This window comes from Callorhinchus milii, unplaced genomic scaffold (genome assembly GCF_018977255.1).
Source record: "Callorhinchus milii isolate IMCB2004 unplaced genomic scaffold, IMCB_Cmil_1.0 Scaffold6, whole genome shotgun sequence".
In the NCBI taxonomy this organism is placed as follows: Eukaryota; Metazoa; Chordata; class Chondrichthyes; order Chimaeriformes; family Callorhinchidae; genus Callorhinchus; species Callorhinchus milii.
In genome coordinates this window covers 37206-179991 of record NW_024704747.1, presented here as the reverse complement: position 1 = coordinate 179991, position 142786 = coordinate 37206, and the positions used below count along the sequence as shown (strand labels likewise).

Below are 142786 nucleotides of genomic sequence, written 5' to 3'. Positions count from 1 at the left end.
ACATTCAACAACGATGAGCAATTTACATAGTGCCCTTCATGCAGGGCAGCATCTCGGAGAGCTTCCGAAACACAGAAACACACCAGCATGTTTAAGAGCTTCCAAACCATATTACCGAGAGTTCCACATAAGCACGGACATTTCCATTTGCCTGGAATGGAGTGCTCATTCTCGAGGGACTCACTCTGCTCACTTAATCCCTGAAAGTGTTTGGCAAGAGCCAATACTTGGAGACTCCATTCTATTCTCTTGGTTATTTCTTCAAAGAACTCAAATAGATTTGTCAACCAATACTTGTCTTTAACTCCAACCTGCTCCACATCCCCACCCAGCCCGCCCCACCTCAGCGGTTGAGCCTTCAGCCTTTCTGCCCCCACCCTTTGGAACTCCACCCCACAATCCCTTCACCTTACTCCCTCCCTTATCTCCTTCAAGGCACCTCTCAAGACTCTTCTCTTTGACCGGCCACTCTCCTACCCCTATCCTCCCACCCCTCCTGATCCCAACCCCCAGCTCGGGTCCAAATCCCTAACTGTCCAACGCCTTGGGACGTCCTCATGACATGAAAGGCGCTGTGTAAATGTAATTTGGTTGCTGTTGCTTATAAATCCATGCTGGCTCTCTTTAATCAACCCATGTCATTCTAAGTATTAATATTATCCCGTATTAATGCGTCTAAACATCTGCTCACTATGGACATTAGACTGACTGGTCTATAACTGCTTGGCTGATTGGGTTCTCGCTATTTAAACAGAGGTGTTGCATTAGCTATCCTCCAGTCTAACTCCATTCTTGAACGCTGCCATCAGGATCCAGTGACTTGTCCTCTTTGAGTTCCATGAATTTCTTACTACCACTTCCTTTCCTATAGTTCTCCCTTCTAATTGCTGCACATCCTCCTATTATAGACTCAATATTTCACTAACACTATCTTCTTTAAAAACTGAGGCAAAATACTCATTAAGCATCTCTGGCAGACCTTCATTTTATTTTAATAACAAAAAAAACTTTTGAATCCTTGCATTTGATATAGCACCTTATCATGTCTTCTAGACATCTCAAATAGCTTCACAGAATGTACTGTAAAGTGAATTGACTGTATATTTTGTGGGCGAAACGCAGCAGCCAATTACGCACAGCAGCGTCCCACAAACAACCGTGGATTGAGTGACCAAATTTTTTTATTTTAAAGGGATTATTACGCCAAGAAAAGTGATCTGCCAATCAACTAACAACTGGGTTCCTACTTACTGCTAGTAAAAACCATGTTGAGTAAGGCCTAAGGTTTCGCTCTGCCCAGGAATCAAACTTGGGTTCGCTCGTGTGCAAGGCCAGTGCTCTGATTCCTAAGATATAGGACTCCACATATACCTTATCATAGCTCATAACTGCTTTCAACCAATGGCTGAGGGTTTAAGAGTACTTCCTATTCCTCCTGTTACTGGTGATACACCTTCATGGCAGAGGGGTGAGAGAGATCGCAAGAGACCATTAAATAGAAAGAGGAAGAACATGTTAAACACCTGTTGTTTAAAACTTAATATTCCAGCAAAATCGCCAGTGATTGTGACATTGTGGTTCAGATACTGACTTCCCACCCGTAGTGTGTAATATTGTACCAACAGATCTCTGAGCGTCTTTGTCCACAGGACTTGAGTCACTTCTGGTAGGGTCTCTCCATGTTTCCATTACAAGTAACTTGCTGAGTTACGAAATTAAGTTGACGTGGCAGAATACCATCAAGGCTATTTGAGGACAAACTCTGTGTTTTCCTCTCACTGTAGTGCTTGCTCCACTGCTGAGCTAACTCTCCTCCTGTCACTCACACCATCTAGTCAAGACAACCCTTTTGTCAACATACAGATTGGCAGAGACACATTTCTTACAGAAAGGTATGTAAATTATTTTCTTTTAGCACTTTATCAGATTCCTTAAGAACCATTTTACCATTTGCTTTTTCATAACATATAAAAGAGGGTTAACTGTAAATATCGAGCTGTTGTGACCAATTGTAATTTAATCCTTTTTTTTAAATGAATGGGCGTTTGTTCCTAGTAGTTGTACCTTCAGTCACTTGTGCTCTCACATCTGGGTCAGAAGATTGCAGCTTCAAGCCTCACATCAGGGACTCTGAGCTATTTCAGCTGATGCTCCAGTGAAATACTAGACTAATAGGAAAGCGCCACTTTGTTTGAGATGCTTTCTTTGGGTGAGATGTTAAATTCCATCCTTTTGACTGTACCTTTCTCACTCCAATATTCCCACCCCAATTGAATCCAAGCCCCAACTTAGGCGCAAACCCTCGACTGTCCAACATCCTCCTGATGTGAGAGGCGCTATATAAATATAATTTCTGTTGTTGAACTGAAAAGTCTGGTCTGTGTGTTTGATGGGTGTTTAAAGATATTGCAAAATATTTGCAAAAAAAGGGATTTTTTTCCTGGTGTTTCAACCTAGAATCTTCTAGATAAATTGCTTATTCTCTTCATGGCTGTTTATGGGACCTTGAAGCATGCAAACTGCCTATAAATACATAGTCACTACATATGACAGCAAATACAGGTTTCTCTATCAAATGCAAGGATAATTTGACCATGGCTTTGGTATCTTTCCTTTTCTCCCTGCTCAGTCCTCCCTATGAATTGGGTGAAGCATTTCAAGGCATTTGTGCCACATTAAATTTTTATTGGTTTACATATATAAAAAAATTTCGCCCACAAAATATACAGTCAATTCACTTTACAGTATATTCTGTGAAGCACTTTGAGACCCCTCGAAGATGTGATAAGGCACTGTATCAAGTGCAAGGATTATTATTATTATTAAAAGTGCTGTGTAAGTGTAAGTCTTTATTGTGGCTGTAATAAGAGAGAGTGTAAGATGAATAGACTGACCATCATAAGTTTGGTAAAACGTGTGAAATATGCCATCCTTGTTAAACCGCTGGACGTTATTTGAAATGAGAATGGAGTTTCTCCCAGTGCCCTGGTCCCCTGAATAAAATTGGTCACTCACTCCATGGCAGTTTCTGGGACACTGCTGTGCATAATTGGCTGCTGCATTTTGTCCACAAAATACAGTTAATTCACTTTACAATATATTCCGTGAAACACTTTAGGTGTTTAGGCTCTATATCAAATGTAAAGATTATTAGTATGTGGACTTGAAGAGAGAGAGACACACATGCACTACACCCGTGATATCTGCACTGATTTTGTATCTACAATGTCCTGTGCTGTAATAATAATAATAATAATCCTTGCATTTGATATAGCGCTTTTCACGTCGGGAGGACGTCCCAAAGCGCTTCACAGAACACACTGTAAAGTGAATTGACTGTATATTTGTGGGCGAACGCGGCAGCCAATTGCGCACAGCAATGTCCCACAAACAGTCGTAGATTGAAAATGACCAATTTATTATTGTTTTTTGTTTTGGAGGGATTATTATTAGGCTCTGTGTGGAGTAAGGAAACTTGCCCAAGGTTTGGCCCTCTGCCTGGAATTGAACTCAGGTCTCTCGCTTGCAAACCACTAACCACTGAGCTACAGGACTACAGGACTTCCTGTACGTAAGGAAGGGCGTTTGCTAGAGTCGTCTGAAAACTTTTGTTTGGAAGTTAATTTCAGCTCAGGAGGGTCGAGAACATAGCTGCTAGGGGATACCATCCTCAGAAACAGAACCTGTACTAGATTAGGGCAGATCCTGCTTCCCTATAAAGGATTGCAATTCTTTCAAACGGGGCGCTTGGAATTTATGGACATGTTCGAAGTCACGGCTAATAACTGAATGTTGTGTGTTATATATTGTTTATATAAGTCTATTTCTGGTTCAGTTGGCCTTTGCCTGGTTTATTTTCTAAAAGCAGAAAAGTGCTTTGATGACTAACATTGTGCTTTAAATTAATAACAGTTGTATTACTGGACTGGGGAAATAAACCCAAATCTGGGGAGTCACCCAAACCAGACTTAACTCAGCAGTTGGTGGCAATCACATTATGTCATCTTTACTGAGCTAAGATCTGTTAACTTCCCTAGTAACATTTTGTAATACAGATATTAAAACCTACTTACTCTCTGACGCTGAGAGGTCAGAGAGTGACATGCTTTCGGAGGCGGAGAAATACAGTGTGAATAAAGGGAAAGAATGACAATGTGCAAGGGCAAAAACTTTAAAAAAGCGGGGGACGTAAAAATCATTTACTGAAGTGGATGGTATATGTAGAGAGGTGGACTTCCAATAAACAGGGTTGGAGATTATGAGGGATTTTAATACAAAAGGAAGGCTAAATAGATGATTTTCCTGTTGGAAGAAGGTACTTAGTGAAGTGACACAGGGAAATGTATTTTTTGTATATATTAGCGACCTTGACTTAGATGCAGGGAGTTTGATGTCAAAGTTAGCAGATGATACCAAGCTAGGACGTACAGTGAATAGGGAAGAGGATGGCAAGAGAACGCAGGAGGATTTAAATAGATTAACGCAATGCACAAATCAGTGGAAAATGAAGTTTAATGAAGCGAAATGTGAGATTATTCATTCTGGCAGAAAGAAAATGAGGTGATTATATAATCAATGGTAGTGTATAGCAAGGAGCAGAGAGCAAAGGGACTTGGGAATGCAGCTATGTACACAAGTCCTTGAAAGTGTCAGTGTAAGTGGAAAGGGCTGTCAAAAAAGTTGAAAATGTCTATGATTCTATGTCTCATCAAGAGAGACAAATTATAACAAGAACAACAACAACAAAATGACACGTGTAAACATCGGGAGGATGTCCCAAGGCACTGGACAGTCAGAGATTTGGACCCGAGCTGGAGGTCGGGATCAGGGAGGGTGGTGGGCAGGGGGGGAAGTAGGGAGATTGAAAGCACAGTCGAAGAGGAGGGTCTTGAGATGGGTCTTGAAGGAGGGAAGGGAGGGGACACGGTGGAGGGACTGCAGGATGGAGTTCCAGAGGGTGAGGGCAGAGTGGCAGAAGGCCCGCCCGCCAAGAGTGGGGCGAGCGAGGCAGGGGACGTAAAGCAGGCAGGATCCCACTGAGCGGAGGGAGTGAGCAGGATGGTTGGGGGTTAGGAGGTCACAGAGGGGGGAGAGCGAGGCTATGGAGGGCTTTGAAGGTGAGCACCAGGATCTTCAACTGTATCCTCTGTGTGATGGGAAGCCAGTGGAGTCGGGCGAGGACGGGGGTGATAGGGTCGCGGAGTCTGGTGCAGGAGACGACACGGGCTGCAGAGTTAGTTCTGGATGATCTGCGGCCGATGGAGGGAGGAGTTGGGGAGGCCAACAAGCAGGGAGTTTGCACAGTTAATCCTTGATATAATGAAGGCGTATATGAGGGTCTTGGGGGCTGCGGAGTGAGACAGTGTTGGAGTTGGGCGATGTTGCGGAGGTGGGGAAGGCAGAGCGGGTCATGGCACAGATGTGGGGTAGAAAGGACAGTTGAGGATCAAACAAGACGCCAAGGTTCCAGACTGGCTCAGTGAGGGGAGTGTGCAACCATGGATGGTGATGCTGTCAGCGCCTGAGGTGTGAAGGAAGAAAGTTAGAAAGTGACTGAAGAAAGTTCGCTCTCATCCAGGACTTGATGTCTGACAGACATTCTGTCAGGACAGCAGTGGTCCTGGAGTCAAGGGTGGAGGCAGAGAGGTAGAGTTGGGTGTCATCCGCATACATGTGGGAGTTGACCCCATGTCTGCAGATGATGTCACCAAGAGGGAGCATATAGCTATTGAAGAGGAGGGGAACAAGGACAGAGCCCTGAGGAACACCATGCGGGGTCTAGAGGAGAAACCGTTTGTGGAGATGAAGAGGAGGCGGTCGGTGTGAGAGGTACGATCTGAATCAGTCAAGGACAGCGCCGTGAAGGTTGAGATGAGAGGAGAGATGGTGTAATTGTGCAGCACTGTAGCTGCCTAGTTAGGGCCACACTAACTATTAGAGAGGGGGCAGCAACACTGAAGTCACCAATACTTCTAAGTATTATTGAAGATGCAGATTACACAGGTCAACAAGCACCACAATGCCTCTAATTAGTGCTCAACTGCCAGGCAACAACACCTGGAAAGGAAACTCAAACGTGTGAAAGGCTTGGGAGAAACACAGAGATTGGAAGCTACAACCTTGAGACGGATGAATTAAGAGCTCCTCTGCTGTGTGGAGCTATACTTTATATTTGGCACAACAGGGAGCTTTAAAAACCACCATGATCATATTGGCCCTGAACACATCACTTGATGCTTTGCAGAACTCTTCTTCAACATAAACCTGTTATAAAATCACCAGCTCATTCTCATTTCCAAATTTCTTTCAGACAATGGAGAGTCAACTCATAATGAGCAGCAATGAAACTTGGTATGCTTTTGAGAATTATTCTGATGATTACTTTTATAATCCTGACGCGGAGCCCTGTGCACGTTCAGTTAACACAGAATCGGTCAATACTGCGATGGCTGTTATCTACAGCCTGGTCTGCTTGCTCGCTATGGCAGGTAACGTGCTTGTGATGATTGTCATACTTCACAACAGGCGCACAATGTCCTCCACAGACATCTATCTGCTTCACCTGGCAATAGCAGACGTCCTCTTCGCCATCACCTTGCCCTTTTCAGCAGCAGACGTCATAAATGGGTGGCTATTTGGTGACGCCATGTGCAAGATTGTCAGTGTGTTGAAGGAAGTTAACTTTTACAGTGGTATTCTGTTGCTGGCTTGTATTAGCATCGACCGCTTCCTGGCCATTGTCTACTCTGCACGAGCAAATAAGCAGAGGAGTCAATTTCTGACCAATGTTGTCTGTGGTGGTGTTTGGCTGTTTGCTATTCTTCTGTCTTTCCCGATTCTCGTTAAGGGTGTATTCCGCCCCCCCGATTCCGAAAGAATTCTCTGTTATGAAGTGCTTGATGGTAAATCATCAGCGACGTGGCGAGTAGCCACCAGGTTTCTTCGGCACATAGCCGGGTTCCTCATCCCACTGTCCATCATGCTCTTCTGCTACAGTGTGACCATCAACAGAGTGTTGAAAACAAAAGGATTTCAGAAACAGAAGGCCATGAAGGTTATCATTGCGGTGGTTCTGGCCTTTCTCATCTGTTGGCTGCCGTATAACATCACCGTTTTCATCGATACATTAATAAGAAGCAAAATAATCAATGAGACATGTGAGATGCGCAATCCTCTTGACAAAGCTTTATTTGCGACTGAAAGTCTGGGATTCCTGCACAGCTGTATTAATCCCATTTTATATGCTTTCATTGGGGTGAAATTCAGGAGAAACCTGATCAAAATCTTGGTCACTAAAGGAATTATTAAGCAAGGTCCAATAGTAAAATATGGGAGATCTGCTTCAACCACCTCTGAAAGTGGACTCACTTCAACTACAATCTAGACAGCTTGTGATGGAGCCCATCTCAGCTGCAAGATGTTGAAGAATGGATGGAAAAAACATTCTACGAATAGAACGAAGAAATGGGAATGTGGGTTTGCTGGTGTTCCTCCACACATTGCATTCTTTAATTAAGGAACATTAGGTGTGGTCTTTCAGTTGTCATTTTACTGGATATCATTTTAATTAAATCACCCTGTAAAGTGGGATCGAGAGACCACAATCTGGGATCCAAAGCTTCAGTGGCAAGTGCTAATAGATTTACAGTCCACACCTATCTGAGTAAGGGCTTCATTTTAGGCTTTGTTCCTTCATTAAGAAATACTGTATTATAATTAAACAGCATTTGGATGAGCAACACATGTGGTATAATCTGTAGATACTCAGTTACATATTGGATGATTCCTGACCCTCTCGCATAAATTTTGCATTTGCTTTGAAATGTTCCCAATGTTTTTCCTCTTCCGAGCCTCATGACTCTGCATTTAACACATTAAATAATAGTTATCACTCGTTAGCCAACCATCCCAATCTATCCAAATCTCTGTATTCATCTGCTTGTTCTGTTATCAGAGGTTTGTTAGATTTTATGGGCATTACCTCATTACCATTACATTACCTTAAATGCCATTTCTCTCAGAATCTCTCCTTCAGAAAGACTTCTAATGCTTTACCTGCTGTAGATATCATGCATCTTATCCTCTAATTCCTAGAGTAATTTTGTGCTCCTTTTATGAATTGTTATATTCACCGCTTTTCCAATCCACTTGCTTCCAATAATTTCTTAACAATACCTGCCAGGATACAGTGCAAAGTGTTATTGTTGGTAAGTTTAGTAACTGTATTTCGAGGCAAATATGATTTACCTAAATTTTGAAACTGGAAAAAGATACCAATTTTATAAAATATAGAAAAGAACCACTGATGAGAAATGCCATTTGGAAGAGGAAGATTAGTCTCAAACAAACACAAGTCATTGAATTAATGGTTAGGTTTATGAACTGTATCATTACCTGAGCAATACTTAATAACTGTATCTAATGCGGCATCTTTATCAATAAATCATTGCAGTGATTGATGTCTTGACTGCAGATTCTGATGTTTGTTCATCCTGCCCCCTCCCCCCATCACAGCCGGCCTGCCCCCTCCCCCCATCACAGCCGGCCTGCCCCCTCCCCCCATCACAGCCGGCCTGCCCCCTCCCCCCATAACCCACAAATGTTACGTTATATTTTTGAAAGGAAAACACAAAAATATTGCTTATGTGGGGCCTGCGGACATTCCTCAAAGGGCATCCTGCCCTCAGCAACCAGAAGGTTGAACACCCCCTGATCTAAACAATGCTGGTCCTCCAATGAGGCATTAGACTAAAAGCCACTTTGATAGTGGATTTTAATACCCCTTTATTTAGTGCCAACAATGTTGCAGCCCATGTCCTCTCCCGCACCGGGCTCCGTGACCCTATCACCCCCATCCTCGCCCAACTCCATTGGCTTCCCATCACACAGAGGATACGGTTCAAGATCCTGGTCCTCACCTTCAAAGCCCTCCATGGTCTTGCTTCCCCCGACCTCTGCGACCTCCCAAACCCCTACCATCCTCCCCACTCTCTCCAATCAGCGGGCTCCTGCCTGCCTCATGTCCTCTGCCTCGCTTGCCCCACTATTGCCAGGTGGGCCTTCAGTCACTCTGCCCCCATCCTCTGGAACTCCATTCTGGAGTCCCTCCACCTCAACCCCTCCCTTGCCTCCTTCAAGACCCATCTCAAGACCCTCCTCTTTGACCGTGCTTTCTTTCACCCTGCTTCACCCCCTGCCCCACCCCCAGCTCGGGTCCGAAACTCTGTCCAGACCCTTGGGATGTCCTCCTGATGTGAAAGGTGCTTTACACACGTAATTTTGTTGTTATTGTTGTAATACCTCAAAGCCTTCCCATGCATTAGCTGTCAAGTGTACTTTTAATAAACGTGCCATTCATTTTGCACGCAGCAAGCAACCGTTAAACCACAATTAAGGCATTTTATGTGGTGGATTGTTCTCAAGGACACTGGGAAAAACTCCCTTCTTCTTTGAAAACTGCTCTGGGTTTTTTAACATCCACCTGCACTTTAACATCTCTCCATGGCAAATTTGACCGCCGCTCAGATCAATCAATAATTTAAGATATTATTTAATAAAATCAGAAGTCGCAGGGAACACACTGCAGGTCAGGCAGCATCTATGGAGAGAGGAAAGTGAGTTCACTTTTCAGTTCGATGACCTTTCGTCAGAACCCGTAAAATATTCTTTAGTCATCTTGAGGCTTTTGGAGGAAAGAAAAGTGGCTCCTAGAGCTTGTGAACTTCATGAAACAACATAACGATGGGGCTGAATGAAGACTTTGTAAATCATGAGTGCCATTCGGTGCATAGCTTGCAAAGTTAAGAACATGTCTACACCTCCAAGTCTCACTGATGATGCAAACAGTTTGGTCAAGATTCAACCATGCCTTGAATTATTGTGGAGCTACCTAGCTTTGCTGGTTCTCCCGGGAACTAGTAAAGCTCAGCCTCCCTTCATTAATTTACTTTTATACCCGGTGGGACTTTATCAATTTTGAAACAATGAGGCATTGAGAAGATCCAGTACCATTTAAAAGCCAGAAATGACTCATTCTCTGGCGGTGCTCAACTGATCTAGCCACTAGGGATGTACATGTACAGGGCGTGAAGTGCGCTATATAAATGCAAGTTATTGTTGTTACTACAAATAAAGCACTGATTTTTGTGTGAACTTTAGCAACAATAAAAACTTGCATCTATATAGTGCCCTTCACATGGGGCAGGGGAGGGGAGCACCATAATAATAATCCTTGCGTTTGATATAGCACCTTTTTATCACCTCTTCTAAACGCCTCAAAGCTCTTCACAAAATATACTGTGTATTTTGTGAGCGAAACGTGGCAGCCAATTGCACACAGCAGCGTCCCACAAACAGTCAGGGATTGAGTGACCAAATTATTATTAATTTTTTTTTAAAAAGGGCTTTATTACCCCAAAAGCAATCTGACAATCGACTAACAACCGGGTTCCTACTTACTGCTGGGTAAACAGAGGCGTGTGGAGAAAGGAAACATGCCCAAGGTTTCGCCTGCCCGGGAATGGAACCCTAGTCCTCCTGCTTGCGAGGCGAGTGCTCTAACCACTGAGCTACAGGACTCCACAACACAACATATCTAATATAACGTCATCCCTTTATTCTTATTTCTCAGTTTCCTTCTTTGTTTCTTTCAGACAATGGAGAGTCAAAGCTTCACGCTCGATAATGAAGATTGGGGTGATGTATTTGCGAATTATTCTGAAACATACAGTTTTGATCAGGGTGCGGTGCCCTGTGCACATTCAGTTAACACAGAATCGGTCAATACTGCGATGGCTGTTATCTACAGCCTGGTCTGCTTGCTCGCTATGGCAGGTAACGTGCTTGTGATGATTGTCATACTTCACAACAGGCGCACAATGTCCTCCACGGACATCTATCTGCTTCACCTGGCAATAGCAGACGTCCTCTTCGCCATCACCTTGCCCTTTTCAGCAGCAGATGTCATAAATGGGTGGCTATTTGGTGACGCCATGTGCAAGATTGTCAGTGTGTTGAAGGAAGTTAACTTTTACAGTGGTATTCTGTTGCTGGCTTGTATTAGCATCGACCGCTTCCTGGCCATTGTCTACTCTGCACGAACAAACAAGCTGAAGAATCAATTTCTGACCAATGTTGTCTGTGGTGGTGTTTGGCTGTTTGCTATTCTTCTGTCTTTACCGATTCTCGTTAAGGGTGTATTCCGCCCCCCCGATTCCGAAAGAATTCTCTGTTATGAAGTGCTTGATGGTAAATCATCAGCGAAGTGGCGAGTAGCCACCAGGTTTCTTCGGCACATAGCCGGGTTCCTCATCCCACTGTCCATCATGCTCTTCTGCTACAGTGTGACCATCAACAGAGTGTTGAAAACAAAAGGATTTCAGAAACAGAAGGCCATGAAGGTTATCATTGCGGTGGTTCTGGCCTTTCTCATCTGTTGGCTGCCGTATAACATCACCGTTTTCATCGATACATTAATAAGAAGCAAAATAATCAATGAGACATGTGAGATGCGCAATCCTCTTGACAAAGCTTTATTTGCGACTGAAAGTCTGGGATTCCTGCACAGCTGTATTAATCCCATTTTATATGCTTTCATTGGGGTGAAATTCAGGAGAAACCTGATCAAAATCTTGGTCACTAAAGGAATTATTAAGCAAGGTCCAATAGTAAAATATGGGAGATCTGTCTCAACCACCTCTGAAAGTGGACTCACTTCAACTACAATCTAGACAGCTTGTGATGGAGCCATCGGACCCTTGGTAATTACTGATGTAAGATATTGGAAAATGGATTGAATATACATTTCCAAATGTGAAGTGAAGAAACAGGTATTGTGTGCAGGGTTGGACTTTTAGGGTAAATAGGCAGTCTGTCGGTCGTGGCTTGATACTCAACGAATGCTAAGCTCGAGCTGCTGCAGATGTAGCTTGTGGACTCAATTATCTATTGGACTGACTCCTAACACTGTTAACAAAACATTTTGCTTTGCTGCTTCAGAACAACGACCATAAATGATGTATGGGATCCATTCATAGCATTCTCAGAATCAAGCTGTTTGCAATGTAAAGTTAAGGATTTTGTACAGAGCTGCATTCGCTCTCCATCACATTCCTTCCTGCTCTGTCCTGAACCTGCACTAAGAGTGCTTGCGGTGAATATCATTGGATAAGTTAGTTCGGCGATTGATACAAGAGATGAAAAATGGTTGGACTTTCTTGGAATGAAATAAACAGCAGCGATGTGCAGGTTTACATGAAGGTTTATACTATTGAACATTTCTTTCATTCACATTATTGTTACTAATCTCCAAGTATTAACCAAAGCTGTAACTTAACCCTCTTTGAAAATTGCCCTCATCAACTCTCCTAATGATTCTTTGGGAATTACAAGGCAAATAAAAATGCAAGTTATTGTTTTAATGTTTACTTTTTGCTGTTGATCAAAATAAAACCCTCATAACTTGTGTTCTTACAATGAGAGACTGTTTATTTTTCTCTTAATGTGAATTGAACTCTATTGGTACCACACTGACTCTCTCCTATGCGGGTAAACTATTCCTAATTTTGCAATTGTTAGTGGAACCAAAACTATACAGTATTTTTCTAAAAAAAAACTGTCCATGTCTTTGCTATCAGCCTTCTCTCTACAATAAGACAGTTTTGTACTCTGTTATATCTCTGCATAACTGCAGAGCTGTGGGTTTGTTTCAATTGAGTAAGGCCCAAGAGCTAGAGTACAGGAACCCATCACAACTGGAAAAGGTAGGTGAGAACTTAAGTGATGCAGAAGTTAGGCAACATCACACTTTGTTTGCTAAAGCCAGTGGATTACAGAAGTGAAAGAAGATTGAGGTAGGAAAGACATCCTGTAGTGTTGAGGTTTCTGGAAAGGAATGCATTAAAAGGTGACACTCTAGTGATTTCAACACAGTGCCAATGCAGGGAGGACAAAGGAGAGTGTGTAGGACAGGGAATTTTGAGTTTAGGAGAAAGAAAAGAGAATGTGCTAAGGACCAATGACCACATTTCTATCTTCAATAGTGAAAGACAAACAGGATTGTGAAAGAATGAAATGTGTGAGGCCCATGGGAAGGTGGAATGTCACAACACAGCAAAAGTGATTTCATAAGACAGGAACCCTGTTGGATATTACCAGTGCTTTATCTTGCATCATTGCTTCATGTATCTTATGTCTCTAACTCGGTTACCATGCCACAGACATGCGTCCGCATATAGCTGACTGATTCTTATTTAGGAACAGCGGAATAGACAGGAGCAGATAAGGCTTTCCAGTCCACCTGGCAAGTCCAAAATAATGACAATTTAATTCACAATTATTAAATAAACCTACTCTATCAACTAGTCTCAGTCAGTATGTAGGCGCTTGTAGGACCTGGTGTATGAGAATGCTAACACATTTGCTCAAAAAGACACACTTGACAGAATTCCCTATGAAACACTTTGAAATGTTTTAATGCTGTACGAGATGTTAAATCAAGATCCCATCTACCTGCCCAAGTGCTTTGAGACATTACCTGTGTGAAGCATGCTATACAAATGCAAGTTTTTGTTAAAGATCCCATTGCACAACTCAAAAAGAGAAGGAAGTTTCTCCTAATGACTTTGCGAACAATAACTGAAGTAAAATTGGTCATTCACTTCATGGATGTTTGTGTGACATTGCTGTGTGCAATTGGCTGCCGTACCTACCTACAAAATACACAGTCACTACACTTTACAGTAAATCCTGTGAAGCCCTTTGGGATGTCCTCCTGACGTTTAAGGCATTATATCAAATCCAAGATTGTTGGAGGATTAATATCAAATGGAAGCTTGATTTTCTTTAACCTCAGATGACCCTCAATTGAATGCCACCAAGTTCAGGGGAGTTTTGTTATAATGCAGTTTTCCGTGTCCTGGAATTTACAGATTATAAATAGAGATAATTCAGTCATATAAATGATTAAATAATGAATTTGTACTTCTTTCAGCAACTTCCTTATTTTAGTAAACATTGCATTCATTCAGCAGTTTGGACAGGAAAATGCTCTTTCACTATTTTGAAAATTTTAAATAACCCAATGTGCTCAGTTCAGCAAATTAAAGTTTATCTGTATTGGGATTTGAAACACAGATCAATAGCAATTTTCCCTTATGTAGCACAGTTCAAAGTTTCCTCATGAGCTATTTGACATACATCTGCCTTTATCATGGTGGAAGGACCTACCGCAGGACAGTTTGTGACCTGCCAGCCACCCTGATGTCCTAGAGGAGGGTGACCAACCCATGGCCTGTGGGCTGGAAGTGGCCTAATGAACATTTACACTAGTCCAGGTGAGTCTGTTTCAAATCAATATTTTGTTTCCAGTCTTTTCTTGATTGAATATTTCTTAATTTACAACAACAAAATTATATTTATAGAGTGCCTTTCATGTCAGGAGGACATCCAAAGGCGCTGGACAGTCAGGGGTCAGGACCCGAGTCACCCGAGCATGGGGGTGGGGTGGGCTAGGGCTGAGGGAAGGCAGAGAGGTGGGAGGGAGACTGAAGACACGATCAAAGAGGAAGGTCTTGAGACCGGCCTTGAAGGAGGCAAGAGAGGAAGCGAGGCGAAGGGACTGTGGGATGGAGTTCCAGAGTGTGGGGGTAGAGAGGCTTGTTTATGGCAATTTATGGCACAAATCTAGAAATATTCAATCAAGAAAATTTATTTCGCTGAGCGACCAAATAGGTTGGCCACCACTGTCCTAGAGGTCTGAGTCCAATGCCGTATACCAGGCTTCCTCAACACCAATTCCTAATCTAGGTCGTCATGTGAGCAGCTTTGGCAAAAAGATGAGCTTGCTGAGATAACCTCCAAGATAATAATAATAAGATGCTCAACAACAGATCAGTGTAGGCTGGAACCCTCCTTTCTGCAGCCACTTTCTCTTTTTCCCTCAAATCCACCTCACTTCTTGGCTCTGGACATCAAAAATGGGCCAAAGGAAACCCCTCATCTGTGTATGCTCTGGAGCTCAGAACCTTGAAGGAGAACTGTTCAGACACTCATCTTATATCCCATACACTGTACTGGAAACTGTTGTCATTGAACAACAACAAAATTACATTTGTATATTGCCTTTCACATTGGGAGAACGTCCCAAGGCGTTAAAAAAACTGAAAACAGACAAGAACAACCAAATTGCCCGTCGGCCCTTCTCAATAGAAAATCATTTTCTCAACCAAGAGAAAAATAAATAAAAAAGAAATAATATTGCCAAAATGAAATAAATTTGTGGAGGTTTTATTCTGACAAACAGCAATAAGCAAACAGTAAAAAGAGCAACACATAACAAAAAAGTCAAAATGGAATCAAAACGTCACAGACAGCAGAAAAAAATTGGAATCCTACTCTAATAGCAATCAAGCAAAAAGTCTCAGAATAAATGAATTGTGTTCATCAGCTGGGTATCTGACATGTATACAGCGTGACCAAAAGCTTGTGATACCATTATAATGTTTAATAAGTCTTAAAGAAATTATGATATTTTTCTTTTTTTTAAGATAATAGGGTAGATATCATGACCTTTTGGGCGCCCTGTAGAATTCAATTACCGTGCTTAGTCTGCAAAGGCAGTGCGGACACTAAGGGTATTTCCCATTTTTATTGAGCTTTTTCAAAGGTGCTACATATAATGCTGAATCGAATCTCTATCCCATGGAAGGGGAAACAGTTTGTGGTATGTGCTGTGACAATTATCATTGATGATATTTATCACACGGACAGAATATATAATTATTTTTTCTTGTACTTAATGAAACGTCTGGGGATGAACTCCCTGCCACCCCCAACTTCTGGAAAATGTTTTTTCCCCCTGAGTTCCAATCAGAATTTAATCCCTTTTTATTTAACTGCAATGGATTTGGGCTTTTGAATCCAAGTGGCAAAATATTTTTTAACTTCAATTTCTTTAGGTTTAAAATACCACAAAATATTAAATTAACTAACTGCTGAAATAATATATAGGGCTCTTCAGTCTTGAAGAGACATCTTGGAGGGTACCAGATAGGAGGAATATAAGATTCAGAGAGTAAACTTAGAACAATGCATTCAGAGGCACTAAGACAACATTGGCAAACTTTACGGTTGTAAAAGGATAGGCACCAGAAAGCATTTCTTTACCAAGAGGATAAGTAACAACTAGAATAGGTTGCCAGGAAGGGTGGTTCAGGCCAGGACACTGGACTCATTTACGGCTTAATGCTGTAATAGTATTATAAGTATTCTGGAAGGATGGCATCAAAATGGGTTAAAAGGCCTTCTTCATTCAAACATCTCTTATAACTTGCATTAATGCAATCATGTAGGGGAACATCTTTAAAGTCTCGGATCTGCATTTTATTGATCTATCTGATGGTATCCTTCACAAGATGTCTAGTTTATGGTTGAAGTAAATCCAGATTTAGAGGAGCTAAGCACAAATCTGCTGGATTTTTTCAACGTGCTCTACTTATTGATTCCTTTTGTAACCCAAATTCTGATTAAGTTTCTCCGGAATTTCACCCCAATGACAGTGTATAAAATAGGATTAATACAGCTGTGCAGGAATACCAGACTTTCAGTCACAAATAAAGCTTTGTCCAGATGTGTGCGCATCTCACATGTCTCATTGATTATTTTGCTTCTTATTAATGTATCGATGAAAACGGTGATGTTGTACGGCAGCCAACAGATGAGAAAGGCCAGAACCACCGCAATGATAACCTTCATGGCCTTCTGTTTCTGAAATCCTTTTGTTTTCAACACTCTGTTGATGGTCACACTGTAGCAGAAGAGCATGATGGACAGTAGGATGAGGAACCCGGCTATGTGCCGAAGAAACCTGGTGGCTACTCGCCACGTCGCTGATGATTTACCATCAAGCACTTCATAACAGAGAATTCTTTCGGAATCGGGGGAGCGGAATACACCCTTAACGAGAATCGGTAAAGACAGAAGAATAGCAAACAGCCAAACACCACCACAGACAACATTGGTCAGAAATTGACTCCTCTGCTTATTTGTTCGTGCAGAGTAGACAATGGCCAGGAAGCGGTCGATGCTAATACAAGCCAGCAACAGAATACCACTGTAAAAGTTAACTTCCTTCAACACACTAACAATCTTGCACATGGCGTCACCAAATAGCCACCCATTTATGACGTCTGCTGCTGAAAAGGGCAAGGTGATGGCGAAGAGGACGTCTGCTATTGCCAGGTGAAGCAGATAGATGTCTGTGGAGGACATTGTGCGCCTGTTGTGAAGTATGACAATCATCACAAGCACGTTACCTGCCATAGCGAGCAAGCAGACCAGGCTGTAGATAACAGCCATCGCAGTATTGACCGATTCTGTGTTAACTGAATGTGCACAGGGCACCGCACCCTGATCAAAACTGTATGTTTCAGAATAATTCGCAAATACATCACCCCAATCTTCATTATCGAGCGTGAAGCTTTGACTCTCCATTGTCTGAAAGAAACAAAGAAGGAAACTGAGAAATAAGATTAAAGGGATGACGTTATATTACATATGTTGTGTTGTGGAGTCCTGTAGCTCAGTGGTTAGAGCACTCGCCTCGCAAGCAGGAGGACCAGGGTTCCATTCCCGGGCAGGCGAAACCTTGGGCATGTTTCCTTTCTCCACACGCCTCTGTTTACCCAGCAGTAAGTAGGAACCCGGTTGTTAGTCGATTGTCAGATTGCTTTTGGGGTAATAAAGCCCTTTTTTAAAAAAAATTAATAATAATTTGGTCACTCAATCCCTGACTGTTTGTGGGACGCTGCTGTGTGCAATTGGCTGCCACGTTTCGCTCACAAAATACACAGTCAATTCACTTCAGTATATTTTGTGAAGAGCTTTGAGGCGTTTAGAAAAGGTGATAAAAAAGGTAAGGAATATTATATTATATTATTATTGAGGACATTTAAATATGAAGGTTATCAAAATAAAAACGCAGGTACATACTGTTTGGTGCCTAAAGCTGCTCAGACACGATCATTCAACACATGAAATAGAACTTTATGTGCATTGGTAACTGCTTGATTCACAAACATGACCATCCCACTCTTATCTACTATTACCAGATCCAGTTGCAAAGTGTTCAAAACTAAAATGTACACTAAACAGAATTCACTTAAGGAAGTATGAAAGCAGAAGAAGCTTTTAGTTTTGAACAACTGTATGAAGAAATTCCACCCCATTATAGATTTATTTATTTATTGAGCATTTCAGAATCCAGAATTTGGCAAAATGACAAATTCAATTTTAAATTTGAAGTCGATTTTCTTAGTTCTTAAAATAATGTTGTAAACGTTGTTTGCCTTGATTGAGAAAGGAAACACAAAACAACATTTTCAGATGGATTAAGATAGCAGAACATAGCAGAGGGCCCTAAAGTTAAATTTCAGTACAAACATCAGGATGATTACTAGAGGGCAGTTAATGTTAGGAAGGGTGGTTGATGCCTGGACACTGACAGCTCAGTGCGGTGATGGTAGGGTGGGTTTCTGGAAGGATGCAATCCTATGTGTCAAAGGATCTTTTTCATCCAAACCAAACTTAAGAGTGCACAGTGGTGTAATAAAGTTCCACTGATGCGCTGTTAGTTTTCAACTGTGGTTTTATGCTCATAGAAAGTACAAGATACAGTTAATTGGAAGAGTGCACATCTACAACTTGAACTATTAATTAGTGAAAAAAAATTGCAAATGCTCCTACAACAACAATTACATTTGTGTATCGTCTTTCACGTTGGGAGGATGTCCCAAGACACTGGACAATCAGGGATTTGAACTCAAGAAGGGAGTTGGGATTAGGAGGGATGGAGGGCAGGAGTAGGAGGGTGGCCGCAGGCATGGTCGAAGAGGAAGGTCGAGACATGCCTTGAAGGAGGCAAGGGAGGGAGCAAGGTGAAGGGTCTGTGGGATGGAATTCCAAAGTTTGTGGGGGGGGGGGGGGGGAAGAGACTGGAGGTCCTACCACTGATGGTGGTCTATATTGAATTATTAAGTCCGTCGGCTCTTCTGCTCCTTTTGAAATTTTACCATTATTGCATTTTTCTCTTCTTGTTCTTTCTCCCAAAATATATTTCTACACACCCTTCTGCATTTGGGGAGGAACGTTTGCAGGGCTAAGGGAAGTGGAATTGATTTGAATAGCACTTTTGAAAGAGCCGGCACAAACACAATGGGCTGAATGGCCTCCTTCTGTGCTGTATAATTCTATAATTCAATTTAATCTCCCACCTATCCACACAATGCACTCGTCTGTGCATTGCTTACATTTCTTTTCAGTGAACCATTCTCCCTACTTTTGTGTCACCTGAAAATTTATATTGCGTCCCCCTCTACCCAAATGCAAATAATTTATAATGCAAGTAATTTACATCTCCACATGACTGTTCAGCAGACAGTCATGTAAAAGAAGTAACATTTAAGTAGAACCTTTCATGTAAAATAATGACCTGGGAGCACTTTACAGGGATGGTGTGGATTACTGAAAAAAAGTGTGAACCAGGGTTAGATGATTGAAGGTATGGTAGGAGAGATCGACTTTGAAGAGGAAAGGCTTTGAAAGCTGTAGGGATACAAGGTGGGGGGATATTGGCAGGAAATGGAGGTACTGTGGCTGAAAGCTCAGTCGCTGATGAAGGAGTGGGTGAGGAAGGGGTATGTAGCATGCTCGAGTTTACAAAATCGAGAGAGTGGGCGGAAGGAGTTTGCAAAGGATAAACGATAAAAGTTAGGTCAGTTTAAAGTCAAGAATGTAGCAAGGTACAGAAATTTGGTTCTTCAAAGAATATATTAGTTTTTCAATATGCATATGCTTAGCTCTGGAAATAAAACAAATATAAGAATTAAAGTGCTGGCCCTCATGGGACCCCATTCAACATTTCCCAGTTACTACCTCGATTTTAAACAGTTTCTTATCCATGATATTTTTTCTCTACACTCATGTGAATTGTTATTCAGGTTTTCACCAGAACACATGACACTTGTCATTTGACACCATGTACTTTATCTGTAGCACACAGAAAGAAATGAAGAAACCATTTAAGGAGGTGGGATAGTCTTTTACTCATGAAACTTCCAGCCACTGCTATGCTTTTCAGATAAGCAGCAGAGTTGCTTGTAATGATGTATTCTGGATCAAGTGTTTTGTCCTCGGTAGCTGCCACAATAATAATAATCCTTGCATTTGATATAGCGCTTTTCACGTCGGGAGGACGTCCCAAAGCGCTTCACAGAACACACTGTAAAGTGAATTGACTGTATATTTGTGGGCGAACGCGGCAGCCAATTGCGCACACAAGTACAGAACTCCTTTCAAATTTAACAGCGCAAGTGGTGGGATGGGATCCAGTGAGACCTCCAGTATCACCACATGGCATTTTCTTGGGAGCCTAGATAAACACTTAAACACTTAAGCACAATGATCTCAAGATTTTCCAGTGGTTCTGACAAGATAAGGTCCTGGGTATAATGGGTTCCTGGAATTTTGGCACATGTGCCATCCGGACTGATGCACTCGATTTCTAGGGTTCACTCTTTCTGGCAATTGACTCCAGTAGACGAGCTTCATTTCTGTAGTCAACCTTTCTAGATACAAACCAGGAAAGCCAGGCCACCATATTCTCGTCCATGACCACCAAAGAATCATAGAAATTTATGGTAGGTAGGTATTTTCATTGCAATCACCGTGAAGCCACTCAAACATCGCTTAGATCCAGATTTTGCCTACAAATGCAGCAGTCAAAACACTACAGTAAAATCCAGAGAAGTGCTTTGAGACATCTCAACGATGTAATAAGGTGCTGTATCAAATGCAAGGATTATTATTATATTTTCTTTATAAGATAGAAAAAGAGTCAAAATCTTTTCAGACAACACTGAATGCTGACAACAGCCCAATGGGGGTACAAAAGCGGGAGAAATAGAGGGAAATAAAACACCAGGCCAGGAATCTCTGGCTGGCTGGTTAGGTGGGACACAGGTCAACAATCAATCACACTGTTAGTGTCAAAAACTAAACTCTGGAAAAGGCACGTGTTTTTTTTTTCCGCCCAAGAATGAGCAAAACTTCAGCAGCCACTGGAATGGCACACCAAATAGCGCTTACCACAGTCTTTCGCCCATGCTCGCTCTCTCCAGGGCCAGTGGCGTGGGAATCCAGAGCAAGTTCCCAATGGGCTCCAGCCACCATCTTGCTGGCAGCCTGAATGGAGGAGAAGCTGGTAACTGACAGGGGGTGAAGGCACCCGTAAGAGCGTGTGGTGCTGGTTGTGCCAACGACAGCCACTTGTGTGTTCACGGCATGCTGTGCCACTGGCACCAAGTTCAGGTGACCCTTTGCCAGCAGAGAGTAAAACCCAGTGGCGGCAGCAGCCGCCCAGGCCTGCGCATGGACCCGCGGTGTTTGGCGCCCTTTTCCCCCCCGCTGCACACGCGCACTAACCCCCAGGGTGTGTTAATCCGCCCTCACTGTGATCGTAGACAACTAGAAATGGGAGCAGGCCATTCAGCCCCTGGAGCCTGTTCCTCCATTCTGTAAGATCATGGCTGATTTGTTTCCTCAAGTCCAATTACCCGCCCTTGCCCCGTAACCCTTAATATCCTGACCTAACAAATATTGTGTAATTTTTCTGCGGTTTCTTGCTGTCCTGGAGCTGGAAGTATGATTTGTAAAGTCAGTAAATCTTAACAAAGTGTGTGTTGCTATTGTTTGCCCAATGGTGGCTGGTCAATGGTGGCCCGGTATTTGATTAAAGTACCTGTGTCTGGTGCTGGAGCCATTTGTGCTAAGTGCTTTTAATCAATTATCCCACTGTGCCTGTGACCTTCTCACCCAGTGCTTCCAGGAGTGGGTTCTCAGTAGCACAAACAGCTACAAGCAGAGCAACCCTTTGAGTGCTGATGTTCTCTCACCATCCCCCTAATTGCTGTCTGATTGCCTCGTGGGTTGATTGGAGTGAATCTGAGCCACATAGCGTGGGAGGTTCCTGGGCTCTGTCCTTACTGTGTGCGGTATTGTTTAGGGCACGTGCTTTGCAAGTGAAAGGATCCGGGTTCGATTCCTGGCGCAGTGCAAAACCTTAGGCAAGTTTCCTTACTCTCCACGCCTCTGTTTACCAGCAGTCAGCAGGAACCCGGTTGTCAGTCGATTGGCGGATCGCTTTTCCCGGGGTACTAATCCCTAAAAAAATTTGGTACTAGGACCCAGCAGGAAAGCTGTGGTTGAGGTGCAGTTTCAGTTGCTGGTCAACAGAGAGCGGCAGTTCGCCGGTCAGCCCAGGGCCACGGTTTCGTAAAGCAGATGATTCCTGTGCCAAGAGGCACAAGGATGGAACTTATGTTAAATTGTCAGAAACTTCCCCTTAATCCCAGCACAGTGAGATGCAATGAACGAAAAACTAAATTGGTACTTGTTTTGGAGTATAAAACTCTTAAAGAGACACTTTTCAGGTGAATGTTAAAGATCCGGGACGACAACAACAACAACTTGAGTTTATATATCGCCCCTCACACAGGGTAGGGTCCCAGGGACACCATTGCAAAAGAGAAAAGATCTTCCCCTGAGTGCTGAACGCCAGTCCCCCAGATCAATTGCTGTGTGTGAGACCTTTCCGTGTCCAAAATTGGTTTCAATGTTTGCCTACAAATACAGTCACTTACAGCGGCCCAGAGCCAACCTTTTGAGGGCTGGGTAGACTATGGTTTTCTTCTCCAAAGCTGAGGAGTTAAGTGGTGATCTGTTTGAGGTTTGTAAAATAATGGGGGGAATTTACAGGCTCTGTCATGGTTACCGCCCCCCCCTCAGGTGGAGCATCCAAGAGATCCGAGAGAAACAAGGTTAACTCCAATAGCAAATTCAATGCTATTGATGGATAATGGCTTGGAAATCTTAGGCACTGAGTGACTATAAAGATTACCTCCACTAAATGCTGGTGGGAGATACATTGGGGGGGAGAGAGGAGAGAGACGTGAGTAGGGAGAGAGAAATGTGGGAGGGAGACACACACAGAAGGACCAAGAGGCAAGGGAGGAGAGATGTGAGGATCGAGAGACTGCGAGAGTGCGGGGGCAACAGAGAGAGACATAGTGGGGTGGGAGGGGAGAGACACTCACAAGCGCGCGCGTGGAGAGAGGTAAGAGGAGAGGCAGAGAAACACAGGAGGGGAGAGATAGATGTGGGGAGAAGAGGAAAAGACATAGGGGAGAGAGAGATGAACATGCGCAGAGGAGGGAGTCAAAGATCTGTGGGGGAGAGCGAGAGAAATGGGGAGAGACAGAGAGACATAGGAGGGGAGAGAGAGAGAGAGAGTTGTGGGGAAGAGAGAGGCAGAGAGAGAGGTAACAGAGAGAGGGAGAGAGAAAGAAGACATGCAGGGAGTGGGAATGGTGGGAGTGAGAAACTTGGGGAGAATGAGACACAGGCGTGCGGGAGAGATAGAGAGATATTGTGATGCGAAGCGAGAGATGGAGTGATGCAGGAGAAGTGACAAACATAGAGGAGGAGAGAGAGAGACACAGGAGAGATATAGGCATAATAATAAATCATAATCCTTGCATTTGATATAGCACCTTAACATGTTAGCGAGACGTCACACTGTTGACTGTACACTTGGTGGGTGAAACGTGGCAGGAGGGAGAAGAAGAAATGGGAGAAAGAAATGTGGAGGGGGAGACAGACATACAGCTCAGTAAGTGTCTAGAACAGGGCTCCGTGTCTCTCTTTCAACACACACTGGCTATGAATTGGCTGATTTACTCTTTCCCATCCTCTCTCTGTCTCTCTCAATGTGAATCAGCATTCTCAACCAGTTGCTTCTTTCCGTGGCTCTGGTTATGAATGCTGGTGTTGCCCATCAAGCCTTTAACTCCACATTACACTGTCTGGTTGTGTCCTTTCCCTCTGAACAAATACTGTTTTGCCAAAAATCAGATCCATTCATCATCCGTCTTGTTTGTTTTTACAAATTGAGCAGCACAATAAAATGTGGTATTTAATTACTCTCCAGTTGATGTGCAGCCACAATCATTCAGTGTTTGTAATTCTCTCAGGATCTGTTATTCTATATTATAATCCTCCAAAGATCTGGAATAGATTCCAGCCTGTAATAATAATAATAAAAATAGTTCTTGCATTTGATATCCCATTTATCATGTCATAGAGGCATCACAAAGCGCTTCACAGAATTTATTCAAAGTGTAATAACTGTGTATTTGTAGGTGGATGTGGCGGCTAATTTGAATACAGTGGCATTCCACAAACGGCCATAAAATGAATGATCAATTTTATCTGACGATTGATGGCCAGGACATCAGGAAAAATCTCTTTTCCCTTTTGGGGATCTTTAACATCCACTGATCTTCTGACGCAGAGGAGAGAGTGCTGCCAACTGAGCCAGACTGACACATCACCTGACTGTGACTCATTCCGGGGTAGGGAGAGGTTATCTATAGATATATATAAACCCCTAATATATAAACCCCTAATAGATAAACCTCATGATTAGATTCCAGTCTGTAACTCACAGACCAGTTATTCTATGTATTACCCACCCACCCAATACCTTGAATTAGATTTTAACCTACAACTATATATACTCCCTGAAACCCTGGATTAGGTTCTAGCCTGTAACTCACCCTGGAGGTGTGTGTTTTATATATATATATAACCTCCCTGGAATAGATTCCATCTTGCACTTTATTCTCTCCCTGTCTTTCTCTCTCTCCATTGCTCGCCGTGTCTCTCTTTCTCTCACTCTCTATCTCTGCCTGTGCAGGGCAAGCCTTGGCCAGCCTCAGTTGCTGCCTTGCTCTGCTCCCCGTATATCAAAGCTCCCTCTGCCATCAGCACCAATTAACTTAGAGTTCACCTGACATGAAGGATGGTGGTTACTTTCCTCGGCGTGGCGGCTGCCAGCATCTGATCTACTGCACAGTAACTTGGCTAATGCTTATTACATACAATGAAAGCATCACAGAGAGAAAGTATTCAACCCAGTCCCTTGTTTTATGATTACCTTCCATCCATTGTGTGTGTGTGTGTAGTTTGAGGGTGTGTGTGTGTGAGTGTGTAGTTTGAGGGTGTGTGTGTGTAGTTTGAGGGTGTGTGTGAGTGTGTAGTTTGAGGGTGTGTGTGAGTGTGTAGTTTGAGTGTGTGTGTGTGTAGTTTGAGGGGGGCTGTGTGTGTGTGTGTAGTTTGAGGGTGTGTGTGTAGTTTGGGAGGGGGGGGGGTGTTAAGTGCTCTGGGATGCTCCCATGCCTGAGGAGCACTATATAAATGCAAGTTGTTGTTGGTTAGGGGGTTTGATGTGATTATGTTCATTTGGTGTGTTTGGAGGTCGGTGTGAGTGTGTGTTGGAGGGGTGAATGCATTGTGGGGGGTGGGGGTGTTGTGTGGAGGCATTGTGGGGGGTGTTGTGGGGGTGGGGGCATTGTGCGGAGTGGGTGTTTGGGGCTGTGTGTATATTTGGGGCAGGATGTGTGGCTGAGTAGAGCTGTTCATTTTCCTGAGTGACTGGAAGGAGTGATGGTGGGGAGGTCATTGATTCCCTTGTGTGCAGTCCATATTGCTGTGACCAGACTTCAGTGGGGAGTTCTGGAGACCTAAAAGGGAATGATTATTTCCTGTCTGGTGCTCTATGGTTTGTGCCTCAGCACCAGCTCGTGTGTGTGCAGTACCTCTGGATTAAAACTTGTTCCCATCTGGTGCTTTACAGCTAGTGTGTGTTTGTGGAGTGGGGTGGGCGAGCACACATGTGGGTGGATGTAGTGGGGTGTTTGTGAGGGAATTACTGCTAAGTGTAGTGACTTACTGTAGTATTCTTGTAGGCAATATTCCCACAGCAAGATCCAACAAACAAACAGCTTTGAAGCGAGTGACTGATTGATCAGGAGGATAGCTGGCCAGGGCACCAGGGAACCTCAAATCTGTTTTCCAATAGTAACTCTGGGAACCTTAACATTCCTCTGAATAGGCTCACACAAGCTCGTTTTTTTTGTTTTGGAAGCGAGTAAAAGTGCTTCCAACTTGAAAATGTTTGCATAAAATTCTCTCTTTGCCCTTTAAGAACCATCATGCGTTTGGGATCAGTGCAACTGTGTGTGGTGGGGGGGGGGGGGGGAGGGGGGCAATGAAAGGGGGGGAGAGAAGAGGCAAATGGGAACACAGTGCCAACCAACTGACTTACTGACCGTCTGCCCAGTGGAATTCTTGAATTTCTGCAACTGGTTAGGAAAAGCTCTGGGAGGTACTTGGGATGTACAGAAGGGAAATGGGTTGCAGTCTGGCCTCCTGCCAGCACGCACTGTGTCACTCCAGATGCTCGGTGTTGCTGGGATTAGCATGTGGTTTCCATTTAGCTCAGTACACGGGCAGGACGTGACAGCCAATCCCTGCACACAGACCCAGGAATATATGGGAAACATGTGTGGGGGGTTTTTGCAATCCATAAAATCTCCCTAAATTTGAGAATTGCTTCCTGTCAGAGCAGAGTTTTTAGTCAAACCTTGAGGGCTGACGGGAGAGGGAAAAAGGAGCAAAAGCCTGACGAACGTTGGCTGTAGTTTTGTTGACCATGATTCAGCCTCTCCCAGGAATGAAAACTCAGAACTCTTTTTTTTGTGGTACTTCCCCTGAAATTTTAAACAAAAGTATGTGAAAGGCTTCGAGCTTTGATTTCCATCCTGGGGCAAAACCAACCAAACTGTGTGGAGCAGAACGGTCCCAGCTCTGACCCCGCTCTGTGCTGTCACTGATCTCAGGCTCTCCCCCCCCACCGCTCGGTGCTGACACTGATCTCAGGCTCTCCCCCCAACCCCCCACCGCTCGGTGCTGACACTGATCTCAGGCTCTCCCCCCCACCCCCCCACCGCTCGGTGCCATCACTGATCTCAGGCTCTCCCCCCCACCCCCCCACCGCTCGGTGCTGACACTGATCTCAGGCTCTCCCCCCATCCAGCCCATTGTGTTTGCCCACTGCTGCCTGTAATAGCAATTTTATTACTACTGTAGTCCCACATCCCAGTTCTCTTTCTACATCCCTTAATATCTTTACTGCTCAGGGGCCTATCCAGTTCCCTTTTAAACAATTCTATTAATGCGGCCATTTGCCCCATTAATCCGCTTGTGGAAATGATTTCCAAACCCTGACAAGTCTTAGGGAAAAACTTCTCTCTAATCTCTTCCCTGATTCTGTTGCTAACAGTCCTCAAACTGTGCCCCCTCATTACTTATTCCCTACTCAAGGAGGTTTGTTTTCCCTATTTTCATGTTCTTGTATCTTTAGAACCTTAAAGAACTTGATCTTGTTCCCTCTCAATCTCCAGATTGAGAAAAGCAATTTATCTCAGCTTCTCTTCATATAGATTGTGTCTGGTATTGGGATCACTGGTCAGCTGGTCTCTCACAAGACCTGTCCTCGAGTCAGATGATGTGGAGGATCTCAGAGCAGGAATTTGCACGATGGCCTATTTCCGCTTGATTGACCTCCCTTGAAGCTTCAATGTGATGGTCAAAGGCACCATTTTGTTTGGGACAGGCTTGAGTTGTTGGGTGGGGGTGGGGGAATCTGTGGCAGGAACAATGGGAATGTGTCTTACAGAATAATAACTGCTTTGTCTTGTTTGTGACCTGGATCTACTCAGCCTTTTGTAATGAGGGGCACAGAGGTAGGAAGCCAACAGAACTGAGCTTTAGAAGATAGTTCTGATAAAAGGCTGGCTTTCTTTTGGGCAAACGGTTGTCTGACACATATTGAAACCAATCTCCAAACCAGACTGAGAATTCCACGTGTCTGAGAGATGTATTAGTGTTCCAGTGCAGTTGTTGTAATGAAAGGACTTGACAACCTGGACAGTGGGCAACTTTTGTTTCTGTAGGAGGATCCGAAACCAGAGGCACTGGCTTCCCATTCCATCAGGATAGCTAGAGGTGAGATCAGAAAGCATGACTGCCCACACAGGACAGTCACAGCCCAGGAGGCTGTAGAGGCACAAAGCGATGGAGTCAAGCTGATGGAGCAGAGCTGAGTGTGCAGGGGATGAAATCGCAGTCTTGACAGGGGATTGAACACACTCACTCCCCCAGCGCTCTCGCCTGAAGCAAGGCTAATTCTCAGCACATTACCAGACATGCTAAATTGAACCATTGAGGAATTTATGTCTCTGAATCCTTAATTAAAACCGGCACATGTCTCACAGAGAGTCTCGGGAAGGTTATTAGTGTGTGAGTCTCACTTCTCCAGCTATTCGTCTGTTTTGCATGTTGGCAGCTTTATGAGTTCAGCCACAGTCCTGCCTCTGACACCCTGGCATACCCCCCACCCCCCTCACTGTAACACTGCCCCCCACCCCCCTCACTGTAACACTGCCCCCCACCCCCCACACCCCTCACTGTAACACAGACATACAATATGCCCCTTAACACTCCCCCCCACACCCCTCACTGTAACACTGCCCCCCACCCCCACTGTAACACAGACATACAATATACCCCTTAACACTGCCCCCCACACCCCTCACTGTAACACTGCCCCCCACCCCCCACACCCCTCACTGTAACACTGCCCCCACCCCCACACCCCTCACTGTAACACTGCCCCCTACCCCCCACACCCCTCACTGTAACACTGCCCCCCACCCCCCACACCCCTCACTGTAACACAGACATACAATATACCCCTTAACATTGCCCCCCACACCCCTCACTGTAACATAAACACAGAATACACCCCTCACTGTAGCACTGCCCCCCCCCACCCCTCACTGTAGCACTGCCCCCCCCCCACACCCCTCACTGTAACACTGCCCCCCACCCCACAACTCTCACTGTGACACTGCCCCCCCACCCCCCACACCCCTCACTGTAACATAGACAGAATACACCCCTCACTGTAACACTGCCCCACCCCCCCCCCCCCACACCTCTCACTGTGGCACTGCCCCCCCACACACCCTCATTGTGACACTGACCCCCCACCCTCACAAACTGCCTGACTGGCTCATTCTCAACCACTCTTCAGGCTTAGGCCACACTCCCTCTCATTTCAGGGGTCAGGAAGGTGTGGGTGTGAGTCACTATGTCAGTACTGGGGGAATGCTGCAATGTCAGCGGTGTCGTCATTTGGATGAGATGTTAAAGATCCCACAGCACTTTTGGAAAAGAGGGGTCCTCAGCGCTCCAGAACACTGCACAGCCAGGCTGCTCATCAGCAGGACTCGGGGGGTTAAACTGCTGGGGGTAGGAATTCTTCCCACTCAGCTCCTGGTTAACCTGCAAGCCAAGGCCCTAGGTTGGGTGGTCCTAGCTGGACAAGTACTGTAAAGCTTGCCAGATAGTGCTCTCAATGCTATGCAGATTTAACTGGTTAGACCCCAGCAGTCACCCCAACGTACACTCTGGGTTTGGGTGAGCAGTGTGTGTCCCTCGGAATACAGTGTCTGTTCCATTCCAGACCCAAAGAAATCTCCAAATGTAGATGGTGCACATGGAACTCTGGTTTGAATACTCTTAAACACAGTGATGGGTTTCCACATGTGTCAGGTGGCCGATTACCAACCAAATGAGTGTGAATGTGTGAGGGGAAGTGAGTGCGGGAGTGCGGGAGTGCGAGAATGTGAGAGTGTAAGAGTGCGAGTGTGTTGAGCAGTACCTTTGGGGCTGACTGTCAGCTTCTCTTGGGCTGCCTCTGCTCACAAGGTATAAAGACCTCTTTGTGACTGTGGTTGGGGAATGGCGTCCCTGCTTCTCCACCATTTCCTTGGGGGAGGTGGAGGGGGTAATTTGTGGCTCTGGTTTTGATTCCCCTGTAGGTGTGTAGGTGTGGTGCTCCCCAATGCTTGGAGCTGAGCTGGAAACTGCAGCATGAAATGGCATCATTGAGAACTGTAAAGGATTTTTTATTTTCTTCCCTCTTACGGCTCACGGCTCCGGCTCGTCAGTCTGGGGCTGTCTGTTGTTAAAGCAAAACGTGGGTCTCGAAGGAAATCCCGGTGGACTTACTGGGTTCAGTGGGTAAAGCGGTTTAGAGGCTGAGGAGGGGGAGTGGCTTCCCAACCAGGGGGAGTCTCACAAGCATTTAGCAGTTTGTAGTGAATGTCCCGCTCCGGAGGGACAGATCTGACCAGCGAAGAGGGAGAGCGAGAGAGAGAGAGAGAGAGAGAGGCAGGGGAAATAAAAGAGGGAAAATGTCTGTGTCTCTCTGCTGTGCTTAGCTCGGAGTCGTGCCTTCACCCTCACTTTCCCATCTCCCAGCATTGCTCTCCGGGCACTAAGATGCCGTCTATCACATTGGGTCTCCCAAAGGGCTGTGCTGGCCGAGGAGCTCGATGGATCTGTGTTAGCTGCGTCCTGTGGGTAAGAGTTGTTCACCTTCCCACTTCCATCACTCACAATTTCTCTGTCTGTCTCTCTCCCTCTGTCTGTCTGTCTCTTTCTCTCTCCCTCTATCTGTCTTCGCATATTCTCTTTCTCTGGCTCTGTCACTCTGACTATCTATCTGTCTCTCTTGCTATGCATTTTCTCTGTATCTACCTCTCACTTTCTCTCTGTCTGTCTCTCTTGCTATCTCTAATGTCTGTCTGTCAGTCTGTTTGTCTTTCTCTCTTGTTCTTGTCTGCATTTGCCTCTCACTTTCTCTATGTCTGTTACTCTATTTGTGTATATCTCTGTCCGTGTCTCTCTCTCGGCCACGCTGTCCTCTCTGTACCTGATTCTCTGTCTAGAGTGGCCTGTCAGCCATGTGAGAGAGTCGCGGGTGTGTAGTGTGTGTGTGCGTGCGGGTGTATTGTGTGTGAGTGTGTGAGTGCGCGGGCGTGTGCGCGTGTGGGCGGGCGTGGACAAGCGCGGGCCGGGGTACAGTGTGCATGGGTGTATAGTGTGTGTGTGTGCGTGGGTGTAAACTGTGTGTGTGGGTGTATAGTGTGTGTGTGTGCGCGTGGGCGTATAGTGTGTGTGCGCGAGTGTATAGTGTGTGTGAGTATTGTCTGTACATGTGATTGTATGGACACAAAGGTATATTGTGTGCGTGCGGGTGAATTATATGTGTAGTGTATGTATGCGTGTCCATGTAGTATGTGTATATTGTGTGTTTGTGTGTGTGCATATAGTGTGCGTACATTCTGTGTGTGTGTATGTACTGTGTGTATATTGTGTTTGTGTGTGCATATAGTGTGCATGTATTGTGTGTGTGTATGTAGTGTGTGTGTATTCGGTCTGTGTGCGTGTGTACTGTGTGTATATTATGTGTTTGTGTGTGCACGCTGTAGTATGTGTATTATGTGTTTGTGTGTCACACTGTAGTGTGTGTGTATTATGTGTTTGTGGGTCACGCTGTAGTGTGTGTATTATGTGTTTGTGTGTGCAAAGCGCTTCACAGGAAATACTGTAAAACGCATTGACTGTGTATTTGTGGGACACAAAGCAAGGCAGCCGACTGCACACTGCACTGCTCCACAAACAGCCGTGGCGTGAGTGACCAATTTTTATTCGGGGGATTGTTGGCCACCGCGGGAAGAGGATCTCTTACGTCTACCTGAATAGACAGGTGGGAACTCGTCTCAGCCGAAGGACGGCACTTCCGACAATGCATCTCCCCACCCAACACTGCATTGGAGTGTCAGCTTGGACTGTGTGATTCCAAGTTCCAACATAGGGCTCGAACCCACAACCGTCTGACTCAGGCGGGGGAGAGAGTGAGCCAGGCTGACACCCACGGGTGTGTATGTATATTGTCCACTGCTCAACTCTGGCATCAAGTTCAATCCCCAACTTTCCTTTCTGCTTCGTATCCAACTCAGACCAAGACTGCTTTCCTTCACCTCCACAACATCACCTGGCTCCACCCTGTCTCAACTAAATACTTATTCACACCTATTTTTCCTCCCACTTAGACTTTTCTAATGTACTCCTTGCTGGTCTGCTTCGCTCTACCATTCCTAAGCTCCAACTCAACCACCCACATCGTCACCCACACCAAACACCAAATGCCCATTAACTAGGTCTTGCCTAACTCTGTTGACTCACTATCTTTCAGCTAATCGATTTCAGGGTCTTCACCCTCACCCAAATCCTTCCACGCCCTGGCACCTCCTATCTCTCTGATTTTCTAATCTAGTCCTCCATTTGTCCCCCCACCACCCCCCCTGCTCATCTATCACAGTTTTCCTGCCCTCTCTGAGCCACCACCGGTCTATATGTCTTCAAATCCATCCTCAAAACCGACCTATTCGGCCAACTCTCCCTTCTCCCTTACCTTCTCCCTTACTCAGTGCCCAACCCCATCCTTGTAAAGTGCTCTGATACGCTATCCTGCTATATAAATGCAAGTAGTTAACGATGCGTGTATTTTCCTGTGTGTGTGTATTGTGTGCATATTTTCCTGTGTGTGTGTATTTTCCTGTGTGTGTGTATTGTGTGCATATTTTCCTGTGTGTGTGTGTATTTTCCTGTGTGTGTGTGTATTTTCCTCTGCGCGTGTGCATTGAGTGTGGGCATTGTATTGTGCATATTTTGTATGGTGTGTATGTATTTTGTTTTATGTTGTGTGTTCATGTATTGTGAGTGTGTGGGAGTAAGTATGTGACGCATGCCTTATTTTATAGCATTTCTCTTGCTAATGCTCACAAATTAGAGTGGCATCAATCTTGCGATGAGAGGCTTAAACACCGAGGCTGTTTTCATTAGAACAGAGAAGGCAAGACAATTCTGAAAGGTTTTGAGAGGATAAATAGTGAAAGATTATTCTGTTGGTTAGTGAATTAGTAACAAAGGGCATCACTGGGTGGGCTTAGAAGAAATGTTATCGCAAAGAGAGTTATTAGATCGTGAAATGTTTTGCCACAATAGGCTGTGAAGGCAGAGACCAGAACAACAATTGGAATTAAAAGGAAATTGGATAAATACTTGAAAAGAAACAATATAAAAGGGCGCGTGGCAAAAGCAGGGGCGTGGGATTAGAGGAGAGAGCTCCAGTAAATGGGAAATCCAGTACAGAACAAACGTAATGTGATTCTCAGTAAGATTGGGGCCACCCTAGTGCTCCAGGACGTGTGTGTGTGTGGGGGGGGGGAGGGGAGGGGCGAGGAGGAAGGGTCAGATTTCTCTTCAGATCCAAACTTGAAGTACTAACTGGGACCAGGTAATGGTAATCTAACCACTATGGTTCTTTCTCTTTCCTGTCCCATTGCCGAGTGTGTAAATGGTTAACTCATGTGCAGTGTAGTTTCTGCCCCCCACAAACTGAGTGAGATTTGAGTTGGCAACACATTCAGTGACTCAATTATAACCTCTCATCTGGGAACGAACCTTCCAGGAGGTCAACTCAGCAATTCAACAAAATAACAGAAAAACCGCTTCCGCCCTCGCTATTGTGTCTAACAATAATCTGTGCATTACATGTGGACTCTTCCACGTTGGCAAGATGGCTTAACTCGCTTCGTCGGAGTCACTGTAAAGTGGAGGGACTGTGCATTTTGTAGGTGAAGCCAATTTGCACACAGCGATGTCCCACAAAGCAGCCACAAAGTGAATGAGTAATTTTGTCCGTGGCTTTGTCAGACAGGAGGTGGGAAGATTAAATACAGTGAAGGAGTCAGATTGACACCCTGTGTACATGAAACCCCGGCCGACCAACGGGAGCCTGAGCCAGCCCAACAGGGCTGCGTGCGGGAGAAGGGGCAGCTTTGGGGAACGTGTGCTCGTAGGCGGATTAAGACTTCATCGTGTTTGTGCAGTGATGGTGGGCGCTGGGGCTGGGGAGCAACTCTCTGCTGATACTCTTGATTTATTTGTTTTCTGAGCCAGAGTCGACAGGGCAGCGAGTGTGTGAGAGAGAGAGAGAGAGAGAGAGGGGCCCGAGCAAGGCTGGGCTGAGCAGGACTCGCAATATCTGTACGAGGCTTCAAGTCACGTAGCACATGTGGGGGGGGGGGCTGCCGGCTGGTCCCAATCAGAGGGGCATTCACACCAACCCTGCGGCGGACTGAGGCCACATGTTGCCCTGGCTGACAGCCGTGACTCAGCACAGAGTGTGGGGCCGGAGCCTGGGAACTAACCCAGACCGACACCCAGGACCACATCTCAGGCACTGACCCTACAGATTATATGTGGCCGATGTGCAGTCAACATTCTGGTGCCGTGCTAACCATGTGCTAACCATGTGCTAACCGTGTGCTGACGGTGTGCTGGCTGTGTGATGATCGTGTACTAACCGTGTGCTCACCACACGTGGCTCACGTGCTAACCATGTGCTGATGATGTGCTAACTCTTGTGTTTTCTCTGCAGCCAGAAGATGCTGAAGCCACGAACAGCCACACATTCAAAGCCAAGGCTGCGAGGCAAGCAGAGCCTTGCCCTGTTTGTCATGAGAACGAGAGCACAAATGGGACAGCCTGTGATGGTGAGAGCGCGTGACTGTGTGTGTGACAGAGTGTGACTGTGTGTGTGATGGAGTGTGACTGTATGTGTGTCTGTGTGGGGTGGAGTGTGACTGTGTGTGTGTCCTCGCCCCGACTCCTACACCAGGGAGGGGGGGTCTTCAGACGGTGTTCAGGAGTAGGGGAGCCTGGGCTGGTTTCCCCCCACCTCCCCAGCCCTCCCCTCCCCCTCCCCAGCCCTCCCCCTCCCCAGCCCCTGGGCTGTGAGGCTCCTCTGGTATTGCCTGATATCAGTTGGTTACAGACTCCTCACTCCGCAGAGGTCCTCACCAGAGGGTGCAGTGCGCTACTGCTCTCTGGTGGACATCGTCTGTCATGTCCGGAGGAAACATAATGGTGAGAGTGAGTGAGTGAGTGAGTGAGTGGGTGGGAGTGAGTGAGTGAGTGCCCAGTGAGTGGCTCTCATGGCCTCCCCCACAACACCACTCAGCTTCAAAAGTCATCGCTGTTTTGCACTTTTCCAAAAAGACCGGAGGAGCGCAGATTTTCTGTCCAAATCGGTTGAGTTTAGACGCTCAAATGTCATATCCTGAGTCTGAGTGTGAGTGTGTGTATATGTGTGTGTGTGTATATATGCGTGGGTGTATGTGTGTGTGTATATGTGTGTGTATGTGTATGTGTGTGTGTGTGGGAGGGGTGGTATGACATTGGAAATGTGAAATTGGATATATTTATACATCACCTTTCACGTGAATAAAACTAGTCTCCCTGACTGTGACTGCGCGGAGGAGCTGTGTGTACACAGTGAGGGTCTCTCGCTGTGTGACTGCGTGGGGTCACTGTGTGTACACAGAGTGAGGGTCACTCGCTGTGTAGCTTTGCAACATTCCCAGTGTGTGTGAGGAGTGAATGTTCCTGTGACCTCACTCACCGTGTGATTGCTGTGGGTACGCAGGTTCCTGAGCTCCTTCACACCTCAAAATCCAATTCACACTGAAGATCCACGGAGAGCATCAGACTGGCTCAGCCGTGTGCACCGTGTCCCCCCGGGGGGAACTCTGAGCTCACAGTCTCGGCTGAGAATCCAACACCACATTGCAGAAGCGACAGAGGAGATGGTGTCAGGGACCTCTCTGTTCAGGTGGACGTTGAAGATTTCACGAGGCTATTGTAAAAGAGAAAAGGGAGTTTCTCTCTCCCGGTGTCCTGGCCAACTATCCCCCAGATCAATCACGCACTCACCTAATGGCAGTTTGTGTGTCCAAAATATTTTTTGCATTGGCCCACAAAACACACAGTCACTACACTTAAGCGTTTTGAGATGTTTTATAAACCAAATAGATCAAATACCAGGATTATTATTATTATTGTTCATTTTCTGCCCTGGGTGAAACTAAGTGGTTGTGTTTTGGCACACGTATGGGATATTTGTGTGTATATGAATGTGTGTGTATGTGTGACTGTTCATGTGCTCCTTCACTATTGAGCACTTTTGCTTTGATTAACTTATTCCTGTGGAATTGTGGTTGGTTTCTAATGCTCAGTCTCTCTCTCTCTCGCTCTCTGTCTCGTTGACAGTGTGCAGGTTAACGTGCCACAGGGAGTATGAGCGAAAGGTAAGAAGATGCTTATATTTTATAATCCTGTTTTCCTGTGAATAATCCAGTGGTCCTGCAATCAAAGAGGGGTGGGTGTGAGCTGAGTGAGGGTGAGAGACCTGGAATGGGAGAGTGGGGGGGGTGGGGGGGAGAGATTAGTTAGATGGGGAGCTGGGTGGGGGCGCCAGTTAGATGGGGAGCTGGGGGGTGGGGGCGACAGTTAGAGGGAGAGCTGGTTGGGGGGACAGTTAGATGGGGAGCTGGGGGATGGGGGCGACAGTTAGATGGGGAGCTGGGGGGGGGAACAGTTAGAAGGAGAGCTGGGGTGGGGAACAGTTGGATGGGGAGCTGGGTGGTGGTGACAGTTAGAGGGAGAGCTGGGTGGGGGGACAGTTAGATGAGGAGCTGGGGGGGGTGACAGTCAGATGGAAAGCTGGGGGGTGGGGGGCGACAGTTAGATGGGGAGCTGGGGGGTGGGGGGCGACAGATGGGGAGCTGGGGTGGGGGAACAGTTGGATGGGGAGCTGGGGGTGGGGGGGCGACAGTTAGATGGGGAGCTGGGGGTGGGGGGAACAGTTAGAAGGAGAGCTGGGGGTGGGGGAACAGTTGGATGGGGAGCTGGGGGTGGGGGTGACAGTTAGAAGGAGAGCTGGGGGGTGGTGGGGGTGACAATCAGATGGGGAGCTGGGGGTGGGGGGAACAGTTAGAAGGAGAGCTGGGGGGGGGGGGGCGACAGTTAGATGGGGAGCTGGGGGTAGGGGGAACAGTTGGATGGGGAGCTGGGGGTGGGGGTGACAGTTAGAAGGAGAGCTGGGGGGTGGGGGACAGTTAGATGGGCGGCTGGGGGGGGACAGTTAGGTGGGGAGCTGGAACAGGAATGATCTAGGAGTTGTTTTGCCAGCAGTCTGACTGTTGGAGAGGTGAGGGGTGGAGGGACCTCTTGCCTGGCTGAGGTTCCCTGTAACACGCAGTTACGTCTCGGTGGAGCTTTAAAAACCGCACAAGAATGTTGATGTTGAAGATTGTGACTGAGATGGGATTCCAGAAGAAAGAATGTTGTATTTTTTTCAGTGTTTTTGTTGCCGTGTCTTAGCTGTTGCAGAAATATTTGTAGATGTTTGTGATGTCTCAGCCTGGCTAGTCTGCTCACGCTCTGGCCTTGGACTCAGGAGGTTGTGTGTTGATTCTCCACGTCAGGGACTTTGAGCTCACAGTCCAGGCTGACACTGCAGCCCAGCACTGGAGACTCTGCTCCATTGTAGGAGGTGCCATCCTTCGAATGAGACGTTAAACCGAGTTGTCTGTGTCTGTTCAGGCAAACATTAAAGACCCCAAGAGGTATTTGAAAATGGAAGGGAGTTTCTCTCTCCCAGTGTCCTGTCGGGCAATCTCCGGATTAATGACTTGTTCACCTCACGGCTATTTGTAGGACATCGCTATGTGCAAATTGACTGCTGCGTTCACCAACAAATAGGCAGACACTACACTTGATAATAATTCCCTGTGAAACACTGAGAGAAATTCGACGGTATAATCACATGGATCAAACATAGGGTTGGTTATTATGATGATTGGGGGGGTGTGGGGTGGAGGTGATGGCAGTGGATTGGGATGGTGGGGGTGATTGGATTGGGGGGTGGGGGGGGTGACAGTGATTGGGGTGGGGGTGATGGCAGTGGATTGGAGGGGGTGATGGTTTGTGATTGAATAGTGGACAGAAAGCACTGTAGCTGTAATAATATTTATCCTTTGATTCAGCAGCTACCATATGAAACCATCTCAAAGCACTTCACAAGGAATTGCTGTCAGATGTAGTGACTGCAGATCTGTAGATAAACATGGCAAGCTCATGTGGAGAGTCTACCTGGCTTGAACTCCAAACCTCGACATGGAGCTTGCCCATGTTGACTTGTTTGACTCGCTGAGAGAGCGTGAAGTGTTCTGGCGGTCGGTAACAGGAAGGGTTAACCTGGGGAATCCAGCCAGACATCCTGAAGGAGGTGGAGTTCTTTTCTTAATCTGTCATCCAATTAATACTGCTCTGATTCGCTCTGCGCTGGGACGTGGAGCTCAGTGTTGATGGGCTGCAGACACCAGGAATGTACAGCTGCAGTCTGTTAGCACAGGCAGCGGGAGATCACTAAATATGGCAACTCCTGAGGTGACGGGTAGGTTACAAAGGTGCTGTGTGGCGTGTTCACAGTGTAGGTGCTGTAGCCACTCACTGCTCCCTGGTCACCCCTTCCCGCAGTTTATTTCCTGATTTTCCTGCTCGCTGCAAGGCTCTTTTCCCTGGTTTCAGACATCTCTCTCTCTCTCACTCGCTCTCTCTCACTCTTCAGTTTCTTTTATCTCTTACTCTCTCCTGGTCACTGTTTCTCAGTTTGTCCTCGTCTGCCTCTTTCTCTCTCTCTCTCTCTCTCTCTCTCTCCCCGAATCTGTGGGTCTGTGTGTCTCTCACTCTGGTTTACAGTCTTTTTCTCCTCCTCTCACTCTCTGTCTCCTAATCTCTCGCTCTTGTCTCTTTCCTCTATCTATTTCCTCTCCTCTCTCATTCTGTCTCTCTCACTCTCATTCTGATTTACATTTTCTCGTTCTCTCTTTGTTTAACTTCCTCTCCTCTTTCTCTCACTCTCTGTTTCATGTCACTCATTTTTTCACTCTTTTTCTCCACTCATTCTTCATTAACAAACTGTTCCTGCTCTGTGAGGAGCCTGAAGTATGAGAGAGAGGAGAGTGAGGAAGACAGAGAGAGGAGAGTGAAGAAGAGAGGAGAGTGAGGAAGAGAGGAGAGTGAGGAAGAGAGGAGAGTGAGGAAGAGAGGAGAGTGAAGAGAGAGAGAGGAGTGAAGAGAGAGAGGAGAGTGAAGAGAGAGCCGAATGAAGAAGAGAGAGAGTGAAGAAGAGAGAGGGGGTGAGAGTGAGGAAGGGAGAGAGGGGGGAGAGGAGAGTGAGGAAGGGAGAAGAGAGTGAGGGGGAGAGAGGGGGGGGAGAGGAGAGTGAGGAAGGGAGAAGAGAGTGAGGAGGAGAGAGAGTGAAGAGGAGGAGAGAGGGGAGTGAGGAAGAGAGAGACAACACTCACCACATCCCCGGAAAACCTTCCCGCCTTGGAAACCACCACACGTTCAGCAACCAACCCCCCAAGCAACCTGTCCCCCCACCCATACCACATCACACCCTCGTTCGGCAGCAACCCCCCCCCCCGGCCATAACTATTCTCCGACAACCCCCCCACCCCACTCCCCAACCCCACCTCAGCAACCACCATCACCTCTCTGGCAACCAGCAACCAACACCACCAACTCCCATGGCAACCACTACCTCTCAGCAACCATCATCCCCACTGCAATCTTCATTCACTCCCCCCCACAACCTGCATCCCCCAGAACGACCATCACCTTCCTCTTCAGCCGCTGTCACTCAATCATTGGGCCGTTAGTCAATTGTGAGTTGTTTTTCCAAACTCCCACCTGTGCCCTGGGTCCGAAGAGGTATTGGAAGGGAGTTTCTCTCTCTCTCACGGTGTCCTTACTGGTCAACAAGTCCCCATGACCTGTAACATGTTTCAAGACATTTTGATATTATAGGCACTAACTGCAGAAGAAGCTGGTGTTGTGCAGGACACGAAGCTAAAGTGGCCTTTGCGACAGCACTTCCTGTGTACATGTTCCGGCGCCTGTGCTAAAAAATGGCCGACTTCCAGGTCATCTGGTCACCAATGAGATCACTTCCTGCATTACTGTACATCCATACTTTGCGCAGGTGCTCCCTGCAAATCTGGTTTCTGCTCAACCCGCAGGAAATCACATCGGTGGCAAAGCCGTGGGGTGGGGCAATGAGAGAGCGCGAGAGTAACGGGGAGATGGTCGAGAGGAGATCACTTTGTTGTGGAAACTTCTGGCACTTTATGACTATGTGGTGTATAATTATTGAGCTGGTGGAGGGAGCTCAGGGAAAGAATATTTTGCAGATGTTGCTCAAGTCCAGGGGTCAGATGACGTGGGGAGGTTCGGAGGCAGCTGAGAGAGAGGCAGGAATATTTCTCAAGCGACACTGATTTTAGGCATCAGTTTGCAGAGAGAACAATCACGAGGAAATTGAGGCTGAAGTGAGTGATTGTGTCCTGATTACCACATCGGGTTCAACAACACTGCAGCTTCCGTGTGCTGAATGGTCTCCTTAGAACTGAGCTGCAAACCCATCAAGTATCTCAGTGCAATGAGTGGGGACTGGCTGCAGACCGTCTCTCATTCTTTCTCTTACCGTCTCCCTCTCCGTTGCCCCATCTCTCTCTCCGACCCCCCCTTTTTAGTTTTCCTCACTCCTTCTTTCTCTTTTCCTCCCTCTTTCCCTCCTTCTCTCCTCTCTCTCTTGCTCTCTCCCTCCCTTATCTCTGTCTCTCTCTCTCTTTCTCCTTCCTTTCTTCTCTTCCTTCCTCTCTCCCAAGTAGTCTCTCTTTCTCTTGCTCTCTCTCTCTCTCTCCTTCCTTTCCTCTCTCCCTCCCTCTCTCTCTCCCAAGCTCTCTCTCTCTCTCTTGCTCTCTTCCTCCCTTGCTCACTTTGCTCTGAATTGTAAATCCAGCCGCAAAACAAAGCTGTTTCTCCCCGAGTGTGTTTGTTCTGGTGCTTTGGGAATGTTATTTCTGTGTGTCAGACTGGCCTTGAACCTCCCCTCTGATGACACAGGTTGGGAGCTGATCTGCTGATTACCTCTTTACATAACTCAGGTTCGGAGCTGGAGGCTCCAGATAAGCTCAGCAGCAGCTCCCTCCCACCCCAGGCCCTACCCATCCCTCTCACCACACTTTCGAACCTGTCTCCCCCTCCTCTTTCACCGCCACCATAATCCGCATGAAACCCACCACCTGCTCCCACGACCCCATCCCTACCCCTCTCCTTACCTCCAGCTCCATCTCCCTGCCCCTCTACTCACAGACAGCATAACCTCTCCCTGTCCACTGGTACTGTTCCCACCGCAGTAAAATCAGTCGTCATCACTCCTATCCTTAAAAATCCCTCCCTGGACCCATCTCTACTCCCAAAATACTGTCCCATCTCCAACCTCCCTTTCCTCTCCAAGGTCCTGGAACGTGTTGTTGCTTCCCAGGTTCACTCCTTCCTCTCCCGACACTCCCTTCACGAACCCCTCCAATCGGGTTTCCGTGCCGCCCACAGCACAGAAACAGCCCTGGTCAAAGTGACAAATGACATTCTGTCCATCTGTGACCAGGGCTCCCTCTGCCTCCTCCTCCTCCTTGACCTCCTTACTGCCTTCGACATTGTTGACCTCACCCCCCTCCTCTCATCTCAACCTTCACGGTGCTGTCCTTGACTGGTTCAAGTCGTACCTCTCACACCTACTGCCTTCATCTGCACAAACGGCTTCTCCTCCAGCCCCCGCACCGTCTCGTGCGGAGTTCCTCAGGGCTCTGTCCTTGTTCCCCTCTTCAATAGCTATATGCTCCCTCTTGGTGACATCATCTGCAGACATGGGGTCAACTCCCACATGTATGCGGATGACACCCAACTCTACCTCTCTGCCTCCACCCTTGACTCCAGGACCACTGCTGTCTTGACAGATTGTCTGTCAGACATCAAGTCCTGGATGAGAGCGAACTTTCTTCAGTCACTTTCTAACTTTCTTCCTTCACACCTCAGGCGCTGACAGCATCACCATCCATGGTTGCACACTCCCCCTCACTGAGCCAGTCTGGAACCTTGGCGTCTTGTTTGATCCTCAACTGTCCTTTCTACCCCACATCTGTGCCATGACCCGCTCTGCCTTCCCCACCTCCGCAACATCGCCCAACTCCAACACTGTCTCACTCCGCAGCCCCTGAGACCCTAATACACGCCTTCATTATATTGAGGATTGACTGTGCAAACTCCCTGCTTGTTGGCCTCCCCAACTCCTCCCTCCATCGGCTGCAGATCATCCAGAACTAACTCTGCAGCCCGTGTCCTCTCCTGCACCAGACTCCGCGACCCTATCACCCCCGTCCTCGCCCGACCCACTGGCTTCCCATCACACAGAGGATACAGTTCAAGATCCTGGTCCTCACCTTCAAAGCCCTCCATGGCCTCGCTCCCCGCTCTGGCACCTCCTAACCCCCTACCATCCTCCCCGCTCCCTCCGCTCAGCGGGCTTCTGCCTGCTTTACGTCCCCCGCCTCGCCCATCACACCATTGGTGGGCGGGCCTTCAGCCACTCTACCCCCACCCTCTGGATCTCTATCCAGCGGTCCCTCCACCTCGCCCCCTCCTTCCCTCCTTCAAGACCTATCTCAAGACCCTCCTCTTCGACCGTGCTTTCGAACAACCTGCTCCCCCCCCTGCCCTCCACCCTCCCTGATCCTGAACCCCAGCTCGGGTCCGAAACACTGACTGTCCAGCGTCTTGGGACATCCTCTCGACGTGAAAGGCGCTTTACAAATATAATTTTGTTGTTGTTGTTGCCTGGCACTGACTGCCAGTGCGATGCTGAGCGGGAGGGTGAGTGGGGGTTAGGGGGAGAGCGCCTTTTATGTTGCAAGGAAGTGCCAAATCACTTAACAGTACTGTCTGTGTACCTGAGGGAAGGTGAGGAGGTGAAAGAAACTGAAGGCTTGGTCACAGAGGTAGGTTTGAAAAGGACTTTGAAGGCGGTGAGGGAGATGAGCAGGGTTGGGATAGAGCATGGCCGAGGAAGGGTTAATGTTATAGAAAAGGAGCTTCGCGGTGCGGGGGCCGGTGGGCAGGTCGAGCAAGATTAGCGTTTAAGAGAAGAGAGGTATTCGGGGAAAGTAAGAAATTGACAGAGGGAAAACACAGCAGATCACCACAGGTCACGTCAACAACCACTCGCATCACATGCCAGCCTCACGCCAGCTTCCTGCTTGCACCGCTCTGGGCAACTTCATGGGGGGGTGGAGGGTGGAGTGGGGGGGGGGGGTGGGGGGGAGAGTGAGGTTGATGTTTGGGAATTTATTTGTAGCCTGGAGGTGAGAACAACCCCCCAACCCTCTCCGTCACAGTAACCCATAGCTCCTGTATGTGTTACAGAGAATAGCAGACTGTGTGTGTTATAATAATACTCCTGGCATTTGACACAGCGCCTCATCACGTTGTTGAGACGTCTTAAAGCGCCTCACAGGATACACTGTAAAGTGTAGTGACTGTATATTTTGTGGGTGAAAGCGGCAGCCAATTGCGCACTGCAGCGTCCCCACAAACAGCCGTGGATTGAGTGACGAAATTATATATTTTTTAAAGTTTTTTTTAAGGGATTAAACCCCCAGAAAAGTGATCCGCTAATCGATGAACAACCGTGTGTGAAGTAAGGAAACTTGCCCAACGATTCGCCCGGCCCGGGAATCAATCCCAGGTCCTCTCGCTTGTGAGGCGTGCACGCAAACCACCAGGCTACAGGACTCCACTGACAGAGACGAGCAGCCCCTGTGTGTGTTATAGAGACTAGCAGCCCCTGTGTGTGTTATAGAGACTAGCAGCCCCTGTGTGTGTTATAGAGACTAGCAGCCCCTGTGTGTGTTATAGAGACTAGCAGCCCCTGTGTGTGTTATAGAGACTAGCAGCCCCTGTGTGTGTTATAGAGACTACCAGCCCCTGTGCGGTACTGTGTTTTGTCTATACTTTTAAGTTTGTTTAATATTGTGTTCAATTTTCCATGGGCTTTGAGGCTATGAAGGGTTAAGTCCGGGGGCAGTTCTGGACACTGCGGCACTGGACCGGGAGAGAGAGCATTTGTTTTGAAACTGGATATCTGGTAATTATTAGCCTCCAATATAGAGCCGTGTGGGACATGTGCTGTTGCTGTTGTTGTTGTTGTTGTGTGGTGTACACAGCACTTCTGTCCAGTGAGAGTGTGCATCACAGTCACTGTCAGTGTCACAGTGAGTGGGAGGTGGGGGGGCAGTGTCACAGTGAGTGGGGGGTGGGGGGGGTGGTGGTGTCAGTGAGGGGGGGTCTTAGTGTGTGGCTGAGGGAGGGGGTGTTTTGGTTGGGAGTTTGGGTTCAGTGTGTATTTGGGAGGTGCTGTGGGTGTTTGTGGCAAAGTGATTGCCAAACCCGGTGTGTTGAGTGGTGGGATTCTCTCCCTCTCCCTCTCCCTGTGTTCCCCCCTCCCTTTCTCTCTCACTCTCACTGTCTCTCTGTCTTCACCACCCCCACCCCCCACCCCCACACTCGCCCCCCTTCTTTCTCTCCCTCCCTCGCTGGCTGTTAACTGCTGTGCACAGCTCCAGGGTTCTTGGCCGTGAGCACTGGAATGAATATATTTGATCCAAAAAAAATACAAATATGAGCAAAGTGGGCTGGCAGTCCGGTCCGTCAGCCAAACTGTTTGTTTCTTTTGTTTTATAGCGTGAGATGGTGAGTGGATTTTCCTTGAAAGGAAGTTTAATCTCAAGAGTAAGCTGGCACGGATGCCCAGCAACACTGAATCAGGAGCCAACTGGTGTTGGAGAGTGAGTGTGAGGGTGAGTGTGAAAGTGCGTCTGTGTGTGTGTGTGTGTGTGTGTGTGCGTGTGTGTCTGTGTGATTTACAGTTAAATTCAGTGGAATCTTTAATTTCCCCGTAATAGGGAGACAAGACCTCGGTTTAACATCTCATCCGAAGGATGGCACTTCCATTGTGTGTCGTCAGTCTGCGCAGTGGTTGTCCCTTGCGCTCCTGAGTCAGAAGGTTGTAGGTTCGATCTACACGTCAGGAGTTGGAATCACATAATCTAAGCAGATGCTCCAATGCAGTGCTGGGGGTGTGTGTGTGGCGTTGTCAGAGACGTTAAACCAAGGTCCCGTCCCCCTGCTCGGGTCCAGACCCAACTGTCCAGCGCCTTGGGACGTCCTCCCAATGTGAAAGGCGCTCTATAAATGCAATCTTGTTGTTGTTGTTGCCTGTTCAGGTGGATGTGAAAGATCCCATGGCACTATTCAAAAAGGAAAAAGGAGTTTCTCCCAGTGTTCTGGTCAACATTCCCCTAAATAATATTGGTTTCTCCCTCCATAAGTCATAATAATAATTTGGTAACTCAATCCATGACTGTTTATGGGACACTGCTGTGCGCAACTGGCAATCGCATTTCGCCCACAAAATCCACAATCAATCCACTTTACAGTATATCCTGTGAAGCCCTTTGAGATGTATCAACAATGGGATAAGGGGCTATATCAAATGGAAGTGTTGTTGTTATTACTATTGGACTGTCAGCCTAGACTGTGAGTTCAAAGTTCCAATGTGGGGCTTGAACCCACAACTTTCTGACCCAGAGGCGAGAGCGCTACCACTGACCCTGGCTGACATCTAATTGCTTACGTTTGTCCATGTCTGTCTATGCTGGTACTCGCTCCCCCATTGGAGCTCTCTGTTCTAACCACATTCCCAGTTCTATCACCTTTCCATTTTATATTGTTCCTCAAGTCTTTATCCAATGCTGATAAGGACTTATCTTTAACAGCCATTTATGGTGAGATGTTCCACATTTACACATGTATGTAAAAACATATCTCTAATCTCCCCTATTGCCTTTGCTGAGAATCCTCAGTTAATATCCACTTGTCACTGGTTCCCTGATCAATGGAGATAGCCTCTGATTACCCTCATCAAACTCATTCACACTTCTGAACGTATCTGTTACTTTCCCCCCCAACTTTCTCTCCTCCAGTGAGATTGTGGCAATCTTTGAGGCTGAGACGAGGCAGTTCCTGCTGCCTGGCCCACACCAGCACTCGGCTGGAGTTCATGGGAAATGAGAGCAGGGCTGCGTTCTGGGAATAGCTGGAGCAGTTTGGGAGTTGGCAGCTGTTAATATTTAGGGCGAACACTGTTTGATTGGGGATTTGCTCCTGGACTGTCTCAGTGCCTTGTAAATGTCAAATTCTGTCTTGCTCTTTTGACTGGTGTGTGTGCCAGCATCCTCTCATCTCTTTCCCAAGTCTATCTCTGTCTGTGTCTCTCTTTCCTCTCCTGATTTTTTTCATCCCCCTTTCTCTTGCCCCTCTCTCTTCTCCTCCCCTCCTCTGCCACTTTCTCCTTCTCTCTCTCCATTGTTTTCCCCCTTTTGCTCTCCCACTCTCTCCACTTATTTCTTTCCTCCTTCTCTCCCTCCTTTCTCCAACTCTCCCTCCTTTTCCACTTTCTGTCTCACCCTTCCTCTCTCTTCTTTCTCTCTCTAAGTTGGGTCTCCTCAAAGCAGAACTAGCTTCACGGTGAAATGTTTAGCAGCAGAATATCAGAATTGAGGTAGTCCTTGTGACGGTCTCTGGTCCGGTTCCTGAGCCAGGCCAGTCCACAGTATTCCAGGGCACTGTCGATGACAGCGCATGTTGCCTGGCTCATCGGTAGGGCTTGGAGGCACAGACCAGTCACTGGGGGCAGGGAGTCATCCCATTCAGGTCCTGTTAGCCCTGCAAGCCAAAGCCCTAAAGGGTAGGGTTGTCCTAGCTGGGAAGCTTGTCATATAGTGTTCTCAGTGGCAAGTTATGCGGTTTGGCTGATTAAATAGTTTCCCCACTGTACGCTCTGGGATCCCCAAGCATAGTTCCCAATCCCGTTTCACACACTCTTCTTGTCTCTGTATATTCATTGTGTTGAAATGAAAAATTATTATTGCACATTCTCCAACTCGTGTAAGTGCCGTGCACCTGTGGAACGCTCAATCTGGTTTCGATAGTTTTAAGCACAGCACAGTTTTCACACATATCAGAGACCGAGCTGATCAAAAACATTTTCTCCCCAAACTCATTTTCTTCTAGGATCTATGATACTCTTCCTCAATCTTTCCTTCTTCCTACGCTCTACAGGACACCCTCCCTCTATCCTTCCTCCCTCGTTATCCCCCCATTCCTCCCTCCCACCCTTCCTCCCTCTATCCTCCCTCCCTCTTCCCCCTTTTCTCTCCCCCCCCATTTCTCCCTCCCTTCCTCCCTCTCCCCCTCTTGTCTCCCTCTCTCCCACCCTCCCTGCCACTATCCTCCCTCCCTTCTTTCTTCAGTCCTAGAGCTTTTAACCTCCACACTTGGCCTTGTGACCACAGTCCTGATTTATGTCCTCTCTCACTCCCCCCTCGCTGGGATGCTGTGTGCAGGGTCTTTGTGCTCTTTGCTCTCTATATTCTCAGTCACTGCTTGTTTGGAGTGCTCAGCAGTGACAATACTAATAATAATCCTTGCGTTTGCTATAGCGCCTTATGAGACCTCTTATTAGATGTCCTTGAGATGACTCAAACGCTTTGCAGGATTTTACTGTAAAATGCAGTGACTGTAAAGTGCTGATGTGCTGAGTGACTGACTCTATGATACATTCCTACCACATGTTACTCCTGCTCACAACACATTACATTTACACGACGTCTTTCACGTTGGGAGGACAGTCAGGGATTTGGACCCGAGCAGTTGGTTGGGATCAGGAGGGGTGGAGGACAGGGAGGGTGGAGGTAGGAGGGTGGCCAAAGGTGCAGTCGAAGTGGAGGGTCTTTGAGCTGTGCCTTGAAGGAGGCGAGGGAGGGAGCGAGGTAAAAGGACTGTGGGATGGAGTTCCAAAAGAAGAAGCAAGGCTGTGGAGGGTTCCCAGGTCTGAGTGGCCGGGTTAGGGGCTGCTGCCTGCTTACACACACACAGCCTTGCCCAGGCCAGACAGCAATTCTAATACCTGATAATTCCTGCATTTGATGCAACACCTTTTCAAGTCATCCAAACTTCTCAAAGTGCTTCACGGGGAATTGTAGGCAAATGAGGCAATCAATTTGCACACAGCAATGTCCCACTAACAGCCATATAGTGAATAAACAATTTATCTGAGGATTGTTGGCCAGGACTCTGGGAGAAACTCCCAGTGACTGAGCTTGTATATTCACACGGCACTGCCCTTCCTGTTCTGCTCATATTGTTCTCAAATTATTCAGTATGTGAGGGTGTGTATATGTAAGTGTGAGGGTTTGTGCGAGGGTGCGTGTATGTATACGACGGTGTGTGTGTGAGGGTGAGTGAGGATGTGTGTTTGTGGAGGGGTGTGTGTGTGTGAGTATGTATATATATATGCGTATATGGGTCTTACTTCCTCCCTTGCCTCCTTCAAGGCCGGTCTCAAGACCTTCCTCTTCGATCGTGCCTTCGGTCGCCCTCCCACCTCTCTGCCTTCCCTCTCCTCTCCCCCACCCCTCCCAATGCTCAGGTCCTGACCCCTGACTGTTCATCTTCCTGACGTGAAAGGCGCTCTATAAATGTAATTTTGTTGTTGTTGAGTGTATGTGTGTGAGGATGTGTTTGTGTGTGTGTATGAGTATGTATGTGTGTGAGGATGTGTGTGCGTGGAAGGGTGTTTGTGTATATGAGTGTTTGTGTGTGTGAGGATGTGTGCGTGTGTGTGTGTATGTGTGGAGGGGTGTTTGTGTATATGAGTATATGTGTGTGTGAGGATGTGTGTGTGGGTGGAAGGGTGTGAGGATGTGTGTGGGGGTGTGTATGTGTGTGTGCGTGAGTGTGTGTGTGTGTGGGGGGGGGTGTAATGCCAGTGTTTTTATTCAGAGGCTCTTTATGTTCTGAGCGGAATGTGTGAACGCTTAACCTGCGTCCTGGGATTGCAGCCGGAATCTGAGGATGTGAGTCACACAGGCGGTACCCAGCGAGGGTCACTGGGGGAGGGGAGGGGAGAGAGAGCAATGGGAACTGCACAGAGGAGCTGCACAAAATTCTAGTCATCATGGCATTGGAGCCAATGTCTATAATGTCTCAAAGTGCTTTATAGGATATCCTATAAATATATATGGAGTGACTGTGTTTGTAGACAAACGCGGCTGCCAATTTGAGCAAAGCGATGACACACAAACAGCCATGAAATTAATAAACAGTTCCTCTGGGAGAAGGTCGATTTGGCAAAATCTCCCATCTCTTTTCCAATAGTGTCCTGAGACACAGACTGGAACTCGATTAACATCTCACCTGAAGGATGACACCTCTAACAATGCAGTGCTCCCCCCACCACTGTGCTGGAGTGTTAGCATCGACTGCCCGTTTGACCTTAAGAAAAGCAGAGCATTGCCTATCTGCTCCCTCTCTGTTTACTCCAGTCTGCTACCCCGGGCGCACACAGATTAATGATCAACAGAGGACCAGCAAATCAAGGTTGTGTCAGCACAGATGAGGCAGTCGGGCGGTACCAGCTACAAAGATACCTCAATCACTTTCTATACATTCCTAAACCTTTACAGCCTAGACAGAGGCCATTCAGCTCATTGTGTCTGTGCTGGGGCTCACTCCCCACTGGAGCTCTCTACTCTAACCTCATTCCCTGCTCTCTCTCTCCCCATCGTGTCTGTGCTGGGGCTCGCTCCCCCACTGGAGCTCTCTACTCTAACCCCATTCACTGCTCTCTCTCTCCCCATCGTGTCTGTGCTGGAGCTCGCTCCCCCACTGGAGCTCTCTACTCTAACCCCATTCCCTGCTCTCTCCCTCTCCCCATTGTGTCTGTGCTGGGGCTCGCTCCCCCACTGGAGCTCTCTATTCTAACCCCATTCACTGCTCTCTCTCTCTCTCTCTCTCTCTCTCTCCCCATCGTGTCTGTGCTGGGGATCGCTCCCCAACTGGAGCTCTCTACTCTAACCCCATTCCATCTCTCTCCCCTTCGTGTCTGTGCTGGGGCTCGCTCCCCCACTGGAGCTCTCTACTCTAATCTTGTTTCTTTGCTCTTCATCATATCCTTTTATGTCGCTTCTCTTCAAATATCTGCCCAATTCCCTTTTCAACGATTTTATGGTTTGTGTGAGGCAAAGTAGGGGATTGTCTTATGAATCCTCAGCGAAAGCTGTGGGATCTCGCCTTAAAGAAAGGAACTCGAGTGTGTGTGGCGTGTAGGTGAGCGTGAAGATGTATTGGTGTTTGTGTGTGTGTGAGAGCGAGTGGGCCGGGTCAATGACTTTATTAGTAAAGTGCTCTCTCAATTGCTTCTTTTGCGTGCGGAGAGAGATGGGATTAGATTGGCAACATCTAATCAGCTAATTCTTGTTTTATCCCTTCACTTGGCTCTGCTCGGGAGAATTGTTGTCCTTCATAGTTAAACCAAAGCCCAGTCTATTGTTCAGGTGGATGTTAAGGATTCTGTGACTATTTGAAAACTGAAGGGAGTTTCTGTTGGTATCCAGGTGAACAATCCCCCAGATAAAATTGGTCATTTCATTTCATTTGTAGGACATTGCTTTGTGCTGCCGCATTCACACACAAAACACAAGCTATTTTACAGTATGTCCTATGAAGCACTTTGAGACTTCTTCCGACCTGAAAAGCCCTGTATCAAATGTAAGGATTATTATTATTATGTACTGCACTGAGAACCACAACCTTTCCTTCGCTGTTTCAATTGATAACAATAATAATCCTTGCCTTGTCACATCTTCAAGGCGTCTCAAAGTACTTCACAGGATATACTGTAAAGTGAATTGACTGTATATTTTGTGGGTGAAAGGCGGCAGCCAATTTCTCACAGCAATTGTATACTATAATGCCTTTCATGTCAGGATTTACTGTGAAGTGTAGTAGTCACTGTGTATTTGTGGGTGAATGCGGCAGCTGTTTTGTGCACACGGAAACACCACCATGATTAAGTCTCCAAACCAAACCCTGAGAGTTCAACAACAACAGCTTGCATTTATATAGCATGCTTCAGCATCTCAGAGCGTTTAAGTTACACATGTGTTTGGTTCCATTTGGCTTGTATGGAGCGTGCACTCTCTGGTCACTTAATCCCAGAGAGTTTAGATGCAGGTTGATAAGAGCCAAACTTGGGGACCCCAGAGTGTGTCATGGAGTAATAATGGAGCTTAAACAGTTAAAATAAAATCCTGGCATGCTTCCTGCTATTTATACAGTGAGGACTACCTTACCTGTTATGGCTTTGTCTGGGCTTACTATGTACCAGGTGTGTATAATAATATAATAATAATAATCCTTGCATTTGACACAGTGCCTTATCATGTCATTGAGACGTCTCAAAGCGCTTCCCAGAACATACTGTAAAGTGAATTGACTGTATAATTTGTGGGCGAAAAGCAGGAAAGGCCCATTGCTCCATCCACTTCACAGAGATGCCTTCCTCTTCCCCTTATCTATCTCATCATCTAAATGTCCAAATCCTTTTTATTTCCAAGAATTTAGCTAGGAATTTGTCTTGTATGCCAATTGGCTCTATTGACGTCCTCTCGACATGAAAGGCGCTCTATAAATGTAATTTTGTTGTTGTTGGTGGTGGTTGCACTTTCACCTCAAAGTCAGAGTGCTGTGGCTTCAGGGCTTTTGAACTCCATAGTCTCTGGTGAGACTAATGAAGCATTAGGGAGGGGGGTGGCAATGTGGGGAGGTACCGTCCTTCAGATGAGATGTTATACTGAGGTCCCGTCTGCCTGTTCAGGTGGACGTTAAAGATCTTGTGGCGCTATTCAAAAAGAGAAGGAACTTTTTCTCTCCCGATGTCCTGGTCAACAATCCCTCAAATAAAATCGGTCTTTCACTCCATTGCTGTTTGTAGGACATTGATGTGTGCAAAGTATTTCGCCTACAAAATGCACAGTTACTACACTCTACAGTAAAACCCATGAAGCACTTTCAGACATCTTGCTGGCATAGAAAGGTCTATATCAAATTCAATAATTATTATTTTGATTCTCTTTAGTATGTGTCACACTCCTATCACCTCTTACTAAGTCCTGGGTGCTTTCCTCCTTATTTCCAAGCAGCTAAAGCTCTGTTCCTTAAATTATGTACAGCAGAAAAACATACTTTTCATATTTTTGTACCTTCTGTCAAATTTGATTCACATCTTCTTTGTTTAAAGAAGAAACGTGCCAGTGTAGCTGACCTCTCCTGTGTCCCCTAGGTTATGGAACAAATCCAGTCATCTCCTCTTCTCTGCCTCCAACTCCATAACTCCATAACCATCGATTTATTTCATTTCATTCTGCCCACACTCCCTCTGAGGTCATGTCTCTATGCCTTGTGTGTGTGTGTGTGTATATACCTGTCTGAGTGTATGTATGAGTGTCCGGGTACCTTTGTGTGTGGTGTGTGTGAGAGAGAGAGAAAGAGAGAGAGTGTCCGGGTATCTTTTTATTTGTGTGTATACATATCTGAGTGTGTGTGTACCTGTGCGTGTGTAACTATGTGCACACGTATCTATCAGCGTATACCTCTTTCTATTCTATCTTAAGCAGCCATTGAGACAGCAAATCAGAGGATTTCACCAATTGATAGAATTTATTATGAAAGTCATAATCAGGCTGAGTGTCTCGGGCACTAACCTCTCCGCATTAGCACTGGTGGTCGCTTTTGTGTGTGGTGTGTATGTCTGTGTACTTGTGGTTTGTGTGTGCTAGTGTATGCGTGTCTCTGTGTGTGCAAGTGTGTCTGTGTGCACACAGGTGGGGGCATGGTAGGCACTCCTTAAGCACTGCTTAATTCCACTTAGCCTCACATGTACAGGCGGGGAGGGTGGGGGGGGGTGGGAATGACAGTGACTGCCAGAGAGAATAGAGGGTGTGAGATGCGCAGGGAGTTGGGAGTGAAAGGGTGCGTGGTGCATTAGTGTTGCAGTGCGTATTACAGAGCTGTTGTGTCAGAGACTTCGGAAGGAAATGCATGTTAAGATTGAGCACTGCAGAGTCCGCTCGGGAGGGTCCGAGAGCAGCTTCCTCTTAGCCCATTAAGTGCCTGAGCAGTGAGCCGGGAGTGCAAGACTTGCCCAGATCCCACCCTGAGGTGTGAGAGGCACAGACTGGTGGCCATCCCCACCAGCACCAGGTACCCGTGCTCTCTGCTTTCCCTCCTTCTCTGTCCAACTTTACTTTCTTTCCTTTCTCTTCTCCTGTAGTCTCAGATTCTGGTCCCGTGTGGGTGGGGTCTGTTTCTCTTTTCCCCCCTCTCAGCTTCTCTCTACTTTGACCGATTCTGCAGTCAGAGGAGGAGGGTGGGGATGGGAAAGGCGACAATGTTATAAGGAATCTTTCTGGACAAGATGAGATTTTTCTGAATATCTAATGCTTGTAAGAGCAGAGTTACAGGAGTGGGAGGAGGGGGTGTGTGGAATTTGTTCAGTCAGTCTCCTTCATTGCGCCCATTCCCCCTCGTTGTGCAATCCTTGTACTGATCAGTTCTCTGATAATTGTCTCGTGGACACCTCATCGCTATATACAGGATTAGTTCCTACACACGTCTCCGGAACATTCACTTGATTACTACTTGGTCCTCATTCTGTGAAATACTTTTGAGATGCCTCTTTGGTATGAAAGTCGCTGTGTGAAATGTGAGTCATCGTGAAGTGCTTCAAGACATCCCTTCGGAGCCAAAGGTGCCGTGTTGATGTGAGTTGCCTTATCGCGTCGTTGAGACGTCTCAAAGCGCTTCAGAGGATTTACTGTAAAGTGTTTTTATGGGCAAAATGTGGTAACCAGTTTGGGCACTCAATGTCCCACAAACAGTGAGTGACCCAATTTTATTGAGGGGATTGTTGGCCAGGACACTGGGAGGGAGAGAAACGCCCTTCCCTTTTCAAATAGTGCCACGGGATCTTTAACGTTCATCTGACTAGGCAGAAGGGACCTCGTTTAACATCTCATCTGAAGGACAGCATCTCCAATACAGCACCCACCCAGCACTGCATTGGAGCGTCAGCTTAGACAATGTGATTCCAAGTCCTGATGTGGTGCTTAAATCCACAACCTTCTGACTCAGAGGCGAGAGTGCTACCACTGAGCCAGGCTGGCACAGAATAGTGCCATGGGATCTTTAACAGCCACCTGAACAGGCACAGACTGGAGCTCAGTTTAATGTCTCATCCGAAGGTGGGCGCCTTTTACAATGCAGTGCTCCTCCCAGGACTGAGCTGGAGCATCAGCCTGGACTGTCAACTCAAACACCCTGGAATGGGGCTCGAGTCCCAACCATCTGAGGTGAGAGCACAAGTGGCTGATAAGAGAGTCCCTCTATCCGGGTCTACATAATGCTGAGGTTTGGAAATGGGATGTGCTGTGGCGTGGGGTCTTCCCCAGCAACAACCCAGCACTGGTGCCCACACACCTCCATATCTTGTCTGGAGTGGACAGACTCGCTGAGCCAAACTGTTGAGCTCTGGAAGTGAGTGTTCTGGTAAATCAACTATCAATCTTGTCTCCCCAACCCCAGCACAGCCCCGTCCTGGATAAACACTTAAATCCTGCACACTCACAGGCTCAGTGTGCGACGCTTAATGGTTTAGGCATTTCCCAAATGTTGTTGGAAGAGCAGAGTCTGCCCTTATATGTCGGCAAATCTGCCAGTACCAGCAGCCTCAGGAGTCTGGCCATGTAGGGAACATGTCGGCCATATTTATGTGCAGAGGTTAGGGAGTGCGAGAGACATCAGACTAACAGTGAATGTGACCAGTTATTGGTGTATACACAGCAATACTGTACAGTTACACTGAGAACAACCCTCACAGTGTGAATACACACACAGTGACTCTCACAATGTCAATACGCAGTGACGCTATACAGTCAGAAAGCGATAGTTCCTCATCCTATGAATATACAGAGACTCCTCAGTTCCACAGTGAGCCACCCTCACCAGTCACATACTCACAGTCCACAACGAGTAGCAATGAAGTCAGAAGAGGATGCTCAACTTGTTGACATCTTGGACAAAAACATCAAAGTCCTTGACGTATCTATTAGATTGTTCAGCGCCTTGAGACATCCCCTGACATGAAAGATGCTATACAAAAAACATAATTTGTTGCTGTTGTTGATGATTCACCAGGACATCTATTAGACGTGTTGAGGACTGTAATGTTTTTGTTGTGCACGAAATGCTCTGTATCAATTATTGTTAAAACAATAAAAAAAGGCCACTTCAACCCACGACTGTTTGTGGGACGCTGCTGTGCGCAATTGGCTGCTGCTTTTCGCCCACAAATATACAGTCAATTCACTTTACAGTGTATCCTGTGAAGCGCTTTGAGATGTCTCGAAGACGTGATAAGGCGCTGTATCAAACGCAAGGATTATTATTATTTTATATTGTTAAGACCTGGAGAGAGACTGATAGAAAGAGCATGAGACCCAGACAGGGAGAGAGATTGTGAAAGATAGAGATAGAATGAGAGTGTGAGACAAGGTGACAGATACAGCGAGCAAGAGAGTCAGATGGGCCGGGTGGGTAGGAGAGAGAGAGAGAGAGAATGATGTCCGAGAGTTGCTGTGTGTGCGTGTGTTGAAAACAGAAAATGACGATTGTTTTTTTCCTAACGGGTTATCAGTCGCAAAGTCTCGCCGCATTTCACAATCAAATACCTTTACATGTCACGGCACAGATTGGTCCTTGGTTTAACCTCTCATCTAAAGCACGGCACCACTGGCAATGCAGCACTGCCCCCAGTGTTGAGTTGGAGCGTCAGTCTGAACCTCGAGTTCAAAGTCCCTGACATGGACTTTGAATCTGTAAACCACAAACTCCTGACCCCAAGGTAAGAGTGCGAGTGTCTGAGCCAGACTGTCGCCCACAACTCCGCTGAAATCACAGCCTCAGTGACCGAGAACCATTGTGGTTGATTCAAAGAAAATAGTTTTGTGTGTCTGTCTCCTTCCCCCGTCCTGACTGCCTCAGCCATACCCATATATAGTATAGTACAGCTCCTGCTCTGAATGCCAGCCAGCCCTTCTCTCTCTCTCTCTCTCGTATTGATCTGAGGGTGAGCGCTGGAGGTGAAATATCTCGTCTCAGAGCCAGTGGCTGCTCAGCTTCTGCAGCTTCTGTCTGTCCTCTGCTGATCGAGAGCATGCTCCCCCCAGGCTGAGGTAGGAGAGCACGTCTGTGTCTCTGTAACTGATGTATGTTTCTGTCTGTGGCCACATGTGGCTGGATTTGTTTGTGATGTAATGTTGTTGTGGAGCTCATACACTTACTGTTCAGAAAAGAATCTGGGGAGGGACTGTTTGCAGAATGATTTCGTCTTCTTTCCAACTTTCTCTCCTCTCCTGGAAGGTGACTATCGTTGGGGTGGGGAGATGGGAGGGTTCCACGGGTGCTTTCCAGTATCTCTCCACCAGCCCAATCACCAAGCCTCTGCCTTGATGGAGAGTACGGACAGGGGATTCACAGGCAGGACCAGCCCCCATTATGTCCGCACAGCTCACAGCTTCCAGCAGTCCGAGGGTCTGTTTTCAGAGTAGTGATGTTCATGTGCTGGTGTGAGGTGGATGATTTGAGTTTCTCTCACTAAGAGGACGGGCAGGACACTGTACTGCAGTCATCACCTCCTTCAAACGTCCCCCTTCACTGCCTGACCTGTACTGTTACCGGGCGATTGGCGGGCTCAGCCCGGCTTGCTCGCTGTACCCCTGCTGATTTGGTCACAGGTAACACCGGCTTTTGACCTCACTGTCTCGGCTGCCATGAATTCATAGGTTTAACAGATCCTGTGGTGCTGAAAAGGAGGCCATTTGGTCCATTGCAATTGGGGTCAATGGGAGTGAGCAGGATGGGGTTTGCTCCATTGGGATTCCAAGTTGTAACTGATGTAGATATCTCTGGGGCTGACGGGTGCTTTAGTTATAATGATATATTAAACTAAGCACCAATTTAGAAATTACAGATATGGACAGAAATATCTCTGGCACGTTTCAGCAAACACTAGAGAGGAATGTGAGGTATGTTCAGGCGAGCCCGTAGAGGCACGCATTAGAGATGGCAAGTGAGCGAGAGAGCAGGTGACACAACTGCCCTGGACTGTTTACCTTTCAGTGCTGTCAAAGCCACAGCCAGCACCCAGGAGCCAGAGGTGAGCTGCCAATGGAACTGTGTCCCAGAGTTATCTCAGGATCCTCTCAGCCAGCCTGCACAGTGTGGTGGGCAACCTGGTGAGCAGAACATGCACTGAGCTTGTGTGAATGGTTACTGTCCTCTCAACTGAATGCTTCATGTGTACATAACTCTCAGCCTCTCGCTTTCCTCACTCCTCAAGATCCACACTAATTACTGGAGAGAATGCAGACAGATGCCCTCAGCACAGGCCAATGTCAATACTCACCCTTCAGTAAATATCTCTCCCCCCCCCACCCCATACTGTACCTCAGTGATCTGTTGTGTTGTCTTATTGTCTCCTGTCTAACCTGTGCTGTTGCCTGGACAGACAGCAGAGAGAGAGCTTTGCTCTGTGTCTAACCCATTCTGTAGCTGACCTGGGAGTGGTGGATGTGTGACTGAGAAGATTTGTTGTGATGCCTGTGTGTGAGGGTGCCCTGCCGGGCAGGCTGTGTGTAAGCAGCATTCTGACAGGCTACAGCGACACGAGTTGAGGAGGTTGTTCCCGCTGTTGGCTGGCCTGTACCGAGCGGCTGAGTGCCCAAGTCTTTGACTAGCTCAGGGGATTAGGCTGCAGAGAAAGCTTTTTGCTTTGCTTGGCTGTGAGCCAGAGGAGCACTGATTCATTGCGCTAAGTGTTCCATTCCTCAGATTTCTCCCAACCAAAAAGGCCTGTTTTTTTAAAAAAAAACTGCTCACTTTGTACTTTTCCTTGTGTAAATGATGTTGTGTCTTGGGCCTTTGGCACTGCTTGTCTCTATAATGGGAAGACAGCGGGGTGTGTATTCTGGGAGGAGGAGATCAAATGGGCTGAAGGCATTACGCCTAAATGTCATTAAATTTACACCTGATGTGGCTGAGGCTGGGTCTTGGTGCTTGTTACAAAGAGGACATCAGAGCCACATAGAGGGTAGAGTATAAGTTCACACTGTTACACACAGCCACACACACAGAGCTACAGTGTAGGTTCATACTGTTAGAGTGAGTTGGTGAATCACTGACAAAAACATCAGCTGAAGATGGTCAAGGGAAGAGTTTTCGGGAAGGATATATCAAACATTATCACAAGGAGAGATATCAGATCATGGAATGACTTACAACAACTTGCATTTATACGGCCCCAGTCACTGAGGAAGCCCCTCAGGGAGTTTAACATTTACCACAATCACTGTGTAGGCGGAGACCAGAACAACATTTGAATGGAATTGGATAAATATTTGAAGAGGAAAAATAGATACAATGGGGAGAGAGCAGGGAATGGGGTTAGAGTAGAGAGCTCCAGTGGGGGAGTGAGCCCCAGCACAGACACGATGGGGAGAGAGAGAGAGAGCAGGGGTTGGGGTTAGAGTAGAGAGCTCCAGTGGGGGAGCGAGCCCCAGCCCAGACACGATGGGGAGAGAGAGAGAGAGAGCAGGGGTTGGGGTTAGAGTAGAGAGCTCCAGTGGGGGAGCGAGCCCCAGCCCAGACACGATGGGGAGAGAGAGAGAGAGCAGGGAATGGGGTTAGAGTAGAGAGCTCAATGTAATATTTAATATAGTGAATGCTTCCTGGATTGATATAAATGTTTTCCAGGTTGTTTATTTCCTTTCCGTATGAATACCGTCATAAGTGAGGGAACAACCAGATTTCCTGTTGTTGAGTACTGGTGAGGAAGTTGTCAGTGCCTACACCTCAACTCCATGCTCTTGTAATTACATCTGTCAGTAAATGTAATTTTGTTGTTGTTGTTGTCTTTACATCACATGTCTGTGCTCCCTACAGCTTTCAGGGGGTCAGTCCTAGTTTCTTTTCATTCTCCTCTGGCTCTGACCCTACTTTCTCCACCCTATTATGAAAAAACTTACATTTTATAGGTCATTATCATATTGAAAAGACTCAAAGAGCGTCACAGTAATTACTGTCAAGTGTAGTGACTTTATTCTCTAATGAAGTCTCTAACCGGTGCTGTCGCTGGAGAGTGTTGGGTGGACAGTGTAGAGAGAGGTTTACTGTGTATCTAAGTCATTCTCTGGCTGACCGGGGAATGTTGAGAGCAGGGCAGTGTTGGACAGTCAGTAATTTTGCCTGCATTGGTAAGGTATGAATCATATGCACAGACATGGGATGTGTTTGTCCACCTCCTACACTCCACTCTGCTGATAGGTTTGTTTCCTTGTGGTTCGGCTGCGCTGTTTGTGTTCATTAATGTGAGAGATGAGAGAGACTCTCTAATAGGTTGTTTCAGCAGAGAAGCAGATTGTTGGGCCTGTCCAGTCTGTGCTCGGACTGGGGACCATTGAGCAGGATAGCTCAGGCTTGCTCCTGCCCCCTCCTCCAATGCTGTGCTTCCAACATAACTCAGCACTGGAAAACCGATGCTGGTTCCTGCCAGCTGACTTTATCGGACACCGTTCCTTACCTTCAGCCCCAGCTAACGCTCACTGCACATGGAAAACTCACCAAAGCTCATTGCTGGGCTGCTCCCACGCAACGCTCATTTCCTTCCATCTGTTTCTCTTTACCTGAAGTCACGAGGGGTGAGGAGGGCAATAAAAATCCGCTTCTTGTGTTCTGAGCAGTTTGAAGCCCAGACTTGACGTACACAGGTGAAGAGATCGGAATGTTTCCATGTCTCAGCAGCCACAATGCCAGGAAAAGTTAGAAAGTTGATTCCTTCCCTTTGAGAAAGTGAGAAACAACAATGGCAATAGGCTCCATTGTGAAGGTGTTCAAGCCCCATGTCAGGGACTTTGGGCTGACAGTTCAGGTTGACACCGCAGCACAGTGCTGGGGTGAGCACTGGATTGCCAGAAGCGCTGTCCTTCAGTTGGGACATGAGAGTGACAGTCAGATATATTGGCCTCAGCGGTGAAGGATGGAATGCAAGGGAAGACATGAGACCAGCCACTGAGAGGGAGGCTGACACCTGATGCCTCTTCAGAGATTCACAGTAACCACTGAATAACAACAACAAGATTACATTTGTATAGCGCTTTTCACGTCGAGAGGACGTCCCAAGGCACTGGACAGTGACAGCATTTCAGACCCGAGCTGGGGTCAGGGGGGGAGAGGGAGGGGAGGGGAAGGGGGGTGACCAATGGCATGGTCGAAGAGGAGGGTTTTGAGGCGGGACTTGAAGGAAGCTAAGGAGTGGGTGAGGCGGAGTGATTGGGGGATGGAGTTCCAGAGGTTGGAGGCAGAGTGGCTGAAGGCTCTCCTGCCAATGGTGGGGCGGGTGGGTTGGGGGACTGGAGCAGCCAGAGCCGGCTGAGCAGAGGGAACGGGCGGGTTGATAGGAGGTTAGGAGGTCACAGAGGTAGGGTGGGGCGAGGCCATGGAGGGCTTTGTAGTTGAGGACCAGGATCTTGAACTGGATCCTCTATGTGATGGGAAGCCAGTGGAGTCGGGAGAGGATGGGGGTGATAGGGTCGCGGAGTCTGGTGCGGGAGAGGACGCGGGCTGCAGAGTTCTGGATTATCTGCACCTGTGGAGGGAGGAGTTGGGGAGGCCGACAAGCCGGGAGTTTGAGTAGTTGAGCCTGGATGTTACAAATGCCTGTATGAGGGTCTCGGCGGCCTGCGGTGTGAGACAGTGGCGGAGCCGGGCGACGTTGCGGAGATGGGGGAAGGCAGAGTGGAGCATGGCATGGATGTGGGGTAGGAAGGATAGTTGAGGGTCAAACAAGACCCCAAGGTTCCGGACTGGCTTAGTAACTTGCCTAATGTTTCGCCCTGCCGGGAATCAAACCAGGTCCTCTTACTTGCGAGGCGAGTGCTCTAACCACGGAGCTACAGGACGTCTTTTGCAATGATGATATTTATCCAATATTTGGACAGGAACTACACCCGGGTGTAAATCTACTCTATTTCTGTCACATTTCACAGTGTCCAGAACTTGGCATGTTGTTGAATTCCTCCCGAAAATGAAGGCATTTTTCTGCAGTTCTTGATATAATTTCAGAATTAAAGCTGTTTAAGAAGTTGCCAAATTCTGAAACTGGTATATAATTCACTATCAAGCATTGCAAACTTTATCCCAGCTAAAGACTCATCATTTTATAGCGCTTTGCTAGTTTCAAGATCCTCACACTCGTTTTCAAATCCCTTCATGCCCTGATCCCTCCCTCTAGACCTGCTTTCTCCCCAACCCACCTGCTGCCTCCCCCTGACTGACTCAGGCCTCCTGCATATCCCTCATGCCCTCCGTTCTACCATTGGTGGCCATGCTTTCAGCTTCCTCTATCCCTTCGCCTTGTCCCTTCCTTCTCCATCTTCAGATTGCGCCTGAAGACCTTCCTCTTCGACCGTGTCTTCGGTCACCTTCCCCCGGCTCGGCGTCATGCTCTGCCACTGTCAAGTCCTGGGATGTTACCCCTCATGAGGGGCACGGTGTAAATGCAAGTTGTTGTTGACAGCGGCAGAGCACTTTGCTGAGAGGTGACCATAGACACGGTCAAAGAGGAAGGTCTTCAGGTGCGATCTGAAGCTGGGGAAGGAAGGGGCAAAGCGGAGAGATAGAGGGAGAGTCTTGAGCGTCAGCTTGCCCCAACGTGGGGATTGAACCCATAACCCTCTGACTCAGGGAAAGGCATAGACTGGGTGCTCTATCTGCTCAGAATCATTACGATGTGCCAAGCTATGGAGAAAGGATTGAGAAAGTGAAGCCTGACAGGGAATGGATTGTGCAGGAACACGGCAGTCTACCAAGACAGGCCTTTAGTAAATCACAGAAACCGCCTCGGAAATCTGTTCCAAACATTTACGAAACACATGGGCTGTTCTCGCATTCCCTTCAGCAGATGGCTGGCCTCAAGTCAGTCGCCATTTATGGTAGTTTTTCACCACTAAACATTGGCAGTTTGCTCCTCTCTCTGGGAGGGGGGGGATGTTTTTCTTTAGTAATAAGAAGCTAAATATTTGAAGCGTTGGGTTGGGAACATGTGTGACGCTTGTACTTAGAGTGTTTTGGGAAGTAGAATATTTGTAGAGTCAAAGAAATTACAACATAAAGGCCATGGTGTCTGTGCTGGGGCTCACTCCCCCACTGGAGCTCTCTACTCTAACCCCATTCCCTCTCTCTCTCTCTCTCTCTCTCTCCCCATCGTGTCTGTGCTGGGGCTCACTCCCCCACTGGAGCTCTCTACTCTAACCCCATTCCCTCTCTCTCTCTCTCTCTCTCTCTCCCCATCGTGTCTGTGCTGGGGCTCGCTCCCCCACTGGAGCTCTCTACTCTAACCCCATTCCCTGCTCTCTCTCCCCATCGTGTCTGTGCTGGGGCTCGCTCCCCCACTGGAGCTCTCTACTCTAACCCCATTCCCTCTCTCTCTCTCTCTCTCTCCCCATCGTGTCTGTGCTGGGGCTCGCTCCCCCACTGGAGCTCTCTACTCTAACCCCATTCCCTGCTCTCTCTCCCCATCGTGTCTGTGCTGGGGCTCGCTCCCCCACTGGAGCTCTCTACTCTAACCCCATTCCCTGCTCTCTCCCCATCATATCGTACTGAGACAAACACCAGCACAAACTGGCCTATCTCTGTGCTGGAATATTGTATTAAACTGTTCTTACTGTGCAGTATTTCAGGGTCTACTGTACTTTTGTACAATTATCATTTGGTGCCCAATAATCCTACATATTAATCACATATTAATTCACCTCATGTCTGCGTGTGTATGAGACCAAAATGGCCACTGTGTTTGCCTACAGGATACTCATGCCAGCAATTCCCTGTGAAACAAGGCTCCAGATCAAGTGCAAGTTCTTTTAACTTTGATTCCTCTGGCTGTCCAGCGCCCACATCCATACATAGTGTCTTTCTCTTGAGTCTGACCTCTCGTCTCCTTGTTCTGCAGGTAGCGGCTTCCTGTGTGTCTCCAATCAACTATGAGCTGGTGAGTAACACGTCAGCCCGAGAGAGGGGGCTTGGGTGCTCAGGGGAAGGGGGAAGGTGTTATCCAGGGGGGAATAACTCCTTGGGTTATGGTTTAGCAGTAATCCAGCACAGCTTCGGTTAGTTTTGTTAAGTTGAGGATTGAGCTAACTATTACATTAGGCTGGTTACTGTGCACTGAGACCCACCTCCTGATCCATCATCTCCCAGCCTGAGACCAGTGTCTGTGCCCAGTGTCTGTGGCCAGGCTGAGGAGACACATCTTTCCATCCTCATCCTTTTGAATATCCCAGACAGTTGTATAGTGAAGGCTGTCTGTCTGTCTGGCGAGTGAGTGAGTGTATGTTGTTGCTGATCAGCCTGGCTGTGTCGAGAGCTTCGAGGTGTTTCCTGCCAGAGAAATGTAAATTCTTGCCTGTCTAGATTTATGTCAGTCTGGATTGCTTGACCGGCCTTTAACTAGCGCTCATATCCAGACTGTGCTGCCTCTTCATTCCTCCACACCCCCTAATACCCTCTCTTCAGATCAGATAAGATTGTGGGTCAGCCAGATAAGATCAGCCTCCCAGGTACAGACAGGCTGAGCTCACAGCCTTCCTCATGCTCTCTTGCCTGCTTCATACGGCTGAACAGGACCTTTTCCACTCAGTCAGGCCGTGAGTTCCCTCCAGCCCGCAGATCAATCCCTAATCCACCTGATCTTTCTCTGCCCGTTATTGTTGTGCTGAGGTTTAGCTGTGGGTGAGTGGCCCACATTCCTGACTGCCCTCTCCGCCCCTCCCCACCCCTCCCGCCTTCCCGCGGAGTTCCCTGATTGCTGCTAATCACTTCCTGTCAAAAAATGCAACCGCGGAAAAGCTGGAAATCATTTCAATCTCATTTTCCCCAAAGAGTGGTCAGGAACATTCCAGATGCGGGATGATAAACAGCAACTCTAAACAGTTATACAGTGAGTGTCTGTCACCCTGTTATACACACAGTGACTGCACAGTAATACAGTGAGTGTCTGTCACCCTGTTATACACACAGTGATTGCACAGTAACACAGTGAGTGTCTGTCACCCTGTTATACACACAGTGACTGCACAGTAATACAGTGAGTGTCTGTCACCCTGTTATACACACAGTGACTGCACAGTTATACAGTGAGTGTCTGTCACCCTGTTATACACACAGTGACTGCACAGTAACACAGTGAGTGTCTGTCACCCTGTTATACACACAGTGATTGCACAGTAATACAGTGAGTGTCTGTCACCCTGTTATACACACAGTGACTGCACAGTAACACAGTGAGTGTCTGTCACCCTGTTATACACACAGTGATTGCACAGTTACACACAGAGTGACCACACCCTGTGAATACCCAGTGGCATTACAGTGGGATTACTGGGGACTGCCAGCTCAGGATTAGTCAGCATGCCAGGTCCATGTTGATGTAAATCTCTTGATTGCAGAAGTTCCGTCCGGTCTTTATATCTGATGAATTTTGGCTCCAATGCAGTTCTAGGAAGCCTGGGAGGAAGTCAGTGGCAAGCACTGGGCTGCACAAGACTGAATATCAAACATGCCCAGCCCTCTCGCCTCCTCTCCACCGCCAGGGCCTGCGCTCATCCTGGTTAGCTGCTGGTGATATCCGCTCTGCTCCTGGCGGGAGTGTAGCCAATTAACTGGGTGTGGTCATTTGGTCAGAACTGCTCAAAATGTTTCACAGAAAGACACAACTGTAGTGACTGGGTATTTGCAGCAGCCGTTTACACACAGCGAGGTCCCGCAGACAGCAGTGAGGTGAATGATTAATCTGGAGGCTTGTTGGCCAACAAGAACAGCAAGCTACATTTGTATAGTTCACACCGGGAGGACATCCCAAGGCGCTGGGATACTGCGAGGGGGAAACTCCCTTCTCTTTTGCAATCGTGGGGACATTTAACATCCACCTGAACAGGCACAGACAGGACCTCAGCTTAATGTCTCATCTGAAGGACGACACCTCCGACATGCAGCAGCCCCCCCCCAACACTGCACTGATGCACCAGCCCGGACTGTGTGCCTCAACTTCCTGTCCCAGAGACCAGCGCAGGAGGCTCGGAGCCCTCTTCTGTAGTGTTTACAGCCTCGTGAAGACCTTTACTTGCCAAAGCCACGAGTTCTGTGGTTTGACAACACATGCTCTGCTTCCGGCAACAGCTGTGGCTGAGTACTCTCTATTCCACACTGACTGGCCTGGCTGTCAGACCACACCCAGGAGAGGAAATAAAAGTGTCTTCTTCTCTGTGAATAAAGGGGTCTTTGTGCTCAGCCCCACATCAATAGGAGCGTTTGAGAGGAGAGATAGTCAAAGCCTCACTCTGTGCCTCACTCTGCCCCGGGTCTCTCTGTGCTGTGTCTCTCCCTGTGACTCTCTGTGCCTCTCCTGTGTCTCTCTGTGCCTCTCTCGCTGACTCACTCTGTGCCTCTCCCTGTGTCTCTCTGTGCCTCTCTCGCTGACTCACTCTGCGCCTCCCTCTTCCCGGCCCTTCCTCTGTGCCCAGTAACTAATCTTGGTTACTTCAGAAAGATTCTTACACCAACTTTCCTCAGAGTTTTGGCTGCTAATTGCTAACAGCCTCGGTATACTGAGACGGCACGATGTGGGCATCAGACCGCCCTGACAATAATCCCGGACGGGGCCCGTGTGACTCACACAGTTTCCAGAGTTTGGGAAATTTAAGTGTTTGCGCTGGTCCCTAATGGAACATTAGCCTTGTTTAATCTGGATTGTTTTCTTATTGTTTTGATTTTCCAATCCCTCAATGTCTCACCTCTCCCTATCTTTGCCATCTCCTCTCGCCCTGATCCCCTGCTCATGCCTTCAGCTCTGCTCTCTTGCTAGTTCCTCACTTCCTCCATCTACCATCGATGGTGGAGCCTTCGTCAATCTCTGCAAATTTCTCCCCAAACCCCTCTATCTTCTTTCCTCTGGACTTCCAAACCTTCTTAAACATGCCTGTCCATGTATTTGGTTATCATCCTTCCGATCTTCCTCTCCTCCTCGATGTGACTGAAGTGCTTATTAGTAATGGACCACAAAGTGAGTACAAGATGGGGCAAGGCCAATGTAGATTAGGCACCCCCCACAGCACCCCACCCTCATTACCACCGGATTATGCTTGCACATTGCTCCTCCCCAATCTCCCCATCCAGTCTGCACTCAGATCTGCTCCCCCCCCCACACCCCACTCCCTCAGCTACATTCAGACTCTTTCTTCCAGTGGCTTAGAGTGGGTGATTGTTACTGGTATATTACAGGCTGTGGGATTATTTGGTGCTGTCAGGTAACGCTTGTGTTTTCTCTCTCCTGTCCAGCCATCCAGTCCTGAGGTTACTCCGAGCCATGTAGAGAGCATGGTGAGTGAACGTCAGGCTGTTAACATGTTGCAGTTAATGGTTCACCTCAACCAGCACCAGGAACCCGAGAATCTCCACCAACAGGACACCACTCAGGACACCAGTGTCCAATCCAGCACCTACCCTAACTCTCATCCTTATCCTCTAATCTCCATCCTGTACACATGCCTACTTCAATCTCTTTTAAACCCCCCCACCCATTGATAGCCTCCCCACCCCCGGCCTGGTCACTCATTCCTCACTCTTGGGAACTATCTGGGAGAAAATCAATCCTTTTATAATCAATCACACTCATTCCTTTCCCCAAACTCAATCTCCTCCCCTCAGTCCTCTCCTCACCCTCAGTCCTCTCCCCACACTCAGTTCTTCTCACATCAAAGGTGAACCTTACGATGCAAGAAAGCATGGACCTCAATGTCTGGTTTCCCCTCTGATCTTACACCAGACAGGAGCCTGGCACCAGACTGGGCAGCTTGCATGGTAAACATACCATTTCAGCCCTAAATGAGCTGAATGATCTATCAATACTTCTCTTAAGAGGAGGAAGAGTGTGATGGAGTTTGAGAGGACCCACAGAGAAGAGAAAAACTGTTTATATGCTGATCACCTGTACAATCCAATCATATATTCTATGACAAAAACAGGTCTTGTCTTCTCTCTGCATCCGCCCAAACTCCATCACACCCTTCCTCCTCTTAAGAGAGGTTTTGACGGTGAGAGGCCAGGAGGGCTTGTGTTGCATTGCTCCAATCCTGAGGAAGTTAAGTAGCAATCTCATTCAGGCATGTGATATAATAGCGAAGGGACTTGACAACCTGGACAGTGGAGGATCCCAAACCAGGAGCACAGGCTTTCCATTACATGAGAGCAGTTAGAGGTGAGATCAGAAAGCATAACTACCTACACAGGGTGGTTGAGAGCGGCACTCACAGTACTGGGGGCTGTGGAGATGCAATTGATTTAGAGGGTGATTGATAGATTAATGGGATTGTGGGGTTATGGGGGAATAGGTGGGGAAATGAGATCAAAAGATCTGCGATGGTCTAATAAACTGGTGAAGCAGGCTGGATGGACTGAATAGCCTCCCCCGTCACGTTTCCACTCCTGGAGTAGAGTGCAGAAATCTCCCTAGAAACATGAGTAGGATTCAAGCTTTGGAAAAACATTGACGAGAGAGAGAGAATTAGGTTGAGGGAGACTTATGTTTGACCTAACAGCTCCATGCTTGCCGACAGGGTAGTCAAAGGGTTAAACCCGAGTTATGTGGTTCAGATGTTGTGAATTAAGGACGCTAATGGCATTACCCGTTCATTGCCTATCAGCTGATGTGGTACACGGGAGCGAGGGAGGGAAGGAATGAGCAAGCAAGTGAGCGAGAGAGGGCGGGAGGGATGTCATGTGGAGAGGAGCAGACTACAAACAGCCAGATACTGTTGTGGTCATGCAACTGAACCACAAGAGAGGAGGAGAAATGGGAGCAGAGAGTATGCCAGAGAAGCCACCCAGCAGCCTGCCTGTTAAATCCCACCAACGCTGAGTGACTCCAGAGAGAATAACACAAAATAAAAGGAAAACCCCTGATCCCCACAACACAGCGTATTGTGAGATCTTGGCGAAGAGAGAGAGAGAGCACCATGTTCTGGAGATGGAGCATGAGGAGTTTCACAGAGGTGAGCAGGTGGGGGTGAAGAGAGGGAGGGAGTGTGAAAGAGGGAGGGTGAGAGGCTGAGTGAGAAACAGTGAGAGAGGAAGAGGCGGTGAAAGAGAAAGTGAGAGAATGTGTGAAAGAGATGAGAATGGCAAGAGAGGGAGAGAATGTGAGGTAGAGGGAGAATGGAAGAGAATGGGAGGTGAACGAGAGAGGGAGAACGAGAACGAAGGGTAAGAGAGTGAAGGGGTGGGAGAACGGGGAGAAGGAGGGAGATGGGAGCAGAAACAAAGGGGAGTAAATGGAGAGAAAGGGGAAGAGTTAGGGAGGGAGAGAGGGAGAGAGAGAAGAGCATACCTGAACACTGTATCTGCTGGTTTGCTAGTGAGGTTAGACGGGAGGTTGTGTGAGAGTCTGGCCACTGTCAGTGAGCAAGAGCCCCAATCGGGGGGGGCTCACGCCCACCGAGCTCGTTGTGAGTGACACAAACCAGGTCATAAGACATGGCCCCACTCACAACCGAAAGAGATTTAGTTTATTCTGTGTGTGTGTGATGTCAGCTTGAGGCCAGAGCGGATTCCTGACTGAGTTAATTGTAAGAGGCTGGAGTCTCGAGGCTGCTCAGTGTGTGTGGGGGTGGGGGGGTGACATGGGAGTCTAGGGGCAGCTCAGTGTGTGGGGGGTGGGGGGGGTACTGTGACATGGGAGTGGCTGAGGAGGGAAGGAGGCAGATTGATCTGATTGTATAGTTACTGAATCTATTTGTGGGTTTGTGAGCAGGATGCTGTTGGCAAAGAAAGAGGTGCAGCCAGTGTGAAGATTATGCTTAACAGAGGCGAGGAGGGGTGGGTATAAAACGGGACATGGGGGAGAGTGTTCTATAATAATAATCCTTGCATTTGATATAGCGCCTAATCACGTCGTGTTTTGTGAAATTGAAGACAGAGACACAGAACGATACAGATAGACAGTCAGACAGAGCTACCTTGTGTAGCTGTCAGAAGGATACACAAGATCAGAGATCACTGATCAATCTCTTACCCAGGACTATCTCAGACACTCAACTCACCACAAAGAGACATCATGGAGCTGTGAGGAAAGACCAGATAAACCAGGGCCTTTCAACCTTGAAAAGAGACATCCGAGAGGTGACCATACAGAGGATTAGTCCTGTGTACAGTATAGCCTGAGACCTGAACTGATCATTGCTAACTACAATCTACACTCCTCCCTCCACTCCACTCACTCCCCACCTGTCTCTGTGTAAAGTCAGTCATTCTCCCTGATCTCCCTGATCTCCCCGTGAGCCTTTTTCTCCCTGTGAACATTTACAGAAGCTCTTGTTCGAGCTCCTACCTGATTCCAGCCTCCAGTCTCACTGTCCTTCGCTGCCTACTCTGGTGACTACAACTGCCCTAGTGATCAGATCTCTGTACATACTTCTCATTACTGTGCCTCATGCTCTATCACCTGGTTCCACATCCTAGTTCCCCTCAACACCCCCATCACTCTCTTTACTGCCACCACAATTGCCTGTCGCAATATCCTTCACCTATCCTCTACCCTGACCCCGTGCCCTGTACATTTCCATTTGAACAGGCACAGACGGGACCTCAAGTTTAATGTCTCATCTGAAAGACGGCACCGTCGACAATGCAGCAGCCCCCAGTACTGTGCTGGAGCATCAATCAGCCTGAGCTTTGAATTCAAAGTCTTGAATGTGGGACTTTAACCCACAGCCTTCTGACCTGGATGAGAGAGGGTGAAAGGCTGGCTGAACTGGGTTGAGAGTGTGCTGGACATTTGGTTCTAATCTCTGCCTCAGGGTCCATATTTCTGGTATGTTTCTGTCACACTGTACTAATCAGGACCACTGAGCTCTTACTCTCACTCTCTCGTTTCCAGGGTTCTACCAAATCCTCCAAAAGTCTTCAGTCAAGACCCAGACTGTCCAGGTGAGTGGGTTGTGTGAATGTATGTGTGAGAGAGTAAGTACGTGTGTGTGTGAGTGAGTATATATGTGTGTTTGAGTCTGTGTGTGTAAGTGTGTGTGTGTGTGTATAGGGAAATTGTTGTCTTTTACCCGTCATCTACTGAACGTGAACATGCACTTGTCAGCCTGGCTCAGCCGGTTACACTCTGGCCTCTGAGTTAGACGTTTGTAGGTCTGAGCCGTGTGTTGGGACTTGGAACTCACATTCTAGGCTGTGTTGGGGGAGCACTATTTTGTCAGATGCACATCCTTCAGATGAGATGTTAAACCGAGGTCCGTCTGCCTGTTCAGGTGGATGTTATAATTCCCACGGCACTCGTCGAAAAGAGAAGGGAGTTTCTGTCTACCAGTGTCCTGGCCAACACTCCCCAAATGGAATTGGTCACTCACGTCATGTCTGTGTCTGGGAAATTGCTGTGTGCAACTTGGTTATGCGATTGTTCCTGTGACGTGGCCTGTGCTGTACACACAGCAGCTGGCACTGCGGCAGAGAGCGTGTCGGAGACAGAGCAGGTGTTAATGATTGACTGTCACACAGGAGCACAAGTCTGGTACAAACCATGGAGGAGCCATCGGACGTCGACCTGACCTACATCACCGAACGGATCATCTCCGTCTCCTTCCCCAGCAGCGTGGAGGAGCACAGTTACCGTGGGAACCTGAGGGAAGTGGCACAGATGCTGTTGTCCAAACATGGTGACAATTACCTGGTCAGAGACTCTTACTAACTCACAGCTTTTTTTTGCTCAGTCGGGTGTCTGACACATGGAAACCCAACATCATGATCAGCCGTGTGTCTGACACATGGAAACCCAACATCATGATCAGCCGTGTGTCTGACACATGGAAACCCAACATCATGATCAGCCGTGTGTCTGACACATGGAAACCCAACACTATGATCTGCCGGGTGTCTGACACATGGAAACCCAACACTATGATCAGCCGTGTGTCTGACACATGGAAACCCAACACTATGATCAGCCGTGTGACTGACACGCGGAAACCCAACACCATGGTCAGCCGTGTGTCTAACACACGGAAACCGATCAAGTGATCAGCTATGAACATGTTGTAAATTGAGCTGTGTGTGAAGCAGAGCCTCAGCCTCTGATGGTCACACCGTTCCGTTTGAACTTCAGGACAATGCAGAACTGCGGTCAGTTCTTATCTCCAGGCTTCATTTGGACAAACAGACACCGGCCTCCAATTGACAATTTGCCTTCTTAAACTTTATAACAAAACTGTTTGCGCTGAGAGAGGGGGTCTCAGCCCTCAGAGTGTTAGAGATAAACTGCTTGTGGAATGGGGCTAATAGATAATCAAACACAGGTTTGAGCAAGACGAGCATTCAGTGACATTCCTTTTGGACTTTTTCAGATCTTTAACCTGTCCGAGAGACGTCATGATATCAGCAAATTCAATCCCAAGGTGAGACCAAACAATTCGGGACTGTCACATTTTCTACAAACCCCATCCCTCCGGCCCTATCCATTCTGTCCTCACCCAGTCCCCACTCCCTGTCACTGTCCCAGGACACTCTGTACCCAGTCCCCACTCCCTGTCACTGTCCCAGGACAGTCTGTACCCAGTCCCCGCTCCCTGTCACTGTCCCAGGACAGTCTGTACCCAGTCCCCACTCCCTGTCACTGTCCCAGGACAGTCTGTACCCAGTCCCCGCTCCCTGTCACTGTCCCAGGACAGTCTGTACCCAGTCCCCACTCCCTGTCACTGTCCCAGGACAGTCTGTACCCAGTCCCCGCTCCCTGTCACTGTCCCAGGACAGTCTGCACCCAGTCCCCACTCCCTGTCACTGTCCCAGGACAGTCTGTACCCAGTCCCCGCTCCCTGTCACTGTCCCAGGACAGTCTGTACCCAGTCCCCACTCCCTGTCACTGTCCCAGGACAGTCTGTACCCAGTCCCCGCTCCCTGTCACTGTCCCAGGACAGTCTGTACCCAGTCCCCACTCCCTGTCACTGTCCCAGGACAGTCTGTACCCAGTCCCCACTCCCTGTCACTGTCCCAGGACAATCTATAGCCAATCCCCACTCCCTGTACTAACGCATACTGACCCGGACCAAACTCCGTCCCCACATCTCAGCAGTTCTGGCCCGGGCTCCACCGGGTCCACATCACCAAACAGATCGACTTCAAGATCCTCTCACTCTCGTGTTCAAATCCCTTCACTCCCTGGGCACCTCCTCCCTCCCTCTCCGGCCTCCTCACTCCCCAATCCAGCACCCGGCGCCTCAGCTCAACTGGCACCGGCTCCTGCTCATCCCTCATGTCTTCCGCCACAATTGGAGGTCACACATTCAGCCACTATGCCCCGAAACTCTGGAACACTCTCCTCAATCCCTCCGCCTCGTGCCCTCTCTCCCCTTTTTCAAGTCCAGCTAGAAATCTCTCTTTTTGTCGCGCCCCCCCACCCCCCTGGGGCTCGGAGTCAGGCTCCACCACTGTTAAGCATTCTGAGACTCTGTCCTGCATGGAGGACGCTATATAAGTGCAAGTTGTTGTTGGCCTCTGGCTAACGCTCTCACACTATGTGCTGGTGGTTTAGGTGCTGGACTTCGGATGGCCTGATCTCCACGCTCCGGCTCTGGACAAGATCTGCAGTATATGTAAAGCCATGGACACCTGGCTGAACTCCGACTGCCAGCATGTGGTCGTTATCCACAACAAGGTCCGCGTGCGTGTGTGTGTGTGTGTGTGTGAGATGCTGTGTGTGTAGGTGGTGTGTGTGTGAGATGCTGTGGTTGTGTGTGCGTGAGACACTGTGTGTGCGTGAGACGCTGTGTGTGTGTGTGTGAGACGCTGTGTGTGGGTGTGTGTGACGCTGTGTGTGTGTGTGTGTGAGACGCTGTGTGTGTGTGTGAGACGCTGTGTGGTGTGTGTGAGACGCTGTGTGTGTGTGTGTGAGACGCTGTGTGTGTGTGTGTGTGAGACGCTGTGTGTGAGTGTGTGTGAGACGCTGTGTGTGTGTGTGGGTGTGTGTGAGAGACGCTGTGGATGACGCACTCACTGTGGGACTCACTAAGGACGTTGATGCGATTTTGGTTTCCAGGGTAACCGAGGAAGGATGGGTGTGGTGATCGCTGCTTACATGCACTACAGCAACATCTCAGCCAGGTACCAGGCACCACGCTCCCGCCACGGCCACCGCCACCGCCACGGCCACCGCCACGGCCACCGCCACGGCCACCGCCACAGCTCCCGCCACGGCCACCGCCACGGCCACCGCCACAGCTCCCGCCACGGCCACCGCCACAGCCACCGCCACGGCCACCGCCACAGCTCCCGCCACGGCCACCGCCACGGCCACCGCCACGGCCACCGCCACGGCCATGGCCACGGCCACCGCCACCGCCACAGCCCACCGCCACCGCCACCGCCACGCCACCCCACGCCACCGCCACAGCCCACCGCCACGGCCCACCGCCACAGCCACCGCCACAGCCACAGCCACCGCCACAGCCCACAGCCCACCGCCACAGCCCACCGCCCACGGCCACAGCCCACAGCCACCGCCACAGCCCACAGCCACCGCCACAGCCCACCGCCACAGCCCACAGCCCACAGCCCACCGCCACAGCCACAGCCACAGCCACCGCCACAGCCACCGCACAGACACCGCCACAGACACCGCCACAGCCTCAACCACAGCCACAGCCCACAGCCCACCGCCACAGTCCACCGCCACAGCCACAGCCCACAGCCACCGCCACAGCCTCAGTCATAGCTACAGCCTCAACCACAGCCTCAACCACAGCCTCAGCCACAACCACAGCCTCAGCCTCAGCCACAGCCATAGCTACCACCACAACCACAGCCATAGCTACCGCCACAACCACAGACTGAGCCTCAGCCACGCCCATAGCCCACAGCCATAGCCACAGCCTCAGCCTCAACCAGAACCACAACCTCAGCCTCAGTCACAGCCATAGCTTCAGCCACAGCCACAACCACAGCCACAACCTCAGCCACAGCCAACACTCGCCCCGTCATAGAACACACACCCTGTGGGGCTACCCATTGAATCACTGACATTTAGAACAGAGGCCATTCAGCTCATGGATCCCGCACTGACTCTCAGAGCAAGGTGTCCATGTAATCCCACCGCCCAGCCCTATCCCCACTTCCCTTCAAGCCTCTAATGTCCATAAACCCGTCTATTTGAAACCCACGAGGGACTCTCTCTCTCTCTCCCCACTTTATCTGGTGTTCCACATCCTAACAGCTCTCTGAGTGAAAACATTCTCCCAAGTTCTCCTTTTGCTCCTGTGATTATCTTGTGACTGACGCCCTGTAGCGCAGTGGTTAGTGCGCTCGTCTGGCAAGCGAGCGGACCCAGGTTCGATTCCCGGGTAGGTTGCCTCCACGTGCCTCTGTTTACCTAACAGTAAGTAGGAACCAGTTGTTACTTTTCCAGGGGTAATAATCCCTCCATAAATAATAATAATTTGGTCACTCAATCCATGACTGTTCGTGGAACACTGTTGTGCATAATTGGCTGCTGCATTTCGCCCACAAAATACACAGTCACTACACCTCATAGTGTATTCTGCGAAGCGCTTTGAAACATCTCAACAACATGATAAGGCACTATATCAAATGCAAGAGTTATTATTGTTATTATCAGCTCCAATGAGAACAGAACAATTCCTCATAGCTGAAGCCCCTCCTCATCGCTGGGATCATTCTCCTAAATCTCCTCTACCCACCCCACCCCTAACAACGTTCCTGAAGTGAGCTGCCCACAACTGAACGTAATACTCCAGCCGTGGCCTATAGAGTTTGGTACTAATCCAGCATTACTGCTTTACTTTTGTCCTCGCTGCCTTGTGTATCAAGCCCAGAATACTATTAGCTTTCCCACAGCCTTTTCCACTTGTGCTGCCACTTTCAAGGATCTGCGCTCCTAAGTCCTATTACTCCTCTGCTCCGAGCTATACACCGCCATTCAATTAATACTCCTCACTCTAGTGCTACTGCAGTGTGTGTAATGCATTACTGCAGTGTGTGTAGTGTTACTACAGAGTGTGTAGTGTTACTGCGGAGCGGGTAGTGTTACTGCGGAGCGGGTAGTGTTACTACTGTGGTAGTGAGTGTAAGTGCTCCGGGATGCTATCCGGTTGCTCCCGGCCGTTGCCGTCCTCATCCCGAGCCCCCGAAGGCAGCAGCGTTCGATCGCAGCTCGATACCGCCCCCCAGTGACCAGACAGAGGCTCTGCACATGGTGTCCGGCACCGCGTCTGGAAATGCAAAATATAATCATGGAAACTACACCATCCAACTCCTCGTCTGTGCTGGTGCTCGGGGGGGTGGGGGGGTAACTGGTGGGGGGGTGTTACAGTATATTCCATGAAGCGCTTTGAGACGTGATAAGGCGCTGTATCAAATGCGAGGATTATTATTATTATTATTGGATGTTCCTCATTGTCTCCCAAGTGCGGACCAGGCTCTGGACAGATTCGCCATGAAGAAGTTCTATGAAGATAAAGTGCTGCCGGTCGGGCAGCCCTCCCAGAGGAGGTGAGGCTGGGACTTCCCCTCAGAAGGCTCCAGGGTAGTCATGGCAGTGGCGGAGGGTGCGGGGGGCAGTGGGCAGGTGGTGCGGGGGGACTGGGGGTCAGTCGAGGTATGGTAGTAACAGGGTCTAGTGGTCAGTGAGAGAACACAGTAGCGTGGGGGTGGGCCAGCGCTGGCTGGACACTGACCGCTGTTGTTGCTATAGGTACGTCCATTACTTCAGTGGCCTCCTGACCGGCTCCATTAAGATGAACAACAAACCTCTCTTCCTGCATCATGTCATCATGCACGGCGTACCCAGCTTCGAGTCTCAACACGGTGAGTAATGCCTCTTCCAGCTCTCTCTCCCCCCTTTCTATCCCCCTCCTCCTGTCTCTCTCCCCCTTCTCTATCCCCCTCCTCCTGTCTCTCTCCCCCCTCTCTCTATCCCCCCTCTCTATAATCCCCCTCCTCTCTCTCTCTCTCCCCCCTCTCTCTCCTCTCTCTATCTCTCCCCTTCCCCTCTCTCTGTCCCCTCCTCTCTCTCTCTGTTTGAAGTGTGACTGACTGGATACTGACTGTCCTGTTGCCCCAGGTTGCCGTCCCTTCCTGCGGATTTACCAGGGGATGCAGCCGGTCTACACCTCGGGCATCTAGTGAGTATAACTGCACTCCGCGCTGGTACCAGGGCCTCCCTCAGCCGTTTGCTGGTAACACTAATTCTCTGTCTTTTCCTCTCTGAACCTGGCCAGCACCGTCCCGAGTGACGGTCAGAACAGTGTGTGCATCACCATCGAGCCCGGCCTCATGCTCAAGGGAGATATCCTGGTAAGTGACAGGGAGAGCCCCCCGGGAGGAGGGGGAGAGCAGGCAGGTCAGAGAGCAGGCGGGGAATGTAGAGAGGATGAGGCGGGGAGGTGGAGGCAGATTGTGTGGGTAAATTCAAGAGGGGATGGGGTTCTGGGGACGAGAGTGTGTTAATCTTTTTACTCCTGAATTGTTGCTTCCTGCACAGCGACGGGCCATTGAGCCTGGCCAGACCGTGCTGGTGTTTGTCTCCACGTGAGCCCCCATTCTATTCCTCGCCCCCCTCACCCTCCCCGCTCGCTGTGTAAAGACAGAGGTTCTAACCTCCCCTTTGCATCCTTTTGGGGAATAGTTTAAACGTGAGCCTCTGGTGACCGACTGGTCGACACATTGACATCAGCAGCACTAGTTACCCCCTCGTGACCCTCTGTGATCGTGACTTGATAAGCCCATCTCCCTGGTCACAGCAATGATCACGTTTCCTGTTAACACTCGGCAAATGGGAGAGATTAAGGGATTAGTGTGAGCTGAGTGTAGTTTGCTGGTGATTGAGCAGTTCAGGTGCGAGTACAGTGAGGGAGCTCAGCTCAGCACAGCTGTGTTTATACTATCCCAGGAACCTGCTCCATCAGAGGGCAGGAACTCTACACTTAATCTATTCCCACTGACACCCGCAATCACACGTTCAAAATCCCACATCAGGAACTTTGAGCTCACAATTGAGGCTGATATCTGAACACAGTGCTGGGGCAGCACTGCATAGTCACTGGTGACAGGACATTAAACCACTGCCTGTTCAGGCGGCCGTTAAAGACGCTGTTGGGAAAATGGACGTGGGTTTCTCTCCGCCAGTGTCCTGGCTGACGACAAATCACTCATTCGTCTCTGAGCTGTTTCCTGACATCTTTTGCACACAGCAATGTAACACCGTCAGCCAGTAAATACACAGTGACCAGAGCGGACAGCAAGGCCCTGGGAAACACTGGAGAACGTGTCAATACTACAGGCTTGGCTCACGTTGAAGGATTATTATTTTTATTATTATGGTTACCGGGGAAGGTGGGGGGAGATAACGCTGGGGGAGCGATGGGGAGGAGTGACAGCACCTCTGTGTCCGGCTCTCACAGCTGAAATGCTACCACAAGAAGTTCCGCAGCCCGAGCAGAGATGTGGTGTTCCGGCTGCAGTTCCACACCTGCGCTGTCCACGACCTCGGTCTGGTCTTCGCTAAGGAGGACCTGGACGATGCCTTCAAAGGTAAACATCCCGAGTCAGATTTTCACGCCTCACCTCATCCGCGTGTTGAGGGGCCCTCCACTGACCCTCGATACCTGCTCTTCCCGTTCAACAAACTTGGAGATGCACACCGCAGAATCTGCCCCCCCCTCCTCCCTCGCCCGACCTCCTCCCTCGCCCGACCGCCTCCCTCGCCCGACCCCCTCCCTCGCCCGACCCCCTCCCTCGCCCGACCACCCCTCGCCCGACCTCCCACCCCTCACCCGTCCCCCTCCACCCCTCAAACCCAAGGTGATCTGCCTATCTGTAATGATCTGATCACAGAGTATTTTGGGCTCGGGGGCGGGAGGTTGGGGGGGGTTTCTGGCTTACAGCCTGTCGGGTGATCCATCACTGGGCTCCATGTGTCTAACCTCCCGTCTCCCCTCAGATGACAGATTCCCTGAATACGCCAAAGTGGAGTTTGTCTTCTCGTTTGGCCCAGAGAAGATCCGAGGTGGGTCTGGTGTCCAGGCTGAGGTATTTCTATCAGGGGCACAGTGACCCTTCCACAGCTGTCAGCTGTCACCACGGCTTCCGTTTCCTTCACTTAGCCTTGTGTTTCGTATGCCTTTCCTCTCTAATGCTCTGTCTCTCTCCAGCTCATTCTTCCTCTCCTTTTTTCCTCTCTCTTTCTGCTTACCTCTCTCGATCCCTTTCGCCCTGTCTCTTGTTCCTTCTCTCTCTCTCTTTCTCGTTCCTCTTCTCTTGCTCCCTCTGTCCCCTGTAGAATCGTTCAAAAGGGAACTGGGTAAGCAGCTGAGCAGGACAGATATTAAGGGAAGTGAAGCGAGAGCTGGGAAGTGGGGTTAGTAATAAACAGTAAGATAGGAGCAGCAATGGTCAGGCTCAATATAGGCCGAATGGCCTCGTTCTCCTCTTTACTTCCTTTCCATCTGAACGTTTAAATAAAATCTGTTGCTTAAGTCTTTCATCTCTATGTACATGGCCATTTGCCCCTTCAGTGTGGATTTAGATGAATTTTGGGAGCGGGGGCTGTAAATAGCCTGGTCTGCAATGACGCACAGTCCTCAGATCTGGAGAGATGGGGGTATATATAGGCCTTGGCTTTAACACACAGTGCTGGCGCTCTTTATAGGCCAATAAATCTCCAGCAGCCTGACACTTGGCGCCAGAGGGCCGGGGCCTTGTTGCACGAGGCAGTCAGCACCTGGCTCAGGACACTGTGTCTGGGTTACAGGGCGCCCCGCGGCCATCCTGACACATAGACACCTCACAACTCAGTTAAAACCCTTGGCACAGTTTCTCCTCCGTAGCCCTGGATGTTCTCTCTGTTTGTTGCCTCCCGCCTCGCAGTTAGGAGGCTGTGGGCTTCAGCCCCACTCAGGGCCTTGGAGCTCACAGTCTCTCCAGCACAGGACTGGGGGAGCACTGAATTGTCACAGCTGACACCCTTCAGAGTTCAGGTGAATGGGTTCCTCTGGCGTAGCCAGCACAGACACAACGGCCTTGGATGCTGTAAATTTCTATGTTAAATCGAGGTCCCGTGTGCCTGTTCGGGGAAACAAAGATCCTATAACACTTTTGGGGGAAAAAGCTCTCAATATGGTGGAGGTGGCCAATCTCCCAGGTTAATCAGTGGGTCACCTCATGGTTGCTTGTGGGACATTGTTGTGTGTAAAATGGTGGGATAGGAGATGTGGAGGGCGGGCGGGGGTGGGGGGGGTCACAGTTTAACGGGATGATTCGGTCACTAACGGGTGACAACTCTGGTACAGGTATGGAGCACCTGGAAAATGGACCGAGTGTATCTGTGGACTACAATACGTCAGACCCCCTAATCCGTTGGGATTCGTACGAAAACTTCAATGTCCATCGGGAGGACAGTATGGAAGGTGAGTGGGGGAGGGGGGAGGCGAGGGACAGGGCGAGGATGAGGGAGGGGTGAGGGCGAGGGAGGGGTGAGGCTGAGGGACGGTGCTAGGATGAGGGAGGGGTGAGGGCGAGGCAGGGAAGAACATTACTACGTGCCTGTGTGGATGACTAGGAATTTGAAAGCTGGCTCTCTGGTCCGTGTGTCCGGAGGTTGTGGGTTTGAGCCTGTGGTCGAGGCTGACACTCAGCACTTCATTGTTGGAGACGCTGTACTTTCAGTGAATCTTTAAACCAAACAGTCTGTGGCTGTCTGTTCAGGTGGTAGTTAAAGATCCCACTACGCTATTGGGAAACCAGAAAGCACTTTCCCCCAGGTTTCCAGCTGACAATCCCCCAGGTTAATTGCTTGTCGGCTGCCATTCTTTGCCTACAAACATATGGTTATTACACTCAATGGTAATTATAGCACAAGCTTTGAGCTGTATCCCATATAAAACAATAATAAATTGGTCACTTCAACCCACGGCTGTCTGTGGGACGCTGCTGTGTGCAATTGGCTGCCGCGTTTCACCCACAAATATATAGTCAATTCACTTTACAGTGTATTCTGTGAAGCGCTTTGAGACGTCGAGAAGACGTGATAAGGCGCTGTATCAAATTCAAAGATTATTATTTTCATCAATAAAATTTGGAATATTTTTAAATCCAGTTGTATTCTGGAAGCCATGTTCTTTTTAAGAACTGGAGAAAGAATGGTTTCTAAATTTAGACTAAATTTAAGAATATTCCACAGTTCAGCTCTGCCTGACATGAATAATAATAATCCTGGCATTTAATACAGCGCCTTATAGCGTCTTTGAGACATCTCAAAGCGCTTCACAGGATATACTGTAAAGTAAATTGACTGTGTTTTGTGGCTGAAGGTGAAAAGGTGTGGGGCTGAAGCTGGAGTAAGGGGTGTCACACACACACACACACAGTGCGTGGCGGAACATGTTGGCAGTGTTCTTGGTTCACTTGTTGCTTCTGTTATTTGGAAGAAAAACAAATTAATCGATTATATAAAAAAAACGTAGCACATGGATGTGCAGCTGGAGAAGGCTTGAAGTCTTTCCCTATCCTACAGTCCCGTTCCTAGTCTGAGGAAGGCTGGTATTCCTGTGGGTTTGCCAGAGAGAGAGAGAGAGAGGAGCTGGAGGCTGTAATTAGCCATCCTGTAACACTATAGTCTGCCCTCACTGGGGAGGTCCATCACCCACCCCATCGCTGCTGGTCCTGAGCACCTACACCTCCTGACAGTGTTGTGAGGGGATCAGTGTCTGCAACAGCGACTTCGGGGGGAAAGACTATCAGCTGTGAGTGTGGAGCTTACTGTGTGTGTGTGTGTGTGAGTGTGGAGCTTACTGTGTGTGAGTGTGTGTGAGTGTGGAGCTTACTGTGTGTGTGTGTGTGTGTGTGAGTGTGGAGCTTAGTGTGTGTGTGAGTGTGGAGCTTACTGTGTGTGAGTGTGTGTGAGTGTGGAGCTTACTGTGTGTGAGTGTGGAGCTTACTGTGTGTGAGTGTGTGTGAGTGTGAGTGTGTGTGAGTGTGGAGCTTACTGTGTGTGTGAGTGTGTGTGTGTGAGTGTGGAGTTTACTGTGTGTGTGAGTGTGTGTGTGTGAGTGTGGAGCTTACTGTGTGTGTGAGTGTGGAGCTTACTGTGTGTGAGTGTGTGTGAGTGTGGAGCTTACTGTGTGTGAGTGTGTGTGAGTGTGGAGCTTACTGTGTGTGTGTGTGTGTGTGTGGGTGTGGAGCTTACTGTGTGTGAGTGTGGAGCTTACTGTGTGTGTGTGTGTGTGTGTGGAGCTTACTGTGTGTGTGTGTGTGTGTGTGTGTGAGTGTAGAGCTTACTGTGTGTGGTGGTGTGTGGTGGAGCTTACTGTGTGTGAGTGTGTGTGAGTGTGGAGCTTACTGTGTGTGTGTGTACCTCACTGTGTGTGTGTAACTCACTGTGTGTGAGTGTGTGAGTAAGAAGCTTACTATGAGTGTGTGTAACTCACTGTGTGTGTGTGTGTAACTCACTGTGTGAGTTACACACAGCGCTTTGGGACGTCCTCCTGACGTGAAAGGCACTCTATAAATGGAATCTTGTTGTTGTGTGTGAGTGAGTGTGTGTAACTCACTGTGTGTGAGTGTGAGTGTGTATTGGACTCCTTGACTCAATAGGACAAGAAACACATTACAGAGAGAGAGAGAGGGACCGCGGCGCTGATTCTGATCCCGGGGTTTGTTTACACGTCGCGTTGCCTTATTTGGCCACACAACTGCCTGTGGCATTTTTGGCATAACTGAGCCAGGACTGAGCACCGAGAGGAGGGGAGAGGTCTGGGGGGAGAGACCCTCTCCAGGTCCTCCCAGGCTCCCAGCCCAGCAGCCCCCCAGGCTCACAGCCCCCCAGGCTCACAGCCCCCCAGGCTCACAGCCCCCAGGCTCACAGCCCAGCCCCCAGGCTCACAGCCCCCCAGGCTCACAGCCCCCCAGGCTCACAGCCCCCCAGGCTCACAGCCCCCCAGGCTCACAGCCCCCCAGGCTCACAGCCCCCCAGGCTCACAGCCCCCCAGGCTCACAGCCCCCAGGCTCACAGCTCCCAGCCCCCCAGGCTCACAGCCCCCCAGACTCACAGCCCCCCAGGCTCGCAGCCCCCCAGGCTCGCAGCCCCCCAGGCTCGCAGCCCCCCAGGCTCGCAGCCCCCCAGGCTCACAGCCCCCAGGCTCGCAGCCCCCAGCCCCCCAGGCTCACAGCCCCCAGCCCCCAGGCCCCCAGGCTCGCAGCCCCCAGGCTCACAGCCCCCAGGCTCACAGCCCCCAGGCTCGCAGCCCCCAGCCCCCCAGGCTCGCAGCCCCCAGGCTCACAGCCCCCAGGCTCACATCCCCCGGCCCCCCCAGGCTCACAGCCCCCCAGCCTGGCATTCACACAGCCCTCCTGGGCCACTCCAAGGTACGGGGAGGAGATGATGAGGGACTGTGGGAGGGAGTGTGTGAGAGGGAGGGAGAGAGGGAGGGAGGGAGAGTGGGAGGAAGAGAGTGTGTGGGAGGGAGGGAGAGTGGGAGGGAGAGAGTGTGTGAGAGGGAGGGAGAGTGGGAGGGAGGGGGGACAGAGTGTAAGGAGTGCCTGTGGGATCGGGCTGGTTGCAGCACTGGTCTCCGCTCTGTTTGGCGGTGTCTTGGTATTGTGCTGCAGCACTGTGACAGGACACAGATTACTGTGTGGGTAACGGGCCGCGTGTGCGCGGGGCTGGTCACGGCTGTGCAATCCCACTTCTTACCTTACGTGTTACCCACTTTTGTTTCTGTTTGGGAAGAGTATTACTTTATTCTCTTTGGCTTGTTGCGCGCATACCCCCACTCTCGCCCGCCTTCCTGCTGCTGCCCTGAGTGTTTTGCTGCCGGGGATGTCCTCCCCACGTGAAAGGCGCTATATCCGAACAAAATAAATAACTGTTAATGCTGGGTTATGTGTCCTTTCAGATTCTTTAAGAGAATACTAATAATAATCCTTGCGTTGGATGTAGCGCCTTAATCACTATAAGTCATTGAGAAGTCATAGTATGATGCAGCAGGGAATAGTGGGAGAGAGTGAGGAGTGGGGAGACTCGTGTGGAGTATAAGCAGTCTCAGTTGGAGAGGGAGGGAGGGGGAGAGGGGGAGTATACTGTATAATCTATGTCAATGCTCATCCCCATCCCAATATGCTGATGATTGCTGCTTGTGGGGGTGCTGCTGGAGTGGGTTTGTCTCCATAACATTCACTTTGTTTCTGCTTCATCTCACTCTGTGAAAGACCTTGTGTGTGGGAGTTGTCGGGAAGTTTCAAGACCCGTCTTTGAGGTTAGAGCACTGTGTAAATACGAGTTGTTCCAAAGCGCTTTCAAGTGCTTTCTTTGGGGTGAATGGTTGTGAAGATCTTTGAGAGATTTCTTTGGGATGAAAGGTGGTTTATGTTCACCTACAAAACAAGTAGTCAATATAGTTTTGCAGTGAAGCCCTTTCAGATTTCCTCCCGTTGTGAAAGGCTCTGTCCTGTGTCACCCTGACACAGTGGTAACACTCTCACCTCTGAGTTCAGAAGGTTGTGGGTTCAAGCCCCACATCAGGACTTGGAATCACATAATCAGTGCAAGATGTATGTTGGATTGTCGGAGGTGCTGTCCTTCTGACGGTAAACCAAGGTCCTGTCTTGTCTGCCTGTTCAGGTGGATGTTAAAGATCCTGCAGCGTTATTCGAATAGAGAAAGGAGTTTCTCTCCCCCGGTGTCCTGGTCAACATTCCCCCAAATAAAATTGGTCACTCACTTCATGGCTGTTTGTGGGGCATGATATTGCTGTGAGCAGCATTGGCCCCCAAAATACAGTCAATCCACTTTACAATATTCTGTGAAGAGCTTCCTGAGAAATCTCAATGACATGATGAGGTGCTATATTAAACGGAAGGATTATTATTATTGAATGTGAGTTGTTGTGCAGTCTGCTTTCAGCTCTCTGGGGTTTGCTTGGTTACAGGGCTGTATGCGAGCGGGTTACAGGGCTGTATGAATGGCAGACTCTGCGGAGTTCAAGCCAGTGACCTTCCTTGTGCTGCACGTACTCCCACATTGCTGCCAGACACAGCCCAGAGCCCACAAACACCGCCAGATAATGCTGAGATCAGGAAACATTGCTCCCCACACAGGGCACTGAGAATGTGGACACACAGCCCAGGTGGCCTTCAAGGCAAAATGGATCGGCAAATTTAGAAGGGAGATGGATAGAGACTTGAGAAGGAAAGGGGAGATGAGGGGGTGTGGGGGAAAAAAGCAGGGAAATGGGGTTAAGAAGTCTACCATCAAGGTAGATTTTCTCTGCAGAGTGCGTGATCTCGTGTACATTTCTGAGCTAATTTTAGGACCTCCCTATTGTTGGGGTGACGCAGGCTACAGAACGGAAGTGTTTATAAACAGTTCAAAGGACGAGAGCGGTCGACAGTGACTCTGGGCCTAGTCCCTGGTGCCTCTGCCTGACATCTGCAGACAATTTAACCTCATCCTCGTGTGTAATGCCTTCAGCATGTGCTGTGATTTAATGCCAGTCTATTTCAGGACAGTTGGACAGTGTTGAGACTGTCTATGAGCCAATCCTTTATGCACTGTGTCAATGGGCAGTGAGCTCAGTAAACAGCTCAGAAACTGGCCACCGTCTACAACAACTACAATAACAACGGGGGAATGGAATACTAATAATAATCCTTGAATTTGATATAGCGCCTTATCACATCATTGAGACATCTCACAGTGCTTCACAGGATATACTGTAAACTAATTTGACTGTGTATTTTGTGGGTGAAACACAGCAGCCAGTGGCGCACAGCAGTGTCCCCACAACCAGCCATGGAGTGAGTGACCGATTTTATTTGGGGGATTGTTGGCCAGGACACCGGGAGAGAGAGAGAAACTCCTTTCTCTTTACAAATAGCGCCACAGGATCTTTAACGTCCACCTGAACAGGCAGATGGGACCTTGGTTTAACGTCTCATCCAAATACGGGCACCTTCCGCCCCCCCCCACCCCCAGGGCGGCATTCAGCATCAGCTGAGACTAAGTGATTCCAAGAACTGACGTGGCTTGACCAACCTTCTGACTCAGAGGCGAGAGTATTAACATTGTTGGCCACAAACTGGAGTTGAGACAGAGTCTGTCACCTCTTCTCAAAGGATATTAGCTGGAGGCTGAAGGAGGAGGGATATTAAAGGGTGCATGTATGCGGGGGGGGGAGCGGGAATAGACTGGGGGCTCATGTGGAGACAAACCCCACTACGTAGTTGAACGTCGCAAGACATTTTGCACACAGCAAGGTCCCACAAGCAGCTGCGCGGTGACGGAGCGGTTAATCTGGGGGATTGTCGGCCAGGACATGGGCAGAGAGAATCTCGCTTTTCCAATAGCCTCACGGGATGGTTAACGTCCACCTGAATGGGCACAGACGGGACCAGTGACTCAGGGTTAGAATAAAAACTATACCAATCTACTTGGTGCTGGATTCACTGCAAGTGTAGCCCTGAGGGTAGGGTGGCAAAGCCCTCGCTCCTTCAAATCCCCCCCCCCCCATTGCTCTCTCTGACCCTCTGCTGCTCACTCTCCCTCACCCTCCCTAGCCCTCCCTCCCTCACTTCCCTCCGTCTCTCTCACCCTCCCTCACCCTCCCTCGCTCCCTGCTCTGTCCCCGATGCCCAGTCGGTGTGTGCTCAGGCCAGTCGGTGTGTGCTCAGGCCAGCGGTGTGTGCTCAGGCCAGCGGTGTGTGCTCAGGCCAGCGGTGTGTGCTCAGGCCAGTCGGTGTGTGCTCAGGCCAGCGGTGTGTGCTCAGGCCAGCGGTGTGTGCTCAGGCCAGTCGGTGTGTGCTCAGGCCAGCGGTGTGTGCTCAGGCCAGCGGTGTGTGCTCAGGCCAGCGGCGTGTGCTCAGGCCAGCGGCGTGTGCTCAGGCCAGCGGCGTGTGCTCAGGCCAGCGGCGTGTGCTCAGGCCAGTCGGCGTGTGCTCAGGCCAGTCGGCGTGTGCTCAGGCCAGTCGGCGTGTCGGTGTGTGCTCAGGCCGTCGGTGTGTGCTCAGGCCGTCGGTGTGTGCTCAGGCCAGTCGGTGTGTGCTCAGGCCAGCGGTGTGTGCTCAGGCCAGCGGTGTGTGCTCAGGCCAGCGGTGTGTGCTCAGGCCAGCGGTGTGTGCTCAGGCCAGCGGTGTGTGCTCAGGCCAGTCGGTGTGTGCTCAGGCCAGTCGGTGTGTGCTCAGGCCAGTCGGTGTGTGCTCAGGCCAGTCGGTGTGTGCTCAGGCCAGTCGGTGTGTGCTCAGGCCAGTCGGTGTGTGCTCAGGCCAGCGGTGTGTGCTCAGGCCAGTCGGTGTGTGCTCAGGCCAGTCGGTGTGTGCTCAGGCCAGTCGGTGTGTGCTCAGGCCAGTCGGTGTGTGCTCAGGCCAGCGGTGTGTGCTCAGGCCAGTCGGTGTGTGCTCAGGCCAGCGGTGTGTGCTCAGGCCAGCGGTGTGTGCTCAGGCCAGTCGGCGTGTGCTCAGGCCAGTCGGCGTGTGCTCAGGCCAGCGGTGTGTGCTCAGGCCAGCGGTGTGTGCTCAGGCCAGTCGGCGTGTGCTCAGGCCAGTCGGTGTGTGCTCAGGCCAGTCGGTGTGTGCTCAGGCCAGCGGTGTGCTTCCATGGTGCTGGTGTTGTTGTGTTTTGGCTGCTCTCCTGCTTTGCTGCCTCCTGTTTCCCCGGATTAAATTCCAGAGCTCTGACTCACACCGTCTGCTCCCAACAAGAAGAAGGGAAAAAGAGTTAAACTTCACATTCTAAACAACTTCATTCCCCACTCATTTTCCTGTATGACAGCAACTGGAAACTTCATGTCAGCTCAGTCTCTGGCTGTCTGTGTGCCTTCTCTGTGTCGCTCTCTCTCACCTTCTCTGTCACTCTCTTTCTCTCACTGTCTGTGTCTCTCTCTCACTGTCTCTGTGTCACTCTCTCTCACTGTCTGTGTCACTCTCTCTCTAACTGTCTCGGTCTGTGTTTGTGTCTCTTTCTCACTGTCTGTGTCTCCCTCTTAAGGTTTCAGTGTCTCTCTGTGTCCGTCTTTCTTTCTCTTTCTCCATCTCTCTGTGTCACTCTGTGTCTGTCTGTCTGTCTGTTGCTGTGCTTTTCTCACTCTCAGTGTCTGTTTCTCTCTTGTCAGCCTTTGCTTTTCTCTCTCTCTCTCCTCTCTATCTCTCTCTCTCTCTCTCCTCTCTATCTCTCTCTCTCTCTCTCCCGTGGCTGCGTTCCATCACCGGACTGCATTGTGGACATCGGAAAAAACAGTTCACATGTTCCACCCTCTCCCCCCCCCCTCCCCCCCCCCCCCCCCCCCCCCCTCCCCCTGCCCTGTATCCTTCACGCTCCAGCTTGGACTCCAGGGGTGTTGATGTCATTCCAGAAAGCATAACGCTGAGCCGTGAGGTGCGGATTGTTAGAAGCAGCCTTTACCCTCTGTGCACTCCCTCTCTCTCTCTCTCTGCCTCTCTCACACACAGTCAGTCCCCTGTCTCTCTCTCTCTCTCTCTCACTCCCCCCCTCCCTCTCTCTGTCTGTCACACTCTCTTCCTCTCACCCTTGCTCTCACCCTCTCTTTCTCTCCCTTGAACGTTTGGATCCCTGAGCTCCTCCGAGCCGGAGCTGCTGAGCACACAGCGCTTCTGGCTCTCCGCTCTCGTGTCGGAAGCTGATCGAGGAGCAGTGAGGGAGGTAGGGCTCTACAGTGAGGGGAAAGGTGTGAGCACTGGGGAAGGGGGAGGCTGGAGCACTGGGGAAGGGGGAGGCTGGAGCACTGGGGAAGGGGGAGGCTGGAGCATTGGGGAAGGGGGAGGCTGGAGCACTGGGGAAGGGGGGGGGGGGGGGGGGGGGGGGGGGGGGGAGGCTGGAGCACTGGGGAAGGGGGAGGCTGGAGCATTGGGGAAGGGGGAGGCTGGAGCATTGGGGAAGGGGAGGCTGGAGCACTGGGGAAGGGGGAGGCTGGAGCATTGGGGAAGGGGAGGCTGGAGCATTGGGGAAGGGGGAGGCTGGAGCATTGGGGAAGGGGAGGCTGGAGCACTGGGGAAGGGGGAGGCTGGAGCATTGGGGAAGGGGGAGGCTGGAGCATTGGGGAAGGGGGAGGCTGGAGCACTGGGGAAGGGGGAGGCTGGAGCATTGGGGAAGGGGGAGGCTGGAGCATTGGGGAAGGGGGAGGCTGGAGCACTGGGGAAGGGGGAGGCTGGAGCACTGGGGAAGGGGGAGGCTGGAGCATTGGGGAAGGGGGAGGCTGGAGCACTGGGGAAGGGGGAGGCTGACACAGCAGAGGGTGAGCTGTCAGTGTGAGAGGGGAGGTGGGGGGCGGTGAGGGGGTCGCTGACAGAGAAGTGGGTGCTGTTGTAGCGGTGGGGAGGGATGTCTCGGTGGGGGAGTTGGTGAGAGCTGTTTGATGGTAGAATATGTTGATGAATTACTTTCCTGTGGCAGTAACCTCAGTGATCGCTGGTGCTGGACAGGTAACTCGATGCTCTCCTGCGCTGCTTTAGTCGCTTGTCCTCTCGCTCGTGGGGTCAGTGGATGTTGAGCTCACAATTCAGACTGATGGATGAGACCTTAAACCGAGGTCCTGTCTATGCCTTTTAAGGTCAGTTTAAAGTCTCATCCCGCATTCCCTGTTGGAGTTTATCCCGATGTCCTGACCAGATTAATCACTCGTTTACACATCAGCTATTTGCAACATTTTTGTTTATGAAACAGTCACTGAATGTATAAAATGTATAAAAGCATCAATACCACACGCCTCTGTTTATTAACAGTAAGTAAGAACCTGGTTGTTAGTCGATTGGTGGATCTCTTTTCTGGGGGTAATAACTCCTCCACACCCCCAAAAAAATTGGATCACTTCAATCCACGGCTGTTTGTGGGGACACTGCTGTGCGCAATTGGCTGCGGGTTTCACCCACAAAATATACAGTCAATTCGCTTTACAGTGCACCCTATGAAGAGCTTTGAGACGTGTAAGGATATTATTATAATATAAACTCACAACTAGGAATCCCCTTGTGCCCCAGTGCCTCTCTACCTTTCTGATCTCCTCACACTCTGCTCAGCTGCCTGGGGTTTGCTGCATGTCCCCAGACCCCTCCCTCAGCACCACCAACCATGGCTTCACATTCCACACCCTAACCTGTAATGCCCTGCCTCCACCCCTCCATCTCCTTCCTCCACCACTACCCACTGCCTCCGCTCGGCTGGCCTCCAGCCTCCTGCATGTCCCTCGTGTCCTCCGTTCCACCATCGGTGGCCACTACGCCCTGAAACTCTGGAACACTCTTCCTCTATCCTTCCGCCTTGCCCCTTCCTGCCCCATCTTCAGATCACACCTGAAGACCATCCTCTTCGACCATGTCTATGGTCACTTCCCCCTCCCCCTGGCTCGGTGTCAGGCTGCCCTGTATGAAGGGCACTGTAAGAAAGCTGTTGTTAAAGGTGATTCTCACCACCAGCTGGCACAGCAGGGTGCCCCCCCTACCACCCCCAGCGAGTCCACCCTCAGCCACCCATCTCTCTCCTGTCTCCTCAGGTGTGATTCACACCCAGGGCCCACTCGACGGCAGTCTGTACGCCAAGGTCAAGAAGAAGAACTCGACTGATGGAAGCTTGGGCACTGGCATTGGCAACGGCATTGGGAACGGCACCGCCCTCTCCGCCATCGCCAGCAGCACTGCCCTCCCCGAGATCGCCAACGGCAGCTCACTCTGCGGAATCGCCAACGGCAGCGCTCTCTCCGGCGTTCCCAACCACATCGAGCACACGCTATCAGTGAGCAGCGACTCCGGCAACTCCACAGCCTCGACCAAGACCGAGGAGCAGTCGGCAGCCGCGGCCCAGGGCATCACTCCGGAGGAGAAGCAGGAGCTCGAGCGGCTGCTCTGTGGCTTCGGTCTCGCCAACGAGCGGCAGATGCACAACATGGCTGCCAGTGGGGGGTGCGGGGCGGGAGGCCGGCAGGTGCTGGTGCCCGCCCTGGTCCACGTGAACGGTGAAGGAGCCCTAGCACTCGGCGCCGAGAGGGAGACCGACATCCTGGACGATGATCTGCCCAACCAGGACCTGAACAATGTGGACGGTCTCTCTTGCCTGACCAGCCCCAGCCACACAGCCCAGCACGGCCTGCTCACCACCCTCCACACAGACTACCCCAAGCCACTGCCCAGGCACCACAGCCTGAGCCAACTGGAGCAGCGCCAGGGAGAGGACATCAGGCCCTCACTGCCCACTGCTCACCTGGCCTGCACTCTGCCCAGCTGGCAGCCACAGCCCCAGCTGGAGCTCTCCTACCCCCCGGGGCACAACGCCATGTACCGCTCCCAGTCCTTCAGCGGCCCGCAGAGCAGCCAGTGCCAGGCTGGTGCTCGCCTGCCCCAGACCCCTGCACGCAGCACCAGCAGCCGAGAGGCCGTGCAGCGGGGGCTGGGCACCTGGCAACAGCAGGCCCCCCCGGGAAGGGCTCGATCCCCCTCACAGCAACCGGAGGCGACCCTGGAGATAGCCATGCCCTCCCTCAGGACACAAAGCCCCCACCACAGCGCCTCGGAATCACAGCTCCAGAGCCACAGCATCCCGGAGTTCCCCCGTATGGCCTCCCAGCAGGAGATTGAGCAGTCCATCGAGGCCCTCAATATGCTGATGCTGGACCTGGAACCGTCCATATGCCTGCCGCCCGGGGGGGTCTCAGCACCGGAGAGCAGACCAGGCCGCTCGGACCCCTGGCAGCCCCCACTCAGTGCCCACGCTCTCGGCCTCCAACACAGGCTGACTAATGGCTTCTCTGCCACTCCAGGAGCTGGCACATACACTGTGCCCAGTCACCGTGCTCCAGCCAGCACCGAGCCAGCAGCCACCTACAGCGGGGGCAGAGCGCTGGCACAGCCGGCCTGGGGCAGGGACCCCTGTACTGAGCGCCAGCCCAGCCCTGGGCAGCCACACAACCTCTCTACAGCTACTCCCTCCACCAGCTGCCCACCAGAGCCTCTGCCCAGACCGCCGTCAACAGCTCCTCATCCCCAATCCCCCTACCCGTCTCCTACCCCTCCCTCACACCCGCCACCCAGCCTATGCCCATCTTAGCCCCGGGCACGTACCACCAGCCCGTCAAGTCTGCCAGCTTCGACAGTGCCGGCAGGACCCCCGAGGACGAGCTGTTCAATTGGGAGGGGCTGGTCGCTCAACGTGTGGCAGGTAACTACCTGCTCGCTCTCCATCTCTGTCTCTCTCTCCATCTGCCTCTCTCCCTCCATCTCCGTCTCTCCATCTCCCCCTCTCTCACCCCCTCCTTCTCGATCTCTCCCTCTCCTACTCTCCATCTTGCTCTCTCCTCTCTCTCTCTCTCTCTCTCAGTGGGTGTCTGAGTGTCAGACTGTCTGATTGTGGTGTTTGTGAGCAGTGAAATGGTCTATATGGGGATTGGCTGAAATCTGGGCTATGTTGAGACCTCACTGACAGCGATTGCTATTGGAAATTAGTTGTTGGATGACGAGGCAGTGATGCCCCTCTTCCCCCCCCCCCCCACAGCACAGCTCCCCACAGCACAGCCAGAAGATCTTACACTGGCATACAGCAGTCATAAAGAAGATCACAGAGAGGTTAGACCGAGCCTTTGACCTCTCTGATCTCATCCTTCTGCACTCCCTGCCTTCACCCTTTCCCAATTCCAGCATCAAACAGTTTCTCAAATGTCGCCTTCAACCCCCTCCACACCCACTTCCTAGTGATCCCATTCCCAGCTGGCGATTCCCCCTCAATGGAAATTCTTCCTGGTTTCTGTATTGACAGAGGAGAGAAGACAGTGAGGCTGATCCCAGTGTTAGAGACAGAGGGGACAGTGAGGCTGATCCCAGTGTTAGAGACAGAGGGGACAGTGAGGCTGATCCCAGTGTTAGAGACAGAGGAGACAGTGAGGCTGATCCCAGTGTTAGAGACAGAGGAGACAGTGAGGCTGATCCCAGTGTTAGAGACAGAGGAGACAGTGAGGCTGATCCCAGTGTGAGAGACAGAGGAGACAGTGAGGCTGATCCCAGTGTTAGAGACAGAGGAGACAGTGAGGCTGATCCCAGTGTTAGAGACAGAGGAGACAGTGAGGCTGATCCCAGTGTTAGTGACAGAGGAGACAGTGAGGCTGATCCCAGTGTTAGAGACAGAGGAGACAGTGAAGCTGATCCCAGTGTTAGAGACAGAGGGGACAGTGAAGCTGATCCCAGTGTTAGAGACAGAGGGGACAGTGAGGCTGATCCCAGTGTTAGAGACAGAGGGGACAGTGAGGCTGATCCCAGTGTTAGAGACAGAGGAGACAGTGAGGCTGATCCCAGTGTTAGAGACAGAGGGGACAGTGAGGCTGATCCCAGTGTTAGAGACAGAGCAGAGGAGATAATGTAATGATTCATTCCCTTCTGTCTGGATTTTAAAATATCCTGAGACACAGGAGCTGTGCAGCAGCAGACAGCGGGAATGTTCCCCTGTATCCCAGCTTGTACCTCACACACAGGAGCCGTCACTGAGACACACAGGAGCCGTACAGCACTGAACGGGAGGGAATTGTTCCATGGGGGACTGTGCAGGGAGTCTGGCCTGGACACAGTCAGCTTGTTTGTGTAAAAATCTCAGCCAGACCCTTGTGGCGGAACAATCTCCTGTTGTGTTTAATAGTAGCTCTGGAATCAAATTAGTAAATATTGTACTTCATCCTGTTTCTGACACGGAAATGTTTCCAGACCCAGAGCGAGAGGGCTCGAGTCTGTGTGGAGAAACAGACACCCGCCCCCCCCCCCCACCCCGAACTCTTAAAGGTAAAAAGCCTCAATCTCCACAAAATACACAGTCAATTTATTTTACAGTATATCCTGTGAAGCGCTTTGAGACTTCAAATGGTGTGATAAAGCTCTCTATCAAATGCAAGGATTATTATTATTATTGTAAATTGAGACTATAGAAACCTGCAATCTTACAGCACAGCTGTAGGACATTTGGCCATCAGGTTTGTGCCTACACATTCAGTCGCAAACACACACACTGTTTTACCTTCTTTCTCATTCCCTTTTAAACGCTGTAACATGTTGTGCTTCTATCAGTGGTTTTGTTCAGCTGTTCCATGTTTTTAAGCCACTGTGGAAACAGTCCGGCACTGTTAGATACACCCAGGCAGCAGGATAAGTGGGCAAAGGGGCAGTGGGGTGAGGGGCAAGTATACGATAGATGCCAGGAAGTGCTTCTTGCAGAATCAACAGCTCAGAACAGGGTGACACAAAGGGTGGTCGAGGCCGGGGAGTTGAGACTCGTTTGAGAAACAGCTCGATGCTGTGATGGGGTGAAAGTGGGGCAGAGGTGAGATCGAATAGACCAGAGGTTTGTCAAAGCTCCAAGCTCTCTGCTCTGATCTTGTGCACAGTGAGTAAACCTGCTTCCAACCATGGCTCGCTCCATCCTTCATTACTTGCCTCTGATCCCCGCTTCCTGCCCTCACCTCTTTGCCTGGACCTCTCTCTCCATGACCTCCTGTTGCCTCTCCTCCTAGAGTACAACGCCAGGATCTCCAGTCTCAGCAGCTGTGGGAGCCCTGCTCCAACCTTCCACCGCCAGAGGTCTCTCTCTTTCTCCGGTTTGTTCCTCCCTTCTCTTCCTCTCTGTGTGGCCGGCTTCCTCTGCATGCCTCCTCCTCCCGCCTCTCTTCTCTTCTTTCCCCTTCATTGTTTCTGCTTCATGCTCCCGGAGGTGGGGTGGGGAGCAGTGGGTTTGCTCGGTGGGTGATGAGATCCAGGTTGTTTGCTTTGGGTTATTATTGACTTACAGTGTTCATATCAGAAACTTTGTGTCACTGTGTGTATCACTGTGTGTGTGTGCGTGTGTGTCACTATGTGTGTGTAAAACATTCCTCTGACTCAACCCTTCACGCGGCTGAAACTCTGGTCCACGCCTTTATCACCTCAAGGCCGGACTATGGGAACTCTCTCCTCGTCGGCCTTCCCGGCCCTCCCTCCACACTGCAGGTCATTCAGAACTCTGCAGCTCGTGTACTGTCCCGCACCAGACACCGCGACCACATCACTCCCACCCTCACCCTCACTCCCACCCTCACTCCCACCTTCACCCTCGCCCTCACCTTCACCCTCGCCCTCCCCCTCACCCTCGCTCCCCTCCACTGGCTCCCCATCCCCCAGAGGATCGAATTCAAGATCCTCATCCTCACCTACAAGGCCATTCACGGCCTCGCTCCCTCCTACCTCTCTGACCTACTATCCCCCTACCTACCTGCCCGTACCCTCCGTCCCTCCGGCTCCGGTCTGCTCCACATTCCCCGCCCCAACCGCCCGACCATCAGTGGCCTTCAGCCTCTCAGCCCCGAGGCTCTGGAACTCCATCCCCAGTGCCTTCGCCGCTTCCTCCCTTTCCTCCTTCAAGGCCGGTCTCAAGACCTTTCTCTTCGACCTTCAGCCTTCAGCTCTCCTCTCGACTCTCTACCCCCTCCTCGCTCCCTCCCTTCCCTTCCCTCACCCTGACCATTTCCCCCCAATGCTCGGGTCCCGACCCAACTGTCCAGCGCCTTGAGACGTCCTCCCGACGTGAAAGGCACTCTATAAATGAAATCTTGTTGTTGTTGTATGTGTGTGTGAAGGTTGTTTAAGTGTAGAGTTGAGTTGTTGGCCTATCACTGTGAAGCATCTGGAGGTGCCAGGCTTTGGCTGAGCATGTGCTAGGTCTTGTGTTGTATGTCTATCACCTTGACTAGTCAATGAGAGAGAGCAGAGTGCGAGAGAGAAAACAGAAGAGAATGAGAAAGTGAGTTAAAGAACGTGTGAGAGAAACAGAGTGAACAATTGAGAGAGAGAGAGAAGGAACTTTAGAGAGCACAATTGGTAGAGGGTGCAAGAGAGATCGAGAGAGAATGATCAAGAGAGAGTGTACAATCGAGAGAGCAGTTGAGAGAAAGAGCGCAGTTGAGAGGAGAGCGATTGTGAGAATGAGAGGTTGACAAGAGGAGAGTGATTGTGAGAGAGCAATGAAGGGAAAGTGAACAAGAGACAGAAAGCAATGACATGAGAGAGCGAGAGCGACGGATACCAAGAAAACAACAACAGCCAGAGAGAGTGTGAGAGAGTACTAGCAAGAAGGAGCAAAAGCAAGAGGGAACAAAAGCAAGAGAGAATGATAGTAAGAGAGAGTGAGAGAGAATGATAACGAGAGAGAGAATGTGGTGTAGCTTACACAGCGAGAAGTCGCTGGCTCAAACCCGGGTCTGTGCTGAGTTTGCTGGCCTCAGCCAAGCTGAACGGGAAAGCTAAACTGAGCCAGGCTCTCCAAGGTTAGGGAGGGGGAAACCAGCCAGGATTCCTGTCCCGGAGTCCATCTAGAATACCCTCAACTGGTTGTGTCTGTGTGCAGCCACCAGGAAAGCTCAGGCCCAGGACTGTGATAGTCTCTACAGTCTGCAGTCAATCAGTGCCGCGGCCCAATGGGCTTGAAATTGGCCAAAGCTTACACATGGGCTGGGCACAGGGTTAGAGCGGGGCACAGAGGCCTGAACTAGAGCCCAGAAAACTATACACATCACTTTATAAAATGGGAAAGAGAGAGAACGAAGGAGAGAGAGAGAGGGAGGGAGAGGGTGGCTGAGAAGAGGAATGTGAGCACAGATTGGCTGACATTTCTGCCTTTGTTGCTGGTGGGCCCACGTTTCACTTTGCTGATTATCACAGTTTACAGCACACACTTGTTCAGCACAGCGGAGGATTGCATTTTAATTATCTGTGAAAAGTGCATTGAATTAAACGGCCTCCTCAGGGCAGTGTGTGTCACTGAGCTCACACTGCACCATCACTCCCAGCTCACTGACTACAACACAACATGTCAGCACTTTATACTCATTAAACTCACACTGCCAGGAGTCCTGCCAACAAGGAGAGAGGGGAAGGAGAGCGAGAGAGAGAGAGAGACAGCAAGAGAGAGGAACAGGGGAGAGAGAGGGGGAGAGGATCAGGATATACACAGAGAGGCAGCCACACAGAGAGAGAGAGAGAGAGGAAACAGAAAGAGGAGAGGAACAGAGAGTGAGAGGAGCAGAGAAAGTGAGCGAGGGACAAACGGAGAGAGATAATAGCAGAGCAGGTAATGGTGCGAATGGAATGGCTGAGTCAGGAACAACAACAACAAGATTCCATTTATAGAGCGCCCTTCACGTTGGGAGGACGTCCCAAAGCGCTGTACAGTTGGGTCAGGACCCGAGCATTGGGGGAAAATGGTCAGGGTGAGGGGAGGGAAGGGAGGGAGCGAGGAGGGGGGAAATGGTCAGGGTGAGGGGAAGGAAGGGAGGGAGCGAGGAGGGGTAAATGGTCAGGGTGAGGGGAGGGGAGGGAAGGCAGGGAGTGAGGAGGGGGGAAATGGTCAGGGTGAGGGGAGGTAAGGGAGGGAGCGAGGAGGGGGTAGAGAGTCGAGAGGGGAGCTGAAGGCGCGGTCAAAGAGAAAGACCGGCCTTGAAGGAGGAAAGGGAGGAGGCGGCGAAGGCACTGGGGGATAGAGCAGGAAGGTGTGGTGGGGGGGATTCCTGGCAGTGCTGATCCACTCCCACACTGGGCGTTATGGGACGTCAGCCTTCCCAACAAGACATGGAGTGAAGAGCCTCCCCCATCCCAGTATCTGACATTCCACAGTCTCTCCAGAGAGGCCAGGAATGCTGGCCGGAGCTTCCTCCCGCTATTTATTCCATGCAGGATTTATACCAGCTCGTAAATGTTATTCCTGAGCATTCTGTGTGGCGATAGCTGTTTAGTCAGTTTATCACATCACACACTCTTCGCTCCAAAATGTGTTCTCACCTTTCCCTGCAGACACAGCTGATAGACAGAGACTAGACAGACACACACACACACAGAGCCAGCAAAACAGAGACAGCTAGAGAGGCAGACAGAGTCAGACACACAAGGCATTCACGCACAGACAGACAGCTAGATAGACTGACGGACATTAACCCATAGACTGCTGGCAGTCTGGAACAGATATCACGTGAAACCCCACAACACTGGATCCCAGTGTCTTGAATCATTAATTGTTCCTGTGTGTGTGTGTTGTAGAGAACAGCTTGTGTCGGCCTGGCTCAGCGGTAGCACTTTCTCTTCTGAGTTCAGAAGGTTTTGGATTCAAGCCCCACTTTGACGTGGAACTCATATAGTTTACGCTGTCGCTCCAATGCAATGCTGGGGGTGTGCTGCATTGTCAAAGGTGCCGTGCTTTGTTTGAAATGTTAAAGTGAAATCTCATCTGCCTGTCTGTTGGACATTAAATATCACACGACACTATTCAATAAGAGGAGGAAGTTACTCCCTGTGTCCTGGCCAGCAATCTCCCAGAGTAACAGCAAATTGCTCATTCACCCCATGGCTGTTTGTGGGAAGTTGCGGTGCAAAAATTGGCTAGTACGTTCACCCACAAAATACACAGTCACTCCACTTTACAATATGACCTGTGAAGCGCTTTGAGATGTCTTGACAACATGATAATGCGCTGTGTCAAATGTGAGGATTGTTACAGCAGGATTCGATATAGGTATCATAGAGAACAGCTGCTCGCGGTGTCTCACTGCCAGCTCCGGTGTGGACAGTACATGTCAGCTGAAGGGAACCGTTCCCTCTGGCAGTGCTGTACGGCTCGTGTGTGTCTCAGCGCTGGCTCTTGGGCGGAAGGTACACACTGTGTTACAGGGAAACATCCTCTCTGTATGGCCTGGATTTCGTGTCAGGTAAGTTGGATAAATCAGTCTTTGTTGAAACAAAAATATTTGAATGATGGAATCTCTTTGTTTCAGGGATGAGATCACACGGGACAAGTCCGGAGGAGATGGGCATCGCTCCACGGAGACGAACGACCAGTGAGGGGCAGTACGAGAACACGGGGAGAGATGCCGGCTACAGGAGCCCCCCGTACCGCTCCCCAGTGCGCTGTGTCTCACCCGAGGTGGTCAACACAATTGCTGCTAACCCCGGTGGCAGGCCGAGAGAGGTACGGTGATGGTGAGACTGGCACAGCTTGAGGGGGGGAGGTGGGCACAGGGCAAGGGGAGGGGGTGCACAGGGTGAGAGGATGGGGGCACAGAGTTAAGTGAGGGTACAGCGAGGAGTGCACAGGGTGAGGGGAGGGCACATAGCACTGGGATGGGGGAGGGGCACAGGGTGAGGGGAGGGCACATAGCTAGGGGGTGGGGGGCACAGAGCGAATGGGGGGTACAGTGTGAAGTGTTGACCCACTGTACCTGATTAAACACCGGGCACTTTGCTTCAACAGCCGAACATCCACAGTTACAGAGAAGCGTTTGAGGAGAGAGATAGCGTGCCAACCGGCCTGCCTGGCACAGGTAAGCGTTCCTCCCTTCCCGTCTCCTCAAACCTCCCGACCTCACGCTGCAGAGCTGTGGGTTTACAATAACACCTCCTCTGTTTGATCAGTTTCTAAATGGCAAAGTGTCCAGTATGGTGACACGTTCCAGGCAAACATTTTGGTCTGGTCAGTGTGTTGACATGTTCCTCTTTACCTGTTGCAGCTCGATCTCCACCTGGTCTCACCATGACTCCACTGTCAGCCCTGGGGCTGAAGCCTCACAATCCAGCCAATGTCATGCTGCAGTCAGCCATGCTGGGTCACGGTAAGTGTCAGCTGTGTCCTCCTCCAGCAGCAACGCCAGGAACACAACCCAGAGGTCTACCTGGGGGCACGATGGGGAGAGAGAGAGAGCAGGGAATGGGGTTAGTGAGCCCCAGCACAGACACCATGAGGAGAGAGAGAGAGAGGGAATGGGGTTAGAGATTGTATTTAATATTGTGTTGTGAACTCTGCAGCTCGTGTACTGTCCCGCACCAGGCTTCGGGACCACATCACTCCCACCCTCGCTCCCCTCCACTGCTCCCCATCCCCCAGAGGATCGAATTCAAGATCCTCATCCTCACCTACAAGGCCATTCACGGCCTCGCTCCCTCCTACCTCTCCGACCTACTATCCCCCTACCTACCTGCCCGTACCCTCCGTTCCTCTGGCTCCGGTCTGCTCCACATCCCCCGCCCCAACCGCCCTACCATCGGTGACCGGGCCTTCAGCCTCTCAGCCCCGAGGCTCTGAAACTCCATCCCCAGTGCCTTCGCCGCTTCCTCCCTTTCCTCCTTCAAGGCCGGTCTCAAGACCTTTCTCTTTGACCGTGCCTTCAGCTCCCCTCTCGACTCTCTACCCCCTCCTCGCTCCCTCTCTTCCCTCCCCTCACCCTGACCATTTCCCCACTGCTCGGGTCCTGACCCAACTGTCCAGCGCCTTGGGATGTCCTCCCAACGTGAAGGGCACTCTATAAATGGAATGTTGTTGTTGTTGTTCATTCCTTCTGTTCCTCTTTTCAGAGCCGAAGAGTTACGTGGAGTCGATCGCACGAACAGCGGGGCTCAGGGGAGGGCCCAGCGGTACTGTGAGCTATAGCACAGAGCCTGCAACCAGGAACCCCTTCTCACTGATGTCCTTCACCACCCCCAGCCCCCTGTCCACCAGCAGCCCCCTGCCCGGCCTGGAGAGGTGAGGGCAGCCGCCAAACACTGTCAAATTAGTCATTGTACACTCGGTGCCCAGGCCAAGGCCTGGATCACACCCGCACTCACACTGACTAACTGTTGTCTCTTAACATTGAGAAATACTCTCGTCAGTTCGGTCGCCGGTAATTTAATAATTTCGGGAGAAACATCGCCAAAGTTTTTCTACAATCCTGTATCATCTTATGTTTCAAGACAAAACTGTCTTGTGGGCTCAAACTGGGTGACATGTTTGACAAAGGAATGTGGGGATCGAGCCCCCTCTCTCTGTGACGGTCTCTAGTCCGGTTCCTGAGCCAGGAGGGGCCGCAGGGTCCCAGGGCACTCACCCCTGATGGCAGCACAGCCCGGCCCGGCTCATCAGCAGGACCTGGAAGGGCCGACCAGTCACTGGGGGCCGGGAATCCTCCCCTCAGCTCCTGTTAACCCTGCAGCCAAAGCCCTAACTAACGGGGAGGGGGTTCTGAGCTGGACAAGCAGTGGGAAAACTTGGCCGGACAGTGCTCTCAATGGCAACCTTCCATTCCAGACACAGGAAAATATCTATGTGTAGACGGCATAAATATATAAAGCCCTTAAGTCTGGTTTGGAGATTCTTAAGCATGCACCGTGATGGGTTTCTGTACGTGTCAGACTGTCGAAAAGAACCTAAAGGGAATTGAATGGATATCTCCGCCCTTTGATAGAGGATTCAGGATATTGTTAAAATCACGTCCGGGGATGGTTAGAAATGAGACCAGGAGCTATGTCTTCACAGTAAAGCTAGTGAGACGGTGGGGAACACAGCCCTGAGAGGCCGTTAGGTGAAATCGATCAAGATTTTAAATTAATTGGGTAGAGACTTGGGAAGTAAGGGATTAAAGGGGAGTGGGAAAAGGTAGGGGAAACGGGATCAACTGGGAAAGTGGCTGGGCATCTGTATGCTTTCCTGTGGCGCTATTTTCTGACTGAAACGCTAACATTTCTATATGAATCTCTCCCCAGCACTTTGCTGTCCAGTTTCCCGATGGTGGACAGTACCGGTCGCTTGGCCTCTCCACACCAGTCCAGTCTGTCACACCCCTCCGACAGGGACTCCAGCTACCTGAACCTGACTCCCCCCATCCACTCACATGACACAGCCGGGACCGGCACGAGCCCCTCGTTGGCCAGCTATCTGCAGGGTCCTGACTATCCCCCCTCAGCTCTGCCCCAGGATGGGCTGATTGGTTCCCAGCCCTCCTTGGTGGGCAGCCAGGGCAGCCCCCAGACCCCGCACAGGACGGTGGGCACCAACACGCCCCCCAGCCCAGCCTACGGGAGGAGAATGACGGGTGGTGGGGTCACCGCGCCCCCCGGGAGCCCCAGCTTGAGCAGACATCCAATGGGGGCGCTAGGTGGCAGCTCTCGGAGCCCTGTGCTCTCCCGACACGGGGGAGGGGTGGGGAGCTCTCCCCCCACCCCCAGCAGCCCCAGTGTGGAGAGACACGCTCTGTACGGACTCTCCACTCCCGCCTCCCACACAGATGATGGTCACGGGAGCTTCTCCTACCTGGTCAGCTCCTCCGGTTACCCATCCCCCGGCACGCCAGCGTTCCCAGTCTCTCCGGCCTATTACCTGCCGGACGGCAGCTCTCCTCGCCGAGGGAGCCCCGCGGGCACCTCACAGCCGCTGCTGCCGGAGAAGAGGAGGATGTCCATCGGGGAGCGGGCTGGGGGCTCCCCCAACTACTCCACACTGAACGGCAAACCAGTGACCCCCAGCCCCAGCACCGCAGCCCTCCACCACACGCTCTCCCTACACGGTAAGCCTCTGCTCCTGCCGTGCCATCGTTCAACCAATATTCCTGCCCATTCTGCCCCCTCTCGCTCACACTCCTGCCCACCCTGGCCTCGATCCCCCACACTCTCACTCACACCCTCACCTGCCCACCATTCTTGTGCCCATTCACTCTCCCGCCTGCCTACTCATTCACCTGCCGCCTGCTCTCTCATCCACCAACCTGATCTCTGACAGCAGGGCAGTCTATCGCCCATCCTCTCACCCACCTGCTCTCTGTTAATCACTCTCTCTCTCTCTCTCTGTCGCCCTCTTTCACTCTCACTATCTCTGACTCCCTGCGTCACTTGTTCTCCCTCTTTCCTGCTCTCCCTGTCTCTCTCTCTCTCTTTCTCTCTTTCTTGCTCTCTCTCTGTCACTCTGCTCTTCCCTCCCTCCTACACTCCCCATCATCTCATTCTCCCTGTCTGGCTCTCTCTCTCTGTCTATCTATATCTCTCTCTGTCTGTCTCTCTCTCTCTCAGATGGAAGTCCTGAGACAAGAGCTCAGGTGAAGTTTGTACAGGACACGTCTAAGTACTGGTACAAGGCTGACATCTCCCGGGAACAAGGTAAGGCTCAGCTTCTAACTCACTGTTTAAATGACACTATTTATTATGTTATTATTATATATGTGAGCTCCCAGAGTGAGTGAGTGTGTGTGTGGAGATTCGATCTCACTGTCTCTTCCTTGTTTTATCTCTTTTCTTCTTTCACTCCTCTCTCTCTGTCCTCTGTCCTCATTTTCTCTCTCTCTCTGTTTCTCTCCATGTCTTTTTCATTCCCTCTTCCTCAATCACTTTCTTCCTCCTCTTTCCCTCCTCTCCATGTCTTCGTTGTTCTCTCTCTCTCTCTCTCTCTCCTCTCTCTCTCTCTCTATGTCTTCCTCAATCTTTCTTCATCTCTCCCTCTCTCCCCCTCTCTCGCTATGGCTGTGCCTAACAGCGATTGGCCTGTTGAAGGACAGAGAAGCGGGAGCGTTCATCATTCGAGACAGTCATTCGTTCCGCGGAGCCTACGGCCTGGCTATGAAGGTCTCCTCACCTCCCTCCAGCATGGTGCAACAGAGCAAGAAAGGTACTGTCTCCCCCTCCCCCATCCACACCCCCATCATCACTCATCACCTCGAGAGACATTGGCGCACGACAATGTCCCCCCCCCCACAGCGACCGGGGAGGTGAACAAGTGATTAACCTCCGGGGAGAGCAACCTCAGATTTTAGCAGCTGCACAAACCAGATTTTAGGATTGACTCTGAATTGAAGACTTCTCCAAAATGACAACCAATGATACATTGTAGGACGTTGATCTTATTGTGGAGAATGTTGAGATACAGTCTGAATTTAGAAGCTGGTTTTCCGCAGTTCATAAAACGAAACCAACTTGTAAATTAAGGCTGGATTTAGAAACGTACCATAATTCTGCTTTATGTTATATATTTAAGACAAAAAATGATTTGAGACAATTGGGCTGAGGCTGGGAGGTGTTTGCCTGTGCTGGGCTGATGTCCACGTGTGTGTAGCCCCCCCTAGTGGGGATGGTCAGCACTGCTCCTGCGTGAGACACTCATTGGATCATCACAACATTCACCTTCTCTCCAGGAGACGTCACCAATGAGCTGGTCAGACATTTCCTGATCGAGACGAGCGCCAAGGGAGTCAAACTGAAGGGCTGCCCCAACGAACCGTACTTTGGTGAGGAACAAACTAGCACCTCCTCCCCTCTCCCTCACTCTTCCCTCCCTCCTACACTCTACACTCCTCCCCTCTCCCTCACGCTTCCCTCCTTCCTACACTCTGCACTCCTCCCCTCTCCCTCACGCTTCCCTCCCTCCTACACTCTACACTCCTCCCCTCTCCCTCACGCTTCCCTCCCTCCTACACTCTACACTCCTCCCCTCTCCCTCACGCTTCCCTCCCTCCTACACTCTACACTCCTCCCCTCTCCCTCACGCTTCCCTCCCTCCTACACTCTACACTCCTCCCCTCTCCCTCACGCTTCCCTCCCTCCTACACTCTACACTCCTCCCCTCTCCCTCACGCTTCCCTCCCTCCTACACTCTACACTCCTCCCCTCTCCCTCACGCTTCCTTCCTTCCTACGCTCTTTGGAAAGTGTGCCACAGTGTACCGGTGAGTGTTTATCAGTGTGAGTGAGTGTGTGTCAGTGTGTGAGTGAGTGAGTGTGTTATATCGGTTTGATGAGTGTGTGCGGCAGCCTGTGTGACTCGGTCTCTCTGTGGTCTCTCTCTAGGCAGTCTCTCAGCCTTGGTGTACCAGCACTCAATCACCCCCCTGGCATTGCCCTGCAAGTTGATGATCCCGAGCCGAGGTAACTGCACTCACACAGGCCAGCGCTGTGGAAGAGTGAGGGAGAGGGGGTGGGGGTCAATGCTGGATGGTGGGAATTGTTTAGGAGTCAGCTCGGCATTGTACTGGGAGACAGGGCAGGGAATCCGGAAGGATGAGATCAAATGGTTGATCTGAAGCTCCCATGTGATGATGTGACTGAGGGCATGAGAGGCTCTGTCCTGAGCCCGGCTGGTGTCGGCCTGACAAACTGCAAGAAAATCACACATTGTGCATGTTACATACAGAGCATCGCTGAGGGGTATGTTCAGTCAACTCTACTGTGTCTCTGACCCTGACCTGGGAGTGTGGACGCACAACAACAACAACAAGATTCCATTTATAGAGCGCCTTTCACGTCGGGAGGACGTTCCAAGGCGCTGCACAGTGTAGAGGGAGCTTTACTGTGTCTCTAAACCGGATCCTGGGACTGTGGACACACAGTGTAGAGGAGCGTTACTGTGTCTCTAACCCTGACCTGGGAATGTGGACACACAGTGTAGAGGGAGCTTTACTGTGTCTCTAACCCTGACCTGGGAGTGTGGACACACAGTGTAGAGGAGCTTTACTGTGTCTCTAACCCTGACCTGGGAGTGTGGACGCACAGTGTAGAGGAGCTTTACTGTGGCTCTAATCTTGACCTGAGAGTGTGGTCACACAGTGTAGAGGAGCTTTACTGTGTCTCTAACCCTGACCTGGGAGTGTGGACACACAGTGTAGAGGAGCTTTACTGTGTCTCTAACCCTGACCTGGGAGTGTGGACGCACAGTGTAGAGGAGCTTTACTGTGTCTCTAACCCTGACCTGGGAGTGTGGATACACAGTGTAGAGGAGCTTTACTGTCTCTAACCCTGACCTGGGAGTGTGGATGCACCAGTGTAGAGGGAGCTTTACTCTGTCTGACTGGGAGAGGAGATGATCACATTGACTCTGTCTCTCGCACTGGATTCTGGCTGTTTCCAGCGGCTGCAGATGTGGAAAACATCTGCTGAGATATTGACTGGTGCCAGACTCCAGGCTCACTCACATCTCCACACTGGGAATGGTTTCCAGCAACTGACAGTCTAAAAAATGGTCTTAGGCTAAGAAAAGGAGATTCCTCGGTCTGTGTTCACTCCCCCACACCCTTTAATATTCCTCCTTTTCAAACCTGTCCAATTCCCTTTACGAAGAAATGACAAGACATACCCCCCTCCCTCCCTCCCTCCCTCCCTCCGCCCACCCCGCAGTGTAAAGACAGAGTTTCTAACCTCCCCTTTAATTCCCTTTTGGCATTGACTTCAACGTTGGCCTGTGATGACTGACTGACAACCCAATTAGTCTGTTGCTGTCTGTTGTTAGTTATGATAGTTCCTGGTTACTGATCTGACAAGTCACTGCGCTCACTCTCTCCCCACCTTGACCTGTGCTCAGCACAGCTGGCCTGGGGGATGGGGTGGGGGGTCCTTCTCCTCTGATCTGGGTTTCACTGCGGTTTCTGTACAGCGATGCCTCAGTTGCCCGACCCACTTATGTGATAAGATTATTGTTATTGATTATTAATATTCCTCTGCTCTCCCCTCAAACCTGGACCCAGTTCACACCCTCCCTGCCCTCCAGCTGATTGTACCTCCTCTCTCTCTCGGTCTCTCTCTCTCGGTTTTCAGGGGACGTGGTGGCAGGAAACCTCATATTCCAAACTGGTGGGAGGATGAATGGCTTAGTATTATGCAGGTTTAACCCTCCCCCCCCCCACCCCACTCCCAGCCAATTGCGCACAGCAGCGTCCCACAGACAGTCGTGGATTGAGTGACCCATTTATTATTATTTTTTTGTTTGGAGGCATTATTATCCCTGGAAAGTGATCCGCCAATCAAATAACAACTGAGTTCCTACGTACTGCTAGGTAAACAGAGGCGTGTGAAGTCAGAAATCTTGGCCAACGTTACGCCCTGCCTGGGAATCAAATCCAGGCCTCTCGCTTGCAAAGCAAGTGCTCTAACCACTGAGCTACAGGACTCTGCAATTTGGGCAATAAAGCGGTAGCACCACTGGAGGCAAACTGGGGTGGAAAGCAAGTCATTTTGGTACAGAGCATTGTTGCTAACAGCCTCTCCACCATTCCCCTCCCATCCAGACCTTGGGAAGCTGGGGTTAGGGCAGGGTTTAGCGACACACACTTTGGCCCATTGCTGACCCTCCTGTGCTTCCTGTCGTTCTCCCAGACCCCGTGGATGCACAGCCAGAGCCTGCGGCCTGCACCAACTCGGCCGGAGACCTCCTGAAACAGGGAGCAGGTCAGTCACTTCAGGTCTAGCCTGACACGAGTGGCTAATAGACCACGTAGAGAGCTATTACCACCTTCTGTGTGATAGAATATTCTAACTCTGGCTGTGACCTAACCTCTCTCTCTCTCTCTCTCTGTGTGGCCTCGCTCAGCCTGTAACGTGCTGTTTGTGAACTCGGTGGAGATGGAGAGTCTAACAGGTCCCCAGGCCATCGCCAAGGCCATGTCGGAGACCCTGAGCCTGCAGCCGGCCCCCGCCCCCACCGCTGTCCACTTCAAGGTCTCCTCACAGGGCATCACCTTAACTGACAACCAAAGAAAGTAAGTGCGTAGCCTCCTGCCAACTAGCTCTGACCTCACTGTCACTGAGGTCTGTACTTTCTGTCTGTGTTTCCGTGTGTGTGTGCGTGTCACTCTGTGTGGATCCCTGTGCGCATGTGTAAGTGTGCATCCCTGATTGTGTGTGTATGCATCCCTCCGTGTGTGTGTGTGTGTGTTTGTGTGGATTATGTGTGTATGTAATCCCTCTGTGTGTGTGTGTGTGTCTGTATCCCTCTGTGTGTGTCTGTGGATTGTGTGTATGCGCGTGCATGTGTGTTGTTTGTGTGTATCCCTGTTTGTGAGTGTGTGTGAGTGTGTAACCTGTGTAACTGTGGCAGAGGTGTAGGATCGTGGTGGTGGTGGGGGGGGATCATGAGAGGTTGAGGTGTTTCCTGTCATGACGCTCCTATTTGTCTCCAGGCTTTTCTTCCGACGTCATTACCCGATCAGCAGCGTCACCTTCTGTGATGTGGATCCACAAGAGAGAAGGTACCGAGGTTCACATGCTGTGTACATATGTTGGCATGTGCTCGTCTGTGTGTGTGTGTGTGTGTATGTACACATGTGTTTGTATACATTTGGGTTTGTAAGTGTGTTCACGTATGCACATTGTATGTCCAACAACAACAACTTGTAATTGTGTAGTGTCTTGTGTAGGTGGGGCTGGGAGTGCGTGCTCACTGTTTGCTCAGGGACAGGCTGAGCTCTCACCACCGCCTCTCCAATGGTTTCCTTGTTTGTGGCCAGAACAAACACTGTGACAGGGTCAAACATCACAGAGCAGATGCTCTACTCCATCACCTGCTGATCCAAGCTGCCAGATCACCAACACTAACCCCTGATCCCAGGGAGTGGGGCAGCGCAGACCTCCATCTCCTGGGTCTCTATGGTGAAAGGGTAGTGACTCTGCCCTACATTATCCTATACCCTGTACCCACCAGCCCTCACCACACACAGAGCTTCTCTCGCCCACACCCGAGTGGGGGAGAGAGAGAGAGAGAGAGAGAGAGAGGGGAACTGTGCAATCAATACATTTTGTCTTTCAGATGGACCAAGTCAGACGGGGGACCTGCAAAGTAAGTACACAGTGGCCAGTGCTTCCCATCACTCCAACACGCATTAGAGACACAGTAAAGCTCCCGCTACACTGTGTGTCCACATTCCCAGGTCAGGGTTAGAGACACAGTAACGCTCCTCTACACTGTGTGTCCACACTCCCAGGTCAGGGTTAGAGACACAGTAACGCTCCTCTACACTGTGCGTCCACACTCCCAGGTCAGGGTTAGAGACACAGTAAAGCTCCTCTACACTGTGTGTCCACACTCCCAGGTCAGGGTTAGAGACACAGTAAGGTTCCCTCTACACCCTCTATATAAAATATGCTATCACAAGGGCCTTGTAACCCTGACTCTGTCCTCACTCTGACCCTCCGCCGCAGTAGGGTGTCACTGGATAGCATTTAGAGTGTTGGGAGGGGAGCCCTGGCTGATATTCCCCCCATATACACACACAGACTGGGGGTTGGTGATCCCTCAGAAACAATGGCACAAAGTGGAGTACCTGAGAGGATGTGGGAATTGAGGAAAGTTCTGAAAGTGTCTCTCTCTCTCTTCCCCCCCACACACAGGGTGTTTGGGTTTGTGGCCAGGAAGCAGGGCAGCACCACGGACAATGTCTGCCATCTCTTCGCCGAGACTGACCCTGACCAGCCCGCCACCGCCATCGTCAACTTCGTCTCCAAGGTCATGATCGGCTTCCAGAAGAGATGAGCTCAGCCACGAGGGGGGAGGGGAGCGAGGGGGAGAACAAGCCTGGCACACACACCAGAGGGCAAAGGGCACGTAGGAGTTTAATCCACGGATGGCAAAGAGCAAGTGTAATAGGGCGACGTGGGGGGTAGAGAGGGGGTATGCTGTAATAAAAGGAAAGGATCAGGGTGTGTCCTGTGGAGGGAATGGGCAGAGTTTTACAGAGATGAAAGAAATGGGAGAGACGTGAGTGTGCCATTGGCGATGACGCCACCGAGCACACTAACAGGCGGTGTCACTGTTTTATTGAGATTGATCTGTATCTAGCATTTCCCCCCACACTTCCCCACTCCCCCACACTGAGCTTCTGACACTACCGCTCACCTCACCACTGCCTCACCACCACCATCCCGGCACACAGCCAAGTCTGAGGCCTTAGTTGTGAGATTGGACTGAATTGTGACAGTGAGTCCTGACAATTCTGACCTCCCATCTCCCTGGCTTGGAAACCTGTCTCAGCACTCAAGCCACCCACCTCCAGCCAGCCCACAGCGCCAGCCTCCTGTCTGTCACTCCTCACCATTTACCTCCAGAGAAGCCCTACATCCCGTCACTCCCTTCCCGGTTACCTACTCCCAGAGCCTCAGACGCCATCAGAGGTAGACTGTTGTACCACATCACCCCAGCATCACTGTTTCCTTCTGCCATGAAGACCACCATTGCTTTGCCCAAGCGGGTGTCTGACACACACGGAAACCCATCACTGTGCTTAAGAATCTCCAAACCAAACTGAGAATTCCATGTATCCCACCTGTACATGGACATGACATGTCAAGTGACTGCCAGGATGGTGGCAGGTGATGTGGATGGACTTTGGTCTTCTTTTGCCCAACAAAGTCTTGTGCTCTCCACATGTTCTCAACACACTGCTACTGTAGCGCCCTCGTGTGGCTGAAACCTGGTACTGCACTTCCATGTCTGCCATTGGTCTGATGGACACATTTCCTCCCAATCCCCACCTCCGCTGCTCCAGCAATCAATGCTGGATCACAGCGGAGGCAGTTTACATACAATTTGACTCCAGTCACTTCTGTGCATCCACCTCGACTCAGTTTGCTCACTGGGTTGTTAGCTTCACTGTGGTATATAGTTTGGGACGCAAAATGTCGAGCAACTGCCAGGATGGTGGAAGGCAAACTAGATGGACCTTGGTCTTAATTTGCCAGCAAGTTCTTATGGTGGCTGTGATCTGGATTAGAGAGATAGCTGAGCCGAGGTGCGACAGAATGTGCATTTAATATCTAACGGCCTGAGAAGGAAGTGCTGAACACCAAGGCGATTGTGTCTAGACAAGGATGTCCTCTGTCCCAGTTGGCAGTGACATTGGTGCTGTGCAGATAAACTGCTCTGCCCAGATCTCACAGTATTAAGTCGGCAAATTCACAACCAAACTCCCTCTTTCCCCCATCCAATGTGTTTTTGCTCTAAACTTGTAGAATTTATGAGGCTTTTGCTGTGCTCTGATTGGGGATCTCTCTTTCTCTGAGACACGCAGACTGAGCTGGTGCGGAAATGTGACTCGGGCAGATTTACTGTTTATGTCACATTTCAGAGCTGCAAAACTTAGCCAATTGTTGAATTCAGCCTAACTCTGAAGTCATTGTCAAAGTGACGTACAGAAAACCAACTCGAAAATAATAGCTGTATTTAAGAATTCGCTGGGGCATTCAGCAGGTCAGGCAGCATCTATAGAGAGAGGAAAGTGACCAAAGATCATCGACCTGAAATGTTAAATCACTTTCCTGTCCCCATAGATACTGCCTGACCTGAGCCTTCCCAACGACTTCTGTTTTTATTTCAGATTTCCAGCATCTACAGTACTTTGTCTTTTGCTGTAGTTAAGAATGTGCTAAACTCTGACTTGTGAATGAACACACAGTAGCAGACACACAGACACAGGTGGAATCTCATCCAGGGAGGGATCCTTCGAGGGGAGGTTGGGAAACCTGCGCAGGGGAGCAAGCAGGTGAGAGAGTTAATTGAGCCCCAGCGCTGTACAGCCCAGAGACTCTCACTGTTAACAGCAAAGAGCACCAGTAACGCCCGAATCAAACAAAATATTTATTTTTGCTGGTTGTGTGGCCTCTTGTATAGACTTGTATATGTATAACACAAACATTTCCCTCTCCAGCGAGACAGGCAGCAGAGAGCGAGCCAGCGAGCACACCTTCTGAGGTGTGCACATAGGATGTGTGTATGTTGATGCTGGATTTTAATCATCTTCTATTCCTTTTTCTTTCATATATTAATATATATATTTGCCCTGTGCAATGCAGCACGTTGAGATGTCAGGCACTTGGAGATGGTCTTCCTGTTGAGTTTCAGACTTTGACTGTTGTGGGAAGGTTGGTGTTGAGGGGCTACACACCCAAGACCTCAGTGCAGTCACATTGCCACCAATCTGCCTGCTTTCCTCTTCTGTCCTTTCCTACCCCCACCCTCTCTCCAAAACTCCTTTCTCAGGTTCAAACCAGGACCCACCACCCTATAGAGATTAGCCCCCATTATTCAGTTTCTCTCTCTGTACAGACACTGCCAAAACCTTCCATGTGTCTGATTCTCTCTTCCTCCTACTCACACTTCGAATCCTCTCCTCTCCCCTTGAATCCCCCTCTCTCCCCTCTCCTCTCCCCTTTAATACCCCTCTCCTCTCCTTGAATACCTCTCTCTCCCCTCTTCTTTCGCCGAGTCCCCCTCTAACCAGTTGAATCTTCCCCTCCTTTCCCCTTAAGACCTCCTCTCCTCTTCCCCCCTCTCCTCTCCCTGACAATGTCCTGACGAGGCACAAACTCTTGCCAAAGAAGCGAGCACTCGCTTTCCTGCACTTTGACAGAAACAATCTATAATCTTTTTTTTGCGCATGTTCTTATGTACAGCTTGCGATGGAAATGTCACCCCACCTCAAACCCAGGCCACAGAATACAGTGTGCCGCATTCCCCTTCCTCTGCTTCCCAGCGATTCACCATTCACACTGCCGTGTGGAGTGACATTATTGTGCAGAGTCACGTTATTATGTGGAGTGATGTTGCCACACAGAATGATGTTACTGTGTAGAGTGACATTGCCACAGAGTGCCATTACTACACGGAGTGGCATTACCACACAGAGTGACATAACTGTGCAGAGTGACTTTACCGCAGAGTGATGTTACTGTGCAGAGTGACGTGACGGTGTGGAGTGATGACACCTGCTGATCAGTATTACCTGCCGAGGATCCAATGCATTTTAAAGATTCCCAATTGATAATGATCCAAGCTGCCCAGACTGAGTTCTGTATTTATATTGCTCCATGATATATTGTTTATATTTTATACCTGCTCTTTGGCTTGGCCGAGCTGTGAGACACAGCAGAGAGCTCTCAGTACACCTGTCCTATCCATGTACACTCGCCGTCCCTTTTGTACAGATATACTTACTTGTGTTGTGTGCTCTGCCTTCCGATCTCTGTAACGAAGGTGACTAAGCAGTTATATTAATACACAACTCATTGGAATGCTCATTGGCTTCCGTCTGCACTCCTTCCTTTCTGTTCCACTCGCTGTGTGTCAGCTCGTGTGTGTGTGTGCACAGTACACACAGGGTAAAGGGGACCAATTCTCTCCTGTCTGTGCTGTGTACATCTCACTGGCAGCTCCTTCCATGTACAGCACAGGCCGAGTCAAAGGGAATAATTCACACACCCAGCACGGTTCCACCACGAGATGCTGGCAGTGAGGTTGGGTTGGAGGTGCTGATTAACGAGGCAGTGAGGAGATAATTTAGCAAAGAGCAATCAGATTGAGGTGCTGCCTGTACCTGTTCACATCCCCCACTGCAATTTGAATAGAGAAAAGAATTTCTCATGATCTCCAAGCGGACAATCCCTCCTACACTGCTCATTCACCTCAAGGCTTTTTGAGGGACATCACTGTGCACAGAATGGCTGCTGCGTTCACCTATATATACACACAGTCACTACACTTGACAGCCATTCCTTGTGAAACACTTTTAGATGTTGCAATAAATAGGCACTGGATCAAATGCGAAGATTATTATTAATAATAAAACCAGACTTTACTGTCCTGACATTGATCCACACGTCCCTCTCAACGAAGCCCCTATGCTGCCTGGCCACATGTTTCCCCTCACCCTCGCACTTAGCTCGCCCAGCCCAGCCCAGCCCAGCCCAGCTCACACAGCCCAGCCCAGCTCACACAGCCTCGCCTAGCCCAGCTTGCCCAGCCTAGCCCAGCTCGCCCAGCCCAGCTCACACAGTCCAGCCCAGCTCGCCCAGCCCAGCCCAGCTCACACAGCCCAGCCCAGCTCACACAGCCCAGCCCAGCTCGCCCAGCCCAGCTCACACAGCCCAGCCCAGCTCGCCCAGCCCAGCTCACACAGCCCAGCCCAGCTCACACAGCCCAGCCCAGCTCACACAGCCCAGCCCAGCTCACACAACCCCACCAAGGACTTGGGAAACCCTGGCTCGTGCCGGTCAGTCAGGCTGAGGTTGTGGAGTTCAGTTCACAGAGGGCTGGGCAGTGTGGGTGGGGGTGTGGGTGGGCACTACCCTGCGTGAGGAACGCTGTGTAACGTGGGTTGAGTGGTGCAGTTGCTTGTTCTGCTCCGGGAGATCAGATTCACACTCCGCTCCAGGCAACCACGGATTGCAGCAACTCTTGGCAAACAGCGAAGGAGAGCACTCGCCGTGTCTTGTGTTGGGATCAGAGCCACACTAATTAGATCAGCAATTGAGGTTTGGGAGAACAAATTCTGCCCAGAGGGTTAGGAGTCTGGTGATGAGCAATTTGGAGCCCTGATCAACCCACAGTGACTGACAGCTTAATGTGATCCATTCTCCCAGCACTGCAGTTCAAGTCTATCCAGGGCCCGGCTGCTAATCTTGGGATGTCCTCTACACATGAAAGGCACTGTATAACTGCAGTTTGTTGTTGTGCTGGACTGGCTGGGCTGAGGTTGGGTTTGGGTGAGGGCTGAGACAGTGTCATTCAAATGGTCAGTGATGGACTCTGGAATGTGCCAAATACTCTGCGATCTCAGTGAATGGATCAGATCACAACCCCCAGAAACATCCCATCTTAGGGTCAGAGTCACCATCAGAAAGCTAATGTGATGCTGGGCTTCATAACGAGGGGAGTGCAATACTGTATAAAACAAACCCACCCTCTGTGACGGTCTCTCTCTCTCTCTCGTCCACCCTCTGTGCTGGTCTCCAGCCCGGTTCCTGAGCCAGGAGGGGCTGCAGTATCCCAGGGCACTCACTGCTGATGGCAGCTCAGCCCGGCCCGGCTCATCGGCAGCACCTGGAAGGGCCGACCAGTCACTGGGGGCCGGGAATCCACCCCTCAGCTCCTGGTAACCTGCAGCCAAAAGCCCTAACGGGTAGCGCCTGATTGTACAATACTGGGGATGCGATTGTGAGGGATGGGGAGAGATTTCTGCTCAGTTAATACTGGATGAGAAGCTCACCTCACAAGGTAGAGCTGTGGGTGGTTGTGGAGGTGTGGGTTGTTTAGACCTGCTCCATCTTGTCTCAGCTCCATCGCTCATAAATAATCCACAGGCAATGCGTGAGGGAGATTGTGCAACTCCACTTTACAGAGAATTAAATCAGCTGTGAGTCTGAAACAGCCCAGGTTAATATACAGACAACATGACAGTCACACAATGTGCTTTGGCTCATAATTCGTTGAGTGAATTATAGGAGACCTGGAATGCAGTCAGGAGCCTGAACCACACCATCAGTCAGTCCTGTTGATGTGTCAGTGACAGCCTGGCTCAGCCACTCACTCTCTCGCCTCGTGATCTGAGGTTATAATTATATAATAATCCTTTACGTTTGCTCTCGTGCCTTCAAATCACTTCACAGAATACACTGTAAAGTGAATTGGATGATCACATTTCACCCACAGAATATACAATCAATTCATTTTACAGTATATTCTGTGCAGCGCTTTGAAGACGATATATCAAATGCATCGTGTCTGTGCTGGGGCTCGCTCCCCACTGGAGCTCTCTAACCCCATCCCCTGCTCTCTCTCTCCCCCCATCGTGTCTGTGCTGGGGCTCGCTCCCCACTGGAGCTCTCTAACCCCATCCCCTGCTCTCTCTCTCCCCCCATGGTGTCTGTGCTGGGGCTCGCTCCCCACTGGAGCTCTCTACTCTAACCCCATTCCCTGCTCTCTCTCTCCCCCCATCGTGTCAGTGCTGGGGCTCGCTCCCCACTGGAGCTCTCTAGTCTAACCCCATTCCCTGCTCTCTCTCTCTCCCCCCATCGTGTCTGTGCTGGGGCTCGCTCCCCCACTGGAGCTCTCTACTCGAACCCCATTCCCTGCTCTTTTATCAAACCCTTTCAATGTTAGGTCTCAGATATATAACAATCACCAGGTCAGGTATAGGTCCTCTCACCTGGTTTGCCTTTGTGGGTGGGTGGGAGGAGGCTGCTGCAAAGAACTGCTCTGTAATAACCCTAACCCTAACCCTAATGTGAACAAGGAGTAACGTTAGGAGCTTCGGTCTGACCTGTATCGCCCACAAATATACGGTCGATTCACTTTACTGTCTATTTATTCTGTGAAGCGCTTTGAGACGTCGATAAGACGTGAAGAGCGCGACATCAAATGCGAGGATTATATTATTGTGTAGAGTAGCGACGGATGGCGTCTCCTGGAGTGGTTGTTCATTCAACAGATGGCCCTGCATCACGGCTCTGCGCTCCCTCCGTGTCTCTGACGCTGACACAGTCCATTCTGTCACACATTCCTCATCCCCCGAACCACCCACACTCAGCCCCGGCTGCAAAATGGATTTCTTATAACATTTGTTTCTTGTAAATGGTCTTTTTTTGGGAGGTGGGGGGGGGGACGCTGCCGTGCGCGATCGGCTGCCGTTTTCCGCCCACAAGGCCAAGTCAATTCACTTTACACAGTATCCCGCGAAGCGCTTTGAGACGTCTCGAAGACGTGATGAGGCGCTGCGTCAAATGCAGGGATTATTATTATTATTACTTTGGCTTTTACCCGACATATAAAGGGCCACCCGGCTCGAGGGGCGGAGCGGGGGAGAGCGACCAGGCTGATCCCCAGTATAAGAGCTGCTAGTCCCAGCGCAGACACGATGGGGAGAGAGCAGGCGTTGGGGGTAGGGCGCCCCAGTGGGGGGCGAGCACCAGCACAGACACAATGGGGAGAGCTCCAGTGGGGAGTGAGGGTCGGCAGCTGTTGGAATTGAAACCCTGGCTTTGTCAGACATTCCTGATGGATTATGTAACCTGTTACATCGCTAACCTCTCACCTCTGAGCCGGGCTGATGGGGGGCAGGTGTCTGACGTCTCAGCTGTGACCTTTTGACCATGAAATCACATCTCCAGGCAATACAGGACACCTCGCCCAAAACACCGGACAAATGAGTGCCCGGCGCCCACTGCCCGTGGTGTGCACACACTGATCCAGATCTGTCTCTAACCCATGCTAACCCTGACCTGGGACTGTGGGCGCACAGTGTAGAGGGCGTTACTGTGTCTCTAACCCGGACCTGGGAGTGTGGACGCACAGTGTAGAGGGCGTTACTGTGTCTCTAACCCTGACCTGGGAGTGTGGACGGACAGTGTAGAGGGAGTGTTACTGTGTCTCTAACCCTGACCGGGGAGTGTGGACACACAGTGTAGAGGGAGTGTTACTGTGTCTCTAACCCTGACCTGGGAGTGTGGACGCACAGTGTAGAGGGAGCGTTACTGTGTCTCTAACCCTGACCTGGGAGTGTGGACACACAGTGTAGAGGAGCTTTACTGTGTCTCTAACCCTGACCTGGGGAGTGTGGACACACAGTGTAGAGGGAGTGTTACTGTGTCTCTAACCCTGACCCGGGGAGTGTGGACACACAGTGTAGAGGGAGCGTTACTGTGTCTCTAACCCTGACCTGGGAGTGTGGACACACAGTGTAGAGGGAGTGTTACTGTGTCTCTAACCCTGACCGGGGAGTGTGGACACACAGGGTAGAGGAGCTTTAACAAGACCATCGCGGCTGCACTGGAGACGGAAGAATATCACACACCCGAATTAAAGACTCAAAAGAGTAAAATGTCAGTGTGAAGCGATGGCAGTTTGTGGCGCCAGGTGGCAGCAGCCCCTCCCGGACCAGCCACCGTCTGGGGCTTTTAGGCTGAATCGAGAGATATTTATGTTGTAAATATCAGGCTGTGAGGGTTGTTTTTTATTAACTTACAAAGAATTTATTGCACAGAATCAACAAGCCAACTGGTCTTTCCCGCTGTTTATACCCCTGACAAGCTCTCCCCCCAACTCTCCCACACCCCTCTATTCCCCTCTCTCATGTACACATTAGCGAGCTCCAGTGGGGGAGCGAGCCCCAGCACAGACACCATGGGGAGAGAGAGAGAGAGAGAGAGAGAGCAGGGAATGGGGTTAGAGTAGAGAGCTCCAGTGGGGGAGCGAGCCCCAGCACAGACACCATGGGGAGAGAGAGAGAGAGAGAGAGAGAGCAGGGGATGGGGTTAGAGTAGAGAGCGCCAGTGGGGGAGCGAGCCCCAGCACAGACACCATGGGGAGAAAGAGAGAGAGAGAGCAGGGGATGGGGTTAGAGTAGAGAGCTCCAGTGGGGGAGCGAGCCCCAGCACAGACACCATGGGGAGAGAGAGAGAGAGAGAGCAGGGGATGGGGTTAGAGTAGAGAGCTCCAGTGGGGGAGTGAGCCCCAGCACAGACACCATGGGGAGAGAGAGAGAGAGAGCAGGGAATGGGGTTAGAGTAGAGAGCCCCAGTGGGGGAGCGAGCCCCAGCACAGACACGATGGGGGGCAGGGGGCATGTGGGCTGTAATATCTCTGATTTGAGGATAGACAGTGAGCTGGGAGGGGCGTGTGGGGTGGGGGGGGGGTGCGGGGGGGCTCTCTTATCTCTAGCCCCCCACTCACTCTCAGGTTGGGCCTCAGTAAATTTTAACTCAAAATAATTCCCGCCATCCAGCAGCTCACATTCTCAGGCTTCAAATTCCCCCGGTCTCAGCCCTGACAGTCAGGCGGCTGGAAGTTGAAGCTGGAAAATTGTGGAAAATTCCCAAATCCGACCTTTATTTGGAAAAAGTTTCCCAATTTCTCTTTTACAACCGGAGTTCATGATGTTCCACCATCTCACCTTAATGTGCCGTCGTTAATTTTATCACAAAGCCTGTAAGTGGGGAGTGGGGAGTGGGGGGCCGGGGGTGGGGGGGGCGGCCTGGGGAGGGGGGTCTGGGGGGGCGGGTCTTGGGGGGCCGGGGGGGGCTTGGGGGGGGTCCAGGGAGGGGGGACCTGGCTGGTGTCACTGAATGTATGTGTGTGCAGTGGGGGATGAGCATGTGTGTGTGCGGGGGGGGCTGAGCACGTGTGTGTGCGGGGGGGGCTGAGCGTGTGTGTGTGCGGGGGGGGCTGAGCGTGTGTGTGTGCGGGGGGGCTGAGCACGTGTGTGTGCGGGGGGGGCTGAGCGTGTGTGTGTGCGGGGGGGCTGAGCGTGTGTGTGTGCGGGGGGGGCTGAGCGTGTGTGTGTGCGGGGGGGGCTGAGCGTGTGTGTGTGCGGGGGGGGCTGAGCGTGTGTGTGTGCGGGGGGGGCTGAGCGTGTGTGTGTGCGGGGGGGGCTGAGCGTGTGTGTGTGCGGGGGGGGCTGAGCGTGTGTGTGTGCGGGGGGGGCTGAGCGTGTGTGTGTGCGGGGGGGCTGAGCGTGTGTGTGTGCGGGGGGGGCTGAGCGTGTGTGTGTGCGGGGGGGCTGAGCGTGTGTGTGTGCGGGGGGGGCTGAGCGTGTGTGTGTGCGGGGGGGGCTGAGCGTGTGTGTGTGCGGGGGGGGCTGAGCGTGTGTGTGTGCGGGGGGGGCTGAGCGTGTGTGTGTGCGGGGGGGCTGAGCGTGTGTGTGTGCGGGGGGGGCTGAGCGTGTGTGTGTGCGGGGGGGGCTGAGCGTGTGTGTGTGCGGGGGGGGGCTGAGCGTGTGTGGACGCGGAGGGGCATCGCTGTGTAAAGTGTGAGGAATAAATGCACTCACTGACCTCTGACACACTTACTGAATGTTGGCACTCTGGGACGTTTCCATCAAAGTGTAGTGACTGTGTTTTGTGGATGGAGACTGGCAGCAGTTTACACACATCCTGGAAACAGCCGTGAAGTGAGCGAGCGATTAATCCTGGGGGGCGGGGGGGGGCCGGGGGGCGATTGCCGGGCAGGACACGGGAGAGAGGGAGAGAAACCCGTTTCTTTCCCCGACTTTGCTGCGGGAGATCTTTAACATCCGCCCGAACAAAGCACAGACACAGAGAGAGTGAGGTTTAACCTCTCTCTCTCTCTCTCTCTCCCTCCCCCCCCCAGTGCCGGGCTGGAGGGTCAGCCTGGACTGTGAGCTCAGACCCCCCCCCCACCCCGACATGTCTGGGTGTGTGTGTGGGTGTGTGGGGTGGGGGGAAGGGGGATTTGAACCCACAACCCCTACTCCAGAGGAGAAAGTGCGAGGGGGGTGAGTGAGGATTGGGGGGGGGGGGGCTGAGCCGGGCTGACACAGGGGTCCTGGGGAGAGAGTTACGGGCTGGAAATGACCCGGGTCTGGGGGGGGTGTGGGGGGGGGTGTTATTGTGTGTGAGGAGTGGGGGAGAGGTTGTGTGGTTGTCAGCCCGACCGTGAGGTGGGGGGGGGATCGGATAAAGTGAGCACAAACAGCGCAGTAAATGGTCTGCCTTTGGCGAGTCCCCCGGGATTGGGAATGGAGGATAATTTGGGACCTGGCATGGAAAGAGCAGGAACTGGGAAAGTTCTGTTGCTGCGGTAACACTTGTTACTGTTTTTCTTCCGAAACTAAATCTATCCCAGGCTCATTCCCCCCCCCACCACCCCCCGCCCTCGCCCCATTGCCCCCCACCCGCACCTCGCTCCCCCAGCACTGCACTGGCTAGCTCTCCGACCCACACACGCTTCATAAGGAACTTAACTCAGTCAGCGTAGTGACTGTGGATCTCGCACAGAAACGCAGCCCCCAGTTTACAGTCAACGAAGTCCCACTAATAACAATAATAATCCCGGCATTTGATACAGCGCCTCATCACGTCATCGCGACGTCTCAAAGCCCTTCACAGGATACGCTGTAAAGTGAATTGATTATATATTTTGTGGGCGAAATGCGGCAGCCAATTGCGTACAGCAGCGTCCGCACAAACTGCCGTGGATTGAGCGAACAAATTATTATTATTATTTTTTGAAGGGATTATTACCCCGAAAAGTCATCCCCCAATCGGCTAACAATCGGGTTCCTATTCAGTGCCGGTAAACAGAGGCACGCGCGCGCGTGTGTGTGTGGAGTAAGGAAACTTGCCCAAGGTTTCGCCCTGACCCGCCCGGGAAACAAACCCAGGTCTCTCGCTTGCAAGCTAACAGCTGTGAGGTGAGGGAGTGATTAATCTGGGGGATTGTCAGCGAGGAAACCGGGAGAGAGAGAAAAACTCCCGGCTCTTTTCCCAATAGTCACTTTAACGTCCGCCTGAACAGGGCACAGACGGGGAGAGAGTGAGGTTTAACGTCTCATCTGAAGGACGGTGTCTCTGACAATGCTGCGCTCTCTCTCTCTCTCCCTCAGCCCTCTCTCCTTCTCTCCCCCCAGCGCTCTCTCTCCCCCCAGCGCTCTCTCTCTCTCTCCCTCTCTCCCCCCAGCGCTCTCTCTCTCTCTCCCTCTCCCCCCAGCGCTCTCTCTCCCCCCAGCGCTCTCTCTCTCTCTCTCTCTCCCTCTCTGCCCCCAGCGCTCTCTCTCCCCCTTTCTCTCTCTCCCCCCAGCGCTGTGTTGGAGCATCGGCCTGGACTGAGTGGGAGGATTCCTTGCCCCCAATGACTGACCCAGAGCAATGTACAGTGTCCCTCACATCAGTCAGTCAGCACAGGAACATTTCATACCGTTTACATGAGAGTGACAGCCAAAGTTGTGTAAGTCGTATAAAATACGATTTCATCTTTGCCCACAAAAACACACAGTCACTACACTTTACAGTGTATCCTGTGAAGCGCTTTGAGACGTCTCAACAACACGATAAGGCGCTTTTTCAAGTGCAAGGATTATTATTATTGTTATTAATCTACATTACCCATGTGAGATTCAAGGCAGACGGTACGGGTGAGAGAAACGGAGGATTAAGGGATTATTGTTACAAATTAAAAGACGGTTTGTTTATAAAATATGACCGGTGCGAAGACATCCAAGTGATTTTGGTAAGAAACTGGGGTTAGGGGTGGGGCGCTGGGAGGGGTAGGGCTGGGGGGAGGGGAAGGGGCTGGGTTAGGGATGGGGCTGGGGGGAGGGGCTAGGATTAGGGGTGGGGCTGGGGGGAGGGGAAGGGGCTGGGGTTAGGGGTGGGGCTTGGGCGAGGGGAAGGGGCTGGGGTTCGGGGTGGGGCTGGGGGTGGGGCTGAGGGGTGGGGCTGGGGTTCGGGGTGGGGCTGGGGTTCGGGGTGGGGCTGGGGGGTGGGGCTGAGGGGTGGGGCTGGGGGGAGGGGTGGGGCTGGGGTTCGGGGTGGGGCTGGGGGGGGGGCTGAGGGGTGGGGCTGGGGGAGGGGGGGCTGGGGTGGGGTGGGGCTGAGGGGTGGGGCTGGGGGGAGGGGAAGGGGCTGGGGTTCGGGGTGGGGCTGGATATCTGATGGTATCTCTGTTATTGGGATTGGATGCAGATTGTTGCTGCTGTGGTTCACATTGAGAGATCAGGGAGTAAATTGCGGTCTGTTCCTCTGGTGTTGGCCGGAGCCCAGGGCTGGAGTGGGGGGAAGACTGGCGGAGAGGGATCTGGAAGGTGGACAGGCCTTTGAATGTCGTGTTGGGTTTCCTCTGGGCATTGGCAGCCTGGCTGGAACCGGAGCCGGCAGCTCAGGGTGTGGGGGTGGGGAGTATGGCTCAAACCTCAGCCCTGACGGTTACTGAGAAATCAAACCCCATTTGACTTCACTAATATCTCACTGTAATTCTCAGCTTCACACCTCTGACATTTTTGGAGTCCTGTAGCTCAGTGGTTAGAGCACTCGGCTGGCGAGCGAGCGAGAGGACCCGGGGCAAAACCTTGGGCAAATTTCCTTACTTACTCCGCCTTTGTTTAGCGGTCAGTAGGAATCCGGTTATCAGTCGATTGGCGGATCACTTTCCGGGGGTAATAACCACTTCAAAATAAATAATAATAATCTGGTCACTCAATCCACGAGTGTCTGCGGGACGCTGCTGTGCGCAATTGGCTGCCACGTTTCACCCACAAACTATACAGTCAATTCACTTTACAGTGTATCTTGTGTAGCGTTTTGAGACCTCTGAAAGGCGTGATATCAAATCCAAGGCTTATTGTTATCACAATGGCAGTATCAGGGAGGGAGAGAGAATGCACATCCACAGTCTTATAAATAGATGGTAATGTGCAACATTTATTATCTGGGAAGGATGTGCTCGTTAACGCACTTAAACCTGTCTGATCGAGCTATTTGCTGCGAGTAGCAGTGAGTGTGCCTGAGATGAGGAATCTCGTGTGGAGAGACTGAGGCCGGCTGGGGAGCCAGGGTTTCCACTGCTCACTCCCCCGCTCGCTCTCCTGACAGCTGTCAGCGCACGGGGAAATATTTAAAGTAATATTGGAATATATTAGTGTTGCAGCGACCAACAGCTGGGAGATAATATCTGGGCTAAATGAGAAGCAGGAGAAAGGGCCACTGCAGAGGATATTATAAAAGGCTGTTAAATCCATCAGGCCTGGGAGTGGGGATGGGAGGTGGGTTAGGGGAAGGTTTGGAGGTGAGGGTTGGGGGTGGGGGTGGGGGCTGGGCTGGAGGTTGGGGCTGGAGGTTGGGGCTGGGGGCTGGGGTGGGGGCTGGGGTGGGGTGGGGTTTGGTGGCTGGAGGTTGGGGCTGGAGGTTTGGAGCTGGGGGGTGGGGGTTGGGAGCTGGGGGTGGGGGCTGGGGGTGGGGGCTGGGGTGGGGGCTGGGGGTGGGGGTGGGGTTTGGGGGCTGGAGGTTGGGGCTGGAGGTTTGGAGCTGGGGGGTGGGGGCTGGGGGTGGGGGTGGGGTGGGGGCTGGAGGTTAGGGCTGGAGGTGGGGGCTGGGGTGGGGGTGGGGGCTGGGGTGGGGGTGGGGGCTTGCTGTGGAGCGGAGGGCTGTGGTTAGGAGAGGGAGCCAGGCTGATCAAAGGGAAAGACAGCTCCTCCGTGCTGTGGGCAGGTTGAACCAGCTCCAACTCAAACTAGAAACCATCAGGCTGAATAAACAGCCACCCAGCACTCCCCCCTCCCCCCCACACTTGCTCAGTCCCCCGCGCCCCCCCTGCTCCCTCACTCCCACCCCCCCCTCCCTCCCTCCCCCCCTAACCACAGTGGAAAGGAAAAGGAGTTTTTTTCTTAAGCTGAAAAACTTTTCGGTAAAGAGCCAAACTCAACAAGGCAGCCCACCATCACAGCAGAGCGGCCAGAGGCCCAGCCCTAACCCCAACCCTAACCCAACAGGCAACAGCTTGTCTATCTTTCACAAAGACTGTCAGAAGATGAGAAGGAGGGAGTGTGTGAGGGAGGGACGGAGGGAGGGAGGGAGGAAATGTTGCAAAATAAAATTAACTGAAGAAAATATCCAAACAAAATCAATCCCCGACAGTTTGTGGGCCTCTCACTGTGGGTGCAATTGGCTGCCGCATTTCGCCCACAAAATAAATAGTCACTACACGTTACAGTATATCTTGACGCGCTTTGAGACGCCTCAACATTTCCTCCTACACACTCACCTCCCAACCCCCTACACAACACAGTTACCCCCCCCCACACACACACGCACACACATTATCCACTCACTCATCCCAGCATTTCCCTCCTCAACCTCTCCCCACACCCAACATCCTCCACCCCGAGATTATCATAGTAATATTCTTTGCATTTGATACAGCGCCTTATCATGTCGATGAGACGTCTCAAAGCGCTTCACAGAACAGTGAGATGATCAGTAACACAGAGTGAGACGCTGTGTGAGGGTGAGTCGCTGTGTAGGGTTGAGACGCAGTGTAAGGGTGAGACGCTGTGTAAGGGTGAGACGCTGTGTAAAGGTGAGACGCTGTGTAAGGGTGAGACGCTGTGTAAGGGTGAGACGCAGTGTAAAGGTGAGACGCTGTGTAAGGGTGAGACGCAGTGTAAAGGTGAGACGCTGTGTAAGGGTGAGACGCAGTGTAAAGGTGAGACGCTGTGTAAGGGTGAGACGCTGTGTAAGGGTGAGACACGGTGCTGTGTATATGGGGGGGTGAGTCCACACAGTGCAGTTACTGGCTGCCTACAGATACCTCTGGGAGTAGGGTTTGGATCTGTGGCCAACCCGGGCGGGTGGGATTGGAACATCAGTTGGGAACATTGAGAAAGTGTTGACATGATTCTCTCTCTGAACGTCTGAGTCACGGATCAAAGGGAAGTGGGACGGGCTGGTCAGGGCGGGGGATGAACCAGGCAGAGACCCGGAGCCACTGCAATACTCAGTATCAGTCAATAACCTCAGCTCTCCCAGCCCAGCCATCAGGTTCATTACCTCATCCCACCCTCCCCCCTCCCCAAGCCAGCACAGACACGATGGGGAGAGAGAGAGAAAGAGAGCAGGGAATACCCGGCCCAGCCCAGCCTCGCCCGGCTCAGCCCAGCCCTGCCCTGCCCGGCCCAGCCCAGCCTCGCCCGGGCCATCCTAGCCTGGCACAGCCCTCCCCTGCCCTGCCCGGCCCAGCCTGGCACAGCCAGCCTTGCCCTGCCCGGCCCAGCCCTGCCCAGCCTCGCCCGGCCCAGCCCAGCCTGGCACAGCCCAACCCAGCCTCGCCCAGCCCGGCACACACACAGGAAAGCCAACAAAATACACAGTCACTCCAGTTTACGGAATATGCTGTGAATAACTTTGAGAGGTCTGAACGACATGATAAGGCGCTGTATCAAACGCAAGGATTATTATTATTAGTATTTCCTTTGAACGTTTGAACACTCTCTCCAGCGCTCCCACACAGCGACACGATCTGCCCATTCTCTGAGGCTCATTATCCTCTCAGTGACAGTATCTGCTCAATCATTCAATCCTCGTCCACCAGCACTGCCCCGATCCCTATCACAGGCCGAGCCCAGGGCGATGGGCAGGATTGACGGTGTTTGTTATACTGCGGCCCAATCCACAACTCAGACCCTGCGGAAAACAATGAGGGGCTAACGGGATAGTCGCTGGTTATCCCCCCGTGAGGCCATCCCAAACAGACGGGTGTGGGCCTAACATGGGAGCAAACACTCCCACTGGGAGGGGAGATCAGCCAACACAGGGCAAAAATAATAATAATAATAATCCTGGCATTTGATATAGCACCTGAGCCGTCTCACAGCGCTTCACAGAATATACTGTGAAGTGTAGTGACTGTATTATATGGCTGAAACGTGGCAGCCAATTGCGTACAGCAGCGTCCCCACAAACAGTCATGGACTGACTGACCCAATTTACTTTTTATTTTTCAACAGAATTATTACCCCAGAAAGTGACCCACCAGTCAACTAACAACCGGGTTCCTACTCACTGCTGCTAAACAGAGGTGTGCGTGTGTGTGGTGTGTGTGTGGGTGTGTGTGGGTGTGTGTGTGTGGGTGTGTGTGGGTGTGTGTGTGTGTGTGGTGTGGGTGTGTGTGTGTGTGTGTGTGGGTGTGTGTGTGTGTGGGTGTGTGTGTGTGTGTGGTGGTGTTGTGTGTGTGTGTGTGGGTGTGTGTGTGTGTGGGTGGGTGTGTGTGTGTGTGTGGGTGTGTGTGTGTGTGTGGGTGTGGGTGGGTGTGTGTGTGGGTGTGCGTGTGGGTGTGTGTGTGGGTGTGTGTGCTCGTGGGGCCACAGGTAGCACACAGTGAGTCACTGGAGAATGTTAACTGTGTGAATAATACATCTCAGAGCTCAGCGCCAGAGAGTGTCAGTAACTTGAGAGCACTTCATAGTCAACTTAAACACTCCATCCGACATTTCCCCGTCCAGCTGTTGCTCCTGGCAGATGTGTTGGAACGTCTCACTCCCTTCTTCCCCCTCCCCCACAACTCGCTTCTCCCCCACCCGTCTCTTTTGCTGTAACCCAAACCCGGGCTGTGGGTTGTAGAGTCGAACGCCGAAACACTGGGTTTGTGACCTGCGCTCGTGAGCAGAGCCGCACTGCAGCCACACTGTCCTGTCTCGCACACCTTGCACACCTTGCACACACCTTGCACACCTTGCACACCTTGCTCACAGTCCAGGCTGACACTGCAGCACAGCACTGGGGGGGGGGGGGGGGGAGAGAGACTGAGAGAGAATGAGAGAGCGTCACACTGTGAGAGACGCCATCCCTTCGGGTGAGATGTTAACCCTCGCGCTCTCCCCGTTTGTGCTCTGTTCAGGTGGACGTTAAAGATTCCCCCAGTGCTGTTGGGGAAAGAGATGAGCTTTTCTCTCTCTCTCTCTCTCTCTCTCTCTCTCTCTCGCAGTGCCCTGGCCACCAATCCACCCCCCCCCCCACCCCTCCCCGGATTCATCTCACATTCACCTCACGACTGCAGCATTGTCCTACCAAAACAGTCACTACACCTGCCAGTGAATACCCACCAAGTGTTTGGAGATGCTTTAACACTGTGAAAACTGAAGTTATTGCTTAAATCAGGAAGGTAAAGTTACACCGAGTTAGCCTCCCCCACAACACCCCCCACCACCCCCGCACCTGCCCTCCATTAAATACACAGTCACTCCACTTTACAGCGTATCCTGTGAAGCACTTTCAGACGTCTCAAAGACGTGATGAGGCGCTGTATCATATGCAAAGATTATTATTATTATTAAACTCATTCCCCAACACAACCCCAGGCCCCCACCGCATGACCAGCAATAATCACATCAGGATTATTGGAGATGGAGTTCCGACACTCACCATCGCCTCTCTCCTGCTCTGCGTCTTTATCTCTAGTGCCAGTGTGTGCATGTATGTGGGTGTGTGTGGGTGTGTGTGTGTGGGGGGTGCGGGGTGTGTGTGTGTGTGTGTTGGGGTGGTGTGTGTGTGTTGGGGGTGTGTGTGTGTGGGGGTGGGAGTGTGTGTTGGGGGTGTGTGTGTGTTGGGGTGGTGTGTGTGTGTTGGGGGTGTGTGGGGGTGGGTGTGTGGGTGTGTGTTGGGGGTGTGTGTGTGTGTGTTTGGGACAGTCTCTCCCAGGCAGTCGTGTTTGCTGTTTGAGTCACTCCCTGGGTGGCTGAGCTGTGACTCACTGGGAGGGGGTTTGATGGCGGAGGTTGGTGGGGGCTGGGGGGGGGTTAACCAGAACGGGGCAGAGGGCAGAGCATTGCCCAGATGCACTTGCTCGATGGCTTGGCTTGTCTCGGCTGCTGCTTTGCCAAGCCCTGGGCGACCAGCACATGACTCAGCCTCGCACAATCGGCTCTTGGAGATTGTGAGTAAGCTGTGACTGTGGACGCTTCCCAGGAAACCAGCCCCCGCCCTCCGCGGTAATAGATTATTACCCCCGGAAAGAGATCCGCCAATCGACTAACATCCAGGTTCCTACTTACTGCTGGTAAACAGAGGTGTGGGGAATGAGGAAACTTGCCCAAGGTTTGCCCTGCCCGGGAATCGAACCCAGGTCCTGTTGCTTGCCAGGCGAGTGCTCCAACCACTGAGCTACGAGACTCCATAAAGGGGTTAATTGGGCGCAGAGGGGAGAGGGAAGGGGGTTGGGGAGGGGGTGGGTTAGGCAGAGAGATGGTTAGGGACACCTGGGGCTGACACAGACATAGCAGCTGAATAAACCTTGCGGCAAAACAAGTGGGTCATTGATGGGGGAGCGAGCTGAGAGCCAGCCGGCCGGCCAGCCCCACATCTGTTAGGCTGATAACATGCGTTTCAATTGTTGAGCTCTCTGTGAATGCTCCACTGCTATCTTCAATATCAGGTGTCTGCTATCTGGCATCAGTCTGCTCGGAGATTATGTGTGTGCGCCCTGTTCAGTTTATATAACAATCCCCAGCCCGCCATGCAGGTACTGTGCTGTGAACCCACAGACGTCAACTGTAGAACCAGAGGACACGGCCTGCGATTGAATATAATAATAATAATAATCCTTGCATTAATCCTTGTAAATTTTGTGGGTGAAACGTGGCAGCCAATTGCACGCAGCACTGTCACACAAACAGTCATGGATTGAAGTGACCAAATTATTTTTATCTATTTTGAAGGAATTATTACCCCCGGAAAGCGATCCACCAATCAACTAACAACCGGGTTCCTACTTACTGCTGGTAAACAGAGACGCGGGGAGAAGGGATGGAATGGGGAGGGAGAGACAGAGAGAGAGTGGGAAGAGAGAAGAGCAGGTGAGAGAGAGGGGGGAGGAGAGAGAGGGAGAAGACATGGGTGGAGGGAGAATGAGAGAAGAGAGAGAGAGACAGGAGGGAGGAACAGAGGGAGGGAGGAAAGAGAGAGGGAAAGGCGAGAGGGAGAGAGAAAGAGAGGGAGAGAGTGAGGTATACAGTGTTTTACCCATTAACACACGGTGTGTTATTATACAGGATGACCAAAAACTCATGATACCATTAAAATGTCTAATAAGTCTTAAAGAAATGATGATTTTTTTTCAGGTATTAGAGTAGGTATCACCACCTTTTGTTCACCCTGAATAATATACAGTTATAGCCAGTAACACGCAGTGTGTTATTATACAATGACCCTGTGTGTCGCTGGCACTGGACAGGCCTGGCACTGGGCAGCCCAGCCTGGCACAGTGCCAACCCCCCATGTCCTATCGCTGCTCAGACCCTCCGCGCTCACACAGCACCAGGCGAATTGTTTCCCAGATAAAGCTTCGGAAACCGTTCGTTGTCAAAGCAAATATCCCTGCAAACATTCCTACTGCTTTCCTATTGGGAATCTCGCTCCCCCTCTCTCTCTCACTTTCTAGCTCTCTAACTCTCTATCTCTTTGTCTGTCTGTCTGTCTGTCTGTCTCTGTCTCTGTCTGTATGCAGCTCTCCGTCTCTCGCCTCATCTCTTTCTCTCTGTCTCTTGACCTCTATTTCTCTCTCTCACATTCTCTCTCTCATTCTCTCATCCACTATTTTGCTCTCTCTCACATTAACTCTCTCTCTCATTCATTCTCACTCTCTCTCTTTCTCTCCTCCGGGATGCTGAGGAAATCTGATCTACTCCACGTGATCCTGACGTGGAGGCAAATTAACACTAAGCTCCACAATGACCTGCTTTAACCCTTTCATAATCCCAACGTATACTGTTCCCACCGTACTGAGTAATTCAGTCCATTAACCAATCCTCTCACCCCTCCCAATACCCCCCTTGCCCCTCTGCACCGATCTTTTGCTGTGTGGTTAACTACAGCTGTGTGTCAGCCTGGCTCCGTGTAGCTTCTCGCCTCTGAGTCAGAAGGTTGTGGGTTTGAGCCCCACATCAGGACTCGGAATCACACAGTCGAAGCTGACGCCCCAATGCAGCGCTGGGGGGGGGATGTTGTATTGTCGGAGACGCCGTCCTTCAGATGAGACGTTAAACCTCGCTCCCCGTCTGCCTGTTCAGGTGGACGCTAAAAATCTGTTCGAAAAGAGAAGGGAGCTTTTCTCTCTCTCTCTCCTGGTGTCCCGGCCAACAATCTCCCCAAATAAATTTGGTCACTCCCTCCACGACTGTTTGTGGGACACGGATGTGTGCAAACTGACTGCCGCATTTCCCCCCACCCCAAAAAAAATACACAGTCACTGCATTTCACAGTGAATCCTGTGAAGCGCTTTGAGATGTCCTTCTGACCTGATAAGCTGTTATACCAAATGCAAAGATCATTACAATACACGGTACACACTGTCACAAGACTGGACAATAGTTACGTGCCAGACCAGCTGTTCCACACAATAAACATCATTCCTTCTTTATGTCAAAGTCTGTGAGTTCATACATGTGTTTCTCAGAATGGACTGAGAGCGCAGGAGGTGGGGGAGGGGGCTTCTGGCTCACTCATTCACTTCACATCTGCCCGGAGGGTGGGGGAGAGGTGGTCGAGTGGGGAGGGGGTCGAGGGGGAGGAGGTTGAGGGGCAGTGGGGGAGGTGGGGAGGAGGGAGAGGTTAGGTGGTTTAAGTGGGGAGGGGGAGAGGGGAAGAACGGGGGAGGTGGTCGAGGCTGGGTAGGATCTCAGTGTTCAGTGTCAGGGTCTCCGAGCAGGAAAAGCAAACAAACAAACTGGGATGATTCCCTGGAGATGATGAACCAGTGAGAGCAGGAATCACACACACACAGTGGGAAAAGCCGGATGGGGGAGTTGACAGGTGGATGTTCAGTCATAATAGAGCAATTGGTCTCCAGTGAAACACCCAAAACATAGGCATTGCTCCTGTCTGGGGCTGTCCTGCCATGTGTGTGTGTCTCAGTGAAGCCAGGATAACGGGATGAGGTATTTACAGGGATCAGGGAATCCTCCCGCTCAGCTCCTGGTAACCCTGCAGCCAAACCCTAGCGGGTAGGGTGGTCTTAGCTGGACACGCAGCGGGAAAGCTTGCCAGACAGCACACTTGCCTCGGGTTCAATTCCCAGGTCAGGGCGAAACCCGAGGCAAGTTTCCTTACCCCCCACACACAGACACACATACGCGGACATACACAAACACACACACAGACACACACACACACAGACACAGACACACACAGACACACACAAACACACACACAGACACACACACAGACACACACAACACAGACACACACACACAGACACACACACACACACACACACACACACACACAGACACACACACACACAGACACACACACACACACACACACAGACACACACACACAGACACACACACACACACACACAGACACACACAAACACACACACAGAGACAGACAGACAGACACAGAGACACACACACAGACAGACACACAGACAGACACACACACACACGCCTCAGTGAGTAGGAACCCGCTTGTTAGTCACTTTCCGGGGGTAATAAAAGGCCACCAGTTAAGATATTTAATGATTTCTCTGTCGGAGTCTCTCACACCCCCTCGATTCTCTGCTGGGCTCACGGTCATTGTATGAGCACCAGTGTGGGGGGGGTGGGGGAGGCAATCAGAGAGTCGCATTTACAACAACAACAGGATTACGTTTGTACAGCGCCTTTCACGTCGGGAGGCCACAGTGTTTATCACATCACAGGGAACTCAAAAAGCTTCACAAGAACTGTACCAGGTGTAGTGTGTGGTGTGTTTGTGCGTGTGTGTTGTGTGTGTGTGTGGTGCGTGTGTGTGGTGTGGTGCGTGTGTGTGTGGTGCGTGTGTGTATGTGGTGTGTGTGTGTACAGGGGGAGGTGAGAGGGCTCGATCCACCAATCCTCCTGCGCTGGTGTCTCTGTGGCCACAGCTCAGACTGTCTCTGACTACAGTCTGGGTCCGTGTTAGTAACCATCATCACCACACATTGTGAGGGCGGCCCAAAGCCTTTAATAATAATATAATAATCCTGGGGTTTGACCCAGCGCCTGATCACATCATTGAGACATCGCAAAGCGCTTCACAGGGTTCACTGTAAAGTATAGTGACTGTGTGTATTGTGGGCAAAACGCAGCAGCAAATTGTGCACAGCAGCGTCCCACTATTTCTTTGCACTCGGAGGGGATGATGGCTGGCAATGGGTGGGAAACGAGGCCAGGACACCAGGACTTGTTTGAGAAACAGCCTCGACATTGTGACGGGCGGGAAGATGGGTGGGGATTGGGGAAGGATGAGATCAGATAGTCCGAAGGGTCTATATTGGTCCCAGGAGGTAAAGGGAGTCTTTCATCTCGTCAGTGAGAGCCAAGCTCAAACCGGTGAGGAAGGAAGGAAAAGGTGGTGTTAACCTTGTTCCTCACTGCTCCTCTGTGCTCACGTTCCCACCATCGACTTAACAGTATAGAAGCTGCCAACTTATCCGTACAGAGCGCTGGCCAGCAAGACTTGGCTCTGTGTGAGGACATGTCCACACCTCCCAGATTCCCCAAGGAGACAAACCAGCTGGCCAGGACCCAGCAGCCTGGGACTCAACACCCCTCCCTGACTATAGTGTCCAGCACACCCTGCCCACCAGCTCCCTTAACCAAGCTCAAGCCCAGCAAGACTGCCTGAAGCCTCCCTCCCCACCACCCCCTCTCCAGGAGCTTTACTGTGTTTCTAACCCTGACCTGGGAGTGTGGACGAAAAAGCTCTGCCTCTCACTCTCTGAAGAGCACTCGGTCGCAATATAAACCATGACAAGACAGAGAGATCCACAAAGTGGCTAAACTCTGCGGGGAATGAGAGTTGGGGTTAGTGTTGAGATGTTTGTATTGAGGCTGTGCTCCAGAGAAACAGATATCTTAATAACAAAGTCATCAACATACAAACTGAGTCGGGAACAGAGAACTGGGACGGAACGTCGCAGGCAAAACCTCCATCCAGACTGTCCTCTGAGCAGCGGAGGCTCACCCTCAATCCGCACAGCATTCCAACCCCAATCCTCACCTCCATTATAATAAAAAATCCTTGCATTTGATTCAGCGCTTAAACAAGTCTTTGAGACGTCTCAAAGCTTCACAGAATATACTGTAAAGTGAATTGATATCATATTTTGTGGGCAAAACCAATTGTGCGCAGCAGCTTTCCACAAACAGCCACGGATTGAGTGACCAAATTGTTTATTTAGATTATTAATATTTTTGGAGGGATTATTACCCCAGAAAAACAATCCACCAATCGTCTAACAACCGGGTTCCTACTTACTACTAAGCAAACAGTTGTGTGGAGTAAGGAAACTTGCCTAAGGTGTTGTCCTGCCCAAGAATCGAACCTGGGTCCTCTTGCTCGCAAGGAGAGTGCTCTAACCACTGAGCTACAGGACTCCACTCCAGGACTCTCTTATCACCAGCAACAGGACGGAAATCATGTCCTTAACCTGCCCAGCTTGGCTCAGCTGAGGCCTCTCTCTCTTTCTCCCACACTCCTTTCCTCCCACCCTCTCACCCCTCAACCCATCACTCTCTCCCTCTCCCCCTCAATCCGTTTCTTCCACAAAATACAGCCAATCCACTTTGCAGCATATTCTGTGAAGTGCTTTTAGACGTCTCAACAACGTGATAAGGCGCTGTATCAAATGTAAGGATTATTATTATATTATAATCTATTGCACTGACTGACTCTCTCTCTCTCTCACTGCTCAATCCATCTCTTCCCCAAACACCTACCCGATCCCCCTCACTCTCTCGCTTGCTATCTCCCCCCCCCCCTCTCTCTCTCTCTCTCTCATTCTCTCTCCCCTTCTCTCTCGTTCTATCTCTCTCTCATTCTCTCTTCCTCTCACTTTCTCTCACAAGGGGCAGAAACCTGTCTCTCTCACTCTCGGCAATCAGCCCGTCTAGTTTAATCTGGATGTCCATCTCCCTGTGTGATTCTGTATCTACCTCTGGCTCCAATGGTTGTCCACAGTCTCTGTGTGTTGCTGTCTGTCCGCCTGTCTCTCTCTCTCTGTCTCTGTGATTAACAGGAGCCTGACTCTGGGTATCTGTCTCTGTCTTGTTCTGTCTCTATCAGAGTATCTCTGGGTGTTTGTACCTGTCTCCCAATCTCTATGTCTCTCAGTAAGTTAACCTTTGTGTGTGTGTGTCTGTGTGTGTGAGTCTCTCACTCTCTGTGGCTCAGTCGCTCTCTCACCTCGGAGCCAGGAAGTTGTGGGTTCAAGCCCCATATCAGGGGTTTATGGTCCAGAATGACACTCCAGCGCAGCGCTGCGGGAGAGAGGAGAGAGAGAGAGCGCCGCATTGTTGGCGATCCCGTCCTTCAAATGACGTGCTGAAGCCAGATCCCACCTGCCTGTAAAAGATGTGGAGTCCTGTAGTGCAGTGGTTATCGCGCTCACCTCGCAAGCGAGAGGACCCGGGTTCGATTCCCGAGCAGAGCAGAACCTTAGGCAAGTTTCCTTACTCCCCACGCCTCTATTTACCAACAGTAAGTAAGAACCCGGTTTAGTCGATTGGTGGATCACTTTCCAGGGGTAATAATCCCTCCAAAAAAAAAACACACTGTCAATTCGCTTTACAATATATTCTGTGAAGCTTTGAGACAGCTCAGTGAAGTGATTAGGCACAATATCAAATGAAAGAACAAAAGACCCTGTAAGTGAAGGGCGCGGGTGGGATGAAATCCACGTATTATTGTTATTAATACTACTGTGATGTTACGAGCTCCTGAGAGACTCGAACGCCTCATCTTTCGCCTCTGCACTTATCAGATTGGAACCTGCGAAGCTGTTTGACTCCCCGCCAAGCCAACCAGCCCCATCTCTCCTCAGTCATCTCCCCCTCCTCTCTGTCTGTCTCTCCCTGTTTGTCTGCTGCCAACTCCAACCTTATCTCCACACAGGACGGACACTCCTGCTAGCGGGGAGGGGGGAGGAGAAAGAACCTTTTAATAACAATCTTATCACGTCAATACGCACTTCACAAGTTGTCAATTATAAACCACTGCTTATATAAGTCACTGTGTGAGCACAGGGTAATCTTATAACATCAACAGCTCCGAACAGGAAACCCAGAACTATACTGAAGGATGCAACAAGAAAGGAGAACACTGGACACCTGTAGCTCAGTGGTTAGAGCACTTACCCTGCAAGCGAGAGGACCCGGGTTCAATTCCCGGCCAGGGGGAAATATTGGGCAAGTTTCCTTACTCCACACGCCGCTGTTTACCAGCAGTGAGTAGGAACCTGGTTGTTAGTCGATTGGCGGATCACTTTCCAGGGGTTAATAATCCCTTCCAAAAAAATAATAATAATGTTGTCACTTCAATCCATGACTGTTTGTGGGACGCTGCTGTGCGCAATTGGCTGTCGCATTTTGCCCATAAAATACACAGTTTACAGCGTATCCTGTGAAACGATTTGAGGCGTCTTGAAGACGTGATGAGGCGCTGTGTCAAATGCCAGGATTATTATTGTGCAATCGTGGAGCAGAGCAGAGAGGAGGGCACCTATCGCAGGGAGAGATGTGAGAAGGATAAATAAGAAATCTAGGATCTTGTGAGTTATGGATGAATTGGCTCTCGATCTCCCATCTCACCGCATCACAATCTGTGACAGGCAGCAACTCGTCAGGGCATCACTCAGGGCTAACACCGACTGTTCAGCAGATTTACTTACAGTTTAGACAGGAGCCATGACTTTGTTAATCATATATCTCCCCCCAGTCGCCCCCCCATCTCCGTCCTGTATCGGTGCCAAGCCATCAGTCACTACACCTCTCTCTCGATGCTTACCCCGGCTCAGTCACTCGCACTCTCGCCTCCGAGCCAGGAGCTTGTGGGTTCGAGCCCCCCGAACCCCCCACGCCAGTGATTCTGAGCTCACAGTCCAGACTGACACTCCAGTGCAGCGCTGGTGGGAAAGAGAGAGCGAGAGCCAAATTGTCGGAGATGCCATCCTCCGGATGAAACATTAACCCTCACTCCCATCTGTGCCCTGTTCAGATGGACGTTAAACATCTCCTGTGGGGCTGTTGGGCATTAGAGATGAGAGTTTCTCTCTCTCTCTCCCGCATTTTGCCCATAAAATACACAGTCACTTTGAGACTTCCTTCCGACATGGAAGGTGCTGTATCAAATTTAAGATTATTATTATTGCATCGTCTACCAAATCGTTCACAAAATGCACAGTCACTACATTTTACAGTATATGCTGTGAAGCGCTTTGAGACGTCTCGACGACGTGATAAGGCGCTGTATCAAACGCCAGGATTATTATTATTATTAAATCATTTCGCCTTCTGCCTTCTCTCCCCAAAAACTGTGCCAATTGATCAACATTTTCAAACTTCCTCTCCTCACCCATCTCCACACCATCTTCCTCTCCTCTCCCCTATTTCTCTCCCCTCCCCTCTCCCCCTCCCTCCTCCCCTCCCCTACCCCCTCTCCGCTCAGTGCAGCCCTCTGTTAGTGTGCGTCCCTGAGTAACATCGACGTGAGTGAGAGGGAGACACCTGTGAGGTGAGGTCCTGGCTTCTCTATCTCGCCACTGATTACCGTTCACAATGACTGAGTTTGGAAAATGCAAACTGCTGAATTGTAAGTGTTAGAGTGAGATAAGCCGAGAGCTCTTCACAATCCCTAAACACTGTCTCTCTCAGCCGCCTCCTCATACAGCCTTTCAGATAGTAAACAGGATAACCATCAACTCCCCAAGTCCTGCCAGCTTCACCAGGCCGCAGAGAGGGCCCGGGGTCAGAGGGTGAGAGCAAGCTCAACAACACCCGAGACACGATTGGAGTCCTGTACTGTAGTGGTTAGAGCACTCACCTCGCAAGCGAGAGGACCTGGGTTGTATTCCCGGGCAGGTCAGGGCAAAACCTTAGGCGAGTTTCCTTACTCCACACACACGCCTCTGTTTACCTAAATAGGAACTCGGTTGTTAGTCGATTGGTGGATCGCTCTCCGGGGGTAATGATCGTTTCACAAAAATAATAATAATGTGGTCACCCATCACCGTTGCTTAAGAGTCTCCAAACCAGGCTGAGAATTCCAGGCCTCCCACCTACACCTGGGAATCCCAGAGATAGATTGTTGGAATGGAATGTGCTCCCTCTCTCTTTTTCTCTCTTTCTCTTCTTGGAGGGACACAGCCTGTTTGCCTAATTCCGGAGAGTATTATGCGTAAGTTGGCAAGAGCCAAGGCTTGGGGTGAGCCCAGAGTGTGCGTTGGGGTAACTGCTGGAGTCTAACCAACTAAACCCACACACAGCTTCAAACCACTTCAAGCTTTGGTTTTGCTGAGGTCTGTCTAACTCACACCTTCAGTACCTAACCCAAGCCAACTGTACCAGGAGAGAGAGCGAAGGGGAAAGGGAGGCAGTGCAGAGAGCCTGGCATTGGCTCACAGACTTGGCAAGGGCAGAAACACAACATTGAAACCCATATCCTCTCGCTCTCTGAAACAGCTGGATCTAGACTGCAGCCTGGATAGCAATTCCAGATAGACTGGCGTGTCTGCCTGTGTGTACGCTGTGTTCTAGTACATCATATCCCAACAGCTCTACCACACAAATTGAGTTTGGCTGGAGGGCCTGACAACTATCATCTCTTTCCCCCTCTCTCTCTCTTTCTCTCTCTGTTGTTTTGCCATCCGTACTGCCTGGGATTTCGGAGATGTACCAGGGTTCAGGCCAAGGACCACCGGCCGAGCTCTGAGCCCCCCCCAGGGATGGGATCCAGTGTGGAATTTCCTCTCCGTCACGCCGGATTTCAGTGGGAATCAGATTGCTTCCGAATTCAATACCCTCGGATCGCCCAGCCGGGACTTATGCCAAAGCACTGTCGGTGGCTTGAGAGAGAGAGAGAGAGAGAGAGAGGGAGAAAGAGAGAGGACGTGAACAGCCCTAAACCACACCTGCAGCACCAACGTGTGAGGAGTTGGGCATTTCCTGTAGCTCAGTGGTTAGAGCACTCGCCTCGCAAGCCAGAGCCGCTACAGTAGGGGTTCAGTTCCCGGGCAGGTCAGGGTGAACCCTTAGGCAAGTCTCCTTGCTCCACACTCACACACACGCGCCTCTGTTTACCAGCAATCAGTAGGAATCTGGCTATTAGTCAATTGGCGGATCGCTTTCCAGGGGCAACAATCCCCTCACCAAATAAATGTTGTCCCTCAATCCACGACTGTTTGTGGGGACGCTGCTGTGCGCAATTAGCTGCTGCGTTTCACCCACAAAATATACAGTCACTGCACTTTACAATATATTCTGTGAAGCTCAACGTCTCGAAGACGTGGTAAGGCGCTGTATCAAATGCAAGGATTATTATTATTGTCTCAGTGTCTGTGTAACTACATTGAGACATTGGACTCACAGTCTGAGGCTGATGTTCCAGGCAGCGGTGGAGGGGAGAGAGAGAGCACCACATCATCAGAGATGCCGTTCTTTGCAACAGAGATAATAATCCTTGCATTTGATATCGCGCTTTTCACGTCTTCTCGACGTCCCAAAGCGCTTCACAGAATATGCTGTAAAATGAATTGACTGTATATTTGTGGGCGAACGCGGCAGCCGATTGCGCACAGCAATGTCCCACAAACAGTCGTGGATTGAAAATGGCCAATTTATTACTGCTTTGTTTTGGAGGGATTATTATTAGGCTCTGTGTGGAGTAAGGAAACTTGCCCAAGGTTTCGCCCTGTCTGGAATCGAACCCTGGTGTCTCGCTTGCAAAGCGAGTGCTCTAACCACTGAGCTACAGGACTCCACCGGATTAAACAAGATCCAGTCTGCGCACTGTTCAGGTGGATGTTAAAGGTTAAAGATCCCGTGGAGCTGTTGGAAAAGAGAAGGGAGTTTCTCTCTCTCTCTCCCCTGGTTTCCTGGCTGACAATCCCCTGGATTAATTGGTTGTTTGCTTCACAGTGGGATGTTGCTATGTTAGCCAACAAACACAGTCACTACACGTTATAGTACAGTATTTTCCTGTGATCCCCGTCAAGATGTTTGGATGTTTATGGGCCTGGGTTTATCATTGCTCTTACAGCTCTGCATGTGGTGAGCAGAGTAATCCGCTTATACCCCACCCACCAGAGGCAGTCAGTTACATGCTCAAAATGACTCATATTGTAGAAGCCAAAGAGAGAACAGAACGGGGCGAAGCTGACGTCTGAGGTGAGAGAGTGAGAGAGTGTGAGAGTGAGAGAGTGAGACCGGGAACAGATTCCCTTCAGGAGTTCACACTCTCTCACTCTCACCAGTCGGGAGAAACGAGCATCAGTTGCAAAGGTTTACAAAGGATGTCACTCAACCCAACTGTCCAAGCTGCTGTTTACCTTCCTCTTGAACACATCTACCACTGTCTGATTCAACCGCCACTTCAGGCAACGAGTTCCACCTATCATTGCCTTCTACGTGAAATAGTTCCTCTTAAATCCCTCTTTGATCTCCCTCGTCACTATCTGACCCTGTGATCCTGGCTTCCTGACTTCTCACCAGTATTGGAGAGACCTGTGGTGTTGTGGTTTGTGCACTCGACTCGCAAGCAAGAGAACCAAGGTTCAATTCCCAGGCAGGAACCCAGGTCTACACGCCTCTGTTTACCCAACAGTCAGTAGGAATCTGGTTGTTGGTTGATTGGCGGATCGCTTTCTGGTGGTAATATTTCCCCCCCACCCCAAACAAGTGATCACTCAATCCACGACTGTTTGTGTGCAATTGACTGCTGCATTTCGCCTGCAAAATACAGTCACTACACTTTAAGTATATTCTTTGAGACGTCTTGAAGATGTGATAAGGCGCTGTGTCAAATGCAAGGATTATTATTATTAGTACTATTATTCAGGGCTGAACCTGGGAGGGGGAGGGGTCACTCCAGGCCAACACCCTGCGCCCCTCAATGTCTCCCCACTTTGCCAGTCGAGCCCCAGTCAGACACCAAGGCCCACGTTAATGGTTTGATCACGGTTGGTAAGCTTTGCGAGGAGATCAGTATGAATTATCAGGAGACTTTTTGGCCAGCAATATCGGCTGATGATAGGCCTGATCCTATCTGCTCGCACTTCCCCATCCCCAATGGTATCACATTCCCAGCCTTTGTCCAACTCCCTGCCAAAGTCTATTACCGCTGTGCTGTGACCAGCGCTCTGGGAAGGTAGACAGGCTTCACTTTTCATGGATTAACCCCCTCTCTGCCCTCTCCCCTCCCGCCACAGAGAGACCAAACATCAGTGACGTAATTGGAATTCTCTCAATGATTCATGCGTAACCTTTCAATCTGACATTTCTCAAACAAATGGGAGTAACGTTATTTAATCACAGCCAAAGTATGTGAAGAATTGTGGGTCACTGCGAGGATCGAGTGGAGCAGCACAGGCTCCCGAGCCGGGCATTGACAATGGCTGGTGATTAATGGGTGACGGCCTTCATTAACCTTACTTGCGAGGGACGATGCCCTTTGAACCCGCTCTGAGACGCCTCGCATGGGAACTTTGTTCCTTCTGCTTGGCGCGGTCATAAGAACATAAGAACACAAGAACATAAGAATTAGGAGCAGGAGTAGGCCATTCGGCCCTTCGTGCCTGCTCCGCCATTCAATAAGATCATGGCTGATCTTCTCACCTACGGTCGTTATGGGAATGGCTGATATTTTAACACGCCTCGTATTGGGTGGCCCTGGAGTGTAGCAGGTAGAGCCCTCGCCTCACCAGCAAGAGGACCCGGGTTTGATTCCCAGTCGGGGACTCACCAGTGCCCCCACCGCCCCCCCCATCCCCACACCCCCAACCCCACAGCACTGCACTGGAGTGTCACTGAGCTCGGCACTCACTGGGCAGGGCTGGAGCTCACAGTCTGAGCCGGAACATTAACGACCTGAGCCAACAATAAATAGTTTCCTGCAAAAAGACTGGTTTTAAAAGCACGAATTACAGAAATATATATCTAATTTATACAGCGTACTCACTACAAATAATAATAATAATCCTGGCATTTGATACAGCGTCTTATCAGGTCTTCGAGACGTCTCAAAGCGCTTCACAGAATATACTGCAAAGTGTAGTGACTGTGTATTTTGTGGGCGAAACACGGCAGCCAATCGCACATGGTAGCGTCCCCACAAACAGTCGTGGATTGAGTGACCCAATTTGTTTTTACTAATAAAGTGATCTCAGGGTCGTGTCCTGAGCATGGCAATAACGTGCAGAGTTTACTCCAGATTTTATACTGTGACAGAGGAATTGTCGGAATTTCATACAGTCATATAAATAGTCTGCACCGAACGGCACCAACAGAGCCGGGCAGTCAGGGAAACACTCCACACTGAGACATGTCAGTTTAAAATGGGAAATGGGAAGATTTATCTTACACACAGTCCTCTGGCTCCAGCGATGGACATGTCCTCATTGCAGCCATCTCCAAGCTCTCAATCAGTATAGACAAGAGAGAGAGAGAGTGGCCAAATGTTAGACATGCGACACAGCACAGGCCATAATAATAATCATCATCATCATCATCGTCATGATAATAACCCTCGCATTTGATACAACGCCTCATTAGGTCTTCGAGACGTCTCAAAGGGCTTCACAGGATACACTGTAAAGTGCAGTGACTGTATATTTTGTGGGCTAAACGCGGCAGCCAATTGCACACAGCAGCGTCCCCCGCGCACAGTCGTGGATTGAGTGACCATTATTATTAATTTTTGATAGGATTATTACCCCCGGAAACCAATCTGCCAATCGACTAACAACCGGATTCCTTTTGACTGCGGGTAAACAGAATGTGTGTGTGCACGTGTGGAGTAAGGAAATTTGCCTAAGGTTTCGCCCTGACCCCCCCGGGAATCAAACCCAGGTCCTCTCACCTGCAAATCGAGCGCATTAATCACTGAGCTACAGGACTCTCTGTTTACACACAGAAATATGGGGACCTAAAGTCATTATTAAATACTGAACTTACATTTACCACTTTCAGCCGCTCGGCCCCGAGCCTCTGGAACACTCTCCCTCTACCCCTCCCTCTGCCTCGCCCCTTCCTTCCCCATTTTTAGGTCGCGTCTGAAGACCTTCCTCTTCGACCGTGACCTACAGTCACTTCCCCCCCGGCTCGGTGTCGAGCTCCGCCATTGTCAAATGCTCTGGGACTTTGTTCTGCATGAGGGACTCTGTGTAAATGCAAGTTATTTTTGTTACATTTGCTTCATACGTATTTTTTTCCCCACCTTTCATTCATTCAGACAGACATACGCTACCCAAACCTGATTGTGGGACATCGCTGTGCGCAATTGTGCTGCTGTGTTTCGCCTACAAATATAGTCACCCCATTTCACAGTATATCCTGTGAAGCACTTTGAGATGTCCTTCTGACATGATAAGGCACTAGGTCAAATAACAAGGGTTATTATTATTATGATGATAATAATATCTGTAAAGCTAATTGTTCAGTCTGTATGTACTTGTGAAGCCCAGATTATTGTGATAATAGTAATAACAGTAATATTTATTTGCTCTGAGCTGTGAGTAAGAGCCAGTGACGGTCCCTGAGATCCCGCCGTTCCTCACAGATTAAAAAAGGGCAAGAATTTATAAACAGAAGATTCACATCACGTCCCGGGGGCTTTTTTTAAGGACTTGAATTGTAAATAAATATAACTTGACTAAAATAAAATAAAATGTTGGAATGTGGACGTGACGAGAGTCTGTGGATCACACGGCCTCTGTTTGTAAACACTGGCTCCTTATTCCCGCCGTCATAGAAAGAGGAGGAGGCCATTCAACCCCTCCAGCCTGTTCTCCCATTCTATTCGATCACGGCTGATCTGTACCTCAATTCCAATTACCCGCCTTTGCACCGTATCCCTTGATCCCCCGACCTGACAAACATCTCTCCACCTCAGTCTGGACAATGTGAGTGGATGAGACAGAGGGGACAGTGAGGCTGATCCCAGTGTTAGAGACAGAGGGGACAGTGAGGCTGATCCCAGTGTTAGAGACAGAGGGGACAGTGAGGCTGATCCCAGTGTTAGAGACAGAGGGGACAGTGAGGCTGATCCCAGTGTTAGAGACAGAGGGGACAGTGAGGCTGATCCCAGTGTTAGAGACAGAGGGGACAGTGAGGCTGATCCCAGTGTTAGAGACAGAGGGGACAGTGAGGCTGATCGCTGGAGGAGGATTGTCGGCCAGGACACTGGAGAAACTCCTTTCTGCTTTTGAACAGCCTGTGGGATATTTAACGTCCGCCTGAACAGGGCCCAGACGGGGACAGTGAGGTTTAACGTCTCATCCGAAGGACGGTGTCTCCGACAATGCGGCGCTCTCTCCCTCTTTCCCTCTCTCTCTCTCTCTCTCCCCCTCTCTCTCTCCCTCTCTCCCCCCCCTCCCTCTCTCTCCCCAGCGCTGTGTTGGAGCACCAGCCTGGACTGTTTGGACCCAGAGATGAGGAGAGAGTTCGAGCTCTCATCCTGATCCTCTGACTAACACAGGCTGGTAACTCTCTCTCTCTCTCAGGTGGTGGTTAGCGTTGGTTAATTAGTTACCACAGTAGAATGTGTTTGTCTCGTAGAAAGACCGTCCGTGGGTCACCCAGACCTCAGCAAGGAGCTCGCCCAGGTCAGCGCCACCCCAAAGGTCCTCACACTCAGGTCAACATGACTTTGACAATGACACACTCAGGTCAGCGGGACCCGGGGCCATTTGTTATTGAGTGTAATAATGAGAGCAGTGCAGCTGTAACCCCTGTAACCACTGCAGATGTCCCGTAAAACAGAGTTAGGAAGTCACAGTGCACTTTCCCAGCTGTTACGCAGCTCAGCCCAGGATTACACACTTACACAGGTGGCCGTCCTTCGGGTGAGACGTTAAACTGAGCTCCCGTCTGTGCCCCCTGTTCAGAAAGGTCCCGCAGGAGAAGAGACTGTCTCTCCCCTCCCGTCCGCCCCCCCCACTACCCCCCCACCCGATGTCCAGACCGACAATCCCTCAGAAAAATCGTTCACGGACTTCAAGGCTGTTTGTGGGACGTCACTGTGTGCAAATTGGTTGCTGTTTTCGCCCACAAAATACACAGTCACTGCACTTTACAGTATATTTTGTGAAGCGCTTTGAGACGTCTCAATCACGTGATAGTTGTGCTGTATCAAGTGCAAAGATTATTATTATAAACCCCTTCCCACCACAGACTGCAGACTGCCCCCATCTCCTTCACAACGTCACCCAAAGCTCCCAGACTTTGTGTCTGTGTCTGTAACCTGTGTCTGTGTCTGTAATGCTGTGTCTGTGATGCTGTGTCTGTGTCTGTAATGCTGTGTCTGTGTCTGTAATGCTGTGTCTGTGTCTGGTTCTGTGTCTGTTACGCCTGTTGTGTCTGTGTCTGTAATGCTGTGTCTGTGTCTGTAATGCTGTGTCTGTAACGCTGTGTCTGTGTCTGTTACGCTGTGTCTGTGTCTGTTACGCTGTGTCTGTGTCTGTAATGCTGTGTCTGTGTCTGTTACGC

General features: G+C 50.5%; 4 protein-coding genes across 5 annotated transcripts; 3 read left to right on the top strand and 1 right to left on the bottom strand.

Annotated features, from left to right (window-relative positions):
• Positions 1-1777: 1777 nt before the first annotated feature.
• LOC103190409 (C-X-C chemokine receptor type 2-like) lies at positions 1778-12463 on the top strand. 2 transcript variants are annotated; one of them, XM_042336424.1, is made up of 3 exons: positions 1866-1892; positions 6311-6351; positions 10653-12463. In XM_042336424.1, the coding sequence occupies exon 3, from the start codon at positions 10656-10658 to the stop codon at positions 11727-11729; it is 1074 nt and encodes a 357-aa protein (XP_042192358.1). In that variant the 5' UTR covers positions 1866-1892; positions 6311-6351; positions 10653-10655; the 3' UTR covers positions 11730-12463. The 2 variants fall into 2 exon arrangements, with proteins under 2 accessions (XP_042192357.1, XP_042192358.1); XM_042336423.1 differs by lacking the exon at positions 6311-6351 and having other exon boundaries at positions 1778-1892.
• On the top strand, positions 1778-12463 carry LOC121849411 (C-X-C chemokine receptor type 2-like). Its single transcript, XM_042336425.1, has 3 exons — positions 1778-1892; positions 6311-7380; positions 11726-12463. The coding sequence occupies exons 2-3, from the start codon at positions 6314-6316 to the stop codon at positions 11727-11729; spliced, it is 1071 nt and encodes a 356-aa protein (XP_042192359.1). The 5' UTR covers positions 1778-1892; positions 6311-6313; the 3' UTR covers positions 11730-12463.
• Positions 12464-15557: 3094 nt separating this feature from the next.
• LOC121849403 (C-X-C chemokine receptor type 2-like) lies at positions 15558-18031 on the bottom strand. Its single transcript, XM_042336348.1, has 2 exons — positions 17989-18031; positions 15558-17493 (listed from the first exon to the last, which is right to left on the bottom strand). The coding sequence occupies exon 2, from the start codon at positions 17488-17490 to the stop codon at positions 16489-16491; it is 1002 nt and encodes a 333-aa protein (XP_042192282.1). The 5' UTR covers positions 17491-17493; positions 17989-18031; the 3' UTR covers positions 15558-16488.
• Positions 18032-30344: 12313 nt separating this feature from the next.
• Positions 30345-108524, top strand: LOC103190408 (tensin-like). Its single transcript, XM_007911169.2, is given in 34 exon segments — positions 30345-30384; positions 34313-34427; positions 35983-36020; positions 62639-62677; positions 66022-66063; positions 69617-69666; positions 70243-70414; positions 71085-71135; positions 72269-72391; positions 72773-72837; positions 75157-75240; positions 75443-75555; positions 75812-75872; positions 75969-76044; positions 77151-77280; positions 77690-77755; positions 79038-79154; positions 89244-90779; positions 90782-90901; positions 93231-93314; positions 97512-97705; positions 97988-98057; positions 98244-98345; positions 99085-99253; positions 100252-101051; positions 101551-101637; positions 102011-102142; positions 102666-102758; positions 103317-103394; positions 105615-105686; positions 105829-105997; positions 106418-106486; positions 107044-107073; positions 107625-108524. Coding segments are annotated over 30 exon segments (5058 nt in total). The 5' UTR covers positions 30345-30384; positions 34313-34427; positions 35983-36020; positions 62639-62677; positions 66022-66060; the 3' UTR covers positions 107767-108524.
• Positions 108525-142786: the final 34262 nt, after the last annotated feature.

Bases quoted from the DNA above. Each gene is read 5' to 3' on its own strand.
- LOC121849403 (XM_042336348.1), bottom strand. From the start codon at position 17,490: ATGGAGAGTCAAAGCTTCACGCTCGATAATGAAGATTGGGGTGATGTA.
- LOC121849411 (XM_042336425.1), top strand. From the start codon at position 6,314: ATGGAGAGTCAACTCATAATGAGCAGCAATGAAACTTGGTATGCTTTT.
- LOC103190409 (XM_042336423.1), top strand. From the start codon at position 10,656: ATGGAGAGTCAAAGCTTCACGCTCGATAATGAAGATTGGGGTGATGTA.